Source organism: Ischnura elegans, chromosome 2 (assembly GCF_921293095.1).
Source record: "Ischnura elegans chromosome 2, ioIscEleg1.1, whole genome shotgun sequence".
Lineage (NCBI taxonomy): Eukaryota > Metazoa > Arthropoda > Insecta > Odonata > Coenagrionidae > Ischnura > Ischnura elegans.
Window position 1 is genome coordinate 40,210,438 of NC_060247.1, and position 126,024 is coordinate 40,336,461.

The 126,024-nt window shown below is 37.8% G+C and overlaps 1 protein-coding gene across 2 annotated transcripts; it reads right to left on the reverse strand.

Moving 5' to 3' along the window:
- Positions 1 to 2,260: 2,260 nt before the first annotated feature.
- On the reverse strand, positions 2,261 to 97,317 carry LOC124153632 (putative fatty acyl-CoA reductase CG5065). 2 transcript variants are annotated; one of them, XM_046526924.1, is made up of 10 exons: positions 97,017 to 97,317; positions 35,346 to 35,606; positions 34,306 to 34,350; positions 31,168 to 31,371; positions 25,168 to 25,313; positions 19,863 to 19,972; positions 12,436 to 12,628; positions 7,327 to 7,626; positions 5,625 to 5,882; positions 2,261 to 3,771 (listed from the first exon to the last, which is right to left on the reverse strand). In XM_046526924.1, the coding sequence occupies exons 2-10, from the start codon at positions 35,565 to 35,567 to the stop codon at positions 3,699 to 3,701; spliced, it is 1,551 nt and encodes a 516-aa protein (XP_046382880.1). In that variant the 5' UTR covers positions 35,568 to 35,606; positions 97,017 to 97,317; the 3' UTR covers positions 2,261 to 3,698. The 2 variants fall into 2 exon arrangements, with proteins under 2 accessions (XP_046382880.1, XP_046382881.1); XM_046526925.1 differs by lacking the exon at positions 97,017 to 97,317 and adding an exon at positions 37,188 to 37,407.
- Positions 97,318 to 126,024: the final 28,707 nt, after the last annotated feature.

Genomic DNA, 126,024 nt, shown 5'->3' on the forward strand with positions numbered 1-126,024 from the left:
TTCATATGTAAAGATACGCAATACGCAACTCAAAGCCACGACATTTATTTTAGCGGACATGAACCAATCCCACAGCCGCCAGGTTGGATCAGCCAGGAATTGAACTGAGAGCCCCCGAGCCAGGGGCATTCTATAGATCCTGATTTGCACCATTAAGTAAGAGTGGAGGGGAGGAAGGGAAGAGAGAAGCCCGGTGTCAGCATCTTCACTAATGCTGAATTAATTTTTTTTATGATTAGAAATATGCTTAGTCATATACATACCTGATTTTTGGTGGAAACACCTTCCATTAAGAAGACACATGTTTGCTTATAAGGAACGATGGATTTTAACTTTCAGCATTACCCAAACCAAATATTTATGAATCTTATTTAATTAAACTATATACTGCAGTTTACCGATATGCACAAATTGACAGAAAAAAATAGCAATATGGACAACCCGCATCCTCCCAAGCTCCCCCAAAACACACTTCTGTGACTGTGTAAATGGCTAGGTAATTCATTATCCTCAACATCCAAATTATTGACTGGTTTGTTATATCTATGATTTCAAATAATCCTGAAAACTGATTATTTAAAATTATGGATGACCTAATAAAAAACAAGACTATCCAAAGCCATACAGACCATGAGATAATGTCTAATGAGTCAGTCACTCACAGAAACATTGGTAATGATGGATAACCTAACTTTTACAGAAATCCAAGAGCTATTAAAAATAAGGCAAAAAGCTTAATGCCTCTTTTGATGGCGTGGGGGGTGGGGATAAATCAGTCTCTTCTGAATGAACCTTAAAATATACATCATAATATGCCCATCTTCATCAAAAATGGCGAAACATCTTTGACCTAGATCAATCAGAACTTGGTTCTTGGGAAATCCTGATAACCAGTCATGACAGGCAATGCCCAACTACAAACTTATATGTAATTCTCTGATGTATTTGGTGTGTGTGTGTGTGTGTTAATGGGAGAGTTGGCCTACATTCATACTTGCATATTTTACGTGCTGATTGTTAGTAGGCTACCTATCATATAATGGAGGAGGGACATGGTTAATCCATATCCCGCGGCCTACGTTCTGCAAAATTCTTCATTCTACACCAAGGATTACGAGATTTCTCGACATTATGTGGCATGACATTATTTAACAGTCACATAAATTTAAAAGAAAAAATATTTCTAGACCATGTTGCATAGTAACCAAAAGTCCTTTCATATGACACCTATCATGAGTGAGATCTTCAGCCAATTCAAGACAACTTTGAGACATTTTTAGAGCATTTTGAGATCAAAATTGAGAAGATTCAAGCAGTAATTTTATCTCACTTGAACGTCAAAAAGTCAAGACTTTAATGGCTCCAGTTAGCTGATACTCATCCCATTAAACAACCACAGAACTTTCTTTATACCGAGTTATTATTTTAATGAACTTCATGACTATCATGATCCTGGTAACCTTTTCTATCCATCCTTCTATTTTGCAATAATATACCATTGCATCGCAACTACTTTACCTACACTTTTATAAACCTACCAAGTTTCAAATCATGGTACATTCAGTCCTTAACAGGATTACCAATCCTTAACCCCATCATGAGTCAGGGCAGTGGCATAGCCAAGGGGGAGGTCCGGGGGGTCCGGACCCCCCCAAAACATAAAAACACAATTACTTTGCTTTATATAAGAAAAAATATTGAAAATTAATAAATTTACAATAGATTTCTTTGTCAAATGAAATTTTTTAGATCATGAAGAGTATTAATATTAGCTTAAAACCCTCTACTGAGAATGTACTCTGTTTTTTTTTATTTTCCACTAATTTTGGACCCCCCCCCAAACGAAATTCCTGGCTACGTCAGTGAGCCATGGAGTTTATATCCCAACAACATCATTCAATGGCTCTGATGTGATGGTATTGCAGGATGATCAGAGGTCTTTTGTGACATGCTACTGACACCTTTGAGAAATTTCTATGCGATACCTAATTTTCCATTCTGCACAATCACCAGTTCCACATATTTTCCTTGAATGCCTCCCTCTAACTGCCTGCCATATATCTGGAGATACCTGAGCAAATAAATAAGTGAACAACATTTTCAAGTTTTTAATTGATGTTAACCTTCCTTCAGGGTAAACACAACACCCTAAACAACATTAGTACATTTGAACAGCAGCAAACAAAAAACTGACTGCAAAACTGAAGACTCAAATGAATGCCAGAAACAGAGGAAAGAGAAATGACAGAACTCACATGGATGTTTTTCAATCCTGTATTTCCAAAGATAAGTGACAATTTTTGCGACATATTTGAGTAATTTTGGTGATTATGCCTGCTGGTATAGTCAGTTATGATTTTATTTAAAGCACTTACTTCTTGGCCCCATCAAATATGATTCCTTTTTATCAAAAATTAGCCAGTTTATATCTTCAAACAATAATTAGAAACTATTTTACCTAAAAATATATAGGTTAATCAAGAAATATTCATATATTTTTGAATACAAAAGCTGCTATTGCCACACCAATGATCTTCAAATAATGTTGCAAAATAAATATAGTTCCATAAAATATGGATGCAGATGTTTAAAAAAACCCAATCGAATTCCAAAAATTAGCAGGAAAGGTAGTTGACACCATATTGCAGGCATAACTCTTCAGCTTAGGTGACTGGATCAAATATTTGCATCCATCATTACCAAAGGAAGTGAAGAAAATAAAAAACTTTATATATTGGGTAACTTGTAAAATTTTAACAAAATATATCTCACTCGCAACATTTTGTTCACATATTGATAAATCCAAGCATACACACACAAAAGCATATCTTTTAAATAATGATTATGAGGTAAAGTACATCTTTAGGATCAGTGGTGGAATTATCTAGCAATGAGCTCTGAGACAAGGAATGTTACTGGATCCCACTGCTGATAAATCAAATATATATTCAAATCATAGCCATTGAGGAGTACATTTGCTCATTAATACTCTGGATTAATTTTCTATTCAATAGATAGTATAAATTGTAATGCAATATAATTGTTAAAACAATTGGCTGGCCTATTATAACAAACAGACTAACAAGTACATACTTCATTATTCCAAAGAAAGTACACACAATGGGACCAAAATAATTAAGCAGCAAAGGGTATCCAGTTATCAGAACACAAATTATATGGGACTCATGCCCTTGGGTTCAAACTTCTTTCCACCACTGTTTAGGATTAACTTATGATGATTATGCATTCAATAACAACACTTTAGACTTGCGAAGGCAAAATAGATTCATGCTCCGCTATGATCTCAACAAATTTCTCTGCAAGATTCTCCCAGGGAATGGAAAACTATAATATGATGCTGTTGAACACCACATATATTCTTCAAATAAATAATATGAAAGTGACCTAACTTCGGGGAAAATTCAACAATCCATTGGGATCGATACAATGATCAATGAAAAAAAAGAAACTCACATGACCCTGAAGACAATGCAGTTTTACAATGGAAACCAATATCAGTGATAAAACATTTGAACTGATAATTTAAAAAAATGGAAATCAATTACAGGAAAAGTGTTTTCACTCAAGTATGAAGCCATCTGTTGCTTAAAGTAACCATACAACATTTTCATTCCTTCTCCTCTGAGCTTGTACAAATTACAACAGCACAAAATAATAATTCTAGGTAAAACTTATAATCACCTAAATATGATTGACCTCAATATTAGAAACACTGTCAGAAGTTGTACCACTCTGTGTAGCCAGTAAAGTCTGAAATAAAGGAAATCATTGGATTAATGAAACCAAAAAGACTTGTCAGTTTTTCCATGTCCATTGATTGTAAATATCAATGTACCTACATACATACTGTTGAATATAAACTCCCATATTTTTCTTCAATGAATCGATTTTCAATGTATCTGTATACATTTTATGATTCTGATTTGTTTGCCACAACATCTTAAATCTGATTTGATCTGATTTGTTTGCTAACATGCTAAATTTGCTAAATAGGTAAGCTTTATCAAGCATTCAACATTCAAAACTATGATGTGCTAATCAATATATAGAGTCCTAGCAATTGGTAGGCTCATTAAGTTTGAGCTCTAAACAAGAAATTGTGTAAAGGAATTGTCAGCATGGATCAGAACCAGCCCTATAAGAAAAGTTGAATTTTTCTCCTCCAAAAACATCGACACTTGTTCATTGCATGTCGATTTCAATGAATGCATTAGTAATTTCAATATTTTTGCAATCAACTTTTTTCGACAAAACATTTTTTTAGTTTTCCTACCAAGCGATAAATAGGCCAAAATGCATTGTATGATCTGTATAAACTGGGATATAGTTTATAAGAGACTTCATAACCAGCAGAGATTAATATCTTCCCTCTAATAAATTGTTATTGCTTGATAAAAACTGCCTTTGATATCATTTGTAATAAATTGCATGCTCTAACAATATTGCATAAATCAGAGCATAGATGATTTCCAGTCTAGAAAAGTTTCACTAATAGTCTCTCAATCTTTTAGCTTTGTGAGTGAAATATAAATTAAGCAGGAGCATATATGACGAGCTGAAGCTGAAGAGGAAATATACAGAGAAATATATACAGTGATTCCTCGTTCTACATCACCCTGTTTAACGTCAGTTCACCAAAATGTCACAAAAATTTTGAGATCGTCATTCGCTTATCGCACCTTTGCTTCGCGATAACGTCAAGTCTTCTAAATTTCGCTCGAGAAAAAAGGCAAAGCGGCAAGCGTTGTAGGTTGTTCGTTTTGTGGGCAGTAATACAGTCATTCTATACAAAGTGTAAAACGATGTGTTTTAATGTTAATTGCGACTACGGTTTTAGCAAATTTTCCACAAAATGAATTCTTAGGTAGGTGCACAAGGTTTTACTTGACATAATAGTTTTCAGGAACCTAAAAAGTGATTTTAAGGCATTTTTCTGTGTAGAACTCGGAATTTTTGTCATCACTTTTTTCACCGTGTTCACAATAATTTTGGTTCCTGTAACTGCGACGATGTTTCAGTGATGATGATGTCCAGGCGACGCTCGCCTGGGCGACCACCATAGCGAAGCAGATAAGCAAATGCGGGAAGATACAAAAATGGAGAAGGATTTATGTCACTCCTGCTATTGTCATCGTTGAAGACAGGAACTCGTATTTATGCCATAGTTTGGCATTCACATCTAAAAGAATGCCCCCCAGATATGATGCGCTAAAAATTTTTCCCGTAGGAATTGTGAGGTCTAGGAGCCGATATTAACTTTTTACATTGTTTCTCATGGGATATTATGTTTCGATTAACGTCATTTCGTTTATCGTCACATTTTTCAGGAACGGTAAGTGACGTTAAAAGAGGAATCACTGTATATGTAGCATTATGGAAGTAATTGCCATCAGTATGATGACTAAGGTTAGAACTATCTCATGTCGTCTCCATGTCATCATTCACAGGTTAAGGGAAGGTAGCATTCAGCCAGGGAGAATTTTCAATTCACTTATGCCATTCCTCCATCTGACAGATAAACAGCTGACACTGTAGCCTAATTAAGATAATGCTGGCTTATTTTCCTTGCATCTATATTAAAAATTAAATTATCAATAACTCACCTGTTCAGTTTCTTGCAAGATTTTGGAATCGTTTCTGGAGGGTCCTTCAAGACAAACCTACGAATCCCAAGGACATATGTGCGAACATATTCATTCCAGTCAAATCCAGAGATATCAATTGGAAAAGTTTTTGCATCTTCAATGGCCAAGCGATGGTGGACTCCTTGCATTCCTTTCCCCTCAAAGTCCCACTCATGAAGAGAGAAAAATTCTCCAGTTTTTGCAGCCATTTGAAACCTTCGGCAGATCTTGACCATTCTTTAAAGAAAAATAGACACACAATTAAACTTCCAATACAGATTAAAAGTTATAGACCTAAATATGTACTTCCAAGCATAGAAAACATTAAAAATTTAGAAACCAACCTTATGTGAGTAATATCATAAGTATTCCAAAGATGAGATTAAGAATTAGGTGATCAAAAGAAGCATCATCAAAGAGAAGAAACTTGATTAGACAGGGCATAGGGTCTATCGTGAAGGTTGTCTTAGATAATGAAACAGTCGCTAAGTATCAATCAAATAAAGCAGCAAGCAAGAAGGTGCACTTAACTTATTGGTGCACATTGGCTTCTACGTATAAGGCCAAGGTGTCTCAAATCAAATGATTCCCCTCCCCCTCATCAAGAAACTCATTGGACGATTGTTTTTTATGTATAAATTTGTTTTTTTTATTGCTAACGAAATTACACGTAGCATTTATTTAACTTCTGTATCATGTGGGGGAAAAACGAATTCCAATATCTATCCATTTGCCAAAATATATCTCTTAATTTTTCCTTTCTGTCACACCTGGAAATGTAGTGGGGTTCTAATATGGCGTTTCTAATATTCCATGTCACTCTTAAAGAAAGCAGGATAGGCTTATATTGCTAGAGCATTCTCAATTTCTCAAGCAATATAAGCCTATCCCGCAGCCTGCAAGTCTCGTTAAACAACTGTGAAATGGTTTCCATACAACTGTAGCAATTTTTGACAAATTCACACAGCTTTCCTTTGTATTTTATTAAGTTTACAGATTAAGCAGACAGCCATGGAGAAAGTTACGACTGTCCAGGAAAGTCATGATATTGTCATCGACATTATGTTCGAGTATATAGCCTATAATCAATGTTGATGAAATTGATTGATATTTCCCTGGGTATTGTCTGTTTCCCTTTATGAATATTGGTGTAAGGTTTACGGTTTCGCAGTCTATTGGTATTTTCCCTTCAGGCAGTGACTTCTTGAATATTATCTCTAAGAATGGTGCAATCTGTAGGGTTAACTCCTTGAGGACACTCGTTGGTACTCCCTTTGGACCCAGAGATTTACTATTTTTTATCGATTGTAGCTGCTTAGTTATGCTATCTCATTTAATGATTTATTTCAACATTGAATTCCTGACACTGCCTCTCTGCATCATCCATAAATTCTCCATCCAATGAGGTAGCAGAAGCTATCAGATCTCTACCTTTAATGAGTTCTATTTTCACTCTACCAATTACACTTTTTTAGAGAATAGATCTGGGTATAAATGAATTGAATGGTAAGATATGGTAACCAAAATCTCCAGAAAAAAAAACAAGCTTTAAAAGATTTTAAGAAGCCTACCATTAAAAGAATGTCCAAGTCAATTTTTTCATCACAAATATTTTTTAATATAATATATTAGTAATTATATAAAGTATATTAGTAATAATATAATATATTAGTGCACTTACATTGGTTTTGCACCTTGCACCCTCAGAACCATGTCCACAAGGTATGCTGGTAACAGGTGAAGTAAATATTCACAAATGACATGAACAACTCTATTAGTCCGGAAAGTGAATCCTGGATACCACTGAACATATCTTGTTGGAGAATTTTTAACATGTTTCAATGTAAGACGTCCATAATGGTCCCAATGTATAGGTTTGCCACTGCCTGAAGAGGTACAGTTGTAGACACAAACAGTGGAGGCAGGGTTGATGGGTCCAGTGCTTGAGTCTCCCTCAAGTCCCACATTGTTGTTCTTTGGCCTGAAAAGAAGTGAAATGAAAATTATTGCAAACCTCTCCTTTATCTAAAGATACACATCATTAACATTTTTCCATTTGTTATGTACTTCTTACAGCACCTGTCATTAACTATGTAATAAAAATGACTTGCTCTGCCTTAATCTCGCTAAAACTTGAGAACGGCTGGACCGATTTGGCTAATTTTGGTTTTAAAAAGTCCAGAGAATATTTAAACCGCGAGGATTTTATTCCACAGGACCCATGACGCCCTGGAATGGGCACTGACCAATTTCCATAGGAAATACAAGTAAAGTTTGCTATTAATGCCTGCAGACATTTTTTCTTTTGCACATTTAAATTAATGATAAAGATTGCATACAGTTGAAACAAATACCATTAGAAAGAAAAATAGATACACAGTCTTATTCTTGCAATTGATTTTCGTTTTCCGCGTGATTTACGGTGAATTTTGAAAAAACATTCATAAAAATGTTGAAATTTTAGCTTTTTTGGCTTGCTATCCCCTTGACGACCATCAGTAACGTTAATTAAGCTTGACATCTCTTTCTAAGTTTATTAATAAAATAAATTGTTTGATTTAGCCACCAATAAGTTCATTACATATTCACGAATTTAGTACACGAAAACATTCTCTGTTTGCTTTTGGCTAATTTCTTTATTAACCATTTATTGTTTATGTTAAGACAGTATTTTGTTTATGTAGTTTCCCAATGCAACACTATTTACTGCAAAGTGAGCAAGAACTTTCTTTTCTTTGATTACATACAATGCTATAAAGGAGAAGACGATCAAACTTAGGTCGTTGAATTCAATCACATGTGCGACGGCCAACAAACTACCTTACGTTAAAAATCCACAGAGGAAAAATCATTCGCCTTGACCAGGATTCAAACCCGAATCCCCCAATTTCCGGTCAAGTGCTTTAGTCAGTTAAGCCACCGAGGCGTCATTCCTCTCTGTGGATATTTGTGGACACAACCGGACTAGGTCTTATGGACTGCTGAGCATATGATGCCACAAGCAGTCCAAATCGTGCGCACAGTGCCACAGCCAGAGAGCAGGCCCAGACTTGGAACACATAGAGGTGTTCGCTCTTGACTAATTTTAACGAACTATGTACCTTGCATTACGCGCTAACCGTACTGATGACCAGCGAGAGACTAATAATAATAATAGCCCAATTGGTAAGGCAGAATTGCATTATAGAGTGGCTGAAAATGAAGCGAATAGGCTCAGAATGCAACGAGTTTGTGAACATCAAACACATTATTATTGGGTCAATAAATCAGTAGCAGTTGTGGAAACGAAAATCTTTTGTCAATATTGTAAGGAGTTAAGATGCAGTGGTGAATCTACTGGATTAAGTTGTGCTGGAAAGTAAAATTGCCGCAATTGGTCCAACTACCAGATCCATTACAGTCATTAGTTTCTGGGATGGGAAATGATTCTAAACAATATTCAAAAATATGACATTTGGCCAACATTCAAAAATATGACATTTGTTTTCAAATAACTTTGCCATCTTTGTTTATTTAATCACCGAAAAAATGTAAAAAAACAGTTTATCAGAAAGCATTGAATTGATGAACTCTATGGTAACTGTGTAGTAATGAATGAAAAATGAAAATATTATATTCATTTAAATTGTATGGAAGTTTTACTTAATAACCAAATTTAATAATACTAGGTCACAAGGGTACTTTATTCCAAACGGTACTTATTTGTTGGCTTAATTATCTATAACACAATGGTTAGATAAATGAGGTTGAACGATGGGATGATCATCAAGTATTTGGACTTTCACAGATATTTTATAACCAAAATTAGCCAAATTGGTTCAACCGTTTTCGAGTTTTAGCTAGCAGAAATAACTGCAATTCATTTACAAGTAGATATGCGAATTTGCAGCTTGAATACATTCCTACCTTGGCCACCACTCCATTTCCCCCTGTGAATACCAATGACCTTAAAGGCTTTAGGGTGGACCCTTTACATGGAAGTCGATTTGGCTGATATCCTATGACGGCAAAAATGACACCTAAAACCATATTGCCCTCAAAAAAGTCATTTCCACTAGCTCCAAACTAGATAAATGATCAAAATTAACTAGTGATGGGTCGGTTCGATTCTTCGATTCCTCGATTCTCAGCCAAGAACCGGAATCGAAAATGAGTACTTGCCAAGGGGAAAAATCGATTCCGATTCCAGTAGTACGAGTACTTCAAACCACAAATTTATAGACGACCGCGTTTCCAACAGTCATTGGAATTTTCGTGCCGCGTAATCGTAATAACAAAACACATTATCTTCTAGGGATGTGTGAGTACTTGAAATTTCGAGTCGAGTCGGTGGTACTCGACTCGAGCGTTTCGAGTAGCATTACAAATGTCTAGTCGAGTAAGTTACGGTTACAGAGCTTTCGAGGCTAGTAGGTCCAGCAATCTGCCTGAAAGGAAAACAGGAAGCGCTATCATGAAACTCGTGTAGTAATACAGTTTTTAAAGCCGATAAGTCATTCTAATGCCTTGGCCTGGTAGTTTCAGCTTGCTGTATTCTCTATAGTTGTCGAAGTGGGCGCCGAATACCTTTACGCCAGCCGCGGCGGCCGATCGTCTTCCGACCCGGCGCACACCGGTCCGAAATCGGAAAAAGCTGGAATGAAGTCAAAAATCTCCTTTTTGGGGATAGAGACTTGAAACTTAGCGTAAATACTCATAAATCATTACCAGATATAGATTTATATGCCATTTTACATAAATATGACCCTTTAGTGATGATACAGTGGCCCAAACATGACCAACTTTTCAAAACCACGCGCGATCTCGTTAATCCTCAAAATTTTTTAAATTTATCCAGGTGGTGTTGCGTTGGTATGATTTTTATGGAATAAAAAATGCAATATTCTTTTCACCTGGTGCTTTGCCTATACTTCCAATGACTTATGAAGATTTTGGCTTTCATCTGTCTGGTTTTACAACGCAAAATGGTCGACCCGTTTTTCACTTGAAATTTGACATAAAGTAGACATTATCTTTCGTTTACGAAAAATATAACTCGGAAAATTTGAACCACAATATAAAGTAGAGATTTCTAAAGAGTACTAAGTAGAAATCTTGGAAAAAAACGTTTGCGACGAAGGAAATAAGAGCGATTTTTCAATCGCGCGTCAAGACTGGGCTACTCATCGCGGAACTCTGGGGCTCGGTAACTGAGGCCGATTTTTCAAATTTTTAAAACTTTAGCCTTGAAAATCGTCATTTAAATCACGGGTAATCGTCTTCTTTGACTTAAAACAGAGGGTGTTAGAAAGTGTTATGTATAGATAGACTTGACCATTTAACGCATTACTCAAGTGAAAATACTAAGGATTGGATATTTTTCGGAACCATCCCACGCATAAGAAATATGGCTCGGGTATTGAAGTGAAGTGAAGAGATTAAGTCGGCATACTTAAGAGAGAGGAAAATAAGCTGTTTCCTCGAAAGGCAACAACCGATACCCTTTTTCCCTTTCCACCTTCGCCGAGGTGAGTCGCGCGGAAAGGGGAGTTTTCACACCACAAGGCATCTTTTAGTCTTTTGTATTACTACGTCCGTCCGATGTGATATTCATTTGTAGTGTTTAGTTTCTTTCTTGAACTTAAAAAACAAGAGTTTTTAAGGTTGATTAAACGACGTGAGAAGTATAGATTTTTTTGGCTCTACAAATCTAAAGCTAAGTTCTTTAGTCCATTAGCTTAGTCACTTGAGTTCCATGAGGACTCAAGATCCATAAATATCGATGATATAGTTTTTAATAAAAATTCCAGTTTCCTAAATCTTGCAATTTTGGTAGGAAAGTACTTGCCCAGTCACACAAGTGTGTAGCAAAAGGCAATATTCTGCAGGCAGTAATACTGTAACATGGAGACATCAAAACCTACTGGCTGAGCATGAGCATGTTGGTTTTTCTGCTTGAGAATTTGAAAGGGCCAAATATTACATGATTCATATCCATAGATAGTATTTAATCTTTATTACAACTGTGAATACGAGTATATACTCAGGGCTCTCCGTTGTAGTTATAAGTGATATTTTTCTTGGAGCCTAAGGTGTCAGAATCGATGGAATCGGTATCGGTAGAATCGGAATCGAAATGTCAGAATCGGAATCGGGATCGGAATCGATAAAATTTTGGAATCGACCCATCACTAAAATTAACCTATGTCATTCAGTTAAGGAGACGAGATAAATTAATTCGTTAAGTCGGCTATTTGGATGCATGATATCTAATGGTTTTGGCTATTGCATAGCAATGGATTTTGACGAATATATGAACAAAGAATAAGATTTGTGGCAAGCAATACTTTTAGTATGCATGAAATGGAAGTAATTTAGTGCATACTTAGCGCAAGTTCACATTTTATAAAGAGAGTTTTAAGGCTATTTCATCAGGCTAAGCAGCATTAGGATGTTCTCCCAAGGAACCAATTTGTGCTATATCAAAAATGTGCTATGCAAGGCAAAAGTGTATTTAGAAAATATTCACTTAATGTAACAGCTAAAAACATCAAATTTGCCATTGCTTTTTCAAAAATTCACTCAAATGCTCATGAATGAAATTTCAGGGTTCCAAGGAATGAATTCCTCTGTGGTACCTAAAGCCAGCATAACAGTTTGATGCATAACAGCATAACATGTAGTATATATGTATTTAGGTTATTCTGGATCCCTTGTATAAAAAATGAAAATGCTGGAATAATAAGGACATTCAAAATAGTCTTAACTATCATTATACTATGACCTTTAAAGAGTGTATGATATCAGTTACCTTTGAGTGGCAGTGTACCAAGCTACAGTAATGAGTGTATTCACAACAACATCAACTGGAATGAGATCCACAATGAGGCGGTCATCACAAATTATGCTCCGGATAGTTCCTCTTCCTATTTCCATCATGATTCCAGTTATACCGCAGACATTATCCACCCATCCTGGGAATGGTTCTTTCCATGCTGCAGTGACTGAAAAATACAAATATATTGCAGATAAAATGACACGTTGAATAACATCCTGAAAGAGGCCTGATTCTCTGACTGACCAAATGTAACCACTAATTCATGCCGCAATATCAACCTTATCTGTTGCTACTGCACAGTTCTGGTCAGTGTAACCACAATACCCACATACATGCTCGCCTTCAATCACTTCAAAACTTAACACACACATGAAATTTTAAAAAAACTTCTCTACCTTAGCTGTCTGCCATCCTGAGACAGTCAAGAGTAGAGGCACTCCTAATGAAAAAATGACCATGTCTTTAGTCAGTTAGATCAAGTTCTGTAGATGAATTGTGATGTTTCTTTCGAATGATCTGCATTTTTTATCTTCTGGGAGTCAAGGTACTGTGCTTGCAATCATCAGATGGGTTTAGAGCAACCAAAGTGTCACAGTGAAAAGTGTTAAATATGCTTCACACTTTCACTGATTTTTATTGGCCATTTTGATGGAAAATGTCGCCATGAGCAGCAGTGGTTTTTCTGCATAACCAATTAGATATGTCTCTATGGATACCATAAAAAATAATAATAAAAATCCTACGGTTGTTTTAAACAAATAAAACGAAGGATGCCTGGTGCGTCTGCCACACACAGCATTGGCAAAGCTATGCAACCCGTATCACATGCGTTATGTATCCCGCTATACAAACATTTTAATCACCCTTAACTTTCATCTAACGTCCATATATTTTGACTTATTTTGCAAAGAGATAGATATATGTATTTTAAAATTTGGAGCATTCGAAGATGACAAAATTTTGATTATTTTTAATGAATTAATATTTTTGGTGTAAAATAATTACAAACTCATAATTTACTCATGGTTTTGGGATAACTTTCAGGGATTATACTGAAAAAACACTGGAATGAAGAGTTCAATTAAAGTCAGGGATAAATTTAAGACTTAGTGATGAAAACTTGTTTCAATAAATTAGCATACTTGAAATTATAAATCATTATTTTGTACAATTTGCAAGAATGGAATATCCTGAAGCATGAGTGTACCCCTTTTTTTATGGGCAATCTGGATAGTAAGGGCTAATATCTTTCTTCACTCTATTTTTGGCACACACTCTGCACTTCTTTCTTCCTTTTCTTTTCATTTCCAAATTATGTGGTGAGTGAATATGTTTGGGGGAACTAATTGAAGACATTGCCTCAGGTTGGACATTTAGCAATGAATTTATTATTTTATCACGGTATTCTAACAAATTTAAGCATTTCCCAGTAAATCTTTGGTATAGAATGAAAGAATGAATCATTATTATCTGAATAAAGTATATTCTCAACTTTAGGTACCAACATAGAGTTTTTGTTTTGCAATGATAAGAAGACAACAATTGATCTGTCTTGTCTATGCCTCCAATACGTTTATTGTAAGCATTCACCATACTGGGCGTAGTTGAAATCCTTCCCCGCATGCCCACAAAATCATATGCATACTCAGACAAAATCATCTTCACATCTCTCTTATCCCTCCATTTCAAAATGCACACCTCCATTATATTGTAGATATCTCCAAAAATCAAGCATATCAATCTATTAAGAAGGCCCTGAGCACCTAGTACTTTCCTGTGGCAGCGTCATACTTGCAATGATATTTTGCAAGAGGGCGTGGATGGATGAGAGTGAAAGGAATGCCTCAACGACACTGCTTTTATGGGCCTTACGTAACGATGTCCACATGAAATGAGACAAAATGTTACCCTTTTATTTCACACATTATTGTGATCGTCTTTGAATTCCCGGTGTTACATTTCCATCATATCGGCATTGAATTTCATTCTCAAGTTCAATACTATTAGATCCTGTGTACAATATTTTATCTTGAAACGGTGGTCGATTTCAGTTTCATGTGTAATGTATACGCAGAGTGGTGATTATATAAATTCCTACCTGTCAGTTAAACAAAGTATTACCCTGTGAAATTGAACCATAATATAATGAGACACTTGTCTATCATACTGTGATTCGGTGTTTTGTGGAACAGCTGATTGATTATTCAGCAACTTTTTTCATTATATTTAAGTAAAATTTGGCAACATTACGGCATATTAACCTAATAAATACGCTATATGGAAGAATCAAAGAAGAGTGCAATGAATTACAATTCATTATTATCGAGGGGCATTACACAATGCCCCTTGATGTGCCTTATGGTGATAACTTCTTAGAGCTAACTTTTTCGGTGTTATGCACGATAAAGGGATATAGAAAATTCTGGCATCGAACCTGTGTCAATAACGCATATTATTTTTCAAGGGATTTATCATCACAAAACGTAATATCTATTATGTTCAAAAGAAGCAACCATGAAAATTGTCCAAACCAATGTGTTCACATATTTTAGCTATCTTCAGATATATCTACACATTTCCACTGTTAACGTACAAATAAACTTAATAAAACACTTTATTTGACAGAAATAATATTCAGAAAAGTTTTGAATGCATACAAGATGCATTTATCTCTGGTTCCGAGTCGATTAAGTTCAGAAAAATGAAAATACTATGAAAATTATGAAAAAATTCAAAGAAAGATGAAAAAGTAGTTAGATAACAAATGAAAGGTGATTCCTAGAAACGACGGCCAATACTGAATAGTACGGAATGTAATACAGCAGCGAGAGGTAATTTGGAGCACCCAAGACGTTCTTGGCTGATTCTGGCGGCATTTGAAAATGGGTGGTAGCAGGACACATGGGTGCATCCTCCGCTCAGGACAATAGTTTGCGCAGGACTCACTGGTGCGTCCACCACGGCAAAAGTGTTAAGAGAAAAATACAGTAGAAGATTGATAATTCGGAAATCTAATTAACTGAATGATCTAAACAATGGAAGGTTTTCTGGAGATTTGTAAAATTTCAATTTTTTCAAGTTGTGTCACCAAAAATACATTTATCTAAATGCTTTAATTGCCGTCTCAGGGCCTGGCTATCTACACACTAATCCCGTGACAGCTTGCCAACTAATGTGTCGTTTACTTCTGCAAAATATTTCTTTACATGACTTGGGATACCTTGATGTTATGGTTTCGTAGATCACAATGCATGGCGTCAATGTACAATATCTATTCCTTGAACTTTCCAGAATAATTACGAGAGGAATGGAAGTGGGTTGTAGTTTACATTGTGCATGCCCTAACCCCAAAATTACTTAAAATCTCTCCGAGGAGATCTGCGCCAACTTATACATTTGTTGAGATCCAACCATCATGAATATAATATCTACCAATTTTTTTCATGTAAATTATCTCATTTTGCTTCAATGAGAATCAAAATTTTGTTTAAAACATGTTTCTTCCAATGCCGTTTTCCCAGCTGAAAGCACTCTTTTCCAATCAGAAGTTCGTTTTTCTTTTAATTCATAGGTGAAATAGCCAGTTGCTTCAAGCTGGGGAGCCTTGCAGTAGTTTTTTTTTATTGGATATGTTAATCCCTTTTTATAAGTAGACGTACCCAAAACATTCTTAACCCATCTTAATGGTGATTGAAATCTGGGATTGAGATAAGAAATTCCATGAAAGGAGCGAAAGGCCATCTTACATTACAATCTAAAGTTGGTTGTTATAACTGAGTCTATAGGCAGGCAACCCCCACCACAAAGCCCACTGCATGAAGGTCCGCTCTCCATATGACTCACTCAGATTAGTAGAAGATTGTTTCTGAAGTTAATGCCATATTAGTTTTTCAAAAATACTCGCGTTCTGCACACTTATAATATTAGCAGTGACTACTAATATTAAATTTAAGTATTAACATTCACAATTGCTTAATATTTATATACCAAAAATTTTTAGAATTCGATCGGGTTTCTCTCATTAACCTCTTCCCTACGCAGGGCGTGATTTCACGGCCTCAATTTTCTGATGCTAAAGATGGAAGGCCGGCTTTTCACGGCTTGAATTTTTCGAAGCAAAAGGCCAAAGGCCGTGTTTTCATGGTTTCGCGGTCAAGCATGCCAAGTGGGTCCCAACAGCCATTAGGGTCCCTCGGCACGAGAGATCCGACCCTTTCCTATTGTCCGTGTGGGGATTACCTCGGCCCATTCCGGCTCTCAGTGTCCCACTCAAGAAAGGTGCTCATGGTCACTTATTTGTTTATAAGGTGGAATAACTAAAAACGTAAATGTTGCATTTTTTGAAAATCAATGCGAGGAATTACATTCTGGATGTTCTGCTGATTGGTTCCAAATTTTTAACGGCATTCTAAAAATATACGTTACTCTGTTAGCAACATTCTAAGTGTACATTTGCGGTGAAATTCGATAGAATATCCGATTTAACTTCTATGAAAAAAAGCCCTCGTAATGTAATAAAATTTGATTCTCTCAGTTCTTTGTCGTGAGCCAAAATTGCAGCGGCTATTTTTAATAACCTCTTACCAACCTTTGAATACAAAGGTATTATAAACGAATTTCACTATAAATACTGATTAATGCATATCCTAAAAATTCGTAAATTTAATGTACCAATAGGGAATGTTTTACGTAGACACATGTTGTTAGAAGCATTCCATACCATTGCAGGAATAAGAACTGCTCTACCCAGGTAATTACTCTCATATTGTAAGTACTCTCATTGGTGTAAGTTTTCTCCTACTGAAATATGTACGTGGAAGATGATAACCTTACTCTTCTCGGAAAAACTCATTTGGCTATGATATAGTGCCGTTTTGCTGAAAACCCTAAAAATAACCGTAGAACTTCGTTTAAAAGTTCTACAGGCATTGCAAAATTAAAAGAATACATTGATGAACTGACATTTAATGTAACAGTAACAATTAAAAAAATTAAAATTGCACTGTCAACAATAAACTGACCGCAAAAGTACGCCAGGTTGGGCTGCCTTCGGGGAAAAGGGTCGAGGATTATATTTGCTCAGTTGCCACGGAAAGGGTCCGGTACCCCGCTAGGAAAGGTCATTAAGGGGAGGAAGTGACTACCTGGTCAGTCCCAAGCCGAAAAAAAAACTCCGTACGGGGCGAAAAAGAAAATCTCAAACCCTTCGTAGAGCCAAAAGCAACTTCCCGCGAAGGAGCTCGGCGCGAAAAGGTTAACCCATTCAAGACAGTGAAGTTCTCGCCTTAGCGTGACTGCTATACTGAGCCCCAAGAGATTCTTCTGTCCCCTCTGAATGTAGCATTTTTGCAGGACATTCGTGAAGAAGGGTCTCGCAGATAATCACACTCTCTCAGCACCAACCTTTTTTGACCCTTCCTAACAGGGACTCTGCATTATCTCGGACTCTGAGGGTAATTGGGTTCCCTTCTTTCGGGGTTTACCCCACCAGCGACATCTGTTCGCATTCAATCATGCTTTGTTTATACAAATTAGCTACATATATGGATAATTATTGCTTGCATGTGCCTTGCAGACTTCCAATTAAAATCCTCATTTTATTCTGAGAATTTTCTAATTTTGAATGAACCTCTACCGTCAGTATTAACTGATTTAATGCATTAACAATTTCCATGTTGACTTTTTTACTGAAATCGAGAAATATGTAAATATTTATGGTAGAATTATGTTTAAAAATTGTAAACGCTGCTCAAAAGACAAAGAATTCAATTCTTAGTTCATATTTTTTGAAAAAGGAACTAATTTTTATTTTGCAAAATGACTGAATAAACAATTGTATGACCGTGGTCCCTTACCGCTAAGAGGGGTATTATAAAACAAGGGGTCCGGTACCTGCTCCCGGTTTTGAGGGCACAGCCTGAGCCCCGCAGTATTGGGTCCTGATACAAAGACATCACACACCCGCGACCGTCATAAAAGGGGGAGAGCTAGGAAACGTATATATAATCGGCATTCGTTCACCTGCGTAGGAAAATCTCAGATGAAAATATACGGCTTTTGTCTCCTGGGTCAAGAAACGTCAAGATGCACGTTTACATTTTTAGTAGGGAAAAGGTTAATTGACCCTTTACTCAACAATGCCTCATTTCCTCTGATGCCAACACATCATTCCGAAGAAAAAACAATTTTTCGGTATAGCAGTGCTGCCAGGTACCTGATCTATTCACCGGAAATATCATTAATCCGCAATATGTTTAATCCCAAGCATTCTGGATCATCAATCTTCTATTGTATACTAATTCAGGCAGGGAATTCAATGACTTGGAGCAACAGAGAAAAGCTTTTTGGTTTCTGTAACTCAATGGAGATCTCTCAGGTAATCAAATGAATGAAGAACTAGGGGTGGGTATGAAAAGCTTTTCCAACAAATCCTCAAAAATTTGACATCACCCAGATAGCAAATAGGATTGCTAGTTTTCAAGTTTTTCTCATGGTCGTATGATAAGGGTTGACATGACCTCAAAAGATATCGGTAAACATTAGTTAAAGTTACTAAATAAGAAAAAAGTGGGTCATTGTGCCAGAGAAGATTTTTTGAAAGGCTGACTTTGCCAAATCATTTTTCACTGAGACAACATCTACTTACCAATGTTATTGGCTTGATTCCCATGGATATTTTGTGATGCATTTTTTGACAATTTCACTGTGTTTTTGAAGTGATTAATAGCCCAAAATTGGCATTTTTTAAAATTAATGACTTGAAAACGCAGTAGCAGCATCAGGTTAAGATTTCCAATTGTTTTTTTACCTATAATTTTTAGAGCGCTGATATATTCACAATATATAAGAAAAAGTATTTCAATACAAGGAGGCTGCTGGAGGCAGGTAACAACAAAATCTTTAGTTCTCCTCTCCAACCAACATTTTGCAAATAAATTCAACTGATTCAGGCCTGTTAAAGTGGATGCTTGACAAACTGAAATAAAAGGTAGTTGCACTTTTCCCCAATTACTTTAATGCATACAACATGTTTCCACTCACAGCAAGCAACATGATGTTTCAAGTGTGATGTACGACACGTTTCGGCTCTGGTCTTTTACCAGATGATGGTTCTGTTTTGCCTAAATGCATCATATGCATTAAATTAATTATGGAACAGTGTAACTAAGTTTTATTTCAATTTTACACATATACCAACAATTAATATACCCTCAAAATAAAGATAGGCCACAAGAATATGCATATAGTATTAGATCCCATATAGAAAATAAGTTACCAATGTTATGAATTAGATAGTGAAGGAGCAGTTTGAAAAATATTAATTATATAAAGTTATATAGTGAAATTATTGGAAAGAAATAGAAACTTGATAAATTTTTAGCTATTTCCAGCCATCTCACCAATTGATGGACGTACTATTGCTGCTGGAAGACCTTGTGCTTCTTCATTCACTATGCTCTCTGCCAATGCTTTGGTAAAAGTATATGTATTAGGATGGCCGCTAATGAACCTTAGGGATAGAAATACAAAATAAAAATCATGGCACAAACAAGAAAAATAATCCATTTCAAATATGTACAGCATACAAATGAATCAAATGAATTATGAAGTGGAAACTAATACAAAATATAATTGATAAGACAAATATTAAATACTGTTGACCAATTTCATGATCAAAAATCAAAATATTCATTGTTAACCCTCCGTCAGTTGCGTCACATTTTTTACTACTATTTGTCGCACGGCATCTCACAGACACCATTAAGCAATGTTTAAAGAGAATACATGCAAGTAGAAATGACTGTTTTATCTATGAAAATTCTATCACCGAATATTTAATTTCTCCTCATATTCTATATCTCATATTTTATACTTCTCACATTTCCTAATGAGTGCAGGATTTGTGGCATATAGTCAGTCCGATGATGCTTTTACTTTGTACTCCTACTTTGTTTTCGACAAATGAGAATAGAGAAGTTTCACGTAACGGATTTTGCTCAGAACTTAGCAAATAATTTTAACCTCAGGTGGATTTATTGATTTTGGAGACATTTCATTTTGAAAACGAATTTAGTTGAACTTGAATCAAAACATTTTCTCCTGTCAGATTGAAAAGCTACTATTCAAGGTAACTACAAAATTGTTGTGTGTATAATTACAGTTAATGTTATCAATCTACATCTACGTCTACACCCTGCAAGTCACCATAAAAATGAGTGGTGGGGAGAAACAGTACCTATATAGTATATTCCGAAGTTCACTCAAATTATGTGAGAAGCATAGTAAATATGTATGTTTTACGCAATAATAGTTTTATTCAGGTATTATATTGATTACAATAAAAAATGTGCTGCAATAATATGCATATTTAAAATTAAATGCTTAAAAAGCTGTTTGTTTAACTTATAACATATAAAAACACTTTGCATTGAATATCTAAGTATCTATAATGTATTGTAACTCAAATTATCGCGTGGCATCAACCAGACTCCAAAAGCAACAAAATATCAATATTTTTCCAGAAATGTGACATAACATTGAATCACATTGGTGACTAATTCAGAAGCATTAAATAATAAGATGCAAGGAGGGTGAGTTTTCTAACAATGAAAACACGATGTGGGCTGAAAAAAGAAAATGGCTTTGTGCCTAGTAGATGCCACATGACCAACGGAGGCTTAAGTACATGAGCTTGTTAGGAATAACTAAAATTGTAACCGCATTATAATTTCTTTAAGCTTTGCATGAGAATTAAAAAATCAATATATACATAATTTCAACAGTGAAGTGGGAAACAGAGATGGTGTTTTGACTCCACCTAATTTAAAACACATGACCCCAAAATGCACTGGAGTGAAGGTCTCACTGCAGGAGCAAATACATTCTAATTGAAACTGTTAAAATAAACAACTTTATTGTGTAATCACATGGGGTAATAAATATATGTGTGAGCAATGAGTTTTTAACTTGGGTAGACTTGAAGTTAATCATTGATAAGAAAGTATGTATGTATTTAGAATTTGGAACTTGAACTCCCTGAATCCTTATGGTCCAGTCAGACAAGCAAAAAAACTAGAGGATGAAAATATATAATAAACTTGTCTTTTAATATATTTGACTCAGCAGGAGATGTGCATCCAAACACTTGGTGTGTCAAAAAATGAGTGCCTACCGTCAAAATTAGTGCTTAAGAGTTGTTTAAATTTTCTCAAACTTTGCATCCTTAAGTGTATACTACTATAACTGTAGTTTTAATCACATTGTAGCAGCAGAAGTACAACAAATAGAACACATCAAAACAAGGCAAAAAATGCATGTCAATTTGCAATACTGAACGCCGCTCTTCCAATTTTTCATGAAGACTGTGTTTTAGCTTTCCAAGGGATAGAAGAAGATATCTTTTAATCACAAATTTTCATGTGCTGCCTTGTGAAATCAACTGTCATAAATGAAATTTGGTGGATGTTGGTAGATCTACATAGCTTCATAGAAAATGTGGCTGAAATAGTGATGTTAACTTCTGCCTGTGCAAAAAGTTGATATACATGAGTTAGGGTGTTGTACCTTGGTAACTAATCGATTGGCTGTAATAAAATAAATTGAATATTAAAGGAAATCTATTCCTACCTTTCCTTTATACTATCAGTCACTCATCATATTATTGACAACTCTTTTAATCTGACTTTCTATGAAAAATTGTACCACTTTTTTGAGCTTAGAAAAAAGTATGTACCTCAACAATCAATACTATTTTATTCAGAATTTCTCCATGTATTGATACAGGACTCCATACAATGGAAGAATGGACTCTTATAAATGCATATCTATGAGCAGAACAAAGTAGTAATAGCATCAGTACCAAAAGTTATTGTTAAAGAAAACTCTGCTATTTTTTATATTTAAAGACAATTAAAACCTCAGTTGGCACCAAATGTATGCACAATTGACAAAAAGAAGCCCTATATATTTAGAGATTTTAGAGGATATCAATGCAACAATATGGACTAGATTTTGGTGACAGCAGCACAGCCTCATACCGGTCTAACATGAACTGTAAATTATTTTTGTGCATGGTTGCTGAATGAGATGATCTGATGAATGCATTGATCCTACACTGCTGACTAATGGGGTTGCAACGATTGAAACTGCCTTTGTGATTCTTTCCACAACCGCGCCCAAGAACCCTACATGAGGACGGTTACCTCCATGCACTTCCGCAAATCATTTGCCCAAATTTGTATCGCAAGTTAATATGGTTCCTAATTCTGCCGATAGCAGCGCTGACCATATACTGTAGGCAGCCTCACATCCATTTTGCCATTACCTCTTATGGGAGATAAGTGAGCGTCTCTTCGAAAATCAAAGATTACTCAGTAAGAAATGGGTTTACGTAATTATTGTTAGCCAAGATGCTTTTGCGGAAATTCATCTGCGAAGGGGAATAATAATAAAAATCAGGAGTTTGTTACATATGACGTACTAGAGTGTAATGTGAGTGTAAAATTAGCAATTAGTAAAGTTAATCACTGCTCCTACAGTGTAAATTTTATATTTCGAGTGTTAACTCAATCATTTACTATGTATACATAGCCATAAAATGTGAGCGCTTCCATGTCTGTATAGCGTCGGAGATGGTTTAAAGTCGTCAGCTTGTGCCGAAAAATTGTAAACAAAGGTCCACCATGTTACAATTGTGTCGGTAGGCTACAACACCACCTGAGCTTTTCTCGAAATAGTCTGTCAAGGTATCATGGCAAACAATCTTGAATGCTGCAAATTTCTTGTATTTTCATTCATTTATCGATTTTCTTCCTTGATTATTTTGTACATCTGAGGTTAATTGGTGGATTTTCAACTTTTTCAGAAAGTTAAAATGGTTTTTTGCGGAGGGCACCAGTTTGAATGTAATTTCACTTAGCTGTACTATCACAGGCATCTGCATCTATTCCATCCCCTCAAATACTGATCTGACTGTTATCTAACACATCCTATCAGAAAAATTAGTAAAACTCATCATTGTTCACTGTAATTTGGTAAAACAAAATTGAGAAATAACATTGACTCCCTAATATAACGTCTGTTAGCTGCATCGCCTGCACTTGGTGCCACACTAGCAGCCAAAGTTGGAACTTGAATTTCTTGCACGACCATTGATAACATAGTCAAGATAGGAGATTCCTCATGTAGGGTTCTTGACCGTGCCAATCACTTATGATGGAAACAAACACATCTCGGCACCATTTTGTATCCAACATATAAATTCAGTATGTTACTTGACCCAGCTTATTGGCATCACTTTAGAATTGATTTTGATAACAAAAGTTAAAAAAAAAAAAACTGATTGGAGCCACTGGGGTGGCACATCTCATGTAGCTCCATCTGATATTGACCTCAGACTGACACTCGAATTGCAACAATTTTATCAGAAATTCGCAGTAACAAGACCCTGTAGTGAGTACGTGAACCTCGAGGCAGTGGCTAGAACCAAGGCATGACCCATGAGTGGGTCACAACGCATAAAATGAAGTGCATCCATGACCCAGCCATGGATTCCACCATATTCTGAACTTGAGTAGAGAGATGCCACTCTGCTGGGAATGCACTACCACAGGGAATCTACCCACCACAATGGTAACGAAACCCTTGGGTCGGGTTCGCGGGATACACTCCTGAGGCGAGGACTATAAGCGATAAGCTTTTTTCCTCTGCCCCCAGAAGGGGAAGGACGAGAGGGAACAAGGAAAGGAGGCGCCGCCGCGATAGGAGCCCGACGACGCCTCCAGGGGAAGGACGGGGAAGGAAGGGAGGGGACGAGGAATCCTGCACCGTCACAAAGGCGGGCAGGTCCTACCACTAACGAAACCAAGCAATACGCAATTAATATGCTACCAATTTTAGTAGATTTCTACCCACCACAGCCTTAATTTAAGGGATTGAAGAAGGAGAATGAATATTGACCTGAAGATACCATATGCATTTGAATGGAGAATAAAATTTGTCGGCCAGATCTTCAGATATATTAAAACATAATTTCAAGCAGAACAATTGATTTCAACTAAGTAGTACATGAAAACCTTCAATCAAATGTATTTGACATGTACGTAATAAAAGCCCAGAATATGATTGAATCACAGACAGAACATATCATCCAAACAGATGATACCTGAACTTATATACCAAGCATTATCAAAATCAAATCCAGTTCAAATCAATATTTAAACTGGCTTATTAGTGTAAACAAGAGATGAGAGTGAAAAGCAAGGCATTTTCCATAACATTAGTGGATATGAAGCCAATGTCTTGAGAGTAAACTTGGGAGATAGACATATTCCTTTGATTATTAAATGGAGTAAATACTTAAAACAGTAATGCAATGAGCCATTTGTAACTAAAGACTTGAAAACTCTTTGAGAAGCCCCAAACTTAACAATGGAAGAAATTGTTCAGAATATAGAAGAAACCACCAGAAAACCAGAAAAAAACTTACACTAAGCAAATAAGAAAATATTTTTTTAAAGCATCAAAAAATTAAATTAGATGGAAAACATGACAGGTAAACCTTGACAAAATAATTAAAACGTAGAATTGTAGGTATATTTTCTTATTGTATACATGGGTACACATATTTTTCCAAAAGTGCTTTTCCATCCTATTTTAATTTCTCACTAATGAAATCCATTTCTTTATGTTCAAAAATGTTCATACCTTGGAGTGAGGGTGTTCAACACATCATCTTTGATGCCCTGAACACACTGGAGCATTTTTTGAGGGTCAGCTGGAGGTGGGTAAACTTCTTCACCAACATATCTACGAGTTGCATTGGAGTAAGCGGTAGAAACATGCACTAGTGCCTAGATAAGATAGATAAGATTACTTATAGAGATACAGAACATGAATATAAATGATTCTAATAAATTTAATAATCAAATATGTACTTGAAGGCCTTATCAAAACCTTAAAGCACAATAATTTTTGTATGCCACCTATTTCAACCAAATATCATGGAAATAAAAAAACACATACCACACAAAGAGCATGAATAAATATTTATCCAAAGTCAAATAATATCTGGCATGGCAGTTCAAATCACCTAAGTACTAATGTGAACACAATTATTGATTATAAATACAAACATAATAAAGGGTACATTAGGCTACAGATGATTCAGCCAAATTATAAACTACTGTATTAGACGGCATATAAGATGCAACCTAATTTCAGTATGGCACGCACAAAGAAAAAAGTTCATACAAAGGCACAGCACACTAACAACTTAAGTTAAATAGTTCCTTTTAGATCTTATATGATAGTATGAATCGAAGGGAGATAATGAATGAGATTGATCGTATAAATTTGATCAAGCTCATTTGACATCTCCCTCCCAACTCCTTCAATGACGCAGAAGAGATCAAAGCAAAAGTAATATATAATAAAGTAAATAAACTATTAATAATGTCACATAATAGAAATGAGCTTAATAATTGCAACAACAACTACATAGGTATAACATTTTTCAATTGAAAAATAACTTTGTATCAGTAAATGTAATAGAGACCATGTTGAACACTAACCCATGGAGGTTGAGCCATCACATATAAGACACTCATGTTTTTTTAGGAATTATTTTGGAATAAAGGTGTCTTATATGCTGTCAAATATGGGATATGAAAGTGCATAGAATTGCATGATACACAAAACACTAACTTTAGTCATATTCATACAGCAAACTCCTGATTATCCAGACTAATGATGGGGAGAGGCGGCACGAATAAACGGAAAACACGGATAATACAAACTTTCACTTTAATTTCATATAATTTTCACCATTTACGTAAATCAAAAAAATTTACTGTTATTTACGCACTTTGTCCGTTCTTTTAGATAGCTTTCTTTTCCCAACCGCAACATTTTTAGCGGCAATAATGTGATTGTATTCTTATTCCTACTGCTCCACGTAATACTTGGTTTCCAAAAACCATGCATTCGTGGATGCGAGATTACGGATTCTGAAAAGAGATTCGCACCAAAATTTTGCAAGGATGCTGCAAATCTACTGCGAGACGTCAGGAGCAAAACTGTCACTGTATAAACTCATGCACGGATAATCTGCAATACGGATAAACTGCAGCCGGATAATCGAGAGTCGGCTGTACAACATAGGTATGAGAATTCATTCATTAAAACAGAGGAAAATAAAACATTTTTACAGGTTACAGGACAAAAAGTTTTTGTTTATAATAAGAATACATACTATTATGGATACATGATATAACTACTGAAATAATTTTTAAATAATCAACATGTAATCTCATTAACCCTCTCCCTATTGAAGCTTAAATGCCTCATTCTCCGCTCCGTCCTAACCCGGCCGCCGCCATTTAAGTCGCTCCTTCATAAACCGGCTGAATCTGCACGGCCTGCCCTGCTTCGTTTGGGGCAGCCTTCTGAGCTTCATAGGCATCTGTTTTATCTTGAGAGTGTTTATCTTTGCTAGCAAAGCATCCTTCCTATCTCTCGTTTCATTAAGAAGACGCAGAACGTCGTCACCATAAGCTAAAATCCCGAGACAATAAGGTGCTTTGTTCCAGCGTGGCACATTAACTGAGAAGTAATGAGAGAAGATTTTTAAGCTATTACAATGGGATTTTTAGGAGGGCCAGTTTTGAAATGGTGTGATACGAAAACCCTAGGCCTGCCCTGTGTCATTTAGAGTGACTGTCACATCTAATGGCAATATTTCTTTCTGTGTGGTCACACACAAGCTCACGCTTTTCCTATGTCACATGGCAAGGAGGCATAGCTCAGCTCAAATGAAAAGAAAATTAATCCCCCTCAGTTCTGTTTGTGGGTGGTCACAGGCACTTTCACACTTTCCCTATCTCATATGGTGAGGAGGCGAAGCTCAGCTCAAATGAAAAGAAACCTAATGCCCCTCAGTTCTGACCATGGCTTTGTTAAGTGAGGATGCTATCGCAGAAGAAGTGAACAGAAGTTAATTTTCGAGTGATTCAGATAGTTCTAGTTGTTTGAATGGAGAAGAAGGATACAGTGATAGTGACAGATCAAGTGAAGTAGAACTGGAGGATGACGTTATCCCAAGCGCGAGTGATTTAAAAGGTGACGATCAGGTGCATGACTCTTGGAGGGACACCCTGATTTTTGAAGAACCGTCGGAGTTCAAAGAAGAGAGAGGGCCTATTCATAATTTGGCGATAGGTGACAATGAATTTTCCTTCCTAAAATATATGCTAGGGGGCGAAGATTTTTTTCACAACATTATCAAGAACACAAACAAATATGCAGAACATCTTCAACATTCCTCAGGAAAGGCTGACAAAGACTGGGTAGATGTTACGTGCGATGAAATGGTGGCATACATTGGAGTGCTTGTATACATGGGAATATTCGATTTGCCTGAAAGCAGGGATTACTGGCATAGCCAAGATGCTCAATTGTTCGTGACTGTATGACCTTTGGAAGATACACAAAAATTTCAAAATATTTCCATATTAGTGATATATGTAACTCAGGAAAAAAACAGGGAGAGGAGGGTTTTGATGTATTGCATAAAATTAGGCCGCTTCTTGATGTAATGGAAACTTTTCAGCAAAAGTATAAACCAGGTAGGGAATTAGTAAGTGTTGACGAGGCGATGGTTGCTTTTAAAGGACGTCATTACATTAAACAATACATCCAAGGAAAGCCAACGAAGTGGGGATTTAAAGTTTGGGTTTTAGCAAGCTCCCATGGCTACGTTCTGCAGGGAAATGTGTACTTAGGGAAAAAAGATAAAAGAAATCGTGAAATGTTTCTTGGGACGCAAGTTGTAATGAATTTAATGAAAAACTATTTAGGGAAAAATCATCATGTGTACTTCGATAGCTTTTTTTCGAGTGTGTCTCTCATGAAATTACTACTTATGAATAACAAATATGCATGCGCTACCACAAGATCATCTCGTAAAGAATGGCCTGCGGAATTTAAATATCCAAAAAAACTTAGACTCCAAAGAGGAGAGAGTAGAAATTTACAGAGCGGAAAAGTTACTGCAACGGTTTGGCATGATAATCGGGATATTTGTATCCTTCAAACCAATTGTGATCCCAATAACAAAGTCTATGTGCAAAGAAAAACAGGAAAAGGGAACAAACAAACTATGGTATCCTGTCCAAATTCAGTTGCATTGTACACCAAATACACGGGTGGTGTTGACAGAGCTGATCAAAGATGGTACTACTATGGCTTAGGTAGGAAAACAAAAAAATGGTGGAAATATTTATTTCCCTTCGTCGTAAACACAGCTATAGTGAACAGTTTTATTTTGTACAAAGAAACCAATTCACCCTCAAATACTAGGCATGGAGTAACACAGAAGAATTTTCGTTTAGCACTTTACAGGCAGATGATAGGGAAATTCTCCTCACGTAAAGTAGTGGGACGTAAAAGAATCCTTCCGATGGGCACATTTTCACAGAGACAGCAACACTCTCTTATAAAGATCGTGGGGAGAAAAAAAGTGTGCGCCTATTGCAGCTCAAAGAAAAGAAAAACTCCTGCTGGTCGTAGCATAGAAATGTCATGGAAATGCATCGGATGCGATTTACCTCTTTGCAAACTAGGATGTTATCATCAATATCACCAAGAAAATGGAGTTGAAGGAGGGAATTAAATTCAATATAAGGTAAGGCCAACTTCTTTCAATAAACTAATATATTCTTAAAACGTATACAAATTTTACAACAAATCACTTAAATATATTTCGAGTTAATGTAAGTTAATTGAAGTAACCTGCGTCAGTTCCTCATCGAGGAGAAAAATAGGTCTACCAGTGGGGCAAATGGTATTTAAACTTCATGCATTATGGGGAAATGTTTACGGCCGGTTTCGGGCGGTTTAGGAAGGAGAGGGTTAATGATCTAAATTACCCAATAATTTTTCAGGTATAAGGATATCTATTTCAAAATTTTACAGACCAATTACTTTCTAACCAATTTTTTAATGTAAATGTCTACAAAGCCACATAAGAGAGGAAATCTAAGTGAGACGTTTATAACTTCACCACATAATTGAATATTCTGGTGTGGTCCATCAGAGTGGGTGCCTGCATTAAGGATTTTCAAAAACCACATGCATGAATATTTGATACACTATGTAAAGAGTGTTGAATCACAGACAAGGAAAATGTACCAAATTATGTAATTTTACCTACACAAGCAGGTGCTTCTATATACCAGTCCATTCAGTACTACTCACCATTGACCCAAAAATAAGGGACTCTCTCCCTTGCTGAAGGCTTTAAAAGTGGATGAAAAGAGGGGCAATAATTTCACACATTTTTCATTTTAAATGAGCCCATTTTTACCATGCACATTTCATCAATTAGCATACTCTACCATTGGCCAAATATTGTGACCAAATAGATAGATGTGCTCATTACCAAGGTCTTAGCCATCAGGTTCAGGGGGCCATACAGCTCAAATACGCCAAAATGTTTGGGAGAAGTTTTAAACATAGCCTCCACTAATGATCCCCTCCCCCAAAAATTATTTTCTGACTAAAACTTGGCCTGCTGACAATTAGTCACATCATTTTTATAATGCTTCAGGTATGTTCATATGGCTTTGATATACAGTCAAACTTGTATAATTCAAACTCCCTAAATTCCAAATATTCTTTAATTCGAATATTTCTCTTGGCCCCTAGCAATTTGTATTCAAACAACGCTAAAAAATAATGGATAATTCGAATTTTTGGTGAGTCAAATTAAGGTATAAATTATAATCTGTGACTCAAAATAATTGTGAATCCATCGGAAAACATACTTTACTAGCGCTATTGTCAAAACGTTTGTGTTAGACAAATTGCGTGCCAGCGTAGAGTCTGATGACTAACCCTCCCCCTCCAGCCCGCCATGGAAGGTTAGAATAAAAAAGTTACTATACTTTACTTCATACTTTTTAAAAATAAATATTCCTGTTTTAAGATTACTTTAATCTTGACAATAGGTGCTAATCAATGTATTTCAAGAGAGCCAGTGTAAAGGGTTTTGATTGGAAATATGAATTTTATTGTTTTTGGCCTATTTATGAAGGACTTCTTTAATTCTAATTTTTGGTAATTTGAAGTATTTAACTGGTCCCTTGGTGTTCAAATTATCCAAGTTCCACTGCATAACATTTTATAATAGTGCAGTTATACTTTTCCATTTCATTAATCTTTCCGAAACGTATCAATCCACATCAGGGCATAAAAAGAAAAAACTTCAAACGGAATACAGTTTTATTGAAAGGGAATGATTATTTCCTAAGGAGCTTAACCATGAATGCCCAATGAAACTGTTCTAGTCAAACTAATAAAACTGGCCTAGTATGTAATATGAATGCATTTGGTGAGAGTTCATGGTTAAAACTGCACAGCTTTGGAATTCAGTTCACAAGTAGGTCAATCCAAAGTGGAGCTCCAAATGAAAAAAAATTAAATTTTATTTCACAATAAATTAAATAGGATAACACAATTGATGCTACACAGCTCATCTACAATAGATCCAATTGGAAAAACTCCTGGCGCAAGGCCTTATTTCATTTTTTCTAAAGGAATGAACTCTTCAAGTAGAAGAGCCATTCCTACCACCTAAAAACTCATCTTGTGCATTGATTTTTGATGAATCACCATGGTTAGTAAAGAAAAAATAAAACAGGCCATTACCTGAAGATTTTCTATCTCCTTGCAGAGCTGAACCAAACGTTGTGTGCCAAGGGTGTTTAACGTTGCAGCATTTCGAAGTCCCTCATTGAATCTTACAGTGGCAGCAGAATGGAAAACCACAGAAACCTGGCTGCAAAGCCGCTGTCGGTCAGACGGAGACAAGCCAAGGCCAGCTTCACCAACATCTCCTGCTATACTCACAATCTAAAGACCATAAATCATGGAGTAGTAAAAACAATACACATTTAAAATTACAATATGCCTTATGCAAGAATATATTCTAAATAGGTAATCCAACATATTTTTAAGGTTCATTGAGCTTTATTTGCAAAACATAATGCTGTTAAAGTAAGCAAACTGTAAGGAAGTTTTCCTTACAAAAAACTCAGGCATATACCAATTTTATGAATGGCACTTTCTAGAGTCACTCACTAACCTCAAATCAACTACCAAAAATAACCCACCAAGCAGACATATCTTTACCACCACTTGAGGAAAACCATCGCCTCCATCAGAAAAAATATGCGTAAAAGAGTTATTCCACATGCAATAACTGTGATATGATTATGTGCACTGTGTTTTGCAACAGGAAAATCTGTTCAAATTTTTGGTTTTACAGTTGAATTTCTCTTCCCAACGGTCATAAATTTAGTGTGCACTTCTCTTCATACATATTCACCCACATCAGCTGCAATATAATCCACCTTGAAAAATGCATTATTTTTTTCTAGCTGCTTTCATCCAAAGAGAGCATGAAAGGATACAGTCATAGTTCCTCCTTGTAACTCAATATGAAAATACAATAATTTTATAAAAAATTATAGGCTGGAACTCAATTACAGAATACCTTGCACTTAAGGTGACTTTGACCTAGTCGTTCTGAAGCTTAAACGACCTCTTATGAAGTGAAAGAAATACCTAATGGCAAAGCAGTTGCAAGGTTGAAAGTTATTTTGGATTACTTTCAAAGGAATTACCAATGACAATTATGTACTTCAATTGAGTGAATAGGGAGTTTCCTATTACTATTTGGATTAATCTCTTGTTAGCATAACAATAGGAGGGTCTTCTACTGTTTCCCCCAATGACTCCTTGATTACCTTTAATTCACTTTTTGATAATTACTTTCCCAAGAGGATAACCATAAGATTATTTTAAATAGTGCTTATGGAAGATTGATCTTAATTAAGTGATGATTGCAAACTGTTAGTTTGGAGCAGAGGATCTTAAGATTTTAAAATTGCCATTATGTACTAAGCTACTTTCAGCATTGAAAAATTACAATAAATAATTCAGTAACTTGGATAAATTATTATCGATGTGATGATACAAAATTTATTCGAAGAAGATTAGAGAAGAAGTATTTCAATTCCTAAGAGAAGCACAATAATAAATTTTCAGCTAAAATCTTAAATTGTGGCACTTGATAATTGGAATTCCAGACATGGTATTAACTGAAAGGCACAATGCACAGTGTAAGTGCAGTGGCAGCTTGCCCATAAGGACTCTCAGACCTCCCAAAGATTTGAAAAAGGAAAAAAAAAATTAAGTACCCATTCAATTATAATTATACATCTAATTAACCAAGGTGTTTTTTCAATCCCATACATCAAATATGTAGGAAAAACACACAAAAATAGCACGAGATATTCGTATTTGTATCCGAGGGGCGCTGGCCAGAACTTCCCAATCCATCACCATGCACTTATATGAAGAGTGGTAGTGGTGGAGGCTGTTGGTGCTATGATACGTCTAAGCTTGTGCCTTATGGAAGTCTTGGGATGTCGCCCGAGCATGCGCAGAGCGACATATCTAGTGAGTTGACATCGCCGCACCGGCCGGTGGCTTCTACTTGGTGATGCAGTGTTGCATAACACCTTGTTTTGGTGAACAGTTAACTTATAGAGCACAAATTGTTTTACCGAATGAGTGATTGGTATATAAATAGGCCTATTTGTAGTTGAGTTACTCGAGTTAGAGATTGTTAATGTTTTTTACGTGCTATAAGTGCCATTTTTGTTACCTAAATCATTGCAAATGCAGTAAAGATTTTACAAAGAATGCATTATGATTGCAAAACGAGCAAAACGTGTGCTGTGGGCATATCCATGCGAAAAATGTAGGTGCTAAACCGTAAAGTTACGTATTTTCGTTTTCATTTGCGAAATATGGCAACAAATATAATTTTATTTTTCAAGATCATTGATCAGTACACTTGAGAGCCTGGACTAAGCCAATACGTATGACCAAGAGTCTACTGTATATGGTATTTATTAATCAAGCTTTAATAGGAACATCTGGCATCACAAATTTAATACCTAGATTGCCTTAAAAACTCACTAAAAGACACAAAATATTAAAAAAATATAACCCCCCACACCCGGTTGAGTGTGGCCCCCCCAGCATTTGACTCACGAAGCTCCACTTTGTAAATGGAAATCTCACCATAAAGAATGCCCTCAAAATAAATAGATGTATCAGATCGAAGACTGATGTGGTAATGATGGTCTGCTTCAGTCTCCTTTGGTAGCAGCTATGAGCAGCATTTTGACAACCAAGCTTCAGCAGCCATCACAAGATACATTTTGCTGAAGGCCATCAAAGCTTGGTCAAAAAGACGACCCATTTAGCTGCTATCAAAAGAGAGCAAATTAAAGTAAGAAACATATCAGAATAAGTATTCCGAGGTAAATTATTGATGAGTGATTCAATCTTAACAATGGTATGCAAATAATCTGAAGATAGGAATGATTTAAGCAATGGTGAAAGTAGTTCAATTCGTGGTCATATAAGTGAATTATTAGATCAAATAATGGAATCAACTCCAATTGATATCCTCTCCTGAAAGACTGACTCTCAGAGAGATGCCGGTGTTTTTGAGGAAAAACGTGTGAAATTAGAGACCAAAATTGCAATTTATATTTTCCATGAAGCAAAATAGCTGCTTAAAACACCTCGGATAGCAGATACACAGCATTGAGGGAAAGCCAATGGGCCTGGTGGTTGTTGATTTTTCTTTGATGGGTGCTCTCGATAATGCCATTTAATCAATTATAATTTTCATGGTTGCTAAGCTGAGAAAAGCACAGATAAAGCAACCACAGCATTGTTATGGCCACAAGTGTGGTTATTTTTTACCTTTGAAAGGGCCTGAGGACATTCTGATCGAACTCTCTCGAACACCTGGAACAGACAAAAACTTATTTTAGAAAACTAATTGTAGAAACTTTAGAAAAAAACAATGCTGCGAAATTTTAAAACGTGCACAAATGTATACTATTTCTGGGAATGTTCCCATGCTGACATGGATGAATACAGTGTGCCGACTCCATGAGTCCTGAGGGGGCCCAAGCCCCCTCAAAAATTCGTTATGGGTGTGAGGAAAAAATTTGTCAGGCTTGTCGAGTACCCAGATATCGAGATTCGAGTTATCAGGGTTCTAATGTTGATCATATGACTCTTCTAAAATGCTTAAAAAACTTAAAACTCACTTATTATAAAATTCCCCGGGGCAAGATCCCCGGTTTAAGCCCCCCAATATTTTTTGTAAATCAGCATCCCTGGATGAATAAGATCCATACAATATTTGTTTCGAAAAGATACACTATGAATTAGGTATGAGGAGACTATTGCCTTATGCAGGAATAGATTATTCCTATGGTTTAAATAACCATCTCCCTGGCATTCCTTTATTTTAAAAAAATTCCCATTCAAGCAATGTGCTAATATATAAGTAGATCACCAGAAAATTATATATGAATGCTTAAATATCACCAACCTACTTTATTATAGCCCTGTAGGTCAAGTGTTCTAGGAAAGAGATAATCATACCCTCACATATTGACTTTTTATGCAATTTTGACAATTAAAGACATCTATAATAGAGAGAGATTACAAAATTGTATTCCCTCAATCATACAGGGCCTTTCATATGATTTCACAGTCATAATTATTTACACAACTTACATATTCATTTGGGTTGATGTGTTTCGGAATTGATAAAAAATTCATTGAATTTTATATTTCTATTATGAATGCAATTGAATAATCATATTTCCATAGGTGGACTGTCATCCTAAATAGTATCATATACATTTGTGTGAAAACAATTTTTTCGTATGATTAAATAAATAAGAAATATGAACTAGAAAAGAAGTAGAAGTGTCACAAACACTTACCGGATTTTTCAAAAACTCTGCATGCCTAGCAGCAGCATCCAGACCTCGTTTGGTGCGTATAAGCACATACACTGTGGCTATTTCTGGACATGAACGGAGCAACTTTTCCACCAATGCCTTGCCAACAAATCCAGTTGCCCCGGTGATGAATACTGATCGGCCGCTAAAGAACTCCGGTATCGTTTGGCTGCTCCCATCAGCAACATTTTCAGGAGGGTCCATGGAACCCCTTCAACTGAACAGGTCTTATTTTCCAACCAGCTAGAAGAAAAGAATATGATTTCACAATTACCACATGAAAGAATAACACTGTGGTACTCAGGAATGGGTCAGATCCATCCGTTTCCAAGGTTACAACTTGTATTGAAATAGTGGGCTGACCAACTCTTTGACAAAGGAATTTTCACAAAACTTTTTCTTGGAAGGAAATGAATGCTTGGGATCAAAGCTTACAAGATGTTATTCAGGCACTCATAGAAAAAAGGGATTTTTAAAATTTTAAGTTTAAATTTAATATCATCACCTAATTTATCACCAAATATTGTGGCAAATTCAGAAATTTGGCATACAAATATTAGAAATTATTTGTCATCAGTTCTTTAACCCTGGGACTGTTTTAACATATTACCACCCCAGGTAAATATATTGTAAATTTATCTTTTTAAATGTTGTTTAAACGACATGGTTTGCACTCCCATGTTTTTTAATGGATTTATGGAATGGCCATAAAGACCAAACCCCAACCCCCTTACCCCCAAACTAAGGCACGGTGCCAGAGGGGAGGGGTTTGAGGATAAAGAACCCCTTAAAAAAATTTTCCCTAGCTGCAAATACTCATGATGCATCTGCTAAGGAGAAGTAAGGAGCTCACACCAGCCCAGAGTTCTGACCTCCTCTGACACTCTATTTTTCGATATACAAAATTTCTGCTTCTGACTATCGATTTAACTTACAGCATTATATAAACGAAAAATATAGATTACTGTAAATGATGCAAAGTTATCCGGTACGTGCGAACTGACAAAAAAACATAAGTACAAGCAATGTAGGCTGTATTTTCGGGGTTTCACCGCGTCGTGGTTGTGTTGGAGACAACAGTTTCTCCTGCATTCCAGCAGGCGTCTTCAGGTCGAGGTGCTTACGCCGTGTTTTCACAACCACGACGCGGTGATACCCGGAAAATGCAGCCAACATTACCAGCGCACCGCGGAAGCCTTCGCACCAACTTCATAAGTACAAGCAATCCCACCTTCTCGCAGGTAAATTTCGTGGAAACGTGCCCGCCACGAAAAGAATTGCAGCAATAAGTCATATTTTTGTGGGTGTAATTCTCTCGCACGCCCCGTCGCGTCGGCCGCCGGATGCATTTGGCGTGATACGGCCACTCGGTTCCTGGTGCCGCCTCCGGGCGTCGCAACTGCCACCCCCACCCCGCTGGGCAACATACGGCGCCCTTCACACGCCAACGACCAAAGCACCCCCGCGACGTCGCGCCCACCCTAACCCCCCTGGCATGGCCGTGAAAGCTCTCTCCTCCGCTGCTTTCAGTGCGAGCCCATTCAACGTGTTCCCTCTCCGAATTGCTAATAAAAACATTCCGCCAAAATACTAGCAATTATAATAAACACTAATTAATGTGGATTCAATGTTCCTGTACTACAAAAAAGGTATGGATATACCCTAAAGTACGGAGAACAGATTGAAGCGAAGGATATACTTTAGGAGCACTACATACAGAGAAGATTATTTAGGAAGTCTAAAATATACTTGAAGACGGCATATTGTATGATTTCAGCATGAGATAGGGAATAGAATTGCTATCCTCTCCTCATTTTAACTTACCTTAACCGAGAATCCACTCACATCGACAGTAATAGTATTGCCTCGCCTAGAAAAAACTGGTCAATTTTGAACACATTCGAAAAGCTCCTTCTAGTCTTCAAGACTTGAAATGCTCACATCTTGGAACATACACCGATTTCAAAACATTCCAAACCGAAACACATGGAAATGCTTATCGCATCCGAGACCACAATTTGCTTCGACTTATTTACCGTAGCAACCAAATTTGCATGGTTGATTTCAATTGGTATGATATTTGGAGTAGGCGACCGACAGCTAAGTTCATTTGCGCCATGAGGGAAGGGGTAGGTAAGGGAGGGTGGAGAGAAACCTGGCGTCGGCATTAGCCTGCTCTTAACGACAGGCGCCAAGGGGACCACGGCTTAACGTCCCATCCGACGGACGGAGTGTTGCGCTTGAAATGTCCTTCACACAACACTCAAGCAGGGATCGGGCAGTCTCTGAAAATTATCTGCCGCTGCCGGGATTTGAACCCGGGCCCACCGAGTGGGAAGCCAACACTCTAGCAACCACACCAACCCGATCCCCTTGATTTCAATTTATTCGCCGGATTTTAGTAAACCTACGCCTCCTTCGCATTGTACAGGCCTAGATTGGGTATAACCATCAGCATCGGTAGAACCCTACCCAATTCTACCTATAAAGCCGCGATATTAGTCCACACATTAGGAATGGTAACCGATTTAGTCTGATGGCCATGGTTGGCCGAGTATATACGTTCAACTGTTCTTAACATGGTATTATTAGGCAATACCGAGTCCTAAGTACTAAAATGTATTAGTATCACGTTCACAGAAAATATTTACTGGTTTTGAGGAGCAATCCTAAATATTCGATGACAACTCTCAGGCTATAATATAGCCGCTATATGGGTATGTATAAATAGGTCCCTTTCGGTGTTCCATAAAACCACGAAATTCATTGTCTAATATACATTCCTTATTTCGGGAGGGTGTCGGTTCCATATCGACCTCTCCATTACATTTTACGTACCACGAGAAAATACCAATGGACTTCATGTCTATTGGTATCGTCTCGTGTAAACATGCTCAAGATGTTTGATACTTAAATTTATAAGAATAATACTACACATGAAGGAGTGCCACCGTATTCCGTGTCCATACCTTCGCGAATGAATCGTTTAACTAATTCGGACTAAAGTATTTTATATTTTATTTGTTTTCCGCAATTCGTGAGCTTCGAGCTTTCTTGATGAAAAAAGTTGCATATACGACTCGTTTGGCAGCGCTGGGAGGCCTACCACGTCCTCAAGGCGATTCTCTGAAGACGCACCCTCGGCCGCAGATTACGGGGGAAAATATGACAGCGATTGAAGGACGAGTAGACTGGGTTTGGGGTGCGTCACCAATTGGGGAGGAGGCCTTCGTTCATTTCGTGAGCGAGTGTGCCGTCCCCCCTGAATTGGACACACATGACGAGGGGGAGTCGCCCGGAGGGCATTCAGATTACTAGGAGGGCCTTGCGTCCAAACAAGACCGAAGCAGATGAGCCTACCAAGAGTTTGAAGAAGGGATGATTGGTGCTTCGAGTCGAAAATCGGCAGGAAGATTCATCAAAAGCCTCGCAGCATTCACCCATGAGGGAACGAACAAGAAGTGCCCTAATATGGAGCGAGTTTGTACACATTTAGATATATAACCTTCTATAAATTTCGAATTATTTAAATTATAAATACGCTCAATTACGAAGGAAAAATCTTAGGACTAAAATTTACACTGCAATTAGATATAAAGCATTCTAGCATGAATTGCTCATTAGAAAATGCTCACTTTTTTGATACTGCGCAGCTGAAGTCGCTACAGGATAGAGCGGATAAGCAAAAATACTACTTATTTTGCTCTACCATGAATATTAACCGTCGTATTTGTAATATATTTAGCTGAAAATTGGTTTGAACAACCAACTACGTGTTTATACACCAGAAAACTATAATTATGAGTGTGAACTATTATGGATACAGAATGGTGAGATTTACTAGTAGTCGTTTCATTTTTTTCACCACTTCGGAATATAATACTTTGAAAGTTGTTGTTTAGAATTCGTAAAACTTTGACTGCTCCCTGAAATAATATTATTTCACATTGAAAGAGCGCCTCGGGACTACATATATGACGCTAATGATTTTCCATCCAATAAAACTTATCATCGCTTAAATAATATACTTCGATTAGGATCTTGAAATGTAGGTCTTTAAGAATGAAATAAAAATTTTTTGGCCAAATTTTCGGTAGATTTTTATACCTTTTTCAGAGTTATGAATGAAAATGATTAATCATAGCCCTGAAGAAGGTATAAAAATATACCGAAATTTTTTATATTTAATTCTTAAACACCTTCACTCCAAGACACTAATTAACGTTAAAAACTGTGGTCGAGAGAAAGGAAAAACTCAATTTAAGTAATATAGCAATAAATGCACCATTTAAACTCATTATTTGTTTTCTCTCTCTATAAATGATATTTTGGTGTTTGGATTTGAAGTAAGCGCCGCCGTGTCGCTGGCACCGAGATGTACTCCAAGAATGCGCCGATGCCGATGATGCTGAAAATAAGTTCGAGAATTCCCTAGATTATACTCCTTTTGCCCTAGCTACTGGATTAGATCATCTGGGCACTTAAACATACGGGCAATGGGAAGTGCTGTTCGTAAAGTAAGGTTCGTAAGGTTGAGACAAAAGTGGGAAGTGTAGCTCCAAAGAGATTTTCACTTATATGGTAATCGATTGTTTGAGGTATTTTTCGAAAAATATGTGTTCAAATCTAAAAGTAACATTTTACTGTTTTTAATTTTAGCTATGCGACGAAAAATAAATTCATTTTTCCCCCGCATTGAAAACAAATATCGCACGATGTACGATTATGGACGCAGTTCACCGGAATATTTATGTTCAGCCAGAATTAAATGCAGCGAATAGCCTTGTCATTTTATAGATTTTCTGAATTCTACACTAAAAATCATGTTTTAAGTCAAATGGCGCACATCTCGCGAAAAATCTCTTAAGTTAATCCAACGGCAAGTTTTATCGTTCTTCGCTGTCTTGGTCACCCGGATTAGAAAACTAAAATTGTCGTCAGACATTGTTTAGCGTATTTTATGCATACATATCACAATTAATCACTTAGTTCTCTTTTAAAGCATAATTTAATGCGATGATTACGGGTGTCAACAAAAGTTCGCGTTAGATAAAAAGGCGTGCTCTACGGCCTCAAGGTCAACTGGGAAATGAAAAAACTCCAATGCCCGTAACAGGGGACCTCGTCGCAGGTATAAACAAATCACTGTGTTGGTATGCTGGAACGGGAAGATTTAAAAGTTCGCGTTCTGTGATTAGCGGCCCCGATCATTCCCTATACTGGTAAATTACCCGCAGCCACTATTTATCCCAAACCTTATCCAGTTCCTTTAGCCCCCTGTGTTTCTGCTTCATCAAAGCTTCATCTATCATAATTTAATATTTTGACCCAACGCGAACCCGACGGGAGGGCTTTTATTTGTGAGAATATACATTCTCTAGAAGTTAAATCATATATTGGAAAAAGGAGTTTCCCCAAGATTTATGTGTATTTCGTTTCAACATCGTTCTATTAATTAGATTTACGTATTTCCAATCACAGGACCATTAGTATCAATTAAGATGCTAACTTTAAAATACTTAAATTTTGGGTCAATATGACCCCATGCACGTAGTTACGTAACTTCACATGAGTGGTCAAGGTTGTAGTTCACGAACATGCCAACAGAAGATCATAACGTTCCCCAGCAAACGCTGATGATCCAATCTTTCCCGCCCAACACCGGCGTGTTCGTGGTCACTGGCAATGCGATGAAGTAACCTACCACTGTCTTCAGGGCCGATGAGTTTGGGCACTAACATAAGCAGGTGACCTAATTAGAAAACAAATATACAACCCAATGATTAAAGCCTTGTTCATCATGGCTTACATTGGCGTAACCCACATCGATAATTAAAATATTCTTGCAATAGTAGTTCAGACGGTTCATCAATCGTGCAATCGATTCCAGAGAAGTTTATGCGATACGTTATAGACGTAACCATCTTTCTTTGAAATGATTTTTTTAATATGAGCTTTTCGCAACTGATGATTAAGCCTAGTCAAGTAACGCTGATTTAAGTAGTTATGAACCAACGGAGTTCGAGACTTCAAGTTTTCAACTCCATACGTTAGGTAGCCAAGTTAACTTTGGGAGACAGGGCTCAAGTCGTTTGCACCATTAAGGTATTATTACGGGGAAGATTTTTCAGGGCGTTTTCAGATAAAGAAAATGACACATTTTCGAATATTTACGGAGAGTTAACTTTTGAGAATGTTGGTGAAGTGCAGATGCCAAGGTGATCCATTACATCATACGCAGTCCATTTTTCCGGAAAGCTAACGAAATAAGTCACAACGCCCCCCTTGGTTTAATGTTTCCCCCGAGGATCTGAGTAACTCGATGAGGGCCGGTGTCGACCCGGAAATAGGGCGTGGCTAAGGGCCGGAGGGGCAAAGTGGAGGGAAAGAAGGGGGAGATGAGGTAGAATGGCCATTCAATTTCCCCCGAGATGAATATTTGAGACTGCTGTAACTGAGTCTCCCCTCACGGAATGGGGAGGATTGTTAGTTTTTTCGTACCGATTGCCATTAAATTAAATTGCCACCTTGTCTCCAAATATTTAATTTGATGATACTTTGCACATTGCACAGACTTATTCAACATCGAGTCACAAGGTTTCTGAAGGCTCATAAGGGCAATGTCCAAAAAGCGGGTCTCAGAATTCAATCAAACTTTATAGAGTTATATTCCATCGAGAGATGTCCTCGAATGACTCCCATATGGAGTAATATAACCAATAGTTTAAACAAAAAACGCAGTTAAACATTTACAGGTCAAATTTATTCACATAAAAGAACCATTCCATGATTTGTGATTGATTCTTAAAAAAAAGAGTCCATAATATCATATTGCATCGGAAACCTATAGGTATCGTAAAAATTCTTTTTGCCGCACGGAAATACATAATTGAAAGTAGGCTTCCGTGTCGAAAAAATGGGGAAGCATCAGAAAGATTTTCATGCATGAAAATAAAATATTCTGTGAAAATCATGGAAACGATGGTGAATGTCTGGCTTCTGTAAAATAAAAAGTAGATAGAAATCATGAATTCTCAAATGAGATTCAATCCTGAGACACCAGCATGGCAGTTGGACCATATAACTACTAGACTATGACTCACGTGTCTCATGCGGTTGTTATTCAAGGACAGCTCTCGATGGGCAATAATACTAAAAAGTTTGATTGAATTCTCGGACCCGCTTTTCGGACACTAACCTTGTCAGCGCCATAGCCACGGTTTGCATGCTTATAGACTCCTTGCTCAAAAAGTTTATCAACCATAACTAAGACGCTCAGTAGTTGAAACTACGGTCGTATTGAGCCAAATTCCATGGACTATAAAAAGTTGTCTCAATTTTAATAAGAAATTTTTTCCACTGCATGAAGACTAACGGAGTTTCTTTCATTCTTCATGCGAGATTGCATTCAAGGCTACAGGTTTATTCCTATTTTCAAATTTGACAAAGATCGCTTAATACCATTAACTCGGTGACGATACAACTATCCACGATCAATTGCAATGTCACATCTATATTTTCTACCGATGAAACGATTTCGATAAGTCAAATTAAGAACGAAAGATTCTATATTTACTTTCTTGGCGTCATCATATTAAAATATGTCCTCTAGCCCCGCATTCAGGTGGAAATACGATATTCAAGCGTTACTCGTAACATAATTTTCAGCGGTTTAAATACGAGTAAGTCAATGCACCACCGGCAATATCACAATTTTCCAATAAATAACTATGTTCACTACTGCATATTGTCTTCAGTTACAGAAGCTTTCGGCAATCAAAAACCCGATACTTCATCTAAATCGATCAAACCTGAAGACGCCTGTTGTAACGCCGACGAAACTGTCTCAAAAAGAAGAATCGACGAGAACAACTCGGAAGCCTAGCTGCGCCCACTGGATCTAAGCCTCCATCAACAAATAAATGGACGATTCACAGATTAAAGCACAAACCTGTTTCTATGACGCCGTAACATGTATTTGAAACATACAAAAAATAGAGCAAACAATATCACCAGTGGCGCCGACTCCATGGGGCTTGAGGGGGCCCGAGCCCCCCCAATAATTCGTTATGGTTGTGAGGAAAAAAGTGTCAGGCTTGTCGATTTTCCCCGGAGTGTCCAGATATCGATATTAGAGTTATCAGGGTTCTAACTTTGATCATATACTCTTATAAAATGCATAAAAGACTTACAATTCACTACTTATAAAATTTCCCGGGAAAAGATTCCCGGTTTGGGCCCCCCCAATATTTTTTTTAAGTCGGCGTGCCTGAATATCACTTGTATTTAAGAAGCGAGTGGATGAAGACAGGCTACAAAAATGCTTATTCACGGGAAATGAAAGACAATACTCTGAATTGACTGCGTAGTGCTTGATGCTCAGCGTAAAAAAGCTAACCTGACCACAAGAGGACTTGCACAAAAATAACCAATTCATACACCTACGTAGCCTTTCCCCTATGAAAAATTGTATAAACCTGTTTCAAATTTTATACAATCTTATACATTGCCATGGCAATTGTATAAATTGTATAAAATTTTGAAACAGGTTTATACAATTTTTTCATAGGGGTCTGACTTACTATAGGAAATGATGAACGAGTACCCTAATAAACACGGTGAAATGAGAATTAACTTCGTGATCTCCCAAAAATAATTAATCGCTGCTAATAAAGCAATTCCTTCTTTAGACGATATTATGCAATAATGGCTTTGAGACTTATTAGTTCTAGATTATTTGCCATTTTTGGGTCTTTTGTTGATTAAGTAACGAGATTCCTTACGAAACTATAAAAAAAATCTTGAAACGCTCGTTTATAAAGCAAGTTGTATTACTGAACGTAATTAGGCCAACTAAGCTCGTCGGAAGGTTGCAACGATTAATTATTTTGAAGTAGAAATTGGAAGAATTAAGGGCACACTATTTCTGAAGAGATCCCGGATCGTAATAAAAAATCGTCATTTTTTATTCCCATGAGAAGAGCATCGGAGACGCGTCACAGGAAAGCGATCCACGAGAACCCTTCATCATCTTCGTGTTTCGATATGGTCGTAAATAAGAACAGAAATCCAATGCTTTGAAAGCCATGAAGCTCTTTCGGCATCGCAGGGAAAAGGAGACGGGTTCGTCTGTAGAACCTAATATACCCCACTCACCAGTATCATGTATCCCGCATTTATATTCTTTATAATTTTTTTTAATTAAAATTTTAAGCTTTTTTTTACAGAAATTAAAATTTTTACTCCGCCAGCTAAACATTGAACAGAAAAAGTGATTGTTTCTATGATAACGGACTCATCATCATGGGTCAACAATCCTAAGATAGGTTTGACACAGCCCCCCGAACAATTACCCTTTCAGCATGTCTTTTCATACAAACGCAATTCTTCTCGTTCACGTACTTCTTTACATGTTCCATATATTTCATTCAAACTCTTCCTTTTCCTTTCTTGACATCAACTTGTCCCTCACATAATTGCTATTCAATTCATTAGTCCATCATATCTCAAGACGACTAATTAGATTGTTTCGTCGTCCTAACAAGGTTTTCTCGAGGCTTCTCTTCTCCCCTACTCTTCTCAGGAATACCTCATTACTTACCCGGTCGATCCATTTGATCCTCATTATTCCTCGGCAGCATCACATTACCAAAGTCTCCACCCTTTATTTCTTCGCTGCTGTCATTGTCCACACCGGACTTCCGTAGAGAAGCATAGCCCAAATTTAAGTTCTGATGGATTGTTTGCTCACTTCTACGCTAAAATTTTCCGCAAAAACTATAATTTATTTTGTTGGGAATGCTCTTCTCACCAGGGCTGCTCTGATAATAATTTCTCTCTCGCTTCTCTCATCACAAGTAATCCTGCTTCCCAAATAACAAATTTCATCCACATTTTCCAATTTTCGTTTCTAAATATTAATATTGGTCTTGATTTCTTCTCTTCGACTGCATCTTAGCTTCCTTAGTGCTTATTTTCAGCTGATGATCACAGACTACCTGTGCGAAATAGATTAGCTATGTAACACTATAAACATTATTTTTACGCTGTCTGTAAACAGATAATATCTTTATTTTATGCATCGATTTATGAAGTTTTAAGTATCTCTATCTCCATACCTCCCGATTCTTCCGCAGTTCTTTAACTAATCATCTATCACTGATGTCTTCCAGCACCTCACGTAAACAAACTTTCTCGCTCTGCCTCTGCATCGCCTTGCTTCTAGGTTCGACTGCAACATTTATTTTGGTTGTCCATTTATCATTCGTTGCTATATACCGTTCAATTGGTGTGTTTTTATTTTCAACTACTATTGCGTCATTTATTTTCATTACTCTTTTGATTGTTTAATTCATTATTCTTTCTTTAATTTTGGCTGCTCTTCACCAAAAGTCGATTTCCGAGGTCTACAAAAGGGAAATTGCATACTTTTTATAAACAGTATGCTGATATACTACAGTAAACACTTAGTACCGCAATATACTTTTTTCCGCTTAAAATTCAGTTTATACACTAGAAAATGACTCCCAAAAGTCTCCCGAGTTTCGCAGGCTAAAAAATACCGCCCCCACTAATCTTTGGCCGTGACGTCATAGTTCAGTAGGAGTCCAAGATCCAAGCCCAAACTGCAGGTTTGGAAGAGCCACGTTGCGTTTAAAGGAGAATATGGGTGAAGTAAGGAAAATTTACAAGTGGTGCATTGTTCCTCTGTGCAATAACACCCCAGAAAAAATTTTCGTCTGCATTCCCACGGAGGAAATTAGAAGAAAAGCCTCAATGCATGCCGTCTGTCGGGATGAACGTTACGGAAAAATAAGAGTATAATAAACGGAATGATAAACCCGTGTGCTATGTGAGCGAAGATAACTTTAATATAAATAATATTTCCATATTTCATTGACCGAATAACTTGAAACTGAGATTTTTCGATAATTCGGCCGCCGTAAAATAATTAAAACTCAACTTCACAACAAAAATCGAGATAGGTGTTTCTCGATGGTTACGATGGACTCAAATTATTTATGGCACTTGTTCAATTTCAGTTACGGAAGGACATAGAAAATCCCATAATGTTTAAAATCAAGGGAGGAAATATGAAAATATAGAGCAACGTTATAATCCTCATGCATTCGAGTGCCAGCCAAGAGGACAGCGTTTTCTTCTACTGTCGGCGTCAAAATGATGTGCCGCTGTACTTTGCAAATTTACATCCTGGCATCACTGCATGCTATAATAGTGAACTATACGTCATTTTAAAGGAAATTTTATCCTAAATTCTGATTTATTTTATTACAAAAAAATTGAAAAACGTAGACACGGCCAGTGCAATAAATGACTCCGCGCACCGAAAAATTAGCCGTTTTGTCAACTTCATGAACTTTGCAACTCAACCTAAGGAAAACTACTACGTCTACAGCATTCATCTTCCACATTAATTTACACTCATCAGTGTGGATTAATAAAATGGCTTTTGGGTATTTTTAGAACTTATATTTTGTTATAAATTAATGAAAATATTTAATCATTATCTTGTCCCACAGTTTACCCCGAAAGATAAAGGAAGTTGTAGATGGAAAAATAATGGAATCCAGAGGTGGTCACAAAAAGTGAATCGCAGCATTCTTTGATTTTATTCTACGCCGGCTTGCTTTTCAGAAAAAGTTGAGTCACAAGAGGAATGTTCCGCGGCCCTTGATTTGGAAACTGTGGAGATAGAGGAAGACGTGTGGATCAGCAATTTCCATTTAGTTGGTTGTCAGGATAAACCAAGGATCCATTTAAAGGTTGTCAGGCCATCGTATAAAGATAGGATCCTGATGTGCACCACAGGGGAAAGGGGGTGTTTGAGGGAAAGTCAAACCTAAAGTTGCCCAAAGAATGTGCAGTTCTATGTTGCTCTTTCCCCAGTTAAAACCAAATAGAATTTGGATTGGGATGAAATTTTCACCACGGGTTCCAGTGATAGTGAGAGTGGAGGTGATCACGGTCATCGTCGAAGGTCATCCCTCTAGGATTTCCGATACGGAATTTTTAAGTGACAACCGATCGCAATGACGATGAGCTCGCCTTTAGAGTAGGTTTCTGATATATCGTGAGAAAAGCTCCCAAAATGAATTAAAGACTCTGTTTGGAAAACATGCACATTTTAATGCTAATTTAGGAAGTATTTCATTTCAAAAGTAACTTATTAACACCTGAAGACGTTGTGTTTATTATATTGATCGAAGGGCGATTGACCGATTCTTTCTGCAGAATAGGATGTGGCTTCGGGGTTTTGAGTCACAAGATGGTAGATTGTGTTGGAAGTTCGTCAATATTATCGCTACTAAATTGAAACATTAATAGTCTGGCTTCCTCAGAGCTTCCTGTTGCCCTCCAGGCAAGATATTTTTAAGTTGAAAGTATCATCGATAGCTTCGAGGTGGAAATAAGTTCACCATAAGACTCTCTACCGGACTGCGCAAAGAATACACATTTCACATGAGTATACGCTTCCGCCAATATTATACGCAAGTCTCACTTTGTTATGAACCATAAAACATTTCAGATGCACATCAGCTACCTTTCCATTTATCGGCATCGACTTTCCGCGCCGACGAAGTCTACAGTTTCACTAAAATACCCTGTTATCATGATGGAATCATTAACAGGAAGCTTGCTAGGATCAGCCTAAGAATAACCATATTCCTTCATCTTTACGCAATCTATCGCTTTCAATAGAGGAGAAATAGATCAAATAATAGCCCTGAAGTCCCAATGAACAGCTCCGATACGTCTGCTCTTCAATAAATGAATCATAACCACGCCGTCGCATGTATTCAATTCAAGTACTATGGCCGTGCCTCCTCGTACTGAACTATGACGTCACTTTTCTACCAGCCAATCATCGGGCGTTTTCGCTTCTCACTTGCATTTGAAAATTCTCTTGAACTTTGATGCATTAAATATCGCAAACCACGTCATAAAATAATAAAAAAAACTTTCACCGAGGTATGCAAACATATATTTTTATATAATTTTGGGGCTATTGATTATATCTGAAATATATGCAAGTTCCCTATTGATTTTCCGATTTTTCCATTAGCAGCCATACTTAACAGTTCTAGGTTTTTATGAACTTCCAAGTTGAATTAAAGATTTTCTTATATTTCCTCCAGACATTGTCTAGCCCCGTAAAAAGCTACTCAATAGTTTTATTGTCTTTTCCCTATACTAAATTAATTCCCAATGGCTTCATTTTATCATTTTGTATTCCACCATTTGCACCCCGAGGTATAATTAATTTTTACAAAGTCCTATTTCTTACTCGTCTTCTTAAATGAGATTCCTCTATATTCTCCAATAAAAATATGTTTTGGTAGGTACCAATATCCAGATCGCTGAGTAGGTATTCTTCCATTTTAATTATTATCCTCGTTATATATTATTTATTTTCATAATTGATTTTTCATTGATTAGTAAGTGAAATTATCGTAGCTATCTCCCTAAAAACTTTTTTTTAACTATCCAAGGGACTTATTGAAAATAATTAGCTGTGATTTGACAGCGGGCTGCAAGTCCATTGACATTTGAGTTAATAACCCACCCACTACAGGTTAATCTGTTCCCACCGCAAACATAGGCACTGTCCCCTTCACCAGTCTCACGCGAAGGATTAATCATTCGGGGCATTAGGGTTTCTCTACCGAGATATCCAAACCATGGCCGTGATTACGTCTTAACGACCCAGAAAAAAGCCACTCATTCGCCGTAAAAGGTGATGATTTGCCGGGATTGATACGAGCGTATCACCGCATGAGATATATCATGGAAACACGATAAGCAACCCTTAGGTCGGGATCGATTGGCTTTCAGAACTTGCTCGCCTCATTACTCACCGAGCAACTGCCGCAATTGGGAAGAGTATCGCAAATTAAGAAATTTAAGCACCAACGAATTGTCTGAACATTGTACAGCCGCAGTTTTCACATTTAAGTAACGATTAGGCAGATTTTCTCTTTTTCCTATTTTGAGTTGATCTTGGTGTCTCACCGCGCTTGTAAGGGAAAAATAAAATACGAATGAGCCATGGGGACTAGGGTGGACCGAAAGAGGGTTATGTCAGAATTCATTTCCCCAGGGGTGTCATTCACAATATTTTGCTATGATTAGAGGTATGGATTTTAATGTCACTTATATACTGTGAAAGCCTGTTTTGAATAAACTTATCGAGAGGAAGCAGACAAATTTATTTTATAATAGAATTTTTGCAGCTTCGAAAATTTGTCCAAATTCCATAAAAAATGAGAGAACAAACTACCTTAATAATGATAATAAAATACAAATTCTATGCCTTTCTTTGATAAATAATGGGTGAAATGTACTTGTTGAGTAGTTATAAACTGACCCTGGTGAAGACAAATATTGGCATGATTTCATTTCACCCAAAATAGATGAAAACACTTAGAAAATCAAGAATTAATGAAAATTTGCGGAAAAAAAACATTTTGTCAGGATACAGCAAAAAGTCTCAACCTATGGGAATGTGTTTTTCATACCATATTGTCATAGCAAAACATTAAGAATGGCAATCTTCTGGAAATGATTGGCGACATTGAGCCTTTTTAGATCTACCCTAATGAGCACCAAGGATACTATTCACCGTGAAAAAAGCATTTAGCCTAATCGGGATTGCAATCGCCACCTCCAATCGTAGAGCACTTTCCGTAAAAAGCGTTTTCACCCCGAGTATTTTATCCTTCGCTCTTAAAAGTTCATCAAAATCGAAATAGTATCCCGCAAGCCACTTGAATTTGCAAATGGCGCGAGGTTTTAATACGCCGGGCCGTAAATTGTAAATGCCGTTTTACGCTGGGCACGTCATTGCGCCACCTGGCGTATGCACGGATGCGCAATCAAAATTGTGTCGGGTAAAGCGGTGAATTGCTAGAACGCATTTGAGAATGCATGTAAGCGAGATGGCCAAATATAGCCCCTACTCTAATTCCGACCTCGCATTTCCACAATTTCAACAAATTTTTTTCAGTGCTAACATGCGCAATTACATGCCCCGTGTAAAGCGGCCTTGAGAGAATCTAAAAACAGATGCGATGTTAGAGGATTTCGCAGTAGTGGGTCTGTGGGCACAGGAGGGGGCCTTCTTATTCCTTCGGCACCTTTCGTTGAGAGCTCTCCTGTTTCTACGCTCGGAATCAGGGTGCTCTCCAACTGGAAATACCTGGAACACTCAAGAGAACTTCGATCTTTGGGAAACATTCAGGGGATTCCATGAGTTTCCTGGAAAAATGGGTTGTCGACGCATGCAGCGTCCAGCGAAATGCAGCCCAATGCATTGAATTATCTCGATGCACACAATATAAAGCAAAAAATAATATAATTTTTATCCGAGTTTTGTTTTACCATTCCCATAACTCTAAATCCTTTTAATGGAACCTCCTCTTCCAATTACTTTCCATTAGAAGAAGTTCCTGTTGGGATAGTTTCTTAAATTATATTCCCCAATCATTCACACACTTGCAGCGCGTATTTGGAAACTGGTTAGTGAGGCTACTGAGCTGCTGAACTTGAGCTCCAGGTCACCTTTAGTTACTATCAAGGGTATTCTAAGATGTTAAGCTCTCTGTCATGTTGAGATCATTTAAGGTACACAAATTTTGGAGGATGTGGTAAAGAGAGATCGCCATAGTACCATTCGTAAAAGTTAGTTTAGTGTGTAATTCCCGTGCTTCTACTTCCTCGTGTTTAAATAGGTGATCTGTCCTGTGCTCAGATATTTTCTTGTCCATTAGCAATATTAGATAAGCGATTGTTATTTTTGGTACTGCACAGCACCATGGAAAACAAATCAATCCCGCTGGAATACTAGAAAATCTCGCAGAGTTATTTATTTGCTACACAGAGTACACTGTCATACACTGGTAAGGCTCGGATATCGAGAAAAATGAAGGCCCCTGCCAAGGCTCATCAACCCACTAAATGTCTTTAGCATTTTATTTAATAACACACGAGATTGTTTTGATTCGCGCATTCGTAAACCTAGTTCTTCAAGCGAATTTGTTGTGGACAAGGCATTGCCTTGTGGGTGAGGCATTAAAGGGTGGAGGGCTAGGAGGGGCGATCCGTCCATTGAGGGCAAAGGGGGTGATGAGTGTGTACGATAGTCTTCGTGGGTTGGCTGCTCCCCCAAGAACACGGACACGGAGGGTGGGCGTGTAAATTGTGTGCATGGCTGCGGGAGGGAAAAGGTCCTTGGGCGTGGTTGGGAGTGGAAATTTGGGCGACTCGAGGCCTTGATCCGAGGCGAACGGTGCCCTTCTGAAGTCGCGCTGCCGGATCGATTGCCTACCTCTTCTTTCTCTCTATCCCTCTGCTACGCCTTGCATCCTGCGTTATTCCTCCACACCCTTTAAGGGTCTGATGTTAGTTTTTGCGGCGTTCATGTTCGAAGTAGGTTAGATTTCCGGGTTCCGTCCGCGTTGTCATTTTGTAGGCTACGTTTCATCTAGTGCTGTCGGCGTCCTCAGGCCAGGCTGAAGTGGATAGCGCTAACATCACATAATGTGACGCGCCGAAGGCTGTCACATAATGTGATGTGCTGTCCCTGAAGCCTTGCTTACCACAACCAGCCAGTTAACAATGGAAGATTTTTGTGTGCATTTGTTTGTGTTGCACGAGTACTTTGTTGTTTGTTTTATTATAAACGTATATGCTACATGATAACATTATTAAAATATTTTAACCATTAAGTATATTACCACTTTACCAAAACATAAGTAATATTTTCGATTGATAATTTTCTAGCATTTTTTCTTTCAAGTGATTTTTTTATTGTAAATGGTAATTTTTACTATCATTTTGTCATTTCTGAGTGTTTTTAATTCTATTTTTTGTGTTTATTATTTTTGTATTTGTCAATAGAAAAATAATTTAAATTTCTTAAGTACAGAAGGAGTAAAGACATAGGAAATACTCATAGAAGAGTTACTTGACGAGGTAGTATGTATATGCATAATAATGTTGGATCGTGTTTCTAAATGTCCGTTAACATTGTATCATTTGCTGCCCCAAGCCTGAGATTAAATTTTTTTTTTTAGTTTTGTGATAAAATGCTTCATGATGGTAGGTAAGCTCTGGGGTGTCCGAAATTTATACGGCAACGCCACACTGAGAGAGAAGCGCGCTCTTTGCTGATTGGTCCTCCATCCGCTAATCGTGGGAAGGGGGGAAGGTCTTTCTGGGTTCCAAAAACACGCGTTTCCAAGTGCTGGAAAGAGTGTATCCATCTTCCCGATTCATATTGTATGGCCTTTTGGTTATTCCCCAAGCTTCTCTGATTATTCTTGAGAAATTTTGCTTTTCTTTGGTTTACCAAAGTTGATTTGTGAATGAAAAACTTTGCTGTTTCTACAATTTGGAACTTTATTTTCCTGACTAGTTTCGATACACTGTATCATATCCATAGGACTAGCGAATAGGGCTAGGGCTAGTCATATGGCTAGGCTTCATAGGGCTAGTCCTATGAATATGATACAGTGTGTCGAAACTAGTCAGGAAAATAAAGTTCCAAATTGTAGAAACAGCAAAGTTTTTCATTCACAAATCAGTAAGATGGATTTCTACAACGTGAAGGTCTCTACTGTTCAGTGCATTTACCAAAGTTGATTACATGACCTGGTTCATGCACAAGACATGTTGAGCAAGTGCTGATTTCTCTTTTCTGTCCATTATTCAGTACTCGAGCATGTTCTAATATTCCTCCATCGTCATCATAAAAATTACAGCGCGGACCGAACCCGCATATCTACCCTTCTGCGACCCTTTAAGGATGTTTCTCTATAACTGAACAAACGCTGTGACACTATTCCATAGTGTGCATAATTTGACACCCGTGTGGGTGACTGTGTACAGATTTGCTTGTTACACGTAGTACTTTGGAAAATTTCCGTCTGTTATGCTTTTGTGATGACTCTTGCGCAAGATACCTCGAGAAAATCATAACTAAATATATGTTACATGAAGTTAAATGATAAAAATTCAGAAAAGAATGGAGGAGGTTCCGCAGTCGACTTTGACCGTGCATTTCCCTAAACGTAATACGTTTTTTTCTTCATTTTTACGCAAAAATCTGCGTGGATGTGAATTCGTTCTCTTTAAATATCTCCCTCTCTTTTTGTGGGATACGCTCCGTGACTTCGCTACTCCTTCCAGCTTATCGTTTCAAAACCGTTCGATACATATGGTGCGGTAAGCCACGGATTAACGCAAGGTGTCTTTTTATCCAGATTTTCTGTATCTCATCCTCTATAACCAGTATCCTCGCATGATTACCCATATTTTTTCCTTTCTAACTTCAAGCTTAATTCAATTTCCAACTCCAAGTGAAAGTATTTATTTTTGGATGTTCAAGAATTTAAAAAAAAATCAAAATATATTTGTCATGCGCCCTGTTTCAATACTGTACAGGATCAGCTTTATTTATTTCGAAAGGAAGAATCAACACCCCATTATATTGAGGATTGTTGCAACGTATAATGTCACTGATTAATCCGTTTTAGTTTACATTAATTTAATGTTTTTTTCGAGCTCCACTCATCTACATTTTATGATTGCTGCTACATGTGAAAATGATTTTAAGGCAGTGAAAAGAAATTAGCACAATTAATCACCTTATTTATCACAATATTTCACATTCAGGATTTGTTCTGCGATTTCCATTTATGCTGAATGAAATTTGAACACGATTGCCAGCTTTTAGTTGCCACATAGTGACGCTGTACCTATCCTTAATTTCGAACTAGCTTATTTCTCTCTGAGAAGGCAGTGTTTCAAGCAGTTTCTTCACATATTTTTATTTCACCACGTATTTTGCGCTTATAATTAATTGTTGAAATAATTGCTACATATTATTTAACTATAATTTCGGCAGTCTAATTATGCGTAACATTATTAAAGTGTCGTATTGATTAGTATCATTGATATGCAAGTACTTTAAGAATCGCAATATTTAGCAATTCCAAGATTTTCATGTCTTAAAGGGTGCCCTACACTAATATCCATGAAACTGAGAAAGATCAGAGCAAATCATAAGAATTTTCTCACGCTTGTTGCCATTATTAAACGAGGCGTTAGCATTCGCGGCTTCTGACCACTGCTGCGTGGCGGAAGAGATCAAGGTTACAATTTTAAGAAATATCCTGTTTCATATGGCCAAAGTAACTAAGGGAAAGATTGTTCCTTATTTTTTGTAAAAAATAGAGTCCAATTTACCTCCTTTCCTCCTTAGCATTGCCTTAGCGGTCACGCATCCATTTTCTCACTTTAAGCCTTCGCATTTTTCCAATTTCCATCAAAGACTGAAAACTGCAGCAACTTATTTCCAATGAATTTCTTGTATAAATTTTATTAATATAAATTAGTGGTTGGGTATGCTTCGGCATTTTCTTGTGTATTTTTGGATTTCAATCTTACCCCATCCACCATAAGATATACTAAACGCCATCATTGTGTCGATGCCGTAAAGCACATCTAAGATAATAGCCCTCAGTGTGAATAGTAGTATTCGACGCATAGTTGCCGTATTCGGTGATAAGAGATATTTTTGAGAAGTTATTAATCAGGTTTGTTTTTTTTATATACTGGTGGTCATCGAATCCATAAAAAATGCTGGGAAACCGTTTTTCGTTTATTATCATATTTTGTCTCAAATACAATTTTGTGAGGTGAGTAAACTTTGCATCATAAATGAAGTGTGTGATCTTTTACGAAGATAAAATCCATCCAAAAGGAGAAAATAATGCAAATGATTTGCTAATAGATTTTTAGGCGATCTTTTTTGAAGAAAGGTAGCCTCTAAATTTCTTGAGGTTCGTTATCGTGAAAAAGAGCACTCTGAAGAGACAAGTAGATAGGGATTCATTTTAGCATCAAATACATGGAGTAACATCGGCGCATCGCACTTCCTGTTAATGATAAATCATTTGGTTCCGCAATGACATCAAGGAGGTTGTGATACACTGGATGGGGCACCACTAGTTCTGAGTGTGGAACGAAGTGTGGCAGGAATGGGGTGCTTAGGTAGCATTAGACACGCCTACTTTGACCAAAACATTTACAATCCCTTTAGGGTTATTGACAATCCCATAAGAGTCAATGCTTACTATTTGGTGAAATTTTTGGTCATAACTCGTTCATACGTTAGAATAAACTATGGAACGCACAATGTAAACCTTTTTTTCTTACTTCATTAGTAGGTTTCGCGAAGTTATGTCTCAAACATCTTTACCCAGAGAAAATATTACTACTATCAATCCCCACGGTTACGTTCTACAACCAGCTCATCTTAAAATAAAATTTTACGAGAGTAAACTAGTCATTTACCTGCACTTATACTGGTATTGAATTTCATCATAGCCAACGGAAATTAACAATAACAGCGATAAAGTACATTTTCAAGGATATCCCTACCGGTAAAGTGGCGAACAGACACAGAATTTATATGTACATTAATAGAAGTATCGCGAATGATAGGAAAAATCCGATGACAATCACTGGAGCAATACTAATGATTGTGATAGCATTTTTCACTTAATGTAGTTCATTTTCAGAACAAAACTTATTGTTAGTCACCTCAAAAGTCTAAAAATTGTCAAACTAACAAACTTCAAACTCGGAAATAGTGCCTCCAGATATTCCAACCCCCTTGGATGACATTTTCTTGATGTCTGTTGTTCTTTACAGGGGATAATTTGGGGAAAATCATGACTATGGACAATTCGCATTCCAATACCTTAAAAATGCGTATTAATATCGAATCTAAAAATCGATGGCTAAGTTTTAACAACACTATCTCAAAAATAGCAGCTTTTCAGGAGAGCAAAAGAAAATATTTATATTTTTAATTGCACACTGAAATTAAAAACAAAAAATTCACAAAACTAAAAAAGAAACATACATTTGCAAATAAAGAGTTGTTTTTCGCTTGAATTTAATTTCTTTAATGTCATTACGCTTTGTTGAAGATATGCGTCTCAAACCGGCCAAATTTTGAGATAGGTGTTGTTAGAACTTAGCCATCGATATGGAGATTCGGGAAATGACGTTGATGCATTGCCGCAGCACACGCAACTATCACAAGTGTTCCGGGCACGCATTTTATGGCGACGTCATTAAGACTCTGGGGGCACGTGCTCTTAATTGCTGGGACGTGCTTAGCGCGGGTAGTGTAGCCACTAAATTCGGAAGCATTTGTAGGTCACCCTTTCTTCTGCTCCGAGTTGGGTGCGAAAAAATATTTCCCAAACCCAATGCCAGCATACCTTGACCTCCTGGGTCTTTGAGCGCTCCTTTGTTTCATGCTGATACTTCAGTTCAACGGTAACTGAAAATTGGTCCAACTGATAACGGAGAAAAATTTGTTGCGTGTAACTTTTCCTTTCCCTGCGTTCCAAAGAGTCAATTAAAAATATCTCAGACAGCTCATTGTCCCTTCAGTGATTTGAATTCATTTTATTTTCGAAACAGTTCGAAGCTGTTTCATTGTAGCGCGACATTCACACGTTTTTTTCCCTAGCTTCGAACTTCTTAATTGCATACCTGTTGTCTTGATGAGTTTACTGATTTTTGTAAACCTTTTTAAACTTCTTATAAGAGCAAAACCATACTACTGTAAACATCTATTTTATTTGATTTATATTGTTCGTATGTTAGTTACTGTATATTTTCATAATTCCAAGGTTCTCAATACAGTATTTACTCAAATGGTGTGTGGGAGGAATAAAACTCCCAGGAAGAGAAATTACTACTTGACTACGAAGTCAATCTTGGCGATAGTAAGAAAATTCCGAGATTATAAATTTATTCACGGGGTTTTTCTTTATTAGCACCACTAAGCATTGAGATAGGCACGAATGAAAATACTGAGGTTTTCATTTGAGATGAATGCTACGAAAAATAATAATAATATTTTCACCTCAATCATTCGAAGGGACCCACAGGATATCCACCAAGATTTGGAAAAACGAACGCGGAAAACACAGGAATAGTATATAAAAAATGTGCAGATAATTAGAAGATATTGGAGAAAGTTTGTCGAAGGGGGTAACTGGAAGCCCTATTTAGATGTGAAAGGCGAGTCGTTAGGTAACCATGGAGAAGAAGACATTCTTTAGTGGAGGAAATTACTGTAATGGCTTAAAAATGGTCATGATGGACTAATCATTTTTGTATTCCCTATAATTGCACGAAAGTTGGCGTAGCTGTAAGTAGTGACTTTCTCAGTATAATTTTACACCCAAATTTCGCCTAAGATTCACGCAGTTCCTGAAAAAATTAATTTAAACCTGCATTTTAGAATCTTGCGTTTAGATAAAAATGGTTTTGTGATTAATTGTGCACCATAACGTGGATTGAGTACTTGGGTCACTGAAAGGTATGTACCCTTTTAAGTTTAGATAATATACTGGTTTAAATTCTATCATACACTAATAATAACCAATTTTGACTATTCGTAACCACTTAGTTGAAGAAAGTAGTAATTTTAAATCGGTGACGTTAACTCCACCAAAATTATATGAATTTTGCTCGCATATGCGTAAGGCTCATGGTGAAAATTCTGGGATACGAAATCCTTCATTCCTTGTATTCTTAAACATAGATGAAGGTGTTCGGAAATAAATAAAAGAGGTAAAACGGGCCATTCGTAAGCTATGCCTATCAAAACAGTTCCCAGGATAGTATCGCAACGCTATGAGGTTCTCAGCAGACCCCTTTATCTCACTTTCAGCCGTAATCTTGCGATAATAAAGCTTCCGGCCACTCATAATAATTGCGTTTTTCAGGAGAACCTTGTTACCATGGATGAACTCGATCGATTATTACATCAGAATCAAATTACAAGCCTCAAAGAAACAGAATAGATTTGCCTACTTCTTCGTCGATAAAAATACGTACTATCTCTGCATTCATGGAAGATTATTTTTCATTTCTGAATACAAAAAAGAAAAATATAGAAAACAAGATTTACTTACATCAAATATTCAAAGATTCCTTCTCTGCAATGCAAGGAAAAGTGGGATTGTAATTTTAAGGACGTTTCGATTCTAGTTTTAATTGTACTTATTTTTTTATTAATTTCATAGAATGAAGAATGCATTAAATTTACAAATGCATAGGAAGATAAAGACGAATATTTATCCTAAAAATTCACCAGTATTTCGATTATTTTTTTGGCTCTCTTTACATTTAATAGTGGCATATGACAATATATAGATTGGAAGCCCTTCCAAGTTGAGAATAAGTTTAACTGGAGATAATTCAAATATCGGAGAGTACCGGAGAAACTCAATATACGGTTAATATTACTGTCATGGATCTAAATTCAAAAACAAAAGAGAATTTTTAGTGAGAAGTTTTCGCTAAGTTACCGTACTTATAGCGTTTGACAATTGTTTTTAGGATACGAATAAACAACCATTCCTTACTAAACAGATCTGTCAGTTCGAATATTTGAACAGGTCGAATATACGCGTTAATTTGGCAAAAATTTTGCTAACTAATTGTAAGTAAAGTAATTTAACCACACGCTATTAATCGCTGATATTTAGATGAGTATTATGAAAGAAAAACGCAAAAAAATATCTATGCATGAAAATATATTCTTTGACAATGACAATTTATCCTTAAAAGCTTCATATCCTCATAAGCCTCTCATGAAATGCCAAGCTCATTTCTCATAAGCCTCTAAAATAATTATGAAATTAGGCGGTAACAGTAGCAATCTCTGCGGAAGGAAGTAACGTTGCTGGACGCAAATTACCAGAACCATGGGACCGCTCCCCGTTACCCAAAGCCGAGCTTTTTTCACAAAGGGGTAAGCCTCCGGTATACTCTTCCGGCCACAGCCGGAGTCAAATATTGACGCCTCTCCAGGGCATTAGCATGGCAACGGAAGCTAGGTTTCGGCCATAAAATTACATGAAGGGCACTGAACTTTTGTAGTTCGGAGAAAAACGTCACATATTGCAACCCCAATGAAAAGCTTTTCTACATATATCCCAGCAAAAACAACTGTTTGATGGTTCATTGTGATGAGGCATCTATTTATCTCAAGATGTGAATCTACTGGAATATATTGCATTGCAAGTGATATAAAAATATAGTAAAATAAATTGGGACAAAATGTTTTACTATGTCCCAAGATTTCAAGTAAGTAGCACACAAAAACGGAAACGAGACTATAAATGAAAATGCAAAATTAATCTAACAATGAACTCACGTTAATTATTTCATTTTCCGATGTTTTCGCGTTGATTGACTGAAGACGGAGATTTACGCAATGGCCTACTTGCATCACAGTACCATGAACGCTGAACGCATGAAATTTAAAAATTGCAACTAAGCGAATTACATCTCCAAAAACTGTTAAAAAATAATAAAAGAATAGCTTTATAAAATAAAATGAGGAAAGGCAATACCATGGGTGATTTAGGAAGTTATTATAAAATAAATCCAACAATGAGAAAGCCATATCAAATGATACGAGAACCTGTAGTCGTTGTTCCTACGAATTCTTTTTAATTATCAGGATTAAAAATCACAAAAGTTTCATACGATGACATAAAATTTTTGAAATTATCTGAAAAATTAAGACATTATTTTGCGGATGCTATCGTGGAAAAAACTGCAGTTCAGCCTTAAATTATTCAAAATATTTTAATCAAACATATACGAGTAGCAGCAAAATATATTCTAAATATGTAGCAATATAAAGCGAAAAATATTTATCATAACTTCGATGGTAAAATATGAACCAAGGAAATTTTCGCACTCACAGTAAGAGGCTTGGATTCTTAACAGGAGATATAGCTCATTAATTCCCTGCGCGACTATTCCAAGTAACTAACTGTTGAATATATAGGGTGGAGAAAAATTATGTCGAGAAATTTTAACCTTGGAGCGCTGATGCCAGTAGGAACCAAAATTATCTATTACGTTTAATTCGAAAACGCATTATTTTTCAACTACAGAAAGTTTGAGCCAGGCAATCCTATTATCCGCGACTTTTTCCTGCTGACGGATACTCAGGACAACTCATGACTTCGAATAATTTGCCAGAATTTGCCTTTGGCTTTGTCCAGCAACAGGGCAAACTCGCGGTCAATCGGAGCGCTAAGATCAAGATTTATGTATTTGAAAAAATGATGCGTTTACGAACTACACATCAATAGTAATTTTGTTTCCTACTGGAATCGGCTATCCAAGGTTAATTTTTCATGACATAATTTCTCTCCGCCACGTCTTCCATCATGATATTAATTTTCCCTTTTTATGTGAGAGATTTTATATTGTCATTACATTTTTGTGTTGAAATAGTTATATTTTTGGCCTTAAATGCTTTACTTCTGTATTTTCTCGTGTGCTATTTTTTTCTCTCTTAATTTTACATTTACTTCACATGATATGTTTTTTTGCCACGTGTCATATCTAATGAGATATTTATAACCTATTAAAAAAATAATTATTTCTTTGTGACTACCAGTTTTTTAAGTTTAAGGATGGTAGCTTCCACACTGGCGTTAACCGCTGAATCTACTTAAAACTCCTTTGTATGTTTTTTACCATAGCTGTAAATTTGATACATTTCGGAGTAATAAATTTATTATGTATTATTATTTTATCCATATATTCAGCACCGGAACATATCCCAGATTTACCACTTCCTATAGAGCCAAAAATACTCCCTCTGCTCTCAGAATACCGTTCGTATAATAAACCAGCATTCACCCCTTACTCTAGAACGACTTTCCATTTCCCAACTCACCCTACATGCTTTCCCTTCGACTCACGCAACTCGCAGTTAGATAAGAATCGCTACCGGAACAGGGGACCAGGGGCAGGCGCGCGAGGTATGGATCCACAGCTGTAAAAATCACGTATTGATCAAAGGAATACCGAGGAGGACAAAACGCACCGCATTCGTGCTTAACCGCCGTTTGCAATCTACCGAGACGACGAAATTACCCATGGGAGCATAATCATAACGGAATGAGTGAGAATAAAGTACTTCCCTTGAAGAGACATTAACGGTCAAATTGTAAACAGGATTAAAATTACGAGAGCAAAGAGCGTTATTGCTTGCACGGTGAATTTTTTTTCGGAAAGACATAGTAAGCAAGAAATACAGGCAAAATGATCAAAGAGCTTTTGACCGACCACGCCCACTTTTGCCAACCTGAGGAGTATCTATCACGAAGGCAAGTTATTTCATAAACATGAATTTCATCGAAAAAATATAACTGCTAGTAATCAATGACTCAGGTATTGTGGGATGGACAGAGAGTAATGTAGTTGGAAATAAAAAGAAGAGAAGCGCTCATTCTTCGACGCATACATTTGAATAATTTTTAAATTCACCCTATCAAAGTGACCTTTCATGCCAACTCACCCTCAAAGGTGATTGCCTAAACGACACGTTGGCAACGAGCTATAATTCCGAAAGAGAAGTAGAGGAACATGGAATCTTCATGGTATGGATGGACGGACTAATTTGAATGCTTTGAAGCTTCGTATACACTATGGCTCATGATATGAATTTCATAATACCGCTAGCGATAAAAATTGAAATATTGGGTATACATGAATTGGGTACAGAATTTTCCTTAAGGTTGAGGTTGTACCTTAAATGGTAACAGTGTTAGAAGCGACGAGAAACACGTGGAATTCACAATCCAAAACTGAAACAAAGACATGGTCTTTCAAAAAATTACAAAAATAAACAAATATTATTAACAGGAATTATACATCTATCTCGTTCCTTCTGACTAGAGTGTATAAAACTTGCCCAATGCGCGAGAGAAATTAAGGGTTCAATTTTTTTCGACTATTTTTTTATAATTCGAGTATATTTTTATGTTCGTATATTTTTATGATAGGCTACTTAAGTTTGTTATTACGACCTGATGATTCGTAGAGCTGCTGCGATCATTTCAAATATATGATCTGTTGACTTGATGACGATTATTCAGGAAAAAAATCCCTTTATAATGTGCCCGACCGCCATAAACACATAGGTTTTGCACGAATGTGGCGACTTAAAGAGATAGCACCGTTGACTATAGTTAAATCAACTCTGTAGTAGTAATCGCATATATATTTTTGCTGGAATTATTCACCGAATTTCTACGAAAAACCGAGCATTCCCTGAGATCTGAGGGTTTCCGAAATATTTCCACCTACGCCGCAGAAACCGAGGGAAAGCTCTGAGTTATCTCCTTTAAACCCTTCGGTAGGCAGCAAATGCATCCATTGAACTGTCACGGATATCTGTAGATCCGGAACGATGGAGGAGAATAAAAGAAAACAGGCGAGGCGATTAGAAAAAAAAGAAAATGATACAGATCTCTCAACCGTTATTTCACCATACCAATCGCTTCGTTGACGACCGCAGGACTTGGGTTCTACCTTTCTTCCTACATACCTAATGACCAGGGATAACGAGCACCGCCCAAAATAAGGTCATTGTAATACAACAGATACGATACCTTAATCCGTTCCTTGAATAAACAGAAAACATTATTGACACATAGGGTTTGGAGTTTTTATGCTTTTTGTAATGCAATAATTTAAAACGCACCTCGTTTCTCTCCTGAAAACGTTATATAAATTACCAGTCAGTTGATTACGCTCAGAGCCTTACGCATTAGTCAGAGCCTTACGATTAAAAAATAAAAGAAATGCTAAGAAATAAGACACTGGTAACTGGTAATACTTAACTTTTGAATTCAATAACGACTTCAAGAGAATCGAGAAGACCACACAACTGTGAAGTATTCTATCGAAAACACATCGAATACACAACACACGATTCATTTCTTTCCGACGTACATATGTATAATCACTAGGAACGTCTGCCGTAATTTTCCTCCTCACATAATGCTCAAACAATGACTTTAATCGTAAAATTCTTCCGTCAAATGATCAGCTGGAGTTAGACCATGCTCCCTGAATCAGAGCGAGAATATTCATCAGCTGCAAAGTTAGTGAATTGAAGAACTTAATGAGGCAAGACGAATTCAACTAACTTTAACCCCTGGAAAGGCATCTCAAAAGAGCTATAAGTACCAATAACTTAAAGCAACTTAAAACGTGTATTAATTGTTATTTCCTTTCAAAGGTGCATGAAGAACTAAGGTAAATGTATACCATTCAGTGGCACATGAATCTGAGTTAATATAGCTTGCAGAAGCACCAAAATACTGTAGTATTATCATCATCATCATCACTGGTGAACAATCCTAGGATTGGTTTGACGCAGCTCTCCACTCAGTTCTCCTATCAGCTACTCTTTTCACACCTACGTATTTCTGCTCTTTCACATCTCTCTTTACTTGTTCCATATATTATGTTCGAGGTCTTCCTTTTCCATTCTTGCCTTCCACTTGTCCTTCGACGATTGTCTTCATCAGGCCATCATGTCTCAAGATGTGGCCTATAAGGTTGTTCCGTCTTCTTATTAAGGTTTTCATGAGGTTTCTCTTCTCTCCTACCCTTCTTAGGACTTCCTCGTATTATTATCATGCATTTTAAAAGCGGAATTAACCAAATCGGTAATAAGCAGCACTTGGCTTTAATAAACCACTGATGGTTAAAATATCTCAAAACTTTCGGTGTCCTTCATCAATCAATCATGAAAGATAAAACGTAAACTACACAGAAAAAAGATGTCCCTAATTCTCGAGGCCTACTTAATACAGATTCAGGCCCCTCGTTCATGGATACAAAATATTTTCGTAAGTTAAGACGGGATACCACTCGCGAAAAGGTCTAAATAAAATATAATTACATAAACACAGTGGTCTAAAAATGTATCACTGCCCAATATAATGGAATTGGAATATCCTAATATTAATAGGAAGGCAAGAATAGTTCAGTATTTAATTAATAGCAATTTCTTAAATTCAACTAGTTCCATGACCCAAACTCGAAATGATATCCGTTTTGACTCAACCAAATAAGAAGATCGCCTTTAATTTCAGCGTCGAGAATATTATCTACTTATTGCAAGAGAACTTTTTTCGGCGTGGAATCTCTTAATTGACTAATTTCTTGTTTTTTTTCCCCTTTTCTCAAAAATAAAGATTGCGACAATAGTGTCGGGAAGCTTTTACATGCCACCCCGAGTTAAGCAACAAGTGTAACCTCTTTCCTTACGCAAGATTCTCCTCAGCTACGAGAGGCGGGCGAGGGGGTGGCTTAGGATATCACCCTTTAATCCTCCGCGCCCCCTGGCGGCAGCGGGTGCACCAACCCCGGAGGCGGCGGAACATCGGTTAGGAAATCAAGCGCAAAACCGCTGCCGTCGCCGAAGGGCAGAACACAATCGCACGTAAACGTAAGTTCAACGCGCCAAATGGACAGAATGCTTGACACGCTAACAACAAACCTCAATGCAAGTACTAATGAGACGTGAGTTTCAATCTTAGGAATGTCAATTAACCCTAGAAGTGCACACTTCTTTTTTCAATCATAAAGTGCACACTGGGGTCCAGCGGACCCCATAACTTAAAAAAATTTTAATTTCAAACCCCTGATATTTTTTTACTATTAATATAGTCAATATCAATAATAGAAGTGTTTCTCACACAAATATGTAAATATAAGTTATTTAAACATATTAAAATGGAAGTAAAACAATATTTTTCATTCTAAAGACATAAAAATTCTTTAAGAAAGTCACTAATCCTACTTTTATTTACTCTTACAAATGTTGTAGATGTACAGACAAATAATTTTAACAGCTTAAGTATTACATTGTGTAGTTCATGTAAAAAAATGTTTCATATTTTTTCTTTCCATAAAAGGTATTAATTTTAACAATTGAAAACAACAAAATTTTCCAGTGTATTTTTTAAAATTTTTTTTCACAAATTTCATTACGACTTCCTATTGCTCCAAAATGTACATTACTATTATTTATTTAACAAGTAAAATATAAATTTTTAGAAAAAAAATGCTTTGTTGTTAATTTCTCACTCCAGTACAGGTAGTACACTGATAACTTCGGTGCTCGTGACACATCGGAGCGCGGCGCGATGAGCATATAATTCTTGTTTTTCTGTCTCTATTTCTTGGGCATAAGCTGCATCGTATTTTGCTTTGAAGGATTTCAGGTTTATCAACTGCTGATACTTCAATTTTTAAAATTTCCGCAATGGTATTCCTGATTGAAGAACACAAGTTTTTTTTTCAAAATCCGTTGATGCAAATGAGGTTTGATGAGTGACAAAGCCAAGTTTTTCAAAATTTTTCTCCGATTTATTTTTTCATTACTATCAATATGAGAGTAAAGAACCATTGCGTTTATACCAGCTTGGTCTAGCATGCCATAGAAAATCCGCATTGGCCATCGAAGGGTTTTTCTGGCTGTTGTATATTCATAGCACAGTTGATCAAATGTGTCTGTTCCTCCCTAAGTGGCATTATACATGCAAATAATCTCGGGCTTTCCATTCTCTTCATTTATAGCTCCATCCAAATGAAAAGATGACAACAAAAGCACTATTTTATTTCTTTTCGGTGTAAAAGACACCAGGGTCATGTCAGGGTCAACGGCAAATCGTGAAGATTGAACAACAGCACTTCTTGTAAAATCCACTGGAATTTGACGCTTGTTTTTACGAATGCTGCCCACCATCGTTATTGAATAATCTTTTAGTATCTCCTTTATAAGCTCAACAGAAGTGAACCAGTTGTCGCGCGTAATATTTCTATTCGTGCCATGAATTGGTTTTCACAATGTCCGTACATAATATTCGGAACAGTTTCATCTGGATTGGTTACTACTTTTCCTATGTAAGGACAGGCATTTACCATGTAAAACGTTTTTGCATCATTCATCATTACAATTTTTATGCCATACTTATCTGGCCTTCCTTTCATATATATCCGAAAGGGGCAACGGCCTCGAATACCGAGAAGTTGTTCATCTACAGTACAATACTCATGAGGAGTGTAATATTTCTTGCAATTATCTACAAACCCTTCCCAAATTTCACAAATTGGCGCAAATTTATCGATCTTTCTGCGCTGCATTCTCGTGTTTTTATCATCAAAACGCAAGGTTGACAGCAAAAATAGGAATCGGTGCATTGATACAACGTAGATCCAAACTCAGTTGACCACAGTTCATACAAATTAGTGTTGCACGTCTTCTGCACCCCAGAAAAATATAGAAGTCCAAAAAAAGCCTCAATCTCCTCAACATCTACATCACCGTGGTGCTATTGAGGAATTGTGACATTTTGACGCTGCCGTTGTATTTCCTCATTTGTGTGCGTCATTATTTTATTTCGTAAAGCGCTATCCAACAGTAATTCCCAAGCTTGCCGGGGAGTTTTGAAGTCGCGCGCTGCTCCTTTTGGTCCAGGCAGATCCGAAACCAAATTTCGCTCTCTCTTTCGATCTCCAAATGATTTCAAACGTCAATGTTTGATGAATAGTTTACTATTATGAGTAATATATGTTCAAAACTACTGCTCTACAATCCATTCCATTGAAGTTTGTTCGTACGTCTTTCACTCCGAAATTCCAAAATTATTTGCAAAAGAGGAAACCAAGATATTTCACAAAAAAAGTTGATGTCCTCAAATATCCCAAAGTGATAAAAAATGATAAATGGCTTTTTAATTACTTTAAACGTATAAATAGGATTATAACAAATACATTTGCAGCAAAAAAGGCAATAAACAAATGTGTTAATTTTTTTTCGCAATTTCAAAAAAATTTCATTAAGTGCACACTGGGGTCCAATGGACCCCAGACCATTTTCAATATTAAATTATAAAGCAATAAGTGCGTTGAAAAAATCACCACACACTAGAAACTTTTACTAAGATATAAAAGGAAATTTACATTGGTATGAGCTCTCAATATTTTGTGCATTACAAAAGTTACAGCAAAGAAAAAAACTCCTGGGGTCCACTGGACCCCAGTGTGCCCTTCTAGGGTTAATAAAACTTATGGGTTAAACCGCGTCTTGTGACTTAAAAGACAACGTTTCTTCCCGCGGACCTCTTCAGGACTAATGTGGAATTATAATCAGGAATAATTTTGCGTCATGGAACTGGATGAGTTTAAGAAATTTTCATTAACTATAGATTAAATTATTCCTATCTCCCTATTAATATTGGGATATTCTTGCTTCAAGGGTATTATGTATACGTTATAATTTTCTAGACCACTGTGATAATGTAATTATATTTTATTTTGACCTTATTGCTAGTGGTATCTCACCTTGCAACATATGGACCGCGAAAGTTTTAAAGTTTTAACAGTTTAATCTTAAGAATTAACGGATCGACCTGCTTATGACGACAGGTGCCACGAAGAACACGGATTTATGTCCCATCCAACAATTGAAATGACAGAACTTAAGTCATGTTCCGCTCAGGAACAATTAAATATAATATTTTTTTCAGGATTTAAAGAAATCATATCGAACGTTAACAAGAATAAAAGTTTGTGACAACGACAAAACAAAATATTCAACGTTAGTGGTACAAAACGTATAACTCATGAGGTTTGTGAATAAATAGTAACGAACAAGCATTCGAAATGTTTTGACGGCACAAAAGCGAAAAATCGTAATACAAACTTAAATGCTGGTCTTAAAAAAAAGTGCAATTTTTATTTAAAGGACTGTAGCGATTGTGATGACTAGAATCTCTCAAGAGTTTAATTTTATTATCTCTCTACGTTTTATTGTAATATTGGCCTCAAGTAAATATGGAATTTACGTACAGAATACAGTTAATTCAATTCTCTTTACCCCTTAGTGTTGTTAGGGCTCGCAATAATATAACCCACTGATTAGTTTATTTTTGAAGCATGTTGAAATAACCCCAAACAAGGAAAGAGACGGGAGCGAAACGGAAATTCAATTCGGACGTCTAGTGTCTGTAAATTACATGAAAGTATCACATTAGTAAAAAGGAAATGGCATCTTATAGATTACTTTAATATATTTATAGAATTACCTTCATCCAAAAATATGCTTTCCCTGAAGATTTATCCCTTCTATTAAGGCCATATGTGCAAATTGAACAGCATTACATTCTGACCTCGCTACCGCCCAGTGTAGCTGTATGGCTAAGGATCATTCTGAAGAAACAAGTAGACGTATCACCGAAATATTTCACTGGATTACTGAAGACGACCATAGGAGCTGCCTTTTCCATGGATAAGCCAGAGAGCTTCCGAAAAAGGGTCACTTCTCTCCGTTCCCTAGGATTAAGGCACCTCTGAAATGAACCAATTTTACGTCCATAAAAGAGATCCAATCAGCCGTGACGAAGGCCTTGGGAGAGGTCCCAGAAGAAACCTTCTAGGGAGCATACCTGGCATTACAGAGTCGCTGAAAAAATTTTGTAGAGACCCAAGGATAGTGCTTTGAAGAATATAAAGTGTTTGTGCGAATCTATTCCATATGTTACTTATTTTTTAATAATTGTATTACTTTTTTAAAGCACCCTGTATCACCAAAATATTACATTAGATAACGAAGGAAAAGCATAGGAACAACCTGCCTAAAAACTTCACCATCGCAAGCAGAAAGTTCTCTGGGCGGAAATGGTTTGAGTCAAAATCTCTGCCAGCTCACCTCTTCTCTCCCGCTAAAATATTCCTGACTCTTGACTATGCCTCGCTTATATCTCACGTCTCTCCCCCACAGGCTCTCCTTGAAACCCAAATATCAAACGCCCACACCAATCTCCCGTCTTCCATTAACTGCGAAAAAAGTTTACGGCCCACGCAGCCCCATGTTCCATATTCATCATCCTTAAGTGAAGAGCGAAGAGGATATTCGCGCGGTAAAACCAATGTACCGTAATAGGGACACACGCAAATAAAATCAGCTAACATGCGAAAACATGACTTTCGCCGACAATTCCTACTCGGGGGAATGCGTATCCACGATCCATGCGAGAGGTGCAATAAAACTAATGGAGGTCGGTGAGATTTCATTGCTGCTGCTACTTAAGTTTCATTTAACGCGTAATTTTACTATTTTAATTCCCTAATGTATATAAACATGCGAGGTCGCAATTACAAAAGAATCTTCATCCACAAAACCCAGACATTAACTTAGCCCTCGTTTCGAGTTGCACCCATGAAGCTTGTTTGTGGGGTGAGATTTAAACTCAATCGTTAACAAGCCATTTGACTTTTAACTCATAAATGAAGGTTAAAGGTGTTAGAATGACCCATGGTTTCCCTTGATGAAGCTGTTTGTGAGGTACACACCTCAAGTAATATTATGGTATAGGAATACAAGAAACAAGGATTTACTTGGATGAGGTCTTCATTGATCAAGTGAGTGATGGCAATGAAACCCAACGTTTAATTCACATCTTCACAATTGGTACTGCATATAATACAAATTATACCTTATTATTGACTAAACATTCCGTCAAACTGACAATACATCTAGTTCACTCCACTTTTCCAAATGGAATTTTCAAAGCTCCAACTTTATTACCGACGGCCAAAGGTGTACCTGGCAAGTACTCCGGTCACGGGATTACAATTCTTTCTTAATATTCGGACAAGATACACAACGGAAAAAACTTACAGGCAGAATTTTAGTGAACGCATCACTCGACTTGTCAATTATTTTTGCACTTTTTATCAAATTATTGCTCGATTAAAACTTATCATCATGAAATGTATTAGAGTCTAAATGGTAGACCGAAGAATGACGAAGATAAAATAGATTGCATATAGATTGATTGACCCTGTAAGTAATGAGGGAAGGCTACGAAGAGTGGAAGAACAAGGATTCTTCTAAAAACACATGGAAGAATATTGGATAGCTTGGCCGAATAATGAAGCATGGTGGTCTGACGAAAGCAATAGATGTGAAGAAGGGCGAAAGGACGGACCCGAAAGATTTGGACAGAAGACAACATTAAGAATGCAAAAGAGAAGAAACGCAACACTATGAAAAGGCTAGCAGGTAGGAGAAAGGAATAGAGAGCTGCGTCAAACAATCTAAAGATAGTTTACTTATGACGATGATGATAGAGCACGCATTTTCGACATTTTCTCCCCTCTCAAACAATATAATATATCTGAGGTCGGAATGGGAAAAGAAGGCTGCTTGCGATGTACTCTTTGTACGTGGTGAAAATTTTTATTCCAGCGAGACTAGATTTTGTTTTGCAGTTGAAAAAATGGCAAGAATTACATCTAAGGATAAGGATTTCACATTCCACAAAGTTAAGGCAGGGTGGGGGTAGTCTATCGGGTAGTGTGCTTAGCTACCGAAGTTGGAGTGCCCGAATTAAATCCCTTGAGATGATTTCACATACTCCGTTTCGAAGGGCGTTAGCCCAAAGAAAGATAATGGCCACCCTACCCTAAATGAGAGAAATCCAATAGTTATTTTCCAGAGTTCGCTCTCCCTTCGTCCATACCAAACCAATCTTCGGACTGACTCAGATATTGAGAAGCCTGACCTAGCTTCCAGTCTGTGAAGTTATCACTTGGATATTGAATAGGTCACGCAGATAAATCCACTCATATTAACTGTTTTAAAAGACAACTAAAGGCTTATAAGAGGTGATTCACTTCACGTACTACTCTCTACGAAAACTATAATTAACTTTTATATTTACATCCGGAGAGTGCCATCTGGTGATAATAATATCTCGAACTTCTCCATGATGCCATTTCATATGAGATAAATAAATGGTGGTGCTTTTATCTCCAGGGACTAATTTCTGTGCAAGAGAAATGTTTTTTTAAACATTGATAAATTAAAATCAGTTCAATATGTGTGTTATGCATAGCATTCGTAAAAGGTAGAACAAAAAGTTCACAGAAAATAAGTACAGAATATTTTAGCAGGATTTAACTGCATTTAGAGAACACTTGAAAACCATGAAAGAACAAACCAAGACGAGAAATTGTATAATTTATTTGGCGCTCAAGTCACCATTCCAAATTGGAAACCTTAAAGTAGACCCTAACTTAAAGAAAATTTAATAAGTTCCAGAAGATAGACCGAAAAGCGAATTCCATCGTAAGTTGAATTCGCATAATTTCAGAACGAGGATTTAGTTTAACGCATCAACACATTATAATGTTGCTTTGTTTATGTGTTTCTATAAAAAAAGAAGCCTTGGATTTACATACTCAATAACATACTGCGCGATTAGAAAAAAAAGATGAAAGTTGAAATTTTAAAAAGCGCACGTTAAATCAGCTCAGATCGTACACAGAATTCATCCTAAATCGAACTGACCGTGGAACGAGGGACTGCTGAAGCATAATTCATGCCATAGCCTATGAAAATTGGAAAATTGAGGTTTCTAACTCCGTTAAAGAGAACCGACAAGAAAAATGATGGACACAAGCGGATGCAAACACTCAGTAACAGCGGATCAATCGTAACGTAAGTCAAGCTGTAACCACTTTCGTCCAACGCATACCTGGGAGTGATTTAATTACTTTCCACTTGGGTCCTGCGCTTCCAGGCTTCGGTTTTTCGTGTACCTACCACCAACGCAGAGCAATATCGAAAATTCCTCGTAAGAAGACGATCGTCTGTCGACGAAGGGTTCGCTGAGGCATCACGAAAACACAAAAGACGTCGCTTATCCGGGAGAGAGGCAATCCGCACGAGGAGAGTGATTGAAAGCTCCGGAGGGAGGAAGAGAGCGGAGACGCGCTGAAAAGACTTCGGAGGAAAAGAGATTGGCGGAAGGAGACAGCGAAACCATCTACGCACATCGTCACCACCCATCGTCCGCGATCAATACACGCCGGCGCTAACCTCCTGCACATCGCCAGTATCGTCATCCAAAACATCGATGTTTGCGTTTCTTCAGTAGAAAGTCATGTTCTACCGCTTCGAACACACGGTGATTAAGGATGGTTTTGGATAGTTGGAGGTAGAGCTCATCTCTGACAAGACCAAAGGCGTGTGATTTCCAGGGGCGAATTAAGGATGCGTTTATTGATGGGCGTTTCATTGCTTTCCGTGGTGCCTTGGTGGTATGCAATACCTCTCCAAGAGATTCAGCATGAGTTCTGAGGCAGGGGTAGAGCTCATCTCTGAGTGGACCAAAGGCATGTAATACCCAAGGGCGAATTAAAGCGTGATTTGGATAGGTGGGTGTAGAGCTCGTATATGAGTAGATCAAAGACGTGTGCGCTCAAGGTCATAATAAAGGCGTGATTTTGGATAGGTGGGGTAGAGCTCATCGTTAACTAGACCAAAGGCGTGTGACACCGATGGGCGAAATATGGAGTGATTTTGGTTTGGTGGGGGTAGAGCTCATCTCTGAGTAGGCCAAATGCTTGTGATAACCAATTATTAAGGCGTGGTTTCGGATAGGTGGATGTAGAGCTCATCTCTGAGTATACCAAAGACTTGTGATACCCAAAGGCAAATAAGGCATTGTTTTTTATAGGGTAGGGTAGAGCTCATCTCTGGATACACCAAAGACGTGTGACACCTTGGGGCGGATTGAGGCGCTGTTTTGTGGGTGGGCGGTTGATCGCTTTCCGTGGTGCCTTGGTGGTATGCAATTCCTCTCAGAGATAATAAGTCTGAGGCCTGACAAGCGTATACAAGCGGATTACAGATATTTATAAATAACTTTTAAATGTTGTTTGCTGAGCTGGTGAAATAAATACTTTCATGCGAGAGCCATCTTTTCAATATTATCACATTTTCAATTTCCTACAAATGACGCGGGAGCGGCCGCCACTCCCCCCTTTCATGCGCCACTGTTGACCACCTCGCAATCCGAGGAGAGTGCCAGAAGACTTCGCCCGGGATACGTGCCTAGGACACTTCGATCAGTAGCCGAGCTTTCTTACTAAATTATTATGCTCTCCACCTCTTCGATAGCTGTTACATAATGAATAGGTAGGCGTAAGCTTGGTTTTAGTGTGTGGAGCGCTTGAGTACTGTCAGAGGGGTCTCGAGTTCCAATCCCAAATGAAGCATTAAGATACCCGCGGTCGATAGAAAATAACCGCCAGAGGCGGAAACGCTAGTGTCTTAGTTCAGGGTGAGCTCTATCCTTACAATTTTATACTTTAGGGTAATAACAGTGTGAGCGATTATAATCTTTCCTAGAAATGTGTTAGTAACCTCTTTCGCCACTACTAAACAGCATGATTTGATGTAAATTATGATATATTCCACTAATCACCGTTCAGAGCTAATAATTATTAAAGAATCGATTTTAGTGCACTTGTTGTTGCCTTTTGGATTGAAGATACACCCCGATATCCCCTTCACCACTAATAAGAACGAAGTTGAAAACGACCATTGTTCAACTGAGGTTAACACCAGGTCGAGTTTCGTTGCTATACGTTGCTGTTAACTATCACGACGTTTTCAACTCCAAATTAACGCCTGTTTTAGCTATTTAGAACACAGAACAAGGCTTTAATACCACGGGTGTATCCAAGAGAGAAAGAGGGGTGTTTGAAACCTTATAGCTACTCCAACTACCATAAAATCTGATTCTGTTACCAATCCAATCTGTTTGGCAGGGCCGGAAAAAGGGTACAACACTTAGATCCTCAAATTAATCCTTCCTAAGGCTATGGTTAATCCCTTAAGCCAATTAACCTTTTCGTAGCAGACCACTCTTCATTGATCACGAAGGGCGGGAAAGTGAAACGCATCTTGAAATCCTCCGGAATTTTCGATATCCGATCATTAGTAATAATAATAAATATAGATTAACAGTATTAATTCCCAAGAGATGAGAATTATGTGTAGAAATTATGCAAGTTACAAAGAACGAGGGTGTGGTAAGTAGGTGGGGAAGATATTCTCAAAAACTAAAGAGAGTGCGCACCAGGAAAGTCCGTAGCAGCCCACCATTCGAACGTTTGAGATAATATCTCAGCTGCAAGGTGGTGTAATGGAATCAAAACTACCACTAATAGTATACCCATTGCGGTGGTCGTATGACCAATTGATTAAAACAATTAAATACAATACCAAAATGGAGATATCAAAGAGCCATTGTTAATTGAAACCAACCATTGGAATTCAACCTAAAGCTCTACTACCAATCAACTTTTCAAATGATTTTTTGATTCTATGGCACTAAGCCAAATGACCTCACATTATCCTCAGACCTTCCTCTTGGGGAATGGGACTTACCTAAAAAAAGAGGTAACTGGGTCACTGATTGCACCCCTTTTTAATGGAAGTCCCTTTCATCTTAAGAATTTTGATTTTAAAAAATTTGATGAAAATAGTAACTTCAAGCCTAAGATATTAGGGAGGAACATTTTAATTAATACCGCATAAAAATAATTTAGATCCTTTCCAAGTTCATTTCAAAGTGGTTTTCATTACGTTTTATGAAACTAAAGAAAGAGTAACTAAGCCAGAACCAAAGTTAAACCCCAAAGAGACACATAATTAACACCAAAAAAAAATCAATGAAATCCTTTTATCCTTCAAAGTTTAAAGGACTTGAATATATGACACCTATTCCACAACCAATTATCTTGCTTTTTTAACTACAGATATATTTTCGAGAAACATCGCACAGAAATTCCGTGCACAAATAATATTAATACAGCCAAGGAAACATTAGACGGACCAAATAAATTAATGCCTAAAAAAGTTTGAATTTCATCCGACCTTCTAAGATGTAAGTGGAGCATGAATGGAGTAGCAATGGGTGTAAAGAATTGAATGAAAACAGTCAAATATATGTTTCCTGCAAGTTTCAGCTTAATACTAAGAACAGTCTTTCGGCAACTGGATTGGGAATATAAAATCGGAAAAAGCAAGTTACTAGCCGAAATTCAAGGAAATATTTTTATAACAATTGTTATGAACAAAATCGACTATTGTCACCACTAAACGTAGCGACCCTTTTTGCTTCAGAATATATATTTTCAGCCTTGTGGTACGAGCAAATTCAAAAATTTGCAAAAAATTCTTTCTCGCCATCTGGTTAATTCTTCCAGAACTACATCAAAAATATATACGTTTTTTGTACGTGCGGTGAGCCCTCTATATATACTTACTCTAGGCTTAGACTCATTGCCAGGTACCGCCATTTTTACCCTTGGAAGCCTCTACAAGTGACAAGAAAGGCATCTCTACAAGTGAGAGATTTTTTTGGTCAACATCAGAAGGGGAAATGTGTGGTATACGCTGTCCGACTTTATACGGAATGACAGGAAACCTATTTCACATTCAAATTTTTTATTTGAATTCATTTTAGTTAACACTTGATTGAGGGGAACACGTACTTCATGTCATTCTGGAACCTTTATAAATGAGAAACTGGGTAAGCGAAAAACCTCTATAAGCGAGAACAAAATTCCGGTCCCTTCAACTCTCACTTACCAAGGCTCGACGGTATTAATATCTAAATAATGGAGAGAAGTTGAATAATGCAACTCATTCTCATGAATCTTTAAGACTCGATATTGTTATGTAAAAAGGTGCACGTATGTATTGTAATTTAAAAGATGAAAAAACCTAATTATTTATATTTAGTAATGAGTAGTATAGCTCCTATATATGTAGACACATTGAATAGAATAAAATGAAGGCCTTAGAATCGGGAAGTAACACATTAATTCGCATCGAGATACTGATTTCGTACTGGCGATACGTTCATCCCATAAACCCGCCGTCGACCTGCGAAATGAAACAGGTGCCTGCTCTTACAGTCAGAAAGGCAGTTCCTGCCTTCGATGCAACCGATACAGAATCCACTGCTCTCTGCTTTCACCCGGAAACTTGGGGATTCCACATGCGTCACTAGTTAGCCACTCAAAACTCTCCACACGTAACAAGTGAGCCTTCACTCCAGCACATAAAAGGAGGAAAACGGGAGGTCATTATCTCCACGAGTGATATACCCCGATATTAAAAAATGGTCTCCCGTTAAACACAGTAGTAACTTCATTTCTTTGCTCACTGTAAATTGCAAATGTGTTCGTCAATTCATTAAATTCCAACGAGCTGAAATGAAAAGAGAAACTGATGGTTGTATCTTTTGTATCGTTGTATTCTTATTCATTCTATGTAATATTATGTACAAATTATTCAGAATCTTTCAGATGTATTTTTTATTATGCTTTATTTATTCGTTGCTTATGTAAATTTGTTAATTTGGTTTTCCATTTAACAATGCCTAAAGGACCAGTGAGTCCACAACAATAAATGTATATTATAGGGATGTGCGAGTACTCAAAAATTCGAGTAGAGTGGTTAGTATTCGACGCGATTATTTCGAGTAACATTACGAATGTCGAGTCGAGTAGTTACGGTTACAGAGCTTTCGGGGCTAGTAGGTCTAGCTATCTGCCGACAGGAAGCGGTGTCATGAAACTCATGTAATAATAGTTTTTAAAGCCGATAAGTCATTCTGAAGCCTTGGCCTGGTAGTTTCAGCTTACATGCTGTACTATAGTTGTCGACATGGGCGCCGAATATTTTTACGTCAGCCGCGGCGGCCGATCGTCTTCCGACGCGGCGCACAGTGGTCCGAAATCGGAAAATGCTGGACTAACGTCTAAAATGACCTTTTTCGAGATAGAGACTTGAAACTTAGCATACATACTCATAAATTATTACCAGTTATATATGTATATGCCATTATGCATAAATACGACCCTTTAGTGAGATACAGTAGCCCAAACATGACCAATTTTTCAAAACCACGCGCGATCTCGTTTTACCTCGAAAATCTTTGAATTTATCCAGGTGGTGTTGCGTTAGTATGATTTTTATGGAATAAAAAACGCAATATTTCTTTGAACTGGTGCTTTTCCTATATTTTCAATGACTTTTGAAGATTTTGGCTCTCATCTGTCTGGTTTTACCGCGCCCGACGGCAAAATGGACAACCCGTTTTTCACGTGAAATTTGACATAAAGTAGACTATATCTGTTGTTTACGAAAAATGTAACTCGGAAAATTTGAACTACAACATAAAGTAGAGATTTCTGAAGAGTACTAAGCAGAAATCTTGGAAAAAACTTTTACGACGAAGGATATGAGAGCAATTTTTCGATCGCCCGTCAATGCTGAGCTACACGCCGCGGGACAGAGGCTCGGTAACTGATGTCGATTTTTCAAGTTTTTTGAAACTTTATTCTTGAAAATCGTCATTTAAAGCCAAGGAATATCGTCTTCATTGACCTAAAACACTAAATTCAGGATGTTAAAAAAGATTATGTATAAATCAACTTGACCACTTAACGCATTACTCGAGTGAAAATACTAAGGATCGGATATTTTTCGGAACCATCCCACGCATAAGAAATATGGCTCGGGTATCGAAGTAGAGTGAAGAGATTAAATCGGCATGCTTCACAGAGAGAAAAATGAACTGTTTCCGCGAAAGGCAATAACCGATACCCATTTTGCCTTTCCACCCACGCCGAGGTGGGTCGCGAGGAAAGGGGAGTTTTCACGTCACAAGTAATGCCATCTTTTAGCCTTTTTTATTGCTGCGCGCGTCCGATGCTATATTCATTTGCTTCGTTTAGTCTCTTTCTTGAACTTATAGGATGAAAGTTTTTAAGGTTGATTAAACAACGAGAGAAATATAGAATTTTTGACACTACAAAACTAAAGCTAAATTCTATATTTCGTTCACTTCTTCCACTTGAATTCCATGAAGAATCAAGATCCAAAAAAACAGTAATATAATTTTTAATAAAAATTCGAAAGGTTCCAAAATCTTACAATTTTGACAGGAAAGTACTTGCTCAGCCACATAAGTGTGTAGCAAAAGGTAATTTTCTGCAGACAGTAATACTGTAACATGGAGACGTCAAAACCTGCTGGCTGAGCATGTGGAACAATTGGTTTTTCTGCTTGAGAATTGAAAGGACCAAATATTATAACATACATACACGTAGTATGTAATCTTTATCATAGCTGTGAAAATGACTTTACTCAGGGATCTCCCTTGTAGTTTGGATACATATATGACTTAAATTGTCAACATATTACTTGAGGTTTATTCATTTCAATTGTGCCTCTGGAACTATTAAAGACATTAATTTTCACTCATCTCCTTCTTATGGCAGTAACCACCAACGACCCTCATTATGTTACAACGTTTTTTTCCTTCTTACACTAGGAAAGGCATTCAGAATAGAAATTTGGAGTAGAGTATAATGGAGTATGCCTTGCTGTATTGCCTGGTTCTGAAATTATCATACTCGACTCGATACTCGCGAGTAATTTTCAACTCGACTCGAGATCAAAAAGTGGTACTCGCACATCCAAGTTTATTGTTGTATTTCTTTTGCCAAATGTGTGAAGCATGTCAACTGAACCAAAGCACTGTCGTATGTAGCGGAATGAACGGTGCATTCTTGGTGATACCTAAGTCATGACATGAGCAATTGTGGCAGCAGCGACTTATGGTCAGGTGCATGCTGGGGAAAAATACTCAATATCTTCCGTATACTCTAGATATTCCTCCTAGGGTTTCGCTCAGATGAAAAAACATGCAAAGATATTTGAGCTTACAAGATAAAATACCACTCGACGATTACAAACACGCGACTGGTTTAGCACATACATTCAAACTCTTTTCGGTACTAAATCTGAAATACATCCTTGCCCTTCATATAGTTGCATTGGATTTTAATATGCTCATTGACATTATTTCAATGAAACGACAGGACATATGGGTTATGACTCCAACTACCCGGATCAAAAGCTATTAAAACCACGGTTCAATTCAAATAGCAATTTATATTTGAGCAGTGATTATGCACAGAGTTTTGACTTCTTTCTACAACTGAAAATCTTTTTTCCCAATTAATTCGCTTGGCAATCCTTATGACATACATCACAGACACTCATTAATTCCACCATATTTTACCCAAATAACTGCTCATTCATTACCTAGTTAGTAGCACAGTCAGACATATTTAGCTATGATATTGGAACGCGATGATTAAAATAATATCCACGCAGCACACTTGTCATCTTCTTCTAAATAATTTCCGAGAAAATATTACATGCTTTTGGCCAACGACGCACTGAGCAAATTTAAAAAAGAAATTGCAGTATCTCATTTCAAAGGCTGCATCCAAAAAATGACAGGAACAAGTTTCGATATAAATTCAACAGGTAGAGAATTCAGTATTTTCATTCTTTTGATCGTTATGTGACTTATCTCGTACTCTATTTGATCTCGCACAAAAAAAATCGTGGCAAGGTCATGATACTGCATTTGCACTTATATGATCTGGGAAGATCGTACTTCTTTCATACAGAGGTAAAATGCCGTTCATGACTGAAAGAATGCTTAAAATGAATAAAACACGCGATATCACCCACCATACCAATTTCTGAGTAGCAGCTAATAAACTAAAAATTTGACAAAGAAATCATTCTACTGAGATTCAGAAAATTTATGAGTTTCTTCCATATTTTTTTATATTTAACGCAAAAAAACATCCGCTGTGCATAAAAAAATAAGAAAAAGAAAGAAGTAATCAGTAGGTTATTAATAAAAAGCAATCCACTCTGCATGGATTTTTAAATAAAACAGATGAACGCAACCTGGAAAGCATCACAGCCAATTCTACTCTGCCGTGTATTTCCGTTTTAAGTAAAAGCACAGAAAATCAAATTTAGATGCTGTTAGCACTCTTCCGGGGCGTGATGCCTTTGATGAAGTAATTACTTTTATCAGCAGGAGATAAATAGACTGAGTCCGAAAGCCTTAAGCAACCACAGTTGTGGTACGGGTGGCACCGGAAATGGGTTTCCCTGCTCTATAGTCAAGTAAATTTTTGACCTACTAAATTCAGCCAGTGACCTTAACCCATAGATGATTATAACGTACTCACCTCTCTCGAAGTATCTAAGTTACAGGTTCGCGGCAAGTTATTCGTTATTGGGTGCATTTATTCCACATGATATTAACTATAATTCTCTCGGAAGTATACATAGCTTCTGGGCCACGGATGCCGACTTACAAAAAATATTGGAGGGGCCCAAACCGGGGATCTTGCCCCGGGAAATTTTATAAGTAGTGAATTTTAAGTTTTTTAAGCATTTTAGAAGAGTCATATGATAGACGTTTGAACTCTGATAAGTCGTATCTCGATATCTGGACACTCCGGGGAAAATCGACAAGCCTGACACATTTTTTCCTAACACCCATAACGAATTTTTGAGGGGGCTCGGACCCCCTCAGGCCCCATGGAGTCGGCGCCACTGTTCTGTGCGTTCAGTAACCAAAACATTCAATGCAGGAAACCAGCGCTGAAAACTTTTTCTATTTCCTTTCTACGTGCTCCATGAAGACGTTAGATAGCACGGAAACACGCACTTTGGAATTCGTTTGAGGAGTCTTCCCATCAAAACAGTATTCAATATTTCCATTATTTATTTTTTTGCAGTCATCTTCTTAAATCTTATGCCGAAAAAATGGGCTTTTACCCTGCCTATCTCCTTCACTTTCACAGCAATTCAAGCCTAGGTTGAGTTGGATGGGTGAGTTTAGAGCTCACGCAGGACTCAGCCAAACGCATGAGAATTTCAAACATTCAAAGTAAGAGTGCCACTTCATTCCCTGGGCCACTTCGAGTTGTTTGCAGTGTATTAGAAATAAAACTAATTTTTGGGCCAGTATGCTCTGAATTCTGGCCCATTTTTCATTTAGCGCTATCTTAATCAACTCGAGTACCTAAAACTATGCGGTTCATATTTATTTCAAGGTTGCTGACAGCATTTATTACTGTATTATCCCATTGGGGCTTACGACTATTGGCCCTATTACATTGCATGTTTTCAAAAATTGTACCAAAAAAATGATCGAAAGATTGTTAAAACATAACTAACGCCGTAGAGTTAACCCAAAGTTTTAAGTTTCGTCTCATATCCTGCACTACTTCGGATTATCGAAAAGTATCAGATGAAATAAATTATACCATAGGCACCGTAATATATCCCCCTCAAGTATTTCATGAGACAGGAGTTTATTTTTCCGCAAAAAAACTAAAATTTTCACAAAAATTATTTTAATCTCTTCCCTGCATTAAAACGCAGTTTTTCATTGCTTTAATGTGTACTTAATTTCGTTTTCATTCTTTCTGAGAACTTCGCCATCCTCGAAAAAGCGTAGCATTTTTCGTAAAGGATACTTTCCAGGTCCTCAAGGCTCGCCACGCTGATGTATCGATGCTCACAGAATGTTGAGTTCACTGATTCACTTCGGTATAATGATTCACTTGCGTACGAAAAAAACTACGAGTTCCCGTGCTCTTATCTTCATTCAAGATGCGGTGAACCTTCTTCTGGAAGCCATCCAAGATAGAGCGGACAAGATTTAGTGGTCCGCCTACTCTTCTACAGCCATTACATCATTTATTCAGCCGTCTTGAGCTATTTTCTCCCGTGACCGGGCCTATCCCTCAGCACTCCAACGCTACAAAGCCATTAGTCCGATACCGCAATGAGCCGCGGTGTCTTTTTCAAGGACATTTATATTCTTCATTTGGCGCTACCTTAATCAGCTCTAGTACCTAAAAAAATGCGACTCGTATTCATTTCAAGGTTGCAAACAGCATATCTCCATGTAGTATTCCATTAGGACTTGTAACCCTATTACATCGGATTTTTTTAAATTGTATCAAAAAAATAAAATTGATTATCAGCCATTAATTTGCCGCTATTAAGTATTATTTAGATTTTAATATTTAAGACGCGTGATAATATTCAATTGTAAGTTTCCAAAAATGGAACCAAAAAAATGAAATTGATAATCAACCGTTAATTTGTCACAAGTAAGAATTATTTGGAGTTAAATATTTAATAGGACGCATACCTCCCACTAAAAAAGTCATTCTGGCGAAGGACCACTCACTCATTAAAGTTGCTATTAGTTCATTAATCCCACAGATATTTACTCAAAGCCTGAGCGTCACATCCATGTTTTATGAACTTATAATTTCAGTGTTCAATACAAATCTGTTTAGTAAGCAAAATATTATCAAATCCAATACGAAATTTTTTAACCAAGTGACGCTCGAAAAATTTTCTTTGATCACTTAATGCTGATAACATCGTCTTAAAAATGTCAGTATTGATAAAGTGGACCATCGTCAATAGTTAACAGTATTGCGGATTAGAAGATTTTTACCCAGTATTTCCTCAGTTCAAGTTTAGGATTTGGTTGCTCCGCGGCCACCGTTGGCGATCTTGTTTATATTTCATCTGAGGATACAACTCCAAAGGATGAAATTTGCTGTGAAAAACGTGATTCCCGAATCAAATCTCAAATTAGAAAATTTTAACCCGTATTTTTTTTAGTTAAACCTTAGTTATCAGTAATTCTGCCGCCAAGGTTGGATCTCTTTTTTATATTTGTTCTGAGGATAGAACAGCAAAGAATGAAATTCATCGCGAAAAACAAAATTCCCGAATCCTGCTCCGGTAGAATGATTTTTTTGACAGCAAATTTTCCTGCTGCGGTTGTTTTTTCTGATTTTCGTTTTCAAAATTTCATCTCGCGTAAACATGGAAATCTATTTTCGAAGAAGCGCTCCCTGGCGGAAGGACATGAACGACGCAACTCAGTGGACTCGAGCGATCCAGTCCCGAGCATATCCTCCACAGCTGCTTGAATACACCTTTCCTCGCACGCTCAGAAAGCATGAAAAAAAAGAAACACAGAAACACTTTCCTTTTCACCGGCTACCCTCACTTTCTCCCTGAACTTTGGCCTTTTTGCAACCTCTCATTCCCTTCCCACCCACCCAAAAACGAACGATTACGGGATGGAAAGTTTTTTTTTTTCGTTCAATACGCCATGTCCTCTTCCAGCATTTCGCATTTGGCATCATCCCGAGGGAAGTATTGAAAAACCAGCGTTGATATGGAGGAGCTTATCCAGCCTTCATTTACTGGTGGAATAAATGCAATACAACACTTTTTCTGAAAAAAAAATTAGAATCATTGTTCGTTCGTTTTATCGTTCCAGAGTGCATTTCCGTTACTTTAGCATTTCTTTCAATCATAATGATGATGATCTAAAATTAGATACTTAATTGCTTAAGAAACATTAGTTTATAAAGTAAAGCCTCCTAGTCTCCAGAACCTGGCCCGCGTAAAATTATGTAACGCTCTATGTTGTATCGTAACAGTTTTTTAACGAATGGCGCCGCATTCCTTTGTATTTTACTTAGTCACCGCAAAAAAACACACACGGCACGATGCTTAGCGTCTCTTCCGCGGTCGCCGCCGTGATAAATGACCCGCTGCTCGGTAGGGAAAGGCGCGAGTCCCAACCAACCAACACAAAATCTGCTGAGCATACACACTCATTTCCGAATAACGGTCTTGAAAAGATTAGCGGATAGAGGGAGAGAGATTAAAAAAACTTTCACGAGGAAGGCCGTCCTCAAAAAAAAAAATAAAAGAGAATAATAAAATAACATTCCGGAGGATCATTTCCGACCCACTCACACCTTTTGGGTTGCGCAACTGAGACGAAATGTATTTTTCGGAAGTGCGCGGAGTTTTCAGGACAGCCTACTTCCACCCCACCCCACCTCCCCATTACGTCCGCATAATCACCTCCCCCCTCTCCTCCCCAGCCTCTTTCAATAGTGGACTGTCTGCTGGCTCCATCACAGTGCCCCAACCACCTCTCATCTCCCCACCCCCTTTTGTCCATTTATCCCGCCCGCTTACCCCACCCCCCCGTCCGCTCGCGCGCGAGCACTTTCTCTTCCCGAGTGAAATTTTATAACCAGTTCGAAAGGAAATCTTTGTGGAGTTGGGGCTCCTTTTTTTAAAAAAAAAAAAGAAATGAAGGGTATGAGGAGGAAGTTGAGGGTCTGAATTACGGGGTAGGAGGAATGTGGGAGACGGGTCGCGCTCATGCAAACGGGAAAACCTAGGCCAATCCAACGCATCGAGTCAGGGAAGTATTAGGAGAAGTTAAAAGATAGCAGGCTTTCCCGACGTAGCATCATCACTGGTCAACTATGCTAAGATTGGTTTGACGCAGCTCTCCACCCAAATCTCCTGTCAGCTAATCTTTCCACACCTACGTATTTCTTCTCTTTCACATCTTTCTTTACCTGTTCTATAAATTTCATTCCGGGTTTCCCTTTTCCGTTTTTGCCGTTCACTTGACCCCCGACAGTTGTTTTCATCAAGCCATTATGTCTCAATATGTGACATATAAGGTTATTCCGTCTTCTAATTAAGGTTTTCATGAGGCTTCTCTTCTCTCCTACTCTCATTAGGACTACGTCATTACTAACTCGGTCGATTTATTTTATCCTCATCATTCCTCTGTAGCACCACATATCGAAAGCCTCTGTCCTTTCTTTCTCCGCCGCTGTCATGGTCCATTACTTCTGGCGTTTACTATTGGTAAAATCATATCGAGTTTAACCTCGGATAACAAGGGCGGATGCGGGATATTTTGATTGAGGGGGGCACAAGGGTCTGACAGGCAAACGGTCTTCTCATATTTTAGGCTAAAAGCTACATGCAACAATTACTATAAGAAATTCTGTCTTTATTTTAATACGAAAGTTATTAATATAAAAATACATGATTGAGGCACCGTAAAAGACAAAACAAAACGAACGTAATGATAACCGTATTAAAAATCTTGTCTGTTTATTAAGCGTCTGGGGGAGGGGGGGCACGTTCCCCCCTAAATCCGCCAATGCCGGGTAAGGCTGTTTGAGGCCAATGCTTCGATGATAAATTTCCTCATCGTCATCAGAGCTAAGAGTGACCGCCTAGTTTGGTCCACGTTGGATCCAATGAGTTTGGCTTTTACACTCAGCTAGTCAGAGAACCGTTGAGACCAATTGTTTGCCATCAGTTTCACATGCACTCAGGGGGGTTTTGAATTTGAGTCTGTGACTGTGGTATTTTATCAACCAATGGTCTCCATATTTGGCTTATATTCTGCCCAGAATCTCGGTCAAGCTTTTTCTCCTCGAGACACACTTCTGTTACCTCTCTAACCATTCGATTCTAGTGACCATAAGATCGGGACATGATTTTGCGCCGTTAAAATTAAACAACCTTACTAGGTGCCAAAACCGTGAATATTTTATCGATTAGGCTAAGATGCCTCGCGCGACATTATTTTGATGTACTTAATATAATTATCGTACTAATTCATCCTTAATCATCAATGGTGCAGCGGCTTAGAAATGTGAAATATCGAAAAACTGGTCGGGAAATGCTAGTAGCCTTCGAGACGGGAGATTAGACAAACACTGTCATAGGAGCCCGTGTAAACGTGAGGATTAAAAATAAATTCAAAAATTTATTTTTTGTATATTATTTATTGCCCTGAGAACAGTATAGCTGATGGCGGGGTTGACAACTAGTTAAACACGATCACACTTGAAAATGCAAACCTAGCCAGGCGGGTGTGAACCCCTAGATAGTTACTTAAGCAGGCGGAGACCGACCGTCATCGAGTCCGGAAGGGATGAGCTCGAAAGGCCTAGTTTCTGTCTCCGTAAATGGAATATACAGAAGAGAATATTACGAGATGTTCGAGAAAATTACAATGGCATTTTTTATCGAGAATTAAAAATGATTGTAGCACCAACCTTGATTGGCCAATCTAAAGAGAATATGGATATGCGCCGCTTGTGTGAGGCAACAGAGTTTCGGATGGAGAATGTGAAGTTTGTTGGTGTATTTATTGGGTTCAGAGAAATTGAAGGTGTGTATTTATGTCTCTAACGGCTCGGCCTGGAATGTTTACTAGCTAAATATTACAGCATTACAACAGAACAGAACTCGCTCAATATGAATTGAGGAAATTTGAAGTTGGAGGTCGATGGAAGAGTTCTGATAGGCCAAGCCAGAGTGAAAGGTTTTAAAAATTATCAGTAAGTAATTCTTTGGTGGAGATTTTACCCTCAAATATTTTGTTTTCAGGGAAACGCCGGATCTGAAAGCAAATAACCTCGGTTGAAATTACGAAGAGGTCTAACAACATACCGTGGGAATTGAAAACACCCCAAGCACTCTCGCAAATTTTGTTTTAAGGTCTCAAACACTGATCGATCCTCATACTTACAAGGCCCAAGTTAATTTTCCCATATTAATTAGCGCACATGATGAGTTTCTCCCCAATTCCATGAACGTATTATTGTTTCTTTACCCATTTCCAGGGTAACATTACATTGGCAATAAAAATTAACGGCTGCGTGGAGCGAGATATGAGTCAGGCTCCACTGCACAAAAAAAAGATTCTTGAGAATTTAACCGCAATTCTCTTTAAAAGAAGCAGTCCCGAATAAGTAACAATGTGGAAATTGAATTGATAATTAGCTGTTACATTTGAACTAAGTCCAACTCCATAGAAATTTCGATCGCGAGTCACGAGCTATTTATTTATTACATCTTCTGCATCCGATACTTGATTATCTAGTTTCAAAATTATTTTCCAATAAATTCATCGCATGAGATATCAAATAAAAGATCTTTTTGGGCAAGAAGAGTTAGTAATTTTCAGCACCCTTCCTAAATCAAAACGATAAAATTTCAAAATTATTGCCTCGGCAACGGGTAAAATCGTTATGAGGAATGAGCCTCTCAATTATGACTTGCAACAAAATTTATTTCGATAACATGACACTCACAGCACGCATATAGTTTTTTTTACCTGAATAGAAATTTAATATTAACTCCAATCAAGGCTCCGTGGGCATTTTCCATTGGTCATTAAACAGTGGTTCAAATGTAGCTGAATCACTCGCCGTAATTTTTATGCATAGTTAAAATCCTCGCAAAGAAATCTTCATTCGTAGAGGAGCGTTTTGCCATTATAGTGCACAACGGTGATAATATTTGCAACCTAATTTATCGCCAGCATGTCCCTGCATTGAATACCAAACACAAACACCGCTACAGTTTCCCTTATTTAAATTGTTCATGCATATTTCATTTCAGCGTTTCCCTTCCATTGACAGATTTCAGAGCTAAAAACTATACTCGGATAAAGGAGTGTAATGACTGTCTTGAATTTACGAATTTTTAATACATCAAGGAAATGCCATAATCAGCCGAAAATTATACACGGTTTACTCTTCCGCATTTTACGATATAATTATCCATGGTGACAGGATGAACTTGATTATATGCACTCCCAAGCAGGAAATGATAAACACATTTCCTTTTGGGGCTTATTTCCTTCATTGCAGAGATATTTAAAGGCTAGTTTGCCAATGCCCCGAGGTAACAAAAGCTGTCATCGGCAGAAAAGGTACTCAGGAGTGATAATTTCTCAGTGGAACTGTTTTTCACGCACATAATAATACTCTGTTCCCAGCCTTAGATCACGTGAACAGGACATGCTGCAGCTTCGGGAAAAGAGAAATGGCAAACGAAAAGTTGCATAATTTCCTGCACTTCATTTTTTCAAAAAGCCATTCCCTCTATCGAAAGTCAGCATGCGATGCAAATATTCGACATAAAATTGAGGATATGATTTTTTATGTCCAGTTAATAATGAGTCTTTCGTTAATTATGTATGAAGCAGAGCTGACCTAAAGGGCCAGAAATTTGACTTTTTTTCCGCTTTAGACATTACAGAGAGGGCGAGAGTAACCTATCGATTACAGTCTTCTAATGTTTGAATTGTTACGCCTCTCGCAATCGGAGTTCAAACAACTGATAACGTTTAATGAGACTGAAAGAGGGAATCTCTCCCAATACTAATATAGGAAGAGACGTAGTGACCTCTGTCGACCGTATAATGACGGTAAATATGAATATCGTTCGCACTCGATGAATAGTATCGATATATAAAAAGTAATGATAGCCTTAAAGGAAATAACAATTGGCTAGCTCGTGGTGTACCTTTGTGGAGGCAAGAGTCAAAATTCCACAGAGAAAAATCGTACCGGTCGAGGAACATGATTTCTTTTCCGTCGAAATTTTGCACATTTTGGAAGCATTTACAAGAAGAGGATAGGATAAAATTATAACTCCTGATCTTACGAGAAGTTAACATTAGTAACTTGTGTATTCAGGCATAAAATTCCAGTTATCGTCAGTCCGAGTTGGTGACGTCACTTTAACGTTACATTGAAACCTCGCTTTACGATATTAATCTGATCTGGGGTATCGACAATAAAGCGAAACCCATCGTATTAAATGAACATTATTTCCGGACGAAGAATTAGTATAAAAAGCATCATCGCATCAAAATGTTGCTGCATAAAAAAGTGCTTCGTAAACATGAAAGGCGTAGAGTTGGTGGATAAGTACTTATTGTCTTTTAACAAGTCACTAAAAAAATTCATGGTCGTCCATTGTGAAACTAACAATTCTGCACTATTGCATTGTCCGAATTAAGTAAGAGACAGATATAAACATGGAATGATCGAAAGGTGTCCTAACCTATACCCTAATAATTCCTATAACAGGCATATGAAAGACTCCCAGACAACCTAATGAAGTCGTCTAACGACAAATTTCAGAAAATCTTAAATGGAATACAACTAAATTCTGTTCATCACTCATTCGATTTGAATCGGTGATTTACAATAGAAATGTTTTAATACCTTCCATGCCTAGCTAATTTTTTTTTGCTATATTACAAGTCGCGCGTACCCTCACCGATTGTATTAAATTCCATGCAATTAAGCACTGATTTCACAACTGAACTCTTTTAGCATGTAATTAGGACTAATATGTAGCTCGAGTCTTCTTGAAAGTATTCAATTTAAATAAAAAATGCTAAATGGGAAACTGACAAATTCATCACATTTAAAAGGCTAGAAATCGGTAGTAAATAGACCACTCGTTTGCGTCAACCCGGATTGAAGTTAGCGGATGGTCACCTCTTACAGAAACAAAGCCGTATTTTTTTCTAGCCATCAAGCAATTTCAGGGTTCAGGGGCAGATTCCTTTCTCTGAGCCATTCTCTACTCAAAAGAGCGTAATATACCTCACGACTTGACCCTGGGAGGACCACAGTGGAAGAGCTCACTCAATATATTTTTCTAAATCAACAAAACATGAGCTATGGCTCCATGTTTTGCAACTGAATTGGGACAATTTTCATCAAAATCGCCATTATGAAATACAATTGGCTGTTTAAAGAGAGATACGGCATACTTCATCCTTCTCAGTCGATCATCCCTAGAATATTATCTCCCTTGGAGTCCCCATTCCAAGCGTGATGGTGGGAAATTGTTACCTGACAACAATCGTTGATGATATCATTACCATGGTAAACGAAATCAACTGATTTTGGCAAGATTTGGTGGAACAGTACTGGTTTTTTTTCTTTCACCGTGAAGACCGTAGGAAACATTCCCCTGCAGCCTTTTCGGAGAGTCAGAGTTTCCTTGAGCTCGACACACTAATTTCACATAATCCGTCCAAATCTTCACAATAAACGTTCCCTCCAAGTTACCCCATCGACATACATTTCCCAAACGGGTTATTCTAACCATTGAGGATTCAAGATTCTGATATCCTAAGATATACTATTCATTATATAGCTGGTGTCCGATCTTGAACTATCATCAATTACTGACGTTTGTAATTTAAATCATTGACATTCGCATTTTTTATAGTTAGCCGGTTGGCACTGCACCCAAAAGTTAAATCTAAATCATTGACCATTGACTAGCGCTTTAATTAAGCAAATTAATTATCATTCTTCCATTCGCATTCCAATGTCCATCAGCGATCGAATGAGCTTCAGCAGTCAATCAACGATCACACATTGAATGTCACAGACATCGAACAACAATTAAAATTAAATTATAAATGCATCTTTACCTAAAATCACTTTATATCCACAGCCAAAAACATATATATTTGACGATTCGAGCAATCGAACAGCAAACTTCGGCGTCCCATTACTTTTCTTCATAACTAATCACATCCCCAGTACCATTTTCTTCCGATTTGTTGATAAAGAATAATTTGAAACAAGAATAAAGCAATGGCGTTCACTAATTTACAGTTTCCGCTATGAGCGAATCTAAGTAATAGTATGACGATAAAAAAAAATATTTGGCTCTTCCAGGAGAAAAAAAATGAATTTGCATCTTCAGTGAGTCAGTCTGAATTACAGTCAAAACTTAACATATTTGATGGTTTCGATCCATCGAATCCACATTCGTACTTCGACTCCACATTCTACCACTATTTCAATTCGTAACTCATTACTTACCCAATCTCATTTACTTCCCCTTTGTTGCTAACGAACCATTTGACACAAATTGATAATAAAATGGCCATCACAAATCTAGAGTTTCCGCTACGAGCGAATCGAGGTATTTTTATGACTAAAAGAAGGATTCACCTCTCCCACGAGAAAAAAAGGGAGCTCCGACGCGCGATCTTTGACCCGGATTAAAATGGCCCCCTTTCTCGGTGCACAGCTGCTTTACACGGGGGGATCGCGCTCAAAGGGTACCATATCGACCTGTTGAGCGCGCGCAGAGGCGAATTGAATCGCGCTGGGGCATTGCGCTGGACACAAGGCAAAAGGATGAAAAAAAACAAGAGGAGGAACACATTCGAAGCATTCTTCCCTTGCTCCAAGTATAGCCGCGGATGTTTGGGACATAAAACGCCAGTTCCCAGAGAAAAAAAGCGGGAAAAACCAACTCACGGTAATAAAAAGAGCATATATGTACAAAATGCAACACTCCCTCCTTGAGCGTCACTGCAGGAAAACCTCATCTTTTCTCCCTACTACAAGCAGCCTCGAATGCCGCACAGAGGGTAAATAAATAAATAAAAAAGAATCTTGAGATCGCAGCTCATTGAAAGAGATGGATAGCCTAAATCAATTATTTAGGTCAGGACACGCTCTACATTAACCATTAATAGTTCAATCATAATTTTTTCATCGCTTTCAGCAGGTTCTAACATTAGCGAATGTATTTACTACATCATAATATTTTCTACTTCTTGTCTAAGGTGACCATTTTAATATTTTCTGTACGGTCACTCATCAAATTTTTGCGTTAATACAATCACGGACTAATAGTTGCTGCCCAAAGGTGTTTAATATAATTGAACTATTAATGCATGGGCGTACCAAGCGAGAGGCAGGAGGGGACAGCTGCCCCCCCCCCCCCAGAAGCAAAAATCGAAAATGTCTTAAAGGAAAATAATATTTTTTCAAGTAAATAATTTTAAAAACTAATGAAGAGCTCATGGTGAAACAAAACCCAGACCTATTCCACAAACTTTTTATTATTAGCTGTCTAAGTTTCATCGTTCCATCAAGTAACGCCCAAATCAGTCGATTTTAATAAAGAGCTGTTATAGTTACCTTAAAATGTTGATTTCATTCACCTTTTCCATGCTTAAATCTTACCTATAACTTGCATAACCATGTATGCCCCCCTAGTTTTGATCCTGGGTACGCCCTTGCTTTAATTAAATTTGATTTTTTATTCAGCCTATCGCCTTTAAATCAGGTTAAGCCCGAAGTACTGGGTAAGGGTTACAGCCGGCAAATGGTATAGTGGGAACTTTACTGAAGTTCTACGGACCACTCTAGCTGAGTGATCCGCAGAACTTCAGTAGCTAAAACCATTGGGCACGTGATTACCTAATGGTTGAAGCTACTTAAAAAGGAGTCGCGGGTTCAAATTATGGACAATCCTTTGACCCCGCGGTACTAGGAGGCCCATAGAAAGGAAAAACCCCTACACGCTTCAATGCAAAATTTTTAATCTACATTTTTTGACTCTCTTATGGATCTCATACTTGTTTCAAGTTCATTCATTCTTATTTTTATTAGGATATTAGATTTCCCTTTTCCTATTCGGATTGCAACACTGGGAGCCTTCCTCCCCGCTTGTAATTAAGATATCTTCCAGAGCGACACGGTGAGCATAATCTCTCTTTATTATAGGCCCGAATATGAGGATAAATTAAGAGAGATACTATCGCGGAGATTTTTTATATAGGAATTATTTTTTTCCCAGGAACCGTAAAGCACTTTAATAAATACCGGGTGAAACTCACTTCACGCATTGCCTTATCTTTTTTAAACGTTAATGGCTGGTGTCTTAACACCCAGTGGCGCAGCGAGTGGGGGATTTTGGGGGATAAAACCCCCCTCCAGAACTCAAGAGAAATTTTAAACTTTAATCCATTTTACTTACTTAATTGTATAAATATTACTTAAAGAATAGCGTAAGGATTAATAAAATATCCCTCAGAAAGCCGTAAAACTCACAATTTTGAACCATTTATCTAAAACAGTTTCTGGGGGAGGGCACCCGCACTTCCCGTGTACCATAACCCTGCAGTATTAGTTGCTCCCAAAACCCCCCCCTGGCGTTCATTCCTAGCTGCGCGCCTGCTAACACCACCCCGACACACGCCTGTTTAGGCGGCTTACGGGGTAGTAAGTAGATGCAGATGTACCCTGCGATAAATTTCAATCCCAATGACTTGGTACGGGGTGAGCTCTATTGGAGGTTTAGGGGGCTATGGAAAACCCCACATTGAAACGGAGGGTATTCCACAGCCCAGTGGCGCCGACTCCATGGGGCCTGAGGGGGCCCGAGCCCCCTCAAAAATTCGTTATGAGGGGGAGGAAAATACGTGCCAGGCTTTTAAATTTTCCCCGAAGTGTCGGATTCTAATGTTGACAATGAGACTCTTCCAAAATACTTTTTTTTAGTTAAAAACTCACTATTTATAAAATTTCCCGGGGCAAGACCCCAGTATGAACCCCCCCTCAATATTTTTTATAAGTCGGCAGCCCTGCCACAGCCCTTCAGTGTTCCTGGATAATTTGTTTAACTCTGCCTCTGAAAACAACATTTTAAGTGATTTCTAAGACTAAAATTTATTTTAAATTTTGATGTTATTGGTTTTATTGTACTTGAATATTGAGGTTTCGTCCTTTTCTCGGACAAATTACAATTTAAGTGGGGGGTGCGCAGGCTCCCCTTGCCCCCCCCCCCCCAAATTCGCACACGCCCTTGACTTAGTACGAATCGAAACCTATCCTCACCAATTGTGAGTGAGTGAGTGAGCGGTCCGTAGACTTTACTCAGGCCTGGAACCACAGATTCAAAACAACGTCGCCCCATCTGATGGAGTGATAAGGAAAGACTCGGTAAATAAAAGTACCTCGAGGTGTCGCCTCGTAGATACGAGAGAAGCAAGCGTTCTTGGGAACCCTCGTCTCGGCCGCTGCATCAAAGAGCAGCTTGTGTGAACGCCGCACGCGTCGCTTACATTTGTTCCGGGATGCAAGAGGTAGAAAGTCAGGTTCCCCCTCCCTCCTTCTCCACACATATCAGCGCGCTATTCCTAGGGACTCTCGTCCGTTTTATGTTTCCGGGAGGTAAACCAAGAAACATGTGACCGGCTGAAATATATAGAACCGGCCTCATCAGGGAAATCCATTAGTTCCGATTGCAATCGGTGAAACTGATTCAATTATAGTTTTAATTTATAAACTTCGAGCACAATATCACGCCGACTGAAAACATTCTAAATAATGGAAAATTTTAGTTGTTCCAACCTCAGGCTAAATATAAAACACAAATCCTTCCCTCAACCAGAGTTTGTTGATGAAAATAGTATCATTTCGAGGCTCTGTAACATATTTAGCACGGAATAATTTCTACCCTTTATCCCCAATCAGCTCTAAATCTTATTACGAATCCATTATCCGGACGCATTTTATCACGAAACCTTAGAACTAAAATCATTGATTCCGATAGAGTAAACTGTTCACGATCGTTTTGTATTTAAATCCATTTTTCTTTTCCTGAAATGGAAAACACTTAAAGATCAGGCAGTTCTTTATAAGCAGGCTCACCAGCTACAATGTGGTATAGTGAGCGAATGCAACGGCCCTGCATACCACATATAGCGATGGATTTTGATCGTCGAATTTTTGAGAAAATTGGTCGTTTAAACATTTCAGAAAAAGGATCTAAACAGAACGGATTTCTACATTTAGCGATCGTTTTAAAGACTATCCCAACCGCCAAAGGAAATTCCGCCTGTATTAGAAAATACAATGTCGATTATAACCGATAACGAAGTGCTCAAGTCATAAAGATATGCCCTTATCCCCCATTTCCGCTTACATTGCTGACACACCTATCAAAGACTTGCGAGAAAAATGTTCCCGCACCCTTTTTAAAGAGCAGCCCTCACCCAGGTGAATAATCCAAGCACATGACACCATCGCCACACGATAACAAATAAAAAACATACCGACCTTTAGTAATCGCTTAAACAAACGGATGTTCTGAAACAATTTTGAATGTCACTTATACATGCGGAAAACTAATAAAACATGATCATTATCATGATTAATGTCTTTAAACATGATTGGAGCATCGAATTTCGGTCACTCGTTTCCACATACACCGCCGGGTACACTCCAACTGTCAATTGTATTGCCAAATTCCTCACCAAATAGTTGGGAACAAATGTGTAAATGCACTGTAATGAACGTCTTAGTTTTAATTATTATGCATTCTCAAATAAAAGCGCGGTGTTTTAATGAAATGACTACATCAGCTTCCCTTACATATAATGCAAAACGTACAGTGGGTTACGAGAGGTTCACTGTCAGCAAAAAACAACTTTGAACTTCAAGAGAAATGCCACTTCGAGCGTACGGTGGACTCGTCGACCATACTCTCCAAGTGTTCGGTTATTCCCATAACTGTTCCCCCAACCACCGGAATGCATTCACCCGCCAAAGAAACAGCCCCGAAAAGTTTTTTTCCGACCCAGTGCAAGCCAATAAACGGCATCAAGCCATTAGAGAAATGAAAACTGTGTATTTGGAAAACAGTTCGTATAAACCTAAACGGAAACAATATTAACCTTCGCTCCAAAGACCTGTCGACAATGCTATTCAGCTTGCTTTGATTGTCAAATTAAGCAGTTCATCACATATACGTGTTCGGGCTCATAGTAAATTGTTGCTTTCTCATACGGATGACCAAAAAACAAACTTACAAATGGCGGCCTACAAAAATCAGTCGACAAATAATTACACAGATGAATAAAAATGATGGAAACGGACACTGACAATAAAATATAATGACAAATAATACAAATAGTACGAAATGTGCAGAATCAAAGGCGTGATTGGCTCGCATAAATCAGAAAAATAATGTCGAGAATCAAAGTTAGCATACTTTTTAATCGAATCAAACCCTAATTCCCTTCCCCTAAAAAAATGTGGCAAAATTTCGCCGGATCATAAAGAGAACGATTTTGTAATCAAATCTAACAAGAATAGTCAAGCAGAGATTTTAGCAAGTATTTTCCACTGGTTTCAGTGGGAATTGTTCGAGCAGTTGGGCCCTGCAAACTCAACTCATAATATCAGTACCAAGCCACTAAGCTTCACACAAGAATGATCAGCCGAAAATTTATATTAACTCACCTTATGAATCAAAGCATCCCGTCACGCCTGGAGAAGTAAACAAATGTGGCCTTTGGGATGACTATTTTCGATCTAGTATTTTCCTGGCTCCTGCGGGGTCCAATGGTCATAGTACCAAGATAACCGCCCGCATGATAATGTAACGAGAGAGCAAAGGGCTTGTTTACCACTTCACTTTCATTGTTGATCATGAAAGAGTTTGAAACATTTAGTAGCACTCTACATTTCTTTCCGTTTTTCGTTACGTCGCGTCAACTACTTCTCGAGCCATTCGCGAAGAGAAGTCGACATTTTAACCCCTACACAGATAAGTTGATGACATCACAAGTTCACGCTGAGCGCGTCACCGCTTCAATCTACTCCGTGGCTTTAAATGATGGGTCTCGCGAGTTTCGTAGTTGTTTACGCTCTCATGATCGATGCCTTCCGTTAATGAAAGATTCACATTGAACGAGTAAGTAAGGATTTCTGATGACGTCACCAACTCATGAAAATTGGCCGGCAACTTTAGGATTTCTTACTTTAAGACTGTTTTACACGGGGCACGCATAATTGCACAATACAGAACTGCATTTTTTTCTCCATCTGGCGAACAATTGCGCGAATGTATAGACGTAATTATAACGGACTTCTTTGCAATCTCTATACCATTCATTCTCTCATGCACTCTTTCGATTCATCTGGAATGGCTAAGTGGCGAAGATAATTATTTCATCGTAACATGCCTTTCCTTCACAATGAATCACAAAGATGAGGTAAGCTGTTACGGCAAGACAAAAATAAATAAATTCAGTAAATAATAGAGACCATTAGTCAAGAACACCAAACGTAATGCGTTGGTTTACCGGGGTAAATCCAAGGCAGAGACCAGCCACAGCCTCTCCAAGCTGTTGGTAAACCAACAGAGTTAAGTTCGGTGTATGTACTAGACAAGTGGTATCAATTTTTCACGGCTACAGGCTGAATTATTTATTTTTTAATTCAAATATATTGAGATTCCGAGTCTGAGTGAATTAAGTTGACAGGGGTCAGACGTCACACGAATCCGCAAGCCTTAATTCAATGGACCCTCTCGATCAGAAACTTTCAGAGCCCGTTGGAAGAGGGTTGGACAACCGGCTTTTCACACACACGTCACCGGCGACGGAAGCGCAACCTTCAGTTTCGGAGCGGCGAAAATCGGAACGTCGCAGTGGCGAGAAAGTCTCCTACCTTGTGTCCCTAGCGGGGGCGTTCAGCACTATGCCAGGCAGCAGCTTCTAACTCGAAGTCTCCCCCGGTGATGCTGTCCACTGCTTCACAAAGATGCGCAGGTAATATGTATGTATGCCTCCTTACTCCCTCACGTATCTCCCAACGTATGGTCGTAGCACGGGGCGATGGTGGTAGGCCGAAGGTTAAACGCGATAATCTCGGTGTTGCAGTACATGAGCCTCCGACAAGGAACGTTATTTCGCTTCGTCAATTCCCGGGGATACTACTTTCAGGATCGGCGGTAGTCGACTGACTGAACGAGGATTGGGCTGGGGCCGGAGAGGGAAAAGGTGGCTTAGGGGAGGAAGTGGAGAATGGAGGGGGGTAAGGGGAAGTAGGGGAGGGAAGGGCGGCGTGTAGCAGCTGGCCATGGAGGAGGGAGGGGGTCCTCTCCTCTGGCGCTCGAATAAAAGGGCGACCCTTTCCTCATCCCTCTCTCGTAGGCCGAGGTTCCCTTGAAATCCCTCTTGCAATCCTCCCCTCTCTTTTCCGCGGCCCACAAAAACCGAACTTGTTGGGTGGTGGAGGGTTAAAAAAAAGCCCGCTGTTATAAAAGCGGATCGTGTCGTCACTGAAATGTCACCATAGGTGGATTGAGGGATAAGTCGTAGCCGTGAAATTCCTTCGACTATAGGGCATGTTTCTCAATATGCTAGATTTCGCGTCAGGCAAGACAAGCTCCGCCATATGCAAAATTTTAGCATTCCAACGTGGGAGTCATAAAACCTTTGTAATATTCCGATTAATTAATTCGACCAATATCGGCAGTTAATTCTCCACTATTAAGGCTACAATTGCCTTCACAACAATTGAGTGGAGAATTACTAAGGTTTCAGAACTTACAGAGTGGCGAATTTCCACAAATCAAAGCCGAAATTTTTGACACCATACGTGGATTGAGGGATATGTCGTAGCAGTGAAATTAATTCTACTGTAGGGCATGTTTCTCCATCTGATAAATTTCGCACCAGTATACAAGCTCTGCCTTGTGCAAAATTTATCATTTTAAGTTGGGAGTAATAAAACCTTTGTAATATTCCGATTAACTGTATTATTAACTAGATCACTATCGGCAGTAATTGCTCCATTATTAATGGTTAATTATTAACGCTACAACTGCCTTTAAAACAATATAGTGGAATATTGAAAAAGGTTTCCGTGCTTCCACCGTGACGAATTTCCACAAATTAAAACCGAGTTTTTAAAAAATCAATCGGCATTCTTATATGCGAACCTTTTATTCATAAATTAAAACATGAAACACAAAGGAAATTAAAAATTCTCCTCCATCTTCCAGCCTCGACGACTCATCATTTTTCCTCTTTATATTTTATATCAACTTCTAAAGGCTGCCTGGAACGGTTAATTTCCTTTACACATTTTTGCTGATATATTTAGTTATTCGTAACATTTAAACACTTATCCTACACACGCCCTTACTGCCGTGGCCTATAAACCGTTCCCCGCAAAAAAATTAAAACCCGCCATTGAAAGCAGATTGTACTTTTGAAATTCCAAAATCGGCAGATCGAGTATTCTATGGTATTAGTCTCCGCGAACAATAAGAAACGGGATCATGTCGACATGCTAGACTGCCAATTAATTAATTAAGTACATGTTTAAACAATATTCACTGTTAAATAAATTCCCCGGCCTTTCATCACGTAGCAGTTCCAACATGCCGGCTCAGATATTTTAATAAAATCCAAATGAGAGAATCCATTTTTAGGTAAAAATAATTAAATACGAAAGACAATTATTTTCATATGGTACTATTGAGTAACTTACAAGTTAGATTTCGGTGGAAAATCTAATTATTAGTGCTAAAAATTTTAAATGCCAAAATGAATCACTGAGATAAATCACGCTGGATTATTATAAATCCGATAAAATATTCTAAGTAATTGAATGGCCAAGTATCATAAACGTAGACATCACCGTCCAATCCATCCATCCATCAAATACAACTGCACGATATGGATAAATGCGGTTTACAATGGTGGGTCTTTATTATGAGGTGGATGTGTTTCAAAAAAGATATTCGTTTGAAAATCATTCAAAAGATATTCCAAAAGCTATTTTACGTAATTTTCTGATCGATAAAATGAGGGCCTCAAAAAATACTACACAAGAGTTTAAGATCATTAAATGATGTACAACTCCGCCATTGGGGTTTTACACCGGCCATTAGTAAATGATTACACATTAAAACCCTAATTACAACGTTCAAATCACCATCTAGGCCTTACCTGCTTTCTAATCAATGGCTAAGTTGCCGAGGCCTATAGGTCCAAAACATTTCTTGAACATTTTACAAAATACATATCACTTTTGAGCACACTTGTAATTTTTTTATGTTGGTGAGCAAAATCATATGGAACGATTTTTTATTCCTAATATACAAAAACAAGCTTGACTTACCAATAATGGGGAAACACAGTATGATGGACCACTAATCTGTACGTCATCTTCAACTGTCATCAATTCTGAGACTGATTTGACGTAGCTGTCCTATCGACCAATATTTTGACACCCGCATGATTATTTTGATTTAAATTTGAATGATGAATTTTGATTTAAATAAAATTCATCACATGATTTATGTATCTCATCCAGTGGCGTAGAACTACATCATGTGGTATTACATTCTGGCCTCAACCACCTGCTACTGCGCCGGCAATATACCAGATCTCAGGTATGTTTCCTTTGAGATTCAGACCCCTGCCTCGCGATACCAGGAAACTTCCGCATAGACGGCCATCGAATCTTTCCAGTCTATAAACTAGCATCGTGTGAACGAATATTGAATTTTCCAACCAAATAACAGCTGCTCATTTAAATAGGATAACAAAAATCGTCGACAGAGAGATAGGAGGGAAGAGATTATGATTTTTAGGAAGAATGAAAGGGAGTAGGTCTTATAGTTTATTTAAGAGGGAAGTACATGAAGGCAGGGGAGGCTCCCAGAATGCTTCTAAGTACTCCATGGAAACCTAGGTAAATCGGTGAAATGCTTTGATAATAATAATAATTTATACTCGCGATTATGTGATTTATCAAATTCATAAATTTTCAATGCTATATCTCAAAATAATTAAACATTATATTGTCAATTTGAGAATAAATGAATCAATCTCACCCAGGGGCGGATTCTGAATCAAATTTCAGGGGGGTCATGACCTGGGCCCGGGGAGTATGGAATACCCCCCTTGGAGAGAGGGCCGTTCTCACGTGTCATTTTTTTAGACCTATTTTTACGCATTTTGTAGCTTAAAATTTCATTTCTATCATTAGCAACAAATGAAATTTAACAATTTTATGCATTAAAGCAGGGCTCTTCAACCTTTTTCAATGCAAGGGGCAAAAATCGATTTCACATCGTCCGAAGGTCCACAATGTTCCGTCTCACTTTAGCACCACATCAATAAAATGAGAAAAAAACATACAATTTCATAGTGCAATAATCTTTATCGGTTAAAAAAATCAATCAATCAGTGCAATTGTTCACCTTTCTTATTTTTGAAGAGTGTATCGATATATATTTTATTTTGTGCGGCGTGAAACAAAGTTTTTTTGGCCTCTAGAGGCCGCAAGAGGTTAGCTGTTGCGCGCGCCAGTTTGAAGACCCTAGCATTAAAGGATAGAAAAACTATGAAAAATGAAAATGAAGAAACTTTGTGCTTTCACATGAATATTTATTCACGTATTTACACGACAATGGTTTCAACGTTAGACGTCATCATCAGGTGAACTCTACAGAGGTCCAACACGTGATTTTATACCAGGCTTGGAAGGGGAGGGAGGAAGGTCACTAGGTTGAACGGATTAGCCAACAGAGTTGAGTGAGGGAGAAAGAACTTGCTCATACAGCAGGAAGAGGTTAGGGGGAGGAGGCTCCCTTAGGGAGGGTATGGCTGGTGGAGGGACGGGGTTCAGGTTTTCATTTTTCATTGTGAATCGCTTTCACAAAGTTACTCCTCAACCCATCAATTAGATAGAAAAACTATCAACATAATAGAAATTTCATAAAATTTGGGGGGGGGGTTTAATGCGATTGACTTTGACCCCCCACCCAAATCCGCCCCTGCTCTCTGCTCATCGCAGCGCTGCGGACATTTCTGGAAACCTATAAAATGTGGAAATAAAAATCAAGCTAAAACGGGACAGATTGGTGTCTCCTTTATGTCGTCCCATTGGTCGTGAGTTCAGCTAGAAAGGTTATTTATTAAAGTACCGCTACGCAATAGTTTTTTTTCAGATCGCTTTTTTGGCCCTCGCCTGAAAGACTTTTGGAGTGCCTAGCTACTATATTGAAGTGAGACGCATATTTCACGACCGGGGCAATATCACCGCGGCCGGTTCATGTCTAGGAAGTGGCTGCCGCTATAGCTTGAAATGTCAGTAAATATTGTCAAGGACAAACTTTTTCAATCGATGCCATTCTTTTTAGACCGGTCATGATTCCGATTGTGTGAATCATCATTTTAACATTCTCCAGAACCAAGTCAAATATTACTTCGGCGGGACCCAGTAATATCCATATTTTTTCGAAGAAAATGGAGGAATTGTGAGTTTTCCAAGATATTCCCATTAAACGGAGAGCTTGATTTTTTTTTCTAATTCACCAGTAACTGAAGTCTTTAAACTCAGAATCAAATGCTATACTATGTACGATGAATTTACTACAATATCCGAGCTTCCTTCAAGCTCGGCTATAGAAGTAAATTCTCAGGAAAATTAAAAATTGTTATTCTTATTCATCAATGAAGATGACCATAATGTTATAAATGAAGTAAAAGAGCTATAGGGTATATCTACATTTTATAAGTCGTTTTAAATGATCAAATTTATCAGTGTTGATTTAAAAAATTTACCCTAGGCATAAATTGTTTCGATCTTCGAGTTTAGCTCACATCAATAAGCAAGATAAATAATTCACTGGGACCGGAAATCAACCAACGGATTTTATCAGCTTTCCGGGTTGATATGCATACAACTACCACATTCAACTATTGGTGCATGTATACGATACTCCGAGGGAGTGTCGTATGGAGCTTCGTGTGTGAATGTGGTTCGATCCCCGGTCCTAATGCATTTTTCTCACGCCTCACTCCCGCTATTATGAGAGTTCCAAGAATCATATTTATGGTCCGAAGATATCAAACGTAATGCTTTTATCGCACTATTCAATCCAGTCCTTATCTCTAGAACTGCACCAATGCCTTACCCATACAACTTATTCCTAGCTGCGAGGCTTCGGAGACCATTTCTTTCCCTGATACATCGCCTTTTCGTGTATGATTTGACCTCAGGTCTGGAATAAAGTTCAAGAGCCTTCAATGTGCAATGATATAGCACCTTTTCCTGAAAACTTTTCTGTATTTTCCGCACCTCAATCCCTAGCTAAAGTAGTCTCTTATAGTAGTGCTTATAGTAGTACTTCCTAGTATGTACCTACGCACAACTTCGGTCTTCGCTTCGAGTAAATCTATTAACGTTAAATGAATGTACTTTATTAAAACTTCTATTTTTTCTCTCAACTCGTTTCAACGTTTGCAAAATGTTGCCTTTAATAAAGGGAATAGCTTCAAAATGGTTGCGCGATTCTTTTTTTATAATATCTTTGATAAACCAAAGAGTGGAATGAGGTAAGGTAAAATATATTAATTTTACCATAACACCGCTACAAAATAACAAATGGGATGCTAACTAGATTAATCGGAATTTTGGAAAGTTTCGTATGGTTGCATTCATGAAACCAAATTAACAATGTGGAGATAACGGAACTTTCCTTTATGCAGAGGAAAGCCGTTTCACCAAGTATCAAACAAATCTGCTGTATTTATTGCAACGTCTATTTTCCAGTAGGATATTAATATTATTTACCGAAATAATTAGAATAAAACAATGATAAAAGGGGGTAGAGCATGTTTTCCATTACTTGAAATAACCAGAGTAATTATAGAATCTACTATCTAGCTAAACGCCGATTAAGTATATGTGTACAGTTAATTGGTCCACTTGTCCTCCGAAGATAGTCTTCATCAAACCATCATGTTTCATGCTGTGGTCGCTTATGTTCCTGCTCTTCTTTTTAGGATTTACGTATAATTTTTCTTTTTGCCGAATATTCTTGCGCTTTTTTATTACTCAACTGATCTATTTTACCCGTTTTACCCTCAGCTGAAGCAAATCTCTGCCTGGAATTTTTGCTTGAAGAATCCAGCCGGATGACTCTCGATACAGTCGTCAACTACGCATCGTTTAACTCAGAGGCGATTCCAAAAATCTCCACCCCAAAGGGTAGCGATGACCAACCCTGAAAATCCATTATAAGGCTCCATTGTCCCGCGGATGCATAGCAGCATGGCATTTGAATACAAGCGGAAGAACTGTGTTGGTACAACAATACTCTCTTCCGTGTCATCAACCAGACTAGAAAAAGGCGTGACACTGTGAAGATAGTCATTGGCCATCTCATTCAATTCATCCTTTCAGCAACGTTCAATAGAGACTACTGCGCTACCCTCACAAAAAATAGAAGTCCACTATTTCATTAAGGTTTACAGAATCATAACGGAGGAACCATAGGTTCAAATGAATGAAGTAAATTCAAATATGAAGTCTGAATAAACGAACCTTAGCCAATGGCCACACACAAATAAAAATATAGTGAGCATTCTAGCAAGCCCAGGATTTCCAGTATCGTGAGTTTAAGAGCAGCATTTCAGAAGTCCTGCATCATTGCTACCATCTTAGCTAGTACGCTTGTTCCAGTGATTGGTGCCGTCGAAGTTGTCATTCCTGATACCACTTGTATCTAGCAGCCGTCGCGTCGGCTGATACAGTTTTCTCAATAAGTCTTTCGTATTACCATCCTCAATTATATTTTAGAAATAAAGATTTTCGGAGCTCATTGCGTGTTTTAATTTCATTTCTGAGTAATCACTAATCACACATGTTTCCTACTCTGTTCCGCGAAAGAAAGCTTTCCTGTGTAACAGAGCAGCAAAATGACAGAGAGACGTTCATATGGTCGACATATTTTTATTCACCGATTCCAGGTTACGGCTATGTCATTTCAAACTATGTCACTTCACTTAATTCTCGGAAATGACGTAAGTGTTCGAAACCTAGGTCGTTTAATAATAAATATCTGTGGACCATACAAACATTTTTTGTCATTATGGAAACTGTTACAAGGTTTCACAAAATATCGGCATCTACTCTTACGATCTCGTCATTTCTTAGCGAATGATGTCTTGTAGTAATTTCCGACGAATGATGTCTAAACCGAGTCGGTTTTAGAAACGTCGGCAACAATGAAGACATTTACCCGATGGAAAGCCAGAGTTCACCCACAACATCTACTCGATAGCAACAAACCTGAAGCCATAAGGAAAGTGTGAAATTCAGGAAATGATATTTTTGAGCATTCTACACCCTGAAAATCCTGTGCTCGTTAGGATCTTTAAACTTATGGATGGTCAAGAATTGTGTGATTCCGGCGTAATACCCGATAAATAGCATCATTCACAGCTCTAAACTATAGTACACTGCCCGGTGTGTGCCTTAGCTACCTCTAAAGAGTGCTGTCATTCAGTTCTTCCTTCTTTCTCCACTTCATGTCTCTCATTGCCTTAAGTCTTCTCCTGCGGTCATCTTTTCCGTGGCCTCTCTCTCTTTCTGACCCCTCTCACCTTGCTTTTAGGAATTTATTTTGGAATTCTTACGATCTGATCATTTCAACATAATCTAACTAGGCCAATCTTCACGCTTTGGTGAATCTTACTTTTCCAGAAAATCGTCTCTCGTAATCATTCAAGTCCTCCATTTCTTCTTAAGTTTGGCTGTAAATCGTGTTTACGATCTTTCTTCCAAATTTTCTGAAGATTAAACCCGAAGTAATATATGTTTGTGTAAATAAATAAATAATTTCTGGATCCACCTCCAAATGGCTCCATTTGCCAAAGAGATGAAATGTATTCCAATAAATAATTACACTTGATCGTAATTAACTTTCTTATTTTACGTTTCGATTTCTACCACTACCCAATCATACTTAGTAGATGTTAATATTCAGTGATTCAGTGAACCCTATTATCTATATATTTTTCTGGATTTTGAGGGAGAAAGCAAGAAACACGACCGCATCTCTGTAGCTTTGTAGTGCCATTATTGTCATACCTACGCTCCTCCTAAAAATACTGATAACCCAATAGTGGCCTTAATTTTTGGTTCAGAAGTATTAAATCGAAGATATTATCTACAGAGGAAAGTATACGAACTGCCTCGTTGAAATGTTGAAAGAAAGGCCGCCACTAGCCTAATCGTCAGATTAAGAGAGACATGAACTGGACGAATTATAACGCAAGAGGAGATGAACAAGAAATTGCACCACCAGTGCAAATGATAATCTAAGGGGAATGTCTTTTGAAACATGGATTATATTGAGCCCATATTATGTGGAAAAGTTGATTACTTCTAAAATGATTGGCGTAAGGTCAGTATTTCACGGCGGCTTGAAAATTTTCAAATTACTTAGTCGCCGGCATCAATCCTCTTAATTGGAATTTGTTCGTTGCAATTTTCACCATTGCCTAACCCTTGCCAGAACACGGCTCTAACAATCAGTGTTTTTATCCTCTCTCCGTCGGCCATCACAACAGCTTAGCTGCATGAAGAAAGTTTTGATTGCCATAAAAGGACCTTTTTTTTTCTTTTCAGGGTAATTAGATTAAGCGCAACAGCTCGATTTTTTCCGATCATTGTTTACCAACTCGCGGAAAGCTCAAAGCTCCCGACTGGCCACTCAGCGTTACTAGGAATAGTTGACTACACGTTGGAAATAATTTCATTCCCAGTAACGTTACTGGAAAATAAGTCGAAAAAGTCCACTCTGCAAAGCTTCAATCTGGAAATCCTGTAGCAGTTTGATACAAGATAAGCATAAGCAACTTATAGAAATAATATGTTATTTTTTGTAGATTTATGTTGAATTGGATCAGCGTGAGATTAAAAATAGTTGCACAGGAGAATCTAAATATTAGTAAAAACAACATAGAGTTGATAAGCTAGGTAGTAAACGAACGTGGGGAATTTCTTTAAACTGCAATCATCCTGATATTCTGCTTGATACGTGATACACAGTTACATAAACTCTAGTATTTAATGCTACTCAGCAATTTTTCAGTGTTGTATAATCCAAAGGACAAATGCTTAGTACTCTCTCAACCGGTAATCTTAATCTTTAAGCAGGTATGTTCAAAGAGATGCCAAGACTTACAAACCTTTATCACCATGAAACATGTTCTAAAATGAATTTTTTTCATTCGCCGAATATCGAAGAATGCCAGTCTATCAATATTTACCTAGCGCTTGATTTGAGAGTTTGGTCTCAAAGAAATCAGAATTAACTTCCACAGGAGAGTGCATGAGTTCCATTCCAGAAACCACATTCTCGTTAACAAGAAATGCTTTCAATAACAAAGTACTCTATAGAGGATATCTGGTTGCGTCGCGAAGAGTCAGGAACGTCTTTTTTTCGGGAAAATGTAATAAGTGAAATATATTGGATGAAATGCAAACTTTGCGAATAGCATGCGGCAGTGATCTACCAATGGGATTTTATCACGGAGACGATTAAGGCAAAAGGATTACAGAATCACACTTTGATGGATGCAACGTCAATAAATACAGCTCAAATTTTTTTCGATTTTTTTATGGGTTTTCCAAAGTCATGCTGATTCTCAGAGTTAAAATCTTAAGTAAAATTCTCAGTGGCTTAATAATAGTAGGATTAAATTGAAGCAATTGGATGAGGAAGAAAGATACGGAAGTCCAAACGAGTTTCCAGTGTCAAAAAAGAAGTGTACGTTAGTACACTTCTTTTGCGTTCGTACACTTTTCTGATAAAAAGATGTAAATCAGAGTCTAAACGCCATTCATAATTCAATGATCGCAGTAAAGGGAGAATATTTATTTTATTTTAAAATAATGCAATTATTTTGGTTCAAATTGTTCTGTACATTGACATGAAAAAGAAAAGAATATTTACAACAAGACGCAATTCCTTTTCTGAGACTTTACGAAACCAATAATTTACATTTTTTTATTAATAAATATATTTTCACCAAAGAGAATCCTTTCTCTGACTTTAAAATGCGACTATTCAGTATAATTAATGTAAAATAATCCAAGTCATAGAGAGGCACATATATGTACGCGCAGTTATTATTTAGGCTCTTAAATTTTCTACGCGAATAGGATGATTAAATCAGCTAATGATATCCAACCTTACCAGATGATAAGAAAAAATCTAATCTAACGAGGCACAACATCTGCCAAATACGGAAATATCGAATATTTCCGCACTTAAAATCAACACGCAGTTCGTGTCACTTCCCGAAATACTACACATTAAGAGGAAATTGTGACGTAGTATGTGCCAGATAATGTCTACCAACCGGATGGCTGATCTTTTCATTTAGAGTGGAGAACATCACCCGGAAACTGTACATAATTGGAAGGGCGTATGTAGGTGATAGTTTACTGTACGCTGGCGGTCACTTATCACTTATCGCGGAAAGAGGGACAGAACACCATGCCTTTCCTGAGCATCTGTTTTTCGAATTGATAGAGAGCGAAAAGGAGAAAAAACTGCCGCTAAATCACTTTAAATGTTTATTCTGGATACTATTAATATTTCCGAAACAAAACAGAATTCGAATGTCGTGTTGGCTGTCACTATTTCCCCTGTGATAAACTTTTTTTTACTCCTCTTTCGAAGGTTTTAATTGACTCTTATTTTACCAACTAATTTCGCGTATTTAATTTTCTTGTTTTTCGTGTATTTTAGGTATTTATGAGTACTTGATAATGGCATAACAGCCGAAACCGGTATTCATTTTTAAATAAATTGTGGAAGCAACGAAGTATCTTTCATCGCTAATAAATAATTTTACGCTAAAGTTTCTCTCTTATGAGTATTAAAAGTTTTATTAATTCTTAAGTAGAATTTGCTGCTGTATCAACAGCTGTTTTTTCCCGGAGAGAATAAAAATATGTTTCTACGCACAAGCACGCGACTTTATAAAGCCCTACTGCAGTCTAGTCCTCGGTTTTTATATATATTTTCAAAAAATTACATTAAAATAGCATTTATATGTAATAAATTTTCATTAAGTTCTACCGGTTAACTTGGGTTTACATGGAGCGTTCTACGCGTTAGTTGAGACTGTCTTCTTTCCCAGATAGGACCTCTGCCTTCAATTCACAACAATTACTCTCCCCACGCACTTCAGCACAGCAGCTGATTCTCGTCCTTTCCTTCCACTTCAACGCCATTATTCTCCCCATCCACTCCTCCATCACCTCCAGTCTTTTCTCGTCCTCTCTCCTAAGTGTCCACTTTTCGGCATCATAAAGCGTACCACTCCAGATGAGACTCTTCACTAACCTTTTCTTTAAACTCTTACATAACGATCCTCTCTCCAGTCCTTTCCATTAATGAATCCCTTCTTTGCTACTGCATTTCTATCCGCGCTGCTGAATTCGCTTTCCTCCAACGTGTTCCCCAAATTGTTGAGTTTCTCCACCTGCACAAGTTTGTGACCACCTACTCTTATCTTAAGACTCATATTTGTAGCTTTACAAAACCGCATAAATTTGGAAAAGTAAGAAAGATCAGTAGAATAGAACAGATGAGGAGGAGATTCTAACAAAAAAGGAGAGTCTACTTACTGCTGAGAATGCAAGTATATAAGTAAGGAAACACTTCATCAATTGCTAAATACATATGGATCATGTTTTTCTATTGGGAGCCAGGCTTGGAGGTTGACAACAGCGGATAAATCAAGGTTGGAAGCATTCGAAATGTGGTGCTACTCAGTGGCGGATCTATGGGGGGATGAGGGGGCTATTAACCCCCTCCCCTTCGATTGGTTCGAAACATCCTCTAGATAAAATCAAAATATGTGGAATTTGCAATTCGTACAAAATAGTAAGCTATATTTGCCGGTAATTTTACCTACTATTACGAATTGAATTACAAATTAATTTTAAACTCAAGGCATACTTGTGTCTTTTTTGTAAAATAATTAGCCTGAGACAGCTGTTTTTGAGTCTGGAAAATACTAAATTTCCAGAATTTCTGAACCTTCCTGCTGGGAGGAATTCTTCAGACATCCAGCACCCCCTCCCCTCCATTGGTCTAAACCTAGATCCGCCGCTGGTGCTACCGAAGAATGATGAAGATAACATGGATCGAAAGAGTAAAAAATGAGGAAGGGCTAAGAATAATGGGAAAAAGAGAAGTCTTCTATAAATTAATAATGAAAGAAACTATTTCTTCCACAAGTTTATAAAAATGTCTATTTTATTACCGGTTTCAGTTACTACACCATTATCAAATACATAAAATATATGGTGGGGACAGGTTTATATGTATTATGGTTGTTAATATTACCCATCCCCCTTATTACCCATCACCCTCCGAAATCCCCCACCCCTACAGCCCACTTGACAAACTGTGCCCCCCCCCCCCCCCACCCGTTCTCCTCCAGGAATCACCAATCCCAGCTTTAAATTAAACCTTCCCCCCAAATAAACAACTATAACATATATATAAACCTGCCCCCACTATATATTTTCTGTATTTGATAATGGTGTTATAACCGAAACCAGTAATAAAATAGAAATTTTTATAAGATTATAACTTGTGGAAGAAACAAAGTGTCTTTCATTATTAATATGGAGCCCTTCCACCGAGTACGAGCTTCAAGTTTCGATTTCTTCCATAAACCCTGAGAAAAAGACGTTACCACTTAGATGACCACATTATGAGGCGTTATAGCCTTATGAAAACAGTCGTCGAAGGGCAGGTAAATGAGAAGATTGGCATGGTACGGCTCCGAATTAGTTACCTTGGTCAGGTTAAGTAGGATGTGAAAAAGAAGAAATAAGTCGCTATGAAAAGGTTAGCGGATAGGAGAGAGGAATGGAGAGAGATGTGTCAAAACAATCTCAGGATTGTTGACCCCTAGCGAAGATTATGATAAAGTTATAAAGCGCTCATTAATTAATCAAAAAACAAACTTTGATCAAGAATGAAATGACACAGTATCTGGTCGAACCTGCGCCTTCATTGTCCACCTACAAGTGCGCAGCGACATCACCAATCACCCTACTATATTCCCGCAAAGTTTTTTTACCTTCCCCATGAGAACCACGCCGCGCCAGCGACAACACTCAGCAAGTTTACGGAGCTAGGAAAGTTTTCGAAGTAATTTTAAAACCAATTTTCTAAAACTGGACTACAAAGTTTTTCGGCGATGTTGCAGTCGGAATAGCGATCGAAAATTCCCAAATTGAGATCTTTTTCTTCTGTAAGAGGAAATAACACTTGCCAAAGGATAGTACTGCCTCCGGAAACTGGAGTATAACACGGTTTTTATCCACTTATTGGAATTCGAAGTTTGCCCATCTTGTCAAGGATAATCTATATTAGACTCAGTCTTCTCTTCCCTCTTCTGTTTACGCCATCACACCCTCTGCCATAACTTCAGATGCGGCCAATGGCTTGCGAGGCAGTGTCCTTGTTCTATTCCATTGAGGTCTATTTTAGTTCATTGAGACAGAGTGTATGAGGGTTCTGGGCGAACCCTTCGAGGGTACAACACACCGGGGCCGGGAACCAAGCCAGTGGCTTTTACGCCCGATCACCCGGGAAGGGGCTGGGGAGGAAGGAAAAAGGAAAAGAGGCGCCGCCGCGATAGGAGCCCGTCGACGCCTCTGGGAAAGGAAAGGTACGGAAGGGACGGGACGAGGGAAAGCCACCTCAACGCTATAGAAGCGAAGAGGGTCCTACTATTAGCGAAACCCGGCAAAGCCATTAATGTGCCAGCGATTTTAGTGGGTTTTCCCATGAGGAAAAAAAATCCATCGATCAAATCGCTAGATGGTCCATTGAGACAATATGAAAAATAAATTTTCCATTTTTCAATCTTTCCTACTGCTCAAACTTTTCGATGCGGACAATCGGCGGCGTTAATCCTTTCGCGGATATGTTGGTGACGTCACATAATCCTGCCAAGCGGGTCACTTAGATCTTAGTATGCAGCAGAAGAGAAGAAGTCAAGACCAACATTAAAATAGGGAGGCAAAAACTGATAGAGGTGGATGGATTCTGTTATTTGGGAAGCAAGATAACCAGTGACGGGAGAAGCAAGAAAGAAATTATCAGCAGAATAGCCCAGGCGAAGAGAGTATTCCACCAAAAGGGAGACCTGCTTACAGCGGGAAACTTAAATATGGAAGTAAAGAAACAATTTATAAGAACCTACATCTGGAGTATGCTCCTATACGGAAGTGAGGCATGGACAATGACCGCAGCGGAGAAAGCAAGGATAGAGGCCTTTGAAATGTGGTGCTACAGAAGAATGATGAAAATCAAATGGATCGACCGAGTTAGTAACGAGGAAGTCCTAAGAAGGGTAGGAGAGAAGAGAAGCCTCATGAAAACCCTAATAAGAAGACGGAACATCCTTATAGGCCACATCTTGAGACATGATGGCCTGATGAAGACAATCGTCGAAGGACAAGTGGAAGGCAAGAATGGAAAAGGAAGACCCCGAACAAAATATATGGAACAAGTAAAGAGAGATGTGAAAGAGAAGAAATACGTAGGTGTGAAAAGATTAGCTGATAGGAGAACTGAGTGGAGAGCTGCGTCAAACCAATCCTAGGATTGTTGACCAGTGATGATGATGATGATGACGGGTCACTCACCCCTCACCCAAAAATCGGCTTTCCCATAAAGAGTTTATGAAATGAAATTATTATAACGTCACAAACTCGTGAGAGGTGGGCGGAACCTTTCACGTTTTTCTTTAGCAAAACAGAGAATGGGAAAATGAGGAAGATATTTTTTGACGCCGCAACTTACATTTCTATTCTATCTTTCAATTTTTTTGATGACACTACGTGATTAGATTGTGATTTTGGGTCTATGTTAACTACCCTATTTCACATAACAAACGCCTAAAATTACGGAGAAAGAGTCCATTGATACACTGTTGAAAATATTCCTGAACTGCATGCCAGATGAATGGATACGGTACCATCAAATGAGACAATTATGAGCGCTTTTTCAAAAGTTGGGCAAATTGTCCCGTTTCGCTGAGAAGTAGCCTTATAATGGCTAAAATCAATATCCGATTTTATGTCTCAAATCACGGTGGCCCTGAATACTTGTTTATGCTATTGAAAAATCCATGCCATTCAATAAAACATGATCATTTAGTCCAGGAAGTTTGTGATCAATCAAAAATAATCGTTTGATTTTGCAATGATCTGTAAAATGACTACTCCAAAATTGAAATTAAAATTTTAAGGGTCCACTAATGAGAAAATGTCATTTTATCATACCTAAAACCAGTAATTAGCTATTTTAACTTTTGATAACCTTTCCCAGTCCTAAAATAGTTTCTTCGATAGAGCATGGATTTCAAATTATTCACTAACTTGAAGATTCAACCCTGAGGCATTGAGCTAGATAATATTTTTATCCCATCGACTATATATAGAAACTTCAGTACCAATATTCCTCAACAAAACCTTTCATGACTGGAAAAAGTTTTCAAAATACAAACACACACATAAAAAACTGAACCGCAAAACGCACGAAACATTCTCCCCGGAAGCTGGTCAACACAATATTGAGGTGTTTGTTCCTATTTAGAGGTTAGCATTTCTTTGTGCATGAAACTTTGGTAGTACTCTATGGAAAACAGAGCCATGAGAATTCCTAATGAGCCATTTTCCGGGAATCTTGACACTTTGTGGGCTTTTCAGCATCTTTAAGAGTATTTAGATCAACCGCGGACATTTTTTTATCCCAGCTTTTAAAATACCTCGTGAGGAACTTGAAACGCTCGTACCGGTTTTTAGAAGAAAAATACATACGAATTGAATGCTATTAATAGCATGCAAAATTATTACAGCCACATACCATACATAGTCTTTGATTTTCAGCATATAACAAAAAACAGTTTTCAGCACCTTTTCGAATTTTTAGATCATCCACTTACATTTTTTAATCCGGCTTCCGAAATATCGTGTGAAATTGAAACGCTCCTACCGATTTTTAGAAGAAAAATACGAATTGGCTATTAAAACATTGCTCAATTAATGTAATCAGATACAATACGCAGTCTTTGATTTTCGGCGCACACGCTTAAAAAAACCGACCAGCTGACATGGTAAGAAGCAAGAGAAATTTTTTGCAGTACAGCGCAAGACACATGTTCCGAACAGAAACAAATGGTCGACCTCTCTTTTTTGGACGTTGTCTCATCTAATTATCACGCTGATTCACTAAGGTGGGAACTGTCCGTGTCCACGAACAAATTCGCAAATGCACAGCTCGTGTTTTTAATTGAAAGTGGGACAAGTCTCACAGTAAACCGTGTCACGCTAAATGCCATCGCACACAGGCGGAGCACATCTTTCGGCGGCTTTCAACGCCGGAATAAACTATAAAATTGAGGCTCTGCGGATTTACCTATTTTACAACAAACAACTGAACGAATTCATTATCCTATTCCTATCCATTATCTAGTTTATCTCTTATTTTATCTTTGTGCCGGGCCTAAAACTTTATATTTTGTTATACTAAAACTATATGTTTTGAATTGATAATCTATGGGCCACTCCAATAGATTTCTGTACATGTTCAAACTAAGTCGAAGGCATTTGGAGGGGAATTTTTCAGAACCAGCCGTTAACCTGTAAAATACTTCCTGCAGGGCTATTCTGCTAAACGGGGCCATACGTATGGCCTGGCCCGAAATTACGGCCTATACCGATTCCACTCTCGAGGGACCATATCGTATCGCCCGGCCAAAAGTCGCCCTACAGGCGTGTACGAGAATTATAATTGGTACTATAAGACGTGTCCACTTTTTTTAAACACTAGTCATTTTTTGATAAGGAAGTTTATTCTAACGTGGATAAAAAATTAATTCTACTGTCGTTAACCTAAATGGACTCTTATTAAAGGATAAATTTGGATTTTCTTTAAACACTGGTCCGGCAGCAGATGTTGGAGAACAGTGACAAAAGTGAAGAGCGAAATTCACGGGCGGAAGGAAGGAGAAAAAATTTGTACACGATTTTTACCGTACAGTAATTATAATCGTGAGCTGTGATAATGAATAATATTCGTGAATTGTTCATGTAATGAATAGAGCCAGAACGTAAGATCTCCTTGTAGTTCTAACCCCCTTCCTCTCATTCCAATAGTGTAACTATTGTCTCATGGGTGCAATCCAGCCAATTCACGAAGTATAAAGATGTTATTAAAACAATGAGTTTCATTTATCTATTTTATTATCAGTGGCTTAAGTGTAGGGAGCTGTATAAAATTATATAATCAATATGAAATTATCATTTCTTTCCTTGATTTGTAGACGGCATTTGTCCTTTACGTATTTCTAGCTTTTACACTATAAGCGAACGCTGAGTCCGATCGGTGTCTTTCTTTTATAAGTCTAGCCAATGCCCGTTGAAACCGATTGTGCTCCCGCGCAATAAACATAGATTTCTTGAAACAATCGCTACATAATCAATGATACTTCGTAAATTACTCTTATAACTACTTAGGCGAGCAATGTTATTTCGTATGGCCCATGTTATGACGGCCTCCCAGGCAGGCCATAATATTACGGCCTTTAAGCCATAGTTACCGCCCGACTTATGGCCTTTCGCTCAGAGTAGAATCGCTCGAAGCCATACGTATGTCTCGAGGCCGTAGTTATGGTCGATTTCGACTTATTGCCCGGCCATACGATTAGTTGATAACCCTGCTGTCTATGTGAAGTGTTCTTTGTGTCGAGGGTGATTTTAATTTAGTATAATTGCTTTGTAAATTTACTCACACGACGATCCAGGCTGATGGTTTTTCGAGAGGCTCAGAATAATTATTACCAGCTTCAACTAACGATATGGAGAACTGCTTTATTCTTCACAAAATCAACAGATAAACGAAAGTGCATACTTGTGTTTGGAGATTATAGGAGTGCAAGAATGATAAGAATGGCAACGATAGTTATTTTATTTCTTTAATGTCCGCGGGAAAACAAATTACCTCTCCTACTCCTATCCATTGTCTAGTTTCTCTCCTGTCTTATATTTGTGTTTAGCCGAAATATATAATGTAGTTTTGAAATGATAAACTATGAGCTACTCTATTAGACGTCAATATTCAAGAGTTCAAGCTAGCTAAGCTTAGCGCGTAGTCTCCGGGGCAGAAGTGGCTCCCAATCTCATCCGCTCAAAAACAAGTAACGCTCTCTTTCCGCTAACAGCAGTTTTTGATGAATCCCGCCGCTTTCCTTAGTTATAGATATAGCACACGGATAAAATCTTTCCGCGCCGGATCCCATATGTTTGACATATGCATGCGAAGTACAATCTTGCTTTCATCTTTTCTTCCAAGAACCGTCCATCAAAGCGCTTGATGAATCGTAGTTTCTTTTGCCATAAAAAATGTGAGTTTTGCGTTTTCATGGCATGTGGGTAGGTCACATTAATTCTGGATAGTATCAAAACTCTCTAGAGGCCGCAATGTAAATCGACGTCTTCATTCTTTTAACAAGTTTTAAGAGTTTTTTTTTCTGGAAATTCCTGTCAAAAAATCCAAACAAGTCATAACACGAACATTCAAAGAGAGGATCAATAGAGATTCAAAGAACGTATTGGCAAGTTACATTTGTGGAAGAAGTTGAAAGCGAGATTAAGCCAGAAGAGTTGAATGAGGTAATTATATTTAGATAAGAGATTCGGTGGATTCTACGAGTACACCTTGCACAACAATAGACAGATTATTTGATGATAAAAGCAGATATTGTATTAAAAAAACTCTGCTCCAGTCATAGTTCTAACATCCACCTTTGCACAAGGGCGGATCCAGGATTTTTCGGGTGGGGGGGCACAAGGGTCTGACAGGCAAACGATCTTCTCATACTTGAGATTAAAGCAAGATTCAACAATACGAAATATTCTCTTTATTTTAACATAAAACTTATTAACATGGAATTAAATGATTGGGGCTCAGTAATAAAAAACGAACTTGATTATAACCGTAAAAATTGTGTCTATATTTTAAGCGCCTGGGGGGGACACGTTCCCCCTTGCTCCGTCACCCTAAATCTGCCTATGCCTTATATATGTCAGTTTAAAATTATTCAAAGTTTAATTATTTTAATATAAACTGGTACATTTACATAATTTTCGACGTTATTTCATCTGCATTTTATTCGTTGAAAACAAGGGCTTTGGTATCACAATCCTAAAGGCCTGTTTGCACTGTAATTTAACGAGTCAATGCCTTAATGTATAAACGCCAAAATGCACGGAGTAACCAGCCAACGTGTCCGAATACATGAACAGAAAATATAACCTTTTCTAATTCGGTTCATGCATTCGCACATGTTCCGGTCCACCAAAATCGTTCGTGCAATAAGAAATTAACTCGTACGTGCTGATGTATGGTGTAAACAGGCCTTGAGACAGTAATTGGGTCGTTCGCTTAGACAGAAATCGCACTGCATGAAAAAATTTCGGCAGATGAAAATGCGATATAAGTATCGACGAAAAATATGTATTAATCTCGTAGCCTTTCTCGCGTATGTTTAAAATAAGAAAACGCGAAAGTCTTTTTCAACCTTTTAGTTGATGCGCCGGTGCATATACGATTTTTGTGAATGGGAACGGAACATGTACGTATACGGACAGGCAGACGTGATTTCCATTCGGAATGCACTTTGTTGGAGAGACGGACTTTCAAAGACGTGGTGGAAGTAGGCCCACCGTCACTGCCCACGGTAAGGATTGTACGAAGTGATATCTAGCACAGAAGTACCCACAGCTTGTTTTCTTATTCCCCATTTTCCCGCTAAGCCTTATAACCGACATAATATATGATATTCTTAGCCTATGAGATCCATGTTGATAACGGTATTCAGTTAGAGCAAACATAAAAAAAAACATTTCACCGTATGCGTGTATCATTCCCGCCGTGAAAAAAATGCTGTAAAAATTAGTGTCAGGTAGGTAGTTCAAACCGATAGAACACCTAGAGCGAAAAATTGGAACTGGGCTATCACTTACGTCATCCCAGAGAATTTTACGTCGAAATTACCCCCCACCACTTAATTAGGGTGGGAATGTGAAACTCCTGTAGGGGGTTGGTTGGGTTGGGGTAAAAAAAGACTTAATATTCATTCTCATCTAGGAGCATCTCGTTAAGCAGTGCTCAATTTATAGAATTTTAGGTACCGGAACGCATACCCACATATTTGACCCCGCATAATTTTCAAATATAACCCCCCTAAAATGAAAAAAGACAATTATTAACCGCCTAAAAACCCCCGATTTTTAACCCTTAGAGTGCGGGAACTACGGCATTTACCCAAAATGTTTATTGCTTCCTGGATATCCCGCACTTGGGCACTTTCCCTCACCATAAGGGCTTAACTCTACTAGACCAGCCCTCGTAGCAGGGGGTGCCTCCTGCACTGGGGGTCTTTTCTGCAACTGGCTGGCAGCTAAAACCGTGAACTCCTGCAGCCCAAGGGTTAAAAATTTCAATAAAAGTTACAATGAGGCATCATGTTTTGCCAAAAACGTATTAAAAAAACGATGACGTTTCTTAAACTTTTTATTTATAAACGTAACTCACAAATCATCAAAATTATTATTAATAGAACTCAATTTTCTCTGAGAAGTTTCGGTACGCTGTTCCGGCAGAAATTAAGCGCTGGCGTCAAGAAGGGTGGGATAGAGCAGAGAGTGCAAACCTACCATCCCACAGATAAGAGTGCTGTACCTACTTGAAATACCATCAAGTGGTCAAGCAGGGATCAGCAGTCTTTAAAAAAAATCTCCATCACTGCCGGGATTTGAACCCGGACCAACTGAGTGGTAAGCCAACATTCTAGTCACACCAGCACAAACCCCCACCCCTTCCCGCCCGCCGTTCCCCCAATCACAAGTCTTTTGGCCTTTAGCTCGCAATGAACCTATCATCGAGTCGCATCACTTTCACATATTGCATTCGCAACCTAACCGCGTTCATCATGACCTCAGTTTGCTCCAATCTCCCCTGACAGGCCGTGTCAAGGCCAAGGGACTCTGATCCCAGCATCGCGTCCGATTCCCAGCCGACCAATTTTTCTATCAGCCCTGAACAAGGGCCGAAGTCATTAGGCCTACTATTTTTGACCACTCAATCATCTCGCAATTTTCTAGTCCCGAATTGCCTCCCTGTCACTGCACTGAGAAAGGGGAACTTGCATGCATTTTTTTTATTTCACAGGCGGACAGAAAATTATTTTCTGAATACAACAAAGAAAACCGCATGTATATCTGAGTTTTCCTTCGCGAGATATTTAATGATAAATGTAACGAATTTTAAAGCGCGGGAAAAACTCCCTCACCCCCAAGCCACTGCCGACGAAGCCTCGATGACGTCAAAGGTGCCTAAACATCACGCGAAGCTATTGTTGTGATTGTTTGTAATAGTTGCCAGCAGTTGTGAAAGCTTCGTTTGTTAGACGTGTTGATTATTTTGCATTATTTATAATATTAATATCTGAGTAAGGGCATAAAATATAAAACTGGAGCAGTTAAACCAAAGATTTCATGATACCTAAATAACATCGTTGGAGTCTGAGCCACGGCCATTGGAAGGGGGATACGTTAATTGTAAGTTGATGTTATCGGCGGCATATCATTCATTTAAGTATGTAATTTGAACGATTTTGATGTTTACTAATGTCCGCTTAGCTTTTATATGCAATAACTTCATCCGTTTATTCGTAGGTACCGGAGAATTCGTCATTTAGGACTGTCTGTGCTTGTATTATGGGTGAATTCCAGTCAATGCAACTTTTGCTCGCTGATTGGAGACATCTAGGAACATTTTTGTGCCAGAATAGAGTTATTTTCAACGTGACACCTCCCATTAAGCTACTGCTAATAATCACAGTACCAGTGGTTGTAATGCATAATGTTTGACAAGGTTAAAAAATATCGGCCAAGAGTTATCAGTGTCCCATCGTGATTGAATTGTAAAAAGTGCTATTACGCTATCAATAAATGTCTAACAGTAGTGTAAAAATTGTCAGTGGCGTGCTAATCTCCGTTGTTCACCGAAGATATGACATTTCACGATCACGCTATTGAAATAAAAACTGTGTGTGAAGTTTGTTATTCTATTATTTCAACGAATAGTGCTTAGTGAGAAAAGTCACCTTTGTCACTTGTGTGGGCTAATTTAAGGGTTTAAATCAGTGAATAAATAGTTGTTTTCATCATGACGAGTTCTGTTATTGTAAGTTGTACGTGATGAATATAAGAATGTGACAGTGACTTTCAGTTTTTGATAAGAGTATTTGCCTATTTCTCACTATATTTTTATGGTGTATGCTAGTATATTGTTTATGGATTTACCTATATTATTGAAATAGGTTGTAGCTTGTGTGTGTGTTGGCAGCGGAACCGATTCGTGATCTCACATGTGGATTGTGTGCAGACTGTTTTGCTGTGAATTCGTTCCGTAGAACGGATAGGACTACCTTCTCCGCTAATTCGGCGTTGCCAAATTCAACAGCACAGCTTACAATCGTTATCCTCCAGTATTACAAGTTTCTTTTACATCTCGATTTGCCGCCGACGTGTAGCAATAATTTGTCTTAACAAATTCCATGGGGGTCGAGGCATCAATTTTTGATGTCCTAAAAAAAAAAAGGCTGGTGTCCTAACACCCCATGCCACACGCCTTTTAGGCGGCTCGCGGGGTATTATGTAGATGTAGATGAATTTCAGGTGTACTATTCGAACAAGCGGCAACGTTATCATCCATTTTTCCGATAACTAAAACATACGAAGTGAAACGCTTGTACTTTATCATCCCGATGCCGCATTATTAATACCCCAAGTAACAATCGTGGCACAATAGCAATAGGAAAACTTGCCCAAGAATAACAGAACAAAATAAAGTGACGATGAGCGGCTAAATACTCCCTCAAAACAAATTTTACACCATGCGCTCAGCGTATTTCCCAACTCCCTACGGTTGTTTAGGCACCTATGACGTCACGCCAGGCCTCGGCAACGCTCGGGTGTCTTCGCGCAGTGGTCGGCTCAGAGAAATTTTTCTCGATTTTAAATGCAATTTTTTTATTTCTTTTGATGTTGAATGGAGAAAATGAAGGTATTTTTGCGATTTAATGTATCCATTTGACTTATTCAAAATAGTTTTTAGAGCAATCTACGACCCATGCAAGTTCCTAATCTATTTAAATGAAAGCCTCTCCCATAAAAGGTTCCCCGAGTGCTTATTTAATAAAGAAGGGCCCAAATGGAATAGAAACAAATATATGTTTTTAAAATCTGTGTGGGATTCTCACTCTAAAAATTTAAAGGCCAGAACTTTTAGAATTTTTGTCAGAAGGTCATATATATACGTTATTGGAAGGGGGAAGATCATGCCAGTGTAAGTATAAACTAGATTCACCAAGCGAAAGACGAGTAGCTATGTATAGGCATAGTTATAAAAGAAGGCAGAAGGCAGCTGTTATCGATTATCAATCACCTGAAACGAACAAACAGTTTGGCACACTATGAATCATAACAGCAGTAGAAGGAGATGACAGTCATGAAAAATAATTAGCCATAATTTCAAAAGATACTAGAGATAATTCGTTGTCTCGGGCGTGACTACATGTAATCGACTTAATATAGTGATACTAGCGATATTTACATTCAAGATCCATCTTTGAAATAGGAACCATAGATACGAAAATGTATTTTCTGAGGATAGGGGGTGATGGAAAGCGTCATAGAAATCCAATTATCTGCCACATAGTAACCATGTATCTATCCAGAAGTAGTAATAGGAAAAACTCACAACTAAAAAATCACACCTCCTTCAATTACCAATTTCAGCACCCAAGGGCCCTTCCCTATCATTTCAAGACATTTCCTCCGCCATCACATTATCTCTTATCAAATTTTCTTCTTGCCGACCATTTGGAGCATATCATCTCTTAAAGAATTACATTTTTTATGAGTTGTTATTATTATGGTCGTACACCATCGCGTAGGCCCAGCCTCATTTTTCCAGAAACACCGGTGAAAAAAGATGGTTCTCAGTTTCGAATACATTTATTTTATTTTTCGGTGTTTAGCCTTTTTGTTGCTAAAAATTAAAAACTTTCATAAATTTTACATTTAATAAAAGTTACTCAATGATATTAGAACTAAGGTATGTGTAATTATAACTATATACTACTCAATTTTTTTTTAAATGCTGTTTATTATATTTATTTAATAATTCTCAATTTTTAATATCACCGATATATTCATCTTACATTTCTTAATATTTCATCATAAGCCTCGAAAAAGAACAATAAATTTTAGAAACATTGTCGCAATGACTGTATGTTTGTTGGCGGACCTACAAGTTAAGGGAAAATGCTGTAATTAATTAATTTTTTGAGAATTAGCAACGAATATCTCCACTGAGAAACATTGAGGATTCTTCAATTGAATAATTGGCTGTATGGGAAAATTGAAATTTTATGTTTATGCCGAAGTTCTCGTAAGTTATTCCACTTTTGTGACTGAATTTCTTTGATCATCACAAAGGTTCTTTACTATATCTTTTATTTCTAAAATGTATTCAAGAGAATTGTCGAAGAAAATTTCCGTAACAATGAACTTTCGCCGCTACCTTGAAATTCTCTCCCACTTTCTCCAGATGTCTCTGAATTACATTTAATTTCAATGATTGTGACACAAAATGGGGCAAAAATATGGACTGCGTATGCTCATTTATACTCATCAAGGCAGTCTAATTTTTTTAAGCACTGATGAAAAAAGAGAATTCTCATTTTTCCGATTATGTTTTTCCTTTTTCAGGTTTTAGTCCTTACGTTGCTCAAAATTGAAAACTTTCATAATATTTTGGAATTAAAATACATAGGTACACTCATATATACTTACATGTTGAATATACTGAATGGGAGCTCATGATTCAATAAACAAGTCATTCCTTATCGTTTATTAATATTTTTTCGTGAATAGAGAATATTTCAGGCATCCTAATGATTTCTAAAGATATCTGAAAATATCATAACTGCGTCTTGGAGTAATCAAATCTTGCAGAACATGACAACACGTGAAGGCTTATTATTCCTGTCCGTAAGCTCTCTTGAATGAAGAAGAATTTTTTAATGAAGATCTTGATTTTAGACAGTAACAAAAAGTATCTCGCTTTCGGAAAAAGTTAGTATTTATAATGAATTTAATAATTGAAGATTACAAATCATGATAAAATCATATATTATTACAGAAAGATATTTTTCTGTCATTCCGTGTATGCTATGTTAATACTAAACCTCCAAAGATAATTGAGGTATCATTTTAAACGCCGAATAACCAGCTTCTGAAGAAAAATATAATCTCAATCTCAAATTCACTATTAACTCGTTAATTTGACTTGTAAGTTCTGATTTTTCCATGTTGATTACTCACTCGAGGTATACCGACTCCACATATTTTTTTTTTCTAAACTTCAAAGAAAGGTTTAAAAACTCGTTAAATCCATAATTAAACCAATAAACGCAACATAAGCAGACAAAAACATTAAAAATAAAATCTAAGAAGCACGAATATTGCGTATGAATATTATCAGTTACCTAAAGGAGGCTGAAATTTCGGGTTATCTTCCGTATAATGTAAGACTTAAAGCTAGCCATTGCATTCAGCCACCGCCAGGTAAAGGTGAAGGGAATATCATCTTATGGTTGTCGTAAACCAGACATTATAAAACCAGCCCTTTATTTCCTGAATCTGCCTGCAAATAGGGTGGTTTGCTTCATCAAAGAAAACGAAATGCATTGATTGCGATTCATTACCCACCATTAGTGTATTCATAATATACTAATTATTTAGTTTTAGAAATCCCAGTTTAGACGAATGGCAACGATCAATTTTAACCTCATTTGAAAAAGGCCAGATTGGCGCCCATGCGATGCCACTCCACGTGACGTCACAGGGACCTAGTTTCTAAACGAGTAGAGAGGAGTTTTACATCATCTGAGATTACCAATGCATGCATGAGGCACAGAGCTCAGGGAAACATGTCTTAATAATCACCTATTAATATTACTTAAGTTCGGAAAGTTTCCTTCGTTTGATAGGGGAATAATAATCCTTATTTAAGTCAAGCGCTACCTGCAGGCAGGGTACACAGCTACCTGCTAGCAGCCTGCGTCGTATCAGCGCTCAAGCCTCGCCCCAAGGTCACCTCACACGCCGACAGCTGGAACCAGAAATTCGTCACACTGGCTTTTCCCATTATTCCTACTCAGCCGTCGCGTTTTCGCGCGCTTGAAATTTTTCACTTTTCGTTTAATCGCGAAAAATAGATATCGTAATTAAAAAATCTAAAAGCGTGAAATACGTACTCCAGGAGTAATATCTTTCGATTTAAGCAATAAAAAAATAATAGGAAACCACCCTATTGGCAGCGCATGGGGAACGGTGACGGATCGAAACATACTAGATAAAATCAAAATTTTTGAAGGTTGCCACTCTGTACAAAAGCATTTAGTTAAATTTTCCGATAATTACATATGCCAACTTTAACGTAGTGAAATACAAATTTGCTCAAAACTTAGGGCCTATTTTACACTCTTTCGGTATGTTACTATCCAGCGGCTGATTTAGAGAAGGGCTATGGGGGGTTGTAGCCCCCCCTTAGGTATTCAATTTACACTAGGGATAAAGTAATTTTTTCAGACCCCTAAAAATGCTGGGAGGTTAGCCCCCACTCAGACTCCCACTTGTCCCTATCCTGGATCCGCCACTGCATGGGAATTCAGGCCAAGTCCGGAAAATTGTATATTTTTATGATTGGGATGACAAAATATTATGAGCTTGTTCGGTGATAAATCTGGATGCTGAACATTCTTGCTGGTCGCACGGCAGTATTCCACAATGCAACAAGCTCTTCCCTCATCAACGTGAAGGCCTCTGCATGCAACTCCCCTCCTCATGCGTGAAAGACAGAAAGCTGGAATCGCCTCGCCTATTCTCTTGCCAAATTGGCTTAATTATACTCTAGCCCCTCCGATTCCTCTCGCCAGGCCTCTTCAGCTTCTCACATAGGAAGGAACACCTGGGCCGTGGACGCAGGAATAAAGAGAATGCAAGGAGGTGGAGGAGAGATTTGTATGGGGGAGAAAAATCACGGGTTATTTCCGTTTGTCCCAGGGTTGTCTGTTATCTCGGTCTGTGGGAATGCGAAAGGTTGAGTGGGATCGGGCCAAAAAGGCTGTAGGGGTTGAGACATTAGGAAAAATTCCCCGCCACGTAACAAAAGAAAGCGACACGAAATGGCATGTAGTATGGAAGTCCTCCAAAAGTTCAGAGCGAAGGCCGCGAAGCATTAAGCGCGAGGACCTTTGTATCTTTTTTAGGACCTTAGAAGGAAATATGAGTTTTGGCTGTCCAAATGTTCTTACATTTTGAAATGTCACTTCCCAATGGAAATATCACCTTCTACCATCATAGCTGTCAGAAACTAGAAATGAGCAATGCTGTAATATCTTAAAAATAGCGTGGTGTTTTTTTTACAATTTGTCCTGTCAATGTCACCTTCCAATAGATAGATCAACTTCTGCCAGCATAGCTAGCAGAAACTGGAGGCACCTTAATGTTGAAATACCTTGGAAAACAATGTTATGATTTTCTACGATGTGTTTTTTTTTTCCATGTTCATCAAAATTTTAGCCTGCAGCTAGCGACTACGTGACTATTAATGGCCTCTTATCCAAGAGAAAATGTAGTCCCATAATGCATCAACTTAGATCTTCTACGTGCAATAACAAATACGATTTTATTCCCCAAAATAGACATATGAATGCACTCTTGAAACATTTTTAAAAAGGAATATTCTAATTTACGATTGAGTTGGTGAAAAATGAACTCAATAAAACCTGCAAGTTGTGCAACGAAACCGATGGTTAAAATTATGTAAATGTGCCACTAAAACCTGAAAATATATCAATCCAAAAACCACGTATTAAAAATTATAAGCATGTTCCAAAAGAACAATACAAAAAATGACAACTGGAATAAAATATTCTGGGAAATAATAGATACCTGCCTTTAGACTAGATAATACCGAAGTCTGCGATGGAAATGTCAAAGTGATACACGAGAGGAACATTGTAAATGGCTGACCTTTGATATGCAAATAACCTTTTGACTTGCAGTGGAGTGCACCTGCAAATTGAGTCCAATATTTGGGTTGACCCGCCGTCATTGACAGTGATTGAGAAGGCCATGGTGTCCTAACTGTCTCCACGGATATATTTTGGCTCCCTTGCAACGAAATAAGGCTTAGATTTGATTTCAGAGGACGTAGAATGCATGGCAAGGAATTCTGTACGCATCGAGGAATAGATAGGTTATTAACTGTGTGGCGAGAGGATGCTTTAAAAAAAAAGCGATGGATCACACTCGAGATACACTAATACACTCGTATCAGTAGTACCATGAAATGAAGGATACTGGGTAATCGGTGGGGGGATGAAAACCAAATTGGGTTGTGGTGGCGATCAATTTGGTAGCGAGAGTATTTACTTCCCATCCCCAGGGCCTGGGTTCAAGTCCCGGCGGTGGGAGACATTTTCCATGATGTAATGTCTGTTTTTTTTCCCTGCGAACAATGGAAATCAAGATTTCTCGGGTAGGTTCGAAGATTTTCGCGGCGTTGATCAGATGATCTCTGCATTCTCTTCGGGTTTTCACCGCGTCCGTTGGGTTTTGGCGACAGCAGTTATCAGAGAAGCTATTGAGATAGCAAAAACGCCGGCGAATTTTAACAGGGATC

Bases quoted from the DNA above. Each gene is read 5' to 3' on its own strand.
- LOC124153632 (XM_046526924.1), bottom strand. From the start codon at position 35,567: ATGGACCCTCCTGAAAATGTTGCTGATGGGAGCAGCCAAACGATACCG. The intron at 25,314-31,167 runs GTAATGGCCTGT...TATCTTATCTAG, and splicing joins AGGAGATAGAAAATCTTCAG to GCACTAGTGCATGTTTCTAC. The intron at 5,883-7,326 runs GTAAGTGCACTA...TTTTCTTTAAAG, and splicing joins GTGCAAGGTGCAAAACCAAT to AATGGTCAAGATCTGCCGAA.